The 133,635-nt window shown below is 40.5% G+C and overlaps 27 protein-coding genes and 1 non-coding gene across 39 annotated transcripts; 14 read left to right on the forward strand and 14 right to left on the reverse strand.

Moving 5' to 3' along the window:
* The first annotated feature begins 7,825 nt into the window (after window positions 1–7,825).
* Window positions 7,826–9,621, forward strand: LOC116194523 (protein NODULATION SIGNALING PATHWAY 2-like). Its single transcript, XM_031523342.1, has one exon. It carries the CDS (start codon window positions 8,090–8,092, stop codon window positions 9,596–9,598), a length of 1,509 nt encoding a protein of 502 aa, XP_031379202.1. The 5' UTR covers window positions 7,826–8,089; the 3' UTR covers window positions 9,599–9,621.
* A 131-nt stretch (window positions 9,622–9,752) lies between these two features.
* LOC116194531 (gamma-interferon-responsive lysosomal thiol protein) lies at window positions 9,753–11,789 on the reverse strand. 2 transcript variants are annotated; one of them, XM_031523359.1, is made up of 6 exons: window positions 11,635–11,789; window positions 11,368–11,535; window positions 10,689–10,754; window positions 10,454–10,591; window positions 10,237–10,329; window positions 9,754–10,132 (listed from the first exon to the last, which is right to left on the reverse strand). In XM_031523359.1, exons 1-6 carry the CDS (start codon window positions 11,659–11,661, stop codon window positions 9,968–9,970), a joined length of 657 nt encoding a protein of 218 aa, XP_031379219.1. In that variant the 5' UTR covers window positions 11,662–11,789; the 3' UTR covers window positions 9,754–9,967. The 2 variants fall into 2 exon arrangements, with proteins under 2 accessions (XP_031379211.1, XP_031379219.1); XM_031523351.1 differs by having other exon boundaries at window positions 9,753–10,132; window positions 11,368–11,734.
* An 874-nt stretch (window positions 11,790–12,663) lies between these two features.
* Window positions 12,664–15,892, forward strand: LOC116213526 (protein TIC 56, chloroplastic). Its single transcript, XM_031548513.1, has 6 exons — window positions 12,664–13,215; window positions 13,639–13,967; window positions 14,370–14,567; window positions 14,710–14,992; window positions 15,156–15,318; window positions 15,407–15,892. The coding sequence occupies exons 1-6, from the start codon at window positions 12,851–12,853 to the stop codon at window positions 15,599–15,601; spliced, it is 1,533 nt and encodes a 510-aa protein (XP_031404373.1). The 5' UTR covers window positions 12,664–12,850; the 3' UTR covers window positions 15,602–15,892.
* A 567-nt stretch (window positions 15,893–16,459) lies between these two features.
* On the forward strand, window positions 16,460–17,680 carry LOC116213532 (zinc finger protein AEBP2). Its single transcript, XM_031548524.1, has 2 exons — window positions 16,460–17,275; window positions 17,413–17,680. Exons 1-2 carry the CDS (start codon window positions 16,585–16,587, stop codon window positions 17,472–17,474), a joined length of 753 nt encoding a protein of 250 aa, XP_031404384.1. The 5' UTR covers window positions 16,460–16,584; the 3' UTR covers window positions 17,475–17,680.
* A 1,773-nt stretch (window positions 17,681–19,453) lies between these two features.
* Window positions 19,454–21,630, forward strand: LOC116193062 (40S ribosomal protein S4). The gene is made up of 5 exons (XM_031521812.1): window positions 19,454–19,593; window positions 20,298–20,375; window positions 20,465–20,645; window positions 20,802–20,899; window positions 20,988–21,630. Exons 1-5 carry the CDS (start codon window positions 19,591–19,593, stop codon window positions 21,420–21,422), a joined length of 795 nt encoding a protein of 264 aa, XP_031377672.1. The 5' UTR covers window positions 19,454–19,590; the 3' UTR covers window positions 21,423–21,630.
* A 1,364-nt stretch (window positions 21,631–22,994) lies between these two features.
* Window positions 22,995–23,694, forward strand: LOC116194069. Of its 2 annotated transcripts, none has more exons than XR_004154339.1 (2): window positions 22,995–23,141; window positions 23,286–23,694. XR_004154339.1 is itself a non-coding variant. In XM_031522786.1 (2 exons), exons 1-2 carry the CDS (start codon window positions 23,015–23,017, stop codon window positions 23,456–23,458), a joined length of 378 nt encoding a protein of 125 aa, XP_031378646.1. In that variant the 5' UTR covers window positions 22,995–23,014; the 3' UTR covers window positions 23,459–23,694. The 2 variants fall into 2 exon arrangements, 1 of the variants encoding a protein (XP_031378646.1); XM_031522786.1 differs by having other exon boundaries at window positions 23,208–23,694.
* Window positions 23,695–23,797: 103 nt separating this feature from the next.
* Window positions 23,798–26,208, reverse strand: LOC116194059 (ferritin-4, chloroplastic-like). The gene is made up of 8 exons (XM_031522779.1): window positions 25,735–26,208; window positions 25,229–25,312; window positions 25,081–25,141; window positions 24,887–24,974; window positions 24,616–24,677; window positions 24,412–24,477; window positions 24,240–24,303; window positions 23,798–24,116 (listed from the first exon to the last, which is right to left on the reverse strand). Exons 1-8 carry the CDS (start codon window positions 26,076–26,078, stop codon window positions 24,067–24,069), a joined length of 819 nt encoding a protein of 272 aa, XP_031378639.1. The 5' UTR covers window positions 26,079–26,208; the 3' UTR covers window positions 23,798–24,066.
* Window positions 26,209–28,717: 2,509 nt separating this feature from the next.
* On the forward strand, window positions 28,718–29,981 carry LOC116187935 (mitoferrin-like). The gene is made up of 2 exons (XM_031516973.1): window positions 28,718–29,512; window positions 29,629–29,981. The coding sequence occupies exons 1-2, from the start codon at window positions 28,742–28,744 to the stop codon at window positions 29,854–29,856; spliced, it is 999 nt and encodes a 332-aa protein (XP_031372833.1). The 5' UTR covers window positions 28,718–28,741; the 3' UTR covers window positions 29,857–29,981.
* Window positions 29,982–30,203: 222 nt separating this feature from the next.
* On the forward strand, window positions 30,204–30,274 carry TRNAG-GCC. The gene has a single exon. It is a non-coding gene; the product is annotated as a tRNA-Gly (tRNA).
* Window positions 30,275–30,356: 82 nt separating this feature from the next.
* LOC116187939 (uncharacterized protein At5g01610-like) lies at window positions 30,357–32,521 on the reverse strand. Its single transcript, XM_031516989.1, has 3 exons — window positions 32,189–32,521; window positions 30,994–31,048; window positions 30,357–30,888 (listed from the first exon to the last, which is right to left on the reverse strand). The coding sequence occupies exons 1-3, from the start codon at window positions 32,273–32,275 to the stop codon at window positions 30,518–30,520; spliced, it is 513 nt and encodes a 170-aa protein (XP_031372849.1). The 5' UTR covers window positions 32,276–32,521; the 3' UTR covers window positions 30,357–30,517.
* Window positions 32,522–38,730: 6,209 nt separating this feature from the next.
* Window positions 38,731–40,260, forward strand: LOC116203157 (abscisic acid receptor PYL4-like). Its single transcript, XM_031534855.1, has 2 exons — window positions 38,731–38,835; window positions 38,965–40,260. The coding sequence occupies exon 2, from the start codon at window positions 39,063–39,065 to the stop codon at window positions 39,711–39,713; it is 651 nt and encodes a 216-aa protein (XP_031390715.1). The 5' UTR covers window positions 38,731–38,835; window positions 38,965–39,062; the 3' UTR covers window positions 39,714–40,260.
* Window positions 40,261–45,183: 4,923 nt separating this feature from the next.
* Window positions 45,184–48,544, forward strand: LOC116200119 (protein trichome birefringence-like 35). The gene is made up of 6 exons (XM_031530834.1): window positions 45,184–45,572; window positions 45,752–46,040; window positions 47,139–47,310; window positions 47,418–47,614; window positions 47,707–47,859; window positions 48,173–48,544. Exons 1-6 carry the CDS (start codon window positions 45,371–45,373, stop codon window positions 48,501–48,503), a joined length of 1,344 nt encoding a protein of 447 aa, XP_031386694.1. The 5' UTR covers window positions 45,184–45,370; the 3' UTR covers window positions 48,504–48,544.
* Window positions 48,545–48,572: 28 nt separating this feature from the next.
* Window positions 48,573–53,001, forward strand: LOC116200110 (protein DETOXIFICATION 44, chloroplastic). Its single transcript, XM_031530823.1, has 13 exons — window positions 48,573–49,108; window positions 49,198–49,319; window positions 49,564–49,722; window positions 49,840–49,982; window positions 50,262–50,397; window positions 50,498–50,594; window positions 50,715–50,815; window positions 51,105–51,268; window positions 51,497–51,568; window positions 51,652–51,768; window positions 51,996–52,091; window positions 52,170–52,291; window positions 52,468–53,001. Exons 1-13 carry the CDS (start codon window positions 48,828–48,830, stop codon window positions 52,544–52,546), a joined length of 1,689 nt encoding a protein of 562 aa, XP_031386683.1. The 5' UTR covers window positions 48,573–48,827; the 3' UTR covers window positions 52,547–53,001.
* On the reverse strand, window positions 52,929–54,894 carry LOC116200126. The gene is made up of 3 exons (XM_031530845.1): window positions 53,931–54,894; window positions 53,718–53,790; window positions 52,929–53,268 (listed from the first exon to the last, which is right to left on the reverse strand). Exons 1-2 carry the CDS (start codon window positions 54,801–54,803, stop codon window positions 53,728–53,730), a joined length of 936 nt encoding a protein of 311 aa, XP_031386705.1. The 5' UTR covers window positions 54,804–54,894; the 3' UTR covers window positions 52,929–53,268; window positions 53,718–53,727.
* A 1,602-nt stretch (window positions 54,895–56,496) lies between these two features.
* LOC116193074 (macrophage migration inhibitory factor homolog) lies at window positions 56,497–58,483 on the reverse strand. Its single transcript, XM_031521827.1, has 2 exons — window positions 58,135–58,483; window positions 56,497–56,928 (listed from the first exon to the last, which is right to left on the reverse strand). Exons 1-2 carry the CDS (start codon window positions 58,243–58,245, stop codon window positions 56,701–56,703), a joined length of 339 nt encoding a protein of 112 aa, XP_031377687.1. The 5' UTR covers window positions 58,246–58,483; the 3' UTR covers window positions 56,497–56,700.
* A 5,727-nt stretch (window positions 58,484–64,210) lies between these two features.
* LOC116193038 (kelch-like protein 5) lies at window positions 64,211–69,349 on the reverse strand. Of its 3 annotated transcripts, none has more exons than XM_031521767.1 (11): window positions 68,989–69,349; window positions 68,309–68,558; window positions 67,839–68,017; window positions 67,218–67,757; window positions 67,044–67,121; window positions 66,313–66,637; window positions 66,025–66,224; window positions 65,640–65,716; window positions 65,188–65,289; window positions 64,629–64,815; window positions 64,211–64,541 (listed from the first exon to the last, which is right to left on the reverse strand). In XM_031521767.1, exons 2-11 carry the CDS (start codon window positions 68,490–68,492, stop codon window positions 64,278–64,280), a joined length of 2,136 nt encoding a protein of 711 aa, XP_031377627.1. In that variant the 5' UTR covers window positions 68,493–68,558; window positions 68,989–69,349; the 3' UTR covers window positions 64,211–64,277. The 3 variants fall into 3 exon arrangements, with proteins under 3 accessions (XP_031377627.1, XP_031377630.1, XP_031377629.1); XM_031521770.1 differs by having other exon boundaries at window positions 64,211–64,497; window positions 68,989–69,345; XM_031521769.1 differs by having other exon boundaries at window positions 69,234–69,326.
* Window positions 69,350–76,151: 6,802 nt separating this feature from the next.
* On the forward strand, window positions 76,152–78,441 carry LOC116213826 (patellin-6). Its single transcript, XM_031548911.1, has 4 exons — window positions 76,152–77,167; window positions 77,303–77,427; window positions 77,710–77,851; window positions 77,951–78,441. Exons 1-4 carry the CDS (start codon window positions 76,424–76,426, stop codon window positions 78,209–78,211), a joined length of 1,272 nt encoding a protein of 423 aa, XP_031404771.1. The 5' UTR covers window positions 76,152–76,423; the 3' UTR covers window positions 78,212–78,441.
* A 1,450-nt stretch (window positions 78,442–79,891) lies between these two features.
* On the forward strand, window positions 79,892–82,574 carry LOC116213834 (aldose reductase). Its single transcript, XM_031548924.1, has 8 exons — window positions 79,892–80,370; window positions 80,836–80,886; window positions 81,058–81,131; window positions 81,227–81,314; window positions 81,403–81,609; window positions 81,702–81,773; window positions 81,949–82,194; window positions 82,288–82,574. The coding sequence occupies exons 1-8, from the start codon at window positions 80,227–80,229 to the stop codon at window positions 82,375–82,377; spliced, it is 972 nt and encodes a 323-aa protein (XP_031404784.1). The 5' UTR covers window positions 79,892–80,226; the 3' UTR covers window positions 82,378–82,574.
* Window positions 82,575–82,689: 115 nt separating this feature from the next.
* LOC116213807 (cation/H(+) antiporter 15-like) lies at window positions 82,690–85,580 on the reverse strand. Its single transcript, XM_031548887.1, has 2 exons — window positions 84,009–85,580; window positions 82,690–83,915 (listed from the first exon to the last, which is right to left on the reverse strand). Exons 1-2 carry the CDS (start codon window positions 84,873–84,875, stop codon window positions 82,713–82,715), a joined length of 2,070 nt encoding a protein of 689 aa, XP_031404747.1. The 5' UTR covers window positions 84,876–85,580; the 3' UTR covers window positions 82,690–82,712.
* Window positions 85,581–86,185: 605 nt separating this feature from the next.
* Window positions 86,186–89,111, reverse strand: LOC116213817 (probable protein phosphatase 2C 73). The gene is made up of 5 exons (XM_031548899.1): window positions 88,498–89,111; window positions 87,678–88,058; window positions 87,452–87,569; window positions 87,130–87,353; window positions 86,186–87,044 (listed from the first exon to the last, which is right to left on the reverse strand). Exons 1-5 carry the CDS (start codon window positions 88,699–88,701, stop codon window positions 86,559–86,561), a joined length of 1,413 nt encoding a protein of 470 aa, XP_031404759.1. The 5' UTR covers window positions 88,702–89,111; the 3' UTR covers window positions 86,186–86,558.
* A 2,299-nt stretch (window positions 89,112–91,410) lies between these two features.
* Window positions 91,411–93,593, reverse strand: LOC116191955. The gene has a single exon (XM_031520325.1). The coding sequence runs from the start codon at window positions 93,165–93,167 to the stop codon at window positions 91,623–91,625; it is 1,545 nt and encodes a 514-aa protein (XP_031376185.1). The 5' UTR covers window positions 93,168–93,593; the 3' UTR covers window positions 91,411–91,622.
* Window positions 93,594–99,128: 5,535 nt separating this feature from the next.
* On the forward strand, window positions 99,129–100,669 carry LOC116215066 (CASP-like protein 4B1). The gene is made up of 3 exons (XM_031550639.1): window positions 99,129–99,494; window positions 99,575–99,710; window positions 100,279–100,669. Exons 1-3 carry the CDS (start codon window positions 99,232–99,234, stop codon window positions 100,468–100,470), a joined length of 591 nt encoding a protein of 196 aa, XP_031406499.1. The 5' UTR covers window positions 99,129–99,231; the 3' UTR covers window positions 100,471–100,669.
* An 80-nt stretch (window positions 100,670–100,749) lies between these two features.
* Window positions 100,750–102,944, reverse strand: LOC116215060 (probable WRKY transcription factor 25). The gene is made up of 5 exons (XM_031550627.1): window positions 102,666–102,944; window positions 102,356–102,541; window positions 101,715–102,262; window positions 101,440–101,601; window positions 100,750–101,332 (listed from the first exon to the last, which is right to left on the reverse strand). The coding sequence occupies exons 1-5, from the start codon at window positions 102,846–102,848 to the stop codon at window positions 100,954–100,956; spliced, it is 1,458 nt and encodes a 485-aa protein (XP_031406487.1). The 5' UTR covers window positions 102,849–102,944; the 3' UTR covers window positions 100,750–100,953.
* Window positions 102,945–104,265: 1,321 nt separating this feature from the next.
* On the reverse strand, window positions 104,266–108,332 carry LOC116188187 (solute carrier family 40 member 2-like). Of its 6 annotated transcripts, none has more exons than XM_031517392.1 (9): window positions 108,220–108,332; window positions 107,248–107,664; window positions 106,572–106,722; window positions 106,292–106,488; window positions 105,686–106,177; window positions 105,348–105,519; window positions 105,102–105,239; window positions 104,867–104,977; window positions 104,266–104,759 (listed from the first exon to the last, which is right to left on the reverse strand). In XM_031517392.1, the coding sequence occupies exons 2-9, from the start codon at window positions 107,436–107,438 to the stop codon at window positions 104,625–104,627; spliced, it is 1,587 nt and encodes a 528-aa protein (XP_031373252.1). In that variant the 5' UTR covers window positions 107,439–107,664; window positions 108,220–108,332; the 3' UTR covers window positions 104,266–104,624. The 6 variants fall into 6 exon arrangements, with proteins under 6 accessions (XP_031373252.1, XP_031373260.1, XP_031373285.1 ...); XM_031517400.1 differs by lacking the exon at window positions 108,220–108,332 and adding an exon at window positions 107,008–107,189 and having other exon boundaries at window positions 107,395–107,671; XM_031517425.1 differs by lacking the exon at window positions 108,220–108,332 and having other exon boundaries at window positions 107,455–107,671.
* Window positions 107,821–110,431, reverse strand: LOC116188222 (solute carrier family 40 member 2-like). The gene is given in 7 exon segments (XM_031517436.1): window positions 107,821–108,127; window positions 108,220–108,330; window positions 108,423–108,560; window positions 108,674–108,845; window positions 109,178–109,657; window positions 109,854–110,050; window positions 110,282–110,431. Coding segments are annotated over 7 exon segments (1,359 nt in total). The 3' UTR covers window positions 107,821–108,016.
* A 1,382-nt stretch (window positions 110,432–111,813) lies between these two features.
* Window positions 111,814–114,814, reverse strand: LOC116188229. Of its 3 annotated transcripts, XR_004152225.1 has the most exons (6): window positions 114,624–114,806; window positions 114,128–114,520; window positions 113,141–113,210; window positions 112,960–113,027; window positions 112,545–112,593; window positions 111,814–112,206 (listed from the first exon to the last, which is right to left on the reverse strand). XR_004152225.1 is itself a non-coding variant. In XM_031517445.1 (5 exons), exons 2-4 carry the CDS (start codon window positions 114,464–114,466, stop codon window positions 112,978–112,980), a joined length of 489 nt encoding a protein of 162 aa, XP_031373305.1. In that variant the 5' UTR covers window positions 114,467–114,520; window positions 114,624–114,814; the 3' UTR covers window positions 111,814–112,206; window positions 112,960–112,977. The 3 variants fall into 3 exon arrangements, 2 of the variants coding, with proteins under 2 accessions (XP_031373305.1, XP_031373314.1); XM_031517445.1 differs by lacking the exon at window positions 112,545–112,593 and having other exon boundaries at window positions 113,141–113,240; window positions 114,624–114,814; XM_031517454.1 differs by lacking the exon at window positions 112,545–112,593 and having other exon boundaries at window positions 114,624–114,804.
* Window positions 114,815–115,308: 494 nt separating this feature from the next.
* On the reverse strand, window positions 115,309–122,977 carry LOC116188181 (protein SCAR2). The gene is made up of 9 exons (XM_031517372.1): window positions 122,459–122,977; window positions 121,476–121,639; window positions 121,080–121,203; window positions 120,854–120,983; window positions 120,197–120,258; window positions 116,522–120,104; window positions 116,321–116,407; window positions 116,113–116,220; window positions 115,309–115,806 (listed from the first exon to the last, which is right to left on the reverse strand). The coding sequence occupies exons 1-9, from the start codon at window positions 122,611–122,613 to the stop codon at window positions 115,756–115,758; spliced, it is 4,464 nt and encodes a 1,487-aa protein (XP_031373232.1). The 5' UTR covers window positions 122,614–122,977; the 3' UTR covers window positions 115,309–115,755.
* An 8,211-nt stretch (window positions 122,978–131,188) lies between these two features.
* LOC116197731 (short-chain dehydrogenase reductase 2a-like) lies at window positions 131,189–132,818 on the forward strand. The gene is made up of 3 exons (XM_031527963.1): window positions 131,189–131,470; window positions 131,599–132,117; window positions 132,298–132,818. The coding sequence occupies exons 1-3, from the start codon at window positions 131,373–131,375 to the stop codon at window positions 132,599–132,601; spliced, it is 921 nt and encodes a 306-aa protein (XP_031383823.1). The 5' UTR covers window positions 131,189–131,372; the 3' UTR covers window positions 132,602–132,818.
* The last annotated feature ends 817 nt before the right edge of the window (window positions 132,819–133,635 follow it).

Here is a 133,635-nt window from a genome sequence, read left to right on the forward strand (position 1 = left end):
TTTTCCTCTTTAATAGGTGAAAGTTTTGACACTTGATCGCAAACTCGAAGGGATACTTGGTGAACAAAGATGGGTTTGATTACATGAAGCTAGACAAAGTGCACATCGATATCAAGTTTCATTGATATCTCACTTTCCATTCGAGGTCGAAACATATCGATATCAAGTTTCATTAGATTAGAGATGTGTTGGAATTCAAGTTGGTGAAACTAGACAAAGTGCACACTGATGAGAATGGAGCTGATATGATGACAAAATCTCTCGCTAAGGAGAAACTTCATGTTTGCCGAAATATAGCCGGTATGCTCGAAACCTCCAAATAGTCGGGAGGAGGAGTTTGTTGGGTATCCCTCCAATTTGGATGAAGTTGGACTCAAATTGTGTTGGGTTTTTATCGGGCTTTAATAGGCCCAAAGACCTACTTTTGTTAAGGTTTATTTTGCAGCACAGTGGCTGATCTGTAGAGAAGAATAGAACAGAAAAGCAGCAGAGCAGAATTTCAGTCCGACCAGCTGGAGATCAAACCTCAATCAGAGGTAAACGAACTCCGATTGGGACGAAATTTTGACAGAGGCTTCACGACGTGTGGAGCTAAGTTCTGAACAGTCAGAATTTTTATTCGAGCTCTGTAGGTGCTGTTTCAGCTGACTTTGTTAACCACCCAGTGTGGGTGACGAATTTAGTGTTTGAGTGATCCAAGAGAGTGTTTCTCTTGAGTTTGGTGATTCAAGGGTTTACCCTTAATGAAAGACATTGTATAACCTTCATTTTAAGTGGATCGTTGATTCGGAGTTGATCCCGTAATTTTTCCCCACATCGGGATTTTCCACGTAAAATTCTTAGTGTTCTTTTCTTTACTGCTTGTTAGTTGATTTGATTAGTTCCTATCTCGATTACACTAGTAGGGGAGGAAGATTAATCGCTGCGTTGTTATTTGGTTGAGCACATCCCTTCCCAACAAGTGGTATCAGAGACTCGGGTTAGAGAAGTTTGAGTTTTTTTCTGTTTTTTCGGTATTTTCGAGATGGAGGAGTCAACATGATCTATGTTCAAGTTGAATGCAACCAACTACTCTATATGGAAGTCTCGGATCGAAGATCTTCTATATTGCAGGGACTTGTACGATCTCATTGAAGGGGATTCCGCGAAACCCAAAGATAACGATGACAAGGCTTGGGAACGCACAAATCGGAAGACTATTGGTTTGATTCGGCAATGGATAGACAATAGTATTTATCATCATGTGCTCATGATACAAATGCGAAAGCTTTGTGGGATAAATTGACAAATCTCTACGCGAGGAAGACTCCGCAAAATAAGGTCTTTTCTCGTGAAGAAGTTGGTTCATCTTCATTACCAAGATGGAGGTGATATGGTTGTGCACATGAGTAATTTCCAGGATATTGTTAATCAGTTGACGAACTTTGAGATAATACTACCCGATGAGTTGCAAGCTTGTCTACTTTAGGGACTCTACCCGATAATTGGGACACACTTGTGATTGCATTGAGCAATTCTGCGCCAAATGGGAAGCTATCGTTGGCCATAGTGACATATAGTTTATTTAATGAGGAGACTAGAAAGAAAAGTTCTGGGATTTTCATTCGGTCTGAAGCTTTGGTTACTGAACAACGGGGGAGAAGTCAAAGTAAAAATTCCTCACATGACAAATCAAGGGGTAGATCAAAGTTGAAGACGAGGAAAGTGGTCACTTGCTATCACTGTGGAAAAGAGGGATACCCAACACATGAAAATAATATTCTTGAGGGACCTCAAAGCTGTACAGAGAAGCTTGAGGTGCAGCTCATTTTCTCCTTCAGGATTAGAAGCTCATCTTCTTTCTTGGTCAAAGTATTATGATGAAATGAAACCTTGGAACGAGAGGAATGATGTTGCATTCCCTTGTGCATTCCACAATGAAATCGATCATTATGATGTCCTTCATTTAGTGAATTCAGGTTGTTGTCTACTTATCAAAGGTACTGATCAATGATGAGAGCAACCATGGCCTTTATTATTTAAGATAAATTTACTTTATTGATTAGTGTTGTTGAAATTTAACATTTTTATCGTCCAAATTTTTTTCAGGTGCAAACATGCCATGTATGGGAGCACTGACGACGCCAGAGCATCGAGCAGCTTCACCCAAGAACAGCAATAGCAGTCTCATCAGCCTAAACAACAGCTATTCACAACACCTCACACCTATCTGTTGGAGTATCATATCATCAGGTATACTTCGGACCTTCTGTTTGATCGTTTGCTATCATTGTGGGATGATGTTCATCATAATTAGACTTGATTGAAGATTTTTATTGATTTTTGTCATCGTAAAAGTGCGTTTTTGTATTAATAACTACCAGAGCAACTTATTATACACGTGTGATGTTCTTATTTCAAATGATAAAATTAGGTTGTATGGTTAGAAAAATTGAGTTATATTTCTTTTACATGATTTAGAGAGGCTTGTAGTTGGTTTTGTAGTTGAAACTGAGAGAATGCATGCTCAGGCTTTGTAGTTGGTTTTATGACTTGGTGTCTTGTGAGCTAGAAGAATTGAATTTCACTAGTTGAGGAGCTTAGGAACATGCTAAATGCTGTTTGATGGGTTTCTTTGTTTGTTGGAAGAGACTCAGGTGTGCTGTTTGAGGCTCTTAGCAATAGCAGCAGTCGTAAACGTCTGTGGAGAGTGTCGAAAAGCTGAAGATGATGAGGGAAATGAGCAATGTAAGACTGAGTTTGGCCAGAAGGAATGCTAAAGGATGTCATATTTGATGGCACATCAATGTAAAAAGGGGATGTGCTCTTTCGATCCAGTCTTCAAACCCCGATTCGCCTTAGTTATCTTGCTTTATATTGACTGTACTAATTGCAAGACGAGAACGATTTGTCACTGCCACAGGTGGGCCCCCGCTACGTATTCAATTCTATTATCTTAAGCAAAAAAAAAAAAGAATACCGGCTGCACGGGTTGCAGCCGGTATTCATTACAAGACAAAAAAAATAGCAATGGAGCTTAAGAGAAGTCTCAATCGAATTATTATTATTCTCTGCCCCTCACCCCATTTTTATGGAGACTTATAAAGCTTATTATACTAGTCTTATATATATGTTGACAAATTTTTCCTTATAAAGCTTATTATACTCGACTGGTTGGTGAGCTTGAGGGCGCCGCTGGGCTTGATCACGGAGGCTCCATCAAGATCAAGATTTGAGGTGTTGAAGCCATTGAAGGTGAACTCGGTGCCAGGGTCCTGAGAAACCGCAAGAAGTGGGAGTAACAGTGACCAGCAAAGTAGAAGAAGATAACCCGGTAGAGCTAGAGCTCTCTCCATGAGAAGCAATTAAAGAGCTTGAAATCCTAAAAGGGAAGTGGAACAAGTGAGAGGTAGGTTCTCTTGTGAGGGAAGGAGGAGTGGAGACGTTATAGGTTTCATTTCCACTGAAAGTGACATTAAAGCTTTAATTGGTACAATTGATGGCTGTTGAAGTTGACGTCGTCCCGGTCAATAACAGCCTCATAAATTCGCACCATCGTAAATTGTAAAAAAAATATATGTTAGTCTTCAAATGAGATATTTTGTATTTCAGTATTTTAAAATGGAAAAATTCATGATATAAAGAGTTTTTATTCTTCAATAAGTCAATATAATCCAAGTTTGAATTAATTGGTACTCACTGGGATTTTCAGATATAAAATGATCGCAGTCAAAGACTCTCTCATCGGGACGGCGGGCAACTGGGCAAGACATGTCGTCGTCGTCGTTGTCAACCGAATGCGAATGGAGCGTGGAATACCCTCCACACACTGATTGCCGTGTGGGCAGGCAGAGAATTTTCAAGCTGCAGCTTCTTGATGATCATTATTAAAATATTCTCTGCCCCTCCCCCCATTTTTATGGAGACTTATAGAGCTTATTATACTAGTCATATATATATTTTGACAAGTTTTTCCTGATTATTGTTTTTTTTTTTAACAATGTCATTTTGACAGTTTGTGAAGTTACTATTAATCCAACGGATTAACTTAATGGGGTGAGTATAATAGATGGAATGGAAGGATTTCAAGACTCACGTGCGCATGCATAATTAAAAGAAAATCATCAGCCTTTTAATATCTTAAAAGATTGGGTTCTATAGTCTTAATATTAATTTAAGTTTCTATAAGATTTTACATCATCTCCTATTCGACTTCTAGCTCTATCTTAGGATCGAAAGATGTTGTGCTCCTCTTGATCACATGAGGACAGGTGCGGAAGAGCAAGACATTACAACGGTTGTGTTGTACAGCGTAGCAACCTAAGCCCCTTTTCTTTCTCTTTTTTTGTGTGATTGTTGGGTAGGTACGTAAGTTAATTGTTAGTTGTACGTAGGTTCACATGGAAACTTCATATTATTAAGTCTGGCTTATTTATTAGTTCGCCGCCTTGATCGGCTTCCGGGGAGGGAAGAGGAGCATTCATTGACGGCATTGACTTTGACTGAACCGGTCAAAGACCGACCGAGCCACTATAAGCGCGTTCCCTTCTCAATCTGGTCGAGACCCATTCCATACCTTAATTGCTTGATTGTGATTTCCCTCTTCCCTCATTGTCCTCCGGTCCAGTACGGATGAGTATGGCAGCAAAACCGGTCGAGAAACCAACTGGCTCTTCTAATTCTCGGGCTTTTTTAATATACATCATCTCGCATGGATGTTTGCCTTTGGTGAATAATAATCGGAAGTTATTGCCAAAATTTTGGATATAAAACAAGCCCTTATTTTATCAAAGAGGGTGTGGCGTGTAATAGCGTCCGCTCTCACTTGATTACCGAGAGTTTTCATATTCAATACAAGTTGTGAGATTACTTAGATTATTTTATTGGTTATATTAGAATTTAAGTAGTAGTCTTTATTTAAGAACAAGTTCCTAAGGGTGAGTATTGCATGGGATATACGGCTTCAACAGTAATCGTCCCGAATTGTCGGAATTGGAACCATACAAATTTTAAAGAAAAACTAATAAAAAGAGTATATTATTAGAAGAAAAAAAATCTAATTTTTCCAATTCGGTTAAACGTTCCTTTCCAAACATTTTTCTTAGAGTGGGCTTTAATTGTATGCAAACGATTAACTATATCAATTATCAATCGACTTTTCTTTTCATGGTCATGGCCCACCAGGCCTTACTCTTCCCGCACAATGCTTTGAAGTGACAACCAACCTGCAATTAACTATATGGGCCACTATTATTGATGAGCTACGGTTTGAAGCCTCTGGGCCAAGGAATTGCAGCGAAAGAGCCAACTAGGGCTCTAAATTATGACAATAAATCATTAATTCATAGGGTTCATAGCTTGCCCAATAACTTCCAAAACGAGAGACTCTTAAAGATATTTCATATGGCTGATCATTGGGTTGGAATATCTGTCTTGTCTCATGTCTTGACTGGTATTGTGTTTCTTTTTTGACAAATACAGATCAGAAATAAGGATCTATACTCATTTAAAGACATTATTTACCCGAACATATTATGGTCAACTCCAACTTTGTAACGACTTGATGACAAATTATGAAGAGTATAGTCTATGATTATATACATAGAGAGTCATATGCATAACTGGGGTTCTGTACCAACGTTTTCTGTTGATTAGATATCCTTTCTTTGAAAGAAAAACATAAATATTGTTGATATTGCATAACTATTCTAATGCATTTTGGCTTCAATCCTATATTTTACGTAAAGAAGAAAAACATAAACGTATGTACGGCATTTTTACCTATACTTGCAAAAATTTTACCGTCCCTTTTAGGAACAAAAATCTTACATTGTGTTTGACAACGAAGTTAAGTTTGATTTAATATGATTTAGTTTGATTTGAGTAAATGAAAACGAAAATAGTTATGAAAAATATTTGAGATAATTTGAAGAAAAAAATAAAAAAGTAATGATTATATTGTTGAATTGAGGAACAAATATTGAAATTGAAGAAAGTTGAGAGAATTTAGTATCAAAAAATTAATTGTAATAATATATACAAAAAAATATGTGAGAGAATTCGAAGGAAAAAAATAAAAATGTAATGATTGTATTATTGAATTGAGAGAAAAATAAAGTAAAATTAAATTAAATTGAGTTAATTTTGTATACAAACGAACCAATATCACGTCATTACTTACAATCATAATGAAAAGAAATTAATTAATATTGAAAGGAGGAAAAAGAGAAAGGGACTTTAGCCCAAAGTAGGTAAAAGGAACAAGGAAAATGCCCTTCAACCCGCGGGGAATGACACCCATCATTGACAACAAGAATCAAGAAGAGGAACCTATGGAATACATTCATGATGAATCACCCAAATAGTAAATTACAATAAATGCTCTCCTTAATCCTTATAGGCTCTCCTTAAACTGCAATATAGAATGGATTTTTCTATTTTATGCCATAAGGGCATAAAGATAAGCAAACTCAAATTACCAATTTTAAACTTCAAATCATTATTTTCAAGATTCTTTATTTTTTATGCCTAATTTACCCTTATTCTATCTTACCTAATTAATTCTAATTTCCTTTTACCATATAATCTCTAGCATTTTTAGGGTTTTAGGGTTTTTAAGATTTCAAGGTTTCGGGATTTTATGGTTTTTGGGGGTTTTAGCATTTTGAGGTTTATGATCACTTATATTTTCCTATAAAATATTTTGTCTCTTTTTGAAGTCATATATGGATCGAAAATCCTATATGGATGTTTTGAATCCTATTGAAGATGCCATAGATTATATGGTAAAAGGAAACTAGAATTCATTAGGTAAGATAGAATAAGAGTAAATTAGGCACAAAAAATAAATAATCTTGACATTAATGATTTCAAGTTTAAAATTGATCATTTGAGTTTGCTTATCCTATGTCCATAATAGAAAAATCCATATAGAATTTTAAATTTATTAGAAACTTCTTGTGGATGGAGTCGAATTATCATAAAAGTATGGATTATCCTATTACCTTCCATCTTGTGATTTCGTCCGAGGGATGAATAAAATATGAAAAAAAAAGCCCAAAATAGTAAGGTGGCAATCGAAATGGCCGATTAGCTGCTGAATTTAGAAGGGAACCTTGATTTGCCATTACTCTGTTGTCCTTTGGGCAATAATTCTGTATCAGGAATATTTAAGGCTGACTACTTAATTATTTCCGTTGAAAAGACCTCTGAATTGCGTATAACAAGAAATGTCTATTTTTGGCTTAATATATTCGAGGGGAATTTGATTGCACGCAACGTGCCATCCTCCGAGAAGCTGCCGAGGAGAGAAAAAGACCCGCCACGGCACCTTGAGGGAACAAAACTCTTCTGAAAGCAGCTGAGACTCTCTCCATCTCGAGAAGTTATTGAGTGATTCTAACTCGTCATGTAATATAAAGAAACACAAATTAAAATACATTAAATTAGAAATTTGACATTAATTATTCAGATAATTATCATAATTATTATTCATTAAAAAAATGTATTAATTTTTTCTCATCTAAGATTTTCTCCTTTTTCCCCTTCTTTTGTTCCTTAATTATTTCTTTGTTTTTATTGGAATTCTTAAGATTTCGTATATATTTTTTTAATAAAATATCTCCCTCAATCCAACTCAACTCTATTCTTAACAAATTCAACAAAATAATAATTATTTTTTTACATTTTCTCTAATTTAATAATAAATTTTCTCAGATACTATTTTTAATAATTTTAATAATAAATTTTTCATCAACTTTCATACTTATACATACATAATAATTTTTTAATAAACTTTTAATCTACTTTATACATACATACATACATATATATATATATATATTATCACACATCAACATATTTATCAACACATGCAATCATTGCACAAAATCAAGTTGAATTGGATCATTACCTAACACAAAAACCAAACGCAAGGTAATTATTTATTAAATTCCAATCTTCTTTTTCGGTTACGTCTTCTCCTGTAAGTAGTTCATCATCAGATCTTACCCTATATAAATACTCCAAATCCTCAATTCCAAATGCAAAACTCACCCGGAAATCTTGTATTTTCCCTTCACAATTTGACCGGCCACCGTGACCGCAAGAGATGATGCAGTGGGAGATTCTTCAACCCTCTTGGCCCCTCTACAGTATCATCCATCAAGAAAACAATCCCTATTTCGATCAGAACGAGCACAGATTTGAATGCCCTTCGTTCGTTACTACTACTTTTCAGGATCCTCTACCGTTGCCAGGCTGTCCAGACAACCTTATTGATGATTTCCCGATGGATTTCGAGCCGTGGGACGATTTTCCGGCCTTATTTGATGTCCTGGAAGGTACAGAGCTGGAGACACTGATGACGAGTAGTGATGATAATGGGTGGAGCCCTAGTCCTAGCCCTTCATTGAAGTCCACGTCTACCACCGATGCCCTGTCAGTGTCACAGCAATTGCTCGTTTTGCCGCACGAGGAAATGGAAACGGATGCCCAGTTGTGCCTCCACCATCTCCTGAAGGCCTGTGGAGAAGCCATGGAGAAGGGGAAGACAGAGCTCGTGGAGGTGATCTTGAGACGCATGGCTGAGAGATCAAGCCCGCTCGGGGGACCTCTAGAGCGTGCTGCAGTTAATCTGTCCCGAGACTTTAACGACCATGACAGGGATTACCTGAAACAGGAGTCCTGGAAGAACTATCGGGAAGCTCTCAGGGTGTTCTACCAAGCATTCCCTTACGGAAGATTCGCTCACTTCGTGGCGAATTCGGCTATTCTCGAGGCAATCCCAATCGAAGCTGAGGCAATTCAGATAGTCGACTTCGACTTGGGGGAGGGCCTCCAGTGGCCTCCACTCATTGAAGCCTTGGGACAGAGACACGGACCACTGAAGTTGAAGCTGACATGTAAGGCCTCGGAAGATGAGGCGAAGTTCGAGACAACGAGAGGGCATCTATGTAATTACGCAGCATCTGCAGGGGTAAATTTGACCGTGGAGATAAAAGGGATTGAGGAATTGGTAGGTGAATATACTGATGAGAGCAAAAGCGAGGGACATTTTGAGTGGATTGCCTTTAATTGCATGGTGGGTGTCCCACAAATGGGCAGAGTCGCCAGTAGGAGGGAAGTTGTTGGATTCCTAAAGGCAGCTAATGGCATTTTGAGCAAACTCGGCGACAGTTTCGGTGATAGGAGAGGGATTGTAACCTTTGGTGATGGGAATGCTTGCGGAAATTTAAGGGACGTCCCCAGTTTCGGGGCATTTTTCGAGGGGCGCCTGAAGCATTACCAAGCGGTACTCGAGTCAATGGAGTCAAACTTCCCTTCTCATCTCCAAGGGGCGAGGCTAGCCATGGAGTCTCTCTTTGTTGCCCCCTTCATCTCTTCCTCTGACTGGTTTCAAAGGTGGGAGGATGTAAGGACCGGCTTGGACGATCCGCCTGCCAGTCTCGGTTTCAGCCCTCTAGGAATTGGGCAACAGAGTCTTACGGAGATCCAGGAAATGCTGAAAGAGAGTGAATCGAGTTACGGAGTGAGGAGTGTCGGAGAGAGTCAGAACGAGATGGTCTTGGAATGGAGAGGAACTCCGTTGATCAGAGTCTCAACTTGGAAATGTTATTAGGACCATTAGGTGGTAAAGAACATTGCGTCAATTTCTATCTTTAGGTCTCCTAATCAATATGTTACTTTCACTAAAAGGTCAATAATGTACGTAATCATATATATATATATATATATACACAAACACGTACATATATAGATCATGTTTGTGCTTCCCCTTCTGAAACAAATCTAATATAGGGACATCTTGTCTGGTAGTAAGATTATTGAGCACGCATATATTAGCCATAATTGGGCTTTTTAAAAAAAAAAAAATTCATGGAATCAACAATTGACCTTGAACAACAAACTACATAGTTTCAACGAAATCTTGACAAGGGCGAGAAACAGCTTCAGCAAGAACAACAGTAGTGATGGTGTGGGACTCATTTCAATGACGGAAGGACGTGGAATTATTCAATTCACCCGCATAACAAACTGAATTCTCGGAATTTTCCTCGAAAGAATCAATTGTGGACGGTAAGGAAGTGCAGGCCTCTGGAATCTGACTTCCTCTGTAAGCCCTGCATATATAGCTCACGAAGTTCTGGAAGTCCTGCATCCATTACGGAAATATCGCAGCATGAACACGAAAAAAGGGATGGATTAATCGACACGAGAGTTCTGCAGAAACATGTCAGCAATAAAACATGCACCGACCTCTTGGAGGGCTTGGCCGTCGACGACCACCCACGGTACAAATCTACGTGGCGGGTTGAGACGAGCTGTTTCACCGGCGAATTTCCGCTCCAACTGATAGGTTTTTGCACGAAAAGCAGAGGCAGATAGGATCCACGGTTAAATCAAGGCATCAAAAACACATATAAATCAGGAAAACAGAGAAAGTGCTACAGATGAAACTAATCAGTTGATGAACCATATATCCATTTCCTTTGTTGTAGCAATCAACGGGCGAGCTGCCCATCTTGGCCTCCCCGAAGCAACTGCCCCATTCATTGTGCCTGCCCTCCAAGGTCAGCCGCTCTATGCAGTAAACAAATCTGAAGTGTCGATTCTGCGCATGAAGCAATAATATTACCGCACTCGTGCTTCCGTATAGACATAACTGTCCAACTAATTTATTCACTTGGATTGTAAAATATTGCTTTTACCACGTCGGGGTAGACATTGATGGCACAGGCTTCAATAGCGTTCAGCAAGCACTCATCTGGTCCATGCTGTGCAGCGTTCAATAATGAAGTTTCATCAAACGAGAAGAAGAACTGACCGTGTTAACAGTAAATACAACCTACAATCACGTGCTGAAGCTTGCACACCTGCTAGCCATTTAATACGCCGACCAATGACCCACTAGCACTGAAAATATATTTTGCCCCGTTTGGTTTCATGATATTATTTTAGAATCACAATTCTAACTTAACTCTATTCACTACAAAACAAAATAACTCATACAAAGTCAAAGAGTGGATCCCATTTATACAACTTTTTTCCACAACAAAACAACATAACTCATACAAAGTCAAAGGGCGGGTCCCATTTATACCACTCTTTTTAAAAATCAAAATCTAATTTTAAAATTCTATTATGAAACCAAACGCAATATAAAATTTCATTGTTACAATAGATTCAGTAATTAATATATCAGATTACTTCTTCTTCTTTTTCATTTTCTTTATATTTTCTTTTCGGATGTCGCACATATCTTCTGATAGTGTGATGGAAATCAAAATCCATTGATGGTGGTGCAATAATAAGATCATCTATCGGGCAAGAACAATATCGAGGATAGTTGTAGCATTAAACGTTGGTCACAATCGAGATCTTGTTTACCTGGCAACTGAGGGAGCCGTCTGATTGGATCCAGCCGTTGCCCCATGGGATGAGCCTCAGGTCGACGATAGAGATGAGTCCCTTCTCAAAGACCTTCACGAGTGAGTTCACGATGAAGTTGGCGCAGTACGGGCAGAGCGTCTCGTAGTACAGAGACACGGTCACCTTCTGATCCGAGGAATAAGCCGAATAAGGCCCCAACAATAAGAGCATTGCAACAAGAAGGAAGGAGATATAAACATGGCAGAAAGAATAGGAAGAGCCAACCATTTCTGTTTGTCTATGCAGAGGCATAGAAGCCAAGGAGGAAAGTTAAAGGGAGAAGAGAGTGAGTGAAGAGGAAGTAGGGAGTCTAATATTAATCTGATTCATTTATTTATTAGTGGTGGCTGAACATATACTTTCCTTACTGCTGCCGTTTATTATTTGAACTTCTGGTGGGGTTCAAAAGAAGGACGGACTTTATTGCTTGCCTGCCTGCCTTTGGATCCATCTCTCGACCTTTTCAACGGCATCCGACTTATCCTTATGGAAATTCTGATTAACATGAATCCTAAACTACGATTGATTGGGTTTCGTTATACAATTTGCACGGTTGAAAGATCTGTCCTTTGACTTATCGGATGACTGCTGATGCTCTCAAAGGTCTTAGCTCTTTTTGAATCCATTTAAAGGAGGGGAGAGGTACTTTTCTGGAAAAAAAAAAAAGGAGGGGAAAGGTCTCAAAAATGGCAAAGAGGTAGGAGAAGGACCGGTTCTTGTGAAGGGCATAAAGCAAACTTACAAGATAAATGCTGCTGCCTCTACCCATAGGGATGATCAAAGAATTTCCTGTTCCTAAGTCAGGAATAAATGAATGACCTCCAAAAAAAAAAAGAAGAAGAAGAAGAAGAAGAAAAATCACCGATTAACATCTAGGGGTGTGCAGGTCCGGATACTTTTTTTTTTCAAGATACTCGGACTCTACTATGTAAGGGACGTGTTTCAAAATTTTAGAAGCGAATCCTACCTTGCTGAGTTCTGGAACCGAAATCTGTATTATACCACAGGTTCATACTCTATTGGAACCTGTAAATTTTTTTATCTCACTAAATAAATCGAAAATGTCTCATTGATAATCTGTAATCACGCAAAATAAAATGTCGACATAGATTTAAATTCTTTTCCATCAACACGAATGGATGTATGAACAAGAAAATAGGACGACCGGATAGGACCGGACTGGACCGGCCCAGCCCAAGACCTACTGTTCTGTTGGAATTTGAACTCGCATCCTCCGGTCCGGACCAGGGTCAAGGAGTACTTTCTCCGAAAGGATACCGTATCCGTCCTCCCGCCGCCGTGCTAGTTTCTCCTCGTTATCTTCACTGCCTTCTGGCTTCAGTCCCTCAGCTTCTCCAGACACTGCAATTCATCAGCCCCCGGTCGGAATCATTCTTCTGCTGCTCATCAGTGCCCTCAGCTTGAAGCGCTTGGTCCACCAATGGCGTCAATCAACTTCAATCCTTTCGAGAGCTGGTTCTCAAAACCCCCGAACCCAGTCCCTCCCGTGAGCCTTCACTCCTTCGCTCAATCCCTCTTCCCAAAATCGCCGAGCCCACCAAATTTCGCCTCCGTCAGCTCCAGTATGTTCGGAAAGAACCCGAAGAAACCCGAAAAGGAACCCGACGAGCCCGGCCCTTACACCCAAATGCTGGAACAGTTCTTCTGGGAATGTGAGAACTTGCCCGATTACAGGCACACCCCGGAGGTGGAGGAGATCCTCAACGAAGATCCCATTTTCGTGAAAAAGGAGAATCCCACCGAGGAGGAGGTTAAGGAGAACGAGCAATGGTGGAAAGACTTCAGGTTTGTCTGGTTATCAGGCTCAATCTTCTGATCAGCTGCCCTCAAGTAGACAGGCATGTTAGGGATATATTTATCTGGTACAGCATTTGTTACAATTGTTCTCGTTGTACGTTTTGATGCTATGGTAAGGGAAAAAAAAAGTATTAATCTTGTAATAGGTTGTAGAATAGAGCAATTTAGTGTTGATTTTGATATATTTCTTGATCCAGCAGTTTCATATGTTTGCAATCAATTCAGAATGTTTTATGATGATTTGGTAAAAGTTCACGGTTTGATTGTGTCCGGAGAGTCAAGTCTAGGCTGTTTCTTATGTTGTTTCCATGCTTTGACAGAACATTTTATTACCTTATGATGTGCTTAAACAATGGATTAATCATGGCATTTATATTCCTTAATCTTTTTGCACTTGTACCCTGAACATAGGTCAAGCCCGATCGTGCAGTTCATGGCCAGGTGCGAGGAAATAAATGATAAGCTTAATGAAATGGAGCTCAAAGAGAATGAGAATCCCTATAGGGATGAGGACAAGAAGCTGTGGAAGGCAATACCCCACGTTCCTGGGCTTGATGGTCGGCCCATGCCACGAAAAGCAATAAAGACAAGGGAAGAGAGCGACGACAAATTCTGGGATTTTGCAAGGCAGTTTTTCTTTGGGCTGTGGGGGTTCCGGCAACGACCTTACCCGCCCGGGAGGCCCATCGATGTTGCTCAGGCCATCGGTTACAAGCGGCTCGAGAAGCGGTACTATGATTGTAAGTTTCATCATTTCCTGGTTTTAATCCAAGATAGAAGGACTGCTATTTTAAAAAAATGCAGGCTTCTTGGAATTTGCAGTAACTTCTCGCATGAAAAATCAGTTTAAATTTCTTCCTTCTTCTAAACTCTTTGAAGTTATCTAGAAAAGTCAATAATGAGCATATGTTTTAGGTGTAAGTTAGCAATTGTCTCGTGTTAAGAATAGGAAAAATTGAGAACTTTCTAAATTACCATTACCAGACTGATCCTATCTATCGGTTTCTAGTTTTGTTGTGCTCCAAGTGTTTGAGGTGGGTGGTTGGGGAATATTTTGTTATTATGAGATCATAATGACTCTCAATGTGTGTAGTGAGTTCAAACACTGTAGTTTAAGCTGCAGTCTGATTTTGCTCCTGTAGTCATCATGAGGAGTGGTGGATTCTACTATAAGGACCGCCTGGGCCGTACACGTGGTCCCACGGAGTTGATTCAACTAAAGACCGCATGGGGTGCCGGTATAATCGACAAGGACACGTTCATCTGGGGTGAGGACATGGATGAATGGGCTCCCATTCACATGGTTTATGGGCTTGAACCCGCAATTGCAACATGGGAAGGTAGGTTTATTGTTTAATCTCAATTCATAATGCACCATCTTTTTAAAATTCGAGTAGGGAAAGTGACCCAAATGCAAAAGCTTTTCCTTCACATGTAATATTTGCTAAGAGGTTCCACTGCCGGTTTGCCCTGTTATCCCAGTGAGACTTGGAGCTGCTGCAACAGCTTTCATTCACAAGCTACAAAAGGGAATACCTCCTTGGGTTCCTCTCAAGGGGCAGGAGAAGAAAACTTACAAGCAGCTCCAAGAGGAAGCTATAGAGAGCAAGAGACGCGACCTTGCAGTTCTGAAAGCTAATGATGGGATTTGGCCGGGAGTTCGAATCCCGAGTCATGCCCTGTTTCTCTGGGCCAGTGGCCCAGAATTGACTCCAACTTTGGAAGCTGATCACATGCCAAACAAATACATCCCTAAAGATTTAAGGTACTGCAACCTGCTGCCTTGTTTAATGAGAGTATCGGCCCATTTGGATGTGATGATCTGGCGTATCTGTTTTTCCTTGTGAGTTGTGATTATCTATTTGAAACCTTTTGCAAGAGTGGACGTGTTAAATGGCTTGAAAGTCTTGGTTTACTTGATTCTGCAGAAAGCAGTTGGCTAAAATAATCCCAGGATTGAGGCCGTGGGAGGTTCTGAGCGTTGAACAGGCAATGGATCAGATAACATATGGTGGAGAATGGTACCGTGAGCCTCTTGGTTCTTACACGACAGGCCCTCCTTACATCCGGCATTGGAATAAGGACGTTAAGGTCTGTCACGTGTGGGCTCCTGTTCTCTTGGTTCCACGTTTGTCTTATGTACACAAACTTATTCAAAAAATGATTTTCCCACTTGCAGAGGATGTTTAGGATTTTCTTCAATCTCAGCACCCGGGTGTACAACAAGTTAGAGAGGACAATTCCTGGTTTCGACAAGATAATGGAGCGAGTGAATGCTGACGCAGCTGCAAGAGAAGCCAAGCGGAAGGAGAGGAGGGGAGCGCAGAAGAAAGCTGAGGAAGAGGTGGCCCTGTTGGGTCGAGTCGAAAAATAATAACCATATAATTCAGAAAGGAGAAATTGCTCTCTCTATCCGTCCCCCTTGGATAGTTTTGTGATTGCGGTAATGTAACAGAGGGGAAATAAGTTGATGTCAAACTTGTTCGGTTTGTTGATAGATTCTCAAGAGTTTTGCAGAGCAGCGTATGTGTAGAGATTTGACTGCTCATCGTGTAGCTCCCTCTCTTTAGATAAACAGAAGGATGAACCGAGCAGTCTGCCTATTTCATCTTCCTCCTTTGATGAACCTGTTTGTTTAAGAAGCCGAGGCTGACCTGTTTACTTATTTTAACATTTCCAGAAGGAATGAAAACTCATTTATTCACCATAAAAGCAAAGAACCCATGTGCAATACCCCGGCTCTCTCTGTCAAGGATTACTACGAGTCATGAAAATACGATTTATTAGCATTCAATGGTACAGGGGATAGTAAAGAAGCAAGCATAGACCAACAGCAGAAGCATCCCATGTCTCAAACAAAGGCGTTCCTGTAGTGTAGAACTAAGGTTTTACTCAAATAAAAATGTAATATAAAGAGGCACAAGTAATCCTGTGTCGGATCTGTATTTCATTAAAAAAAAAAAATTGCAGACATATACTTTTGTATGTCCCAGAAATATACAAAAAAAAAAAATTGAACCAAAGCAGAGATTAAGGTTTATTTAATATCGAGAGGAAAAGGCCTCAGTAGGCTCCACCGACTCTTTTCCCTTGGTCGGGGCACTGATTACCACGAGGCACGTGTCAGCTCGCCATTGAAGAAGGACAAGAGACAAGATTCCTGATACGTGTAAATAGATGGGTCGGCTCTCCTTCCTAAAACTAGCCTCGAGCATGGGACATGTGTCCCGTTACCTTCTTCATTATATGAGTAATGAAATTTTCTTCTTCATCCATCAAATCAAGTCAAAGAGACGGATTTAGATCTGCAAGCAAGCACAAGAGTAACTCATATAAATTGGTGGAAGGGTGGCAGTGATGGAAGACGGTGTAACAGAGGATGAAATCATGGCGGCTGCTCCCCTGAATCTCAGTCCTAGAGGGCACCCCGGAAACCAGAAAACACAGGATGGTCAGGTCCAAGAAGAAGAAGAAGAAGAAGAAGATAAAATAGCCGAGGGTGCTGAAAGAGTTGAAGGGAGGGAAGATGGAGGTGGTGGCGGGTTCATAATCCATCTCATCTCCAACTTAATCCATGACAAGAGATCAGCTGAAGAAGAAGACGGAGAAAAGGAGGAGAAACCAGGGCAGCCGAGAGATATATCCACGAAGGAAGGTCAAAGTCCGCCTCCTGTTAAAGATGAAAAGGGAGGTGGCGGGGGCCTTCTCGGTCATTTATTCACCAATTTGGTCTCCACTTCCAGTCCGAGGTCTGGAGGAGGACAGACAGACCGGCCGCCGGAAGGTGAGCAGGGGAGGAATAGGAGCGGAGGAGGTTCTACTGCAGCTGAGGGTGGTTCTGGAAATAGTGGCGGTGCAGTGATCGGGAACATCATCTCCAGCATCCTCCACCGCCCGAATGGAGGTGGCTGTGGGGAGGTGGCAGGAATGGGGAAACCGGAGGCGGCTGAAGCAAGTGGAGCAGCCGCTGCGACAGAGGAAGAGGAACGCGACGGGGGAGGCGGCATCATCGAGAACCTCGTTTCCCATTTGCCTGCTGCTCTTCCAGGTTGCTCATGATCTTCCTGAGTATTATTACGTAAAGCTAAAATAACGATCTTTTTTCGTTGGGAATATTCTCATTAGTCGAATGGATTGTTATATTGTTGCCCCAATTGATGTGATGTGCACGATGTGGTTAAACAGAGGATGCTGCTCCGACAACTGACGAGGCCTCCATTCTGATTCACTCCATCGTTAAGGACTGAGGAACTCTGAGATGAGAGAGCTTCATCCTTGATCTTTCTTATTCATTCCTCTGTCTTTTGTAATTTAAGTTTGTCAATTTTATGATTTTTTTTTCCTCCCTTGAGTGAATACTCTCTGATCTGACTGATCTAATTTGCTGGTGGACTAGTGTAATAAAGGTTCGAACTCATTTTGAATGTTCAATGGATGATTTTGTGTTCAGTTTCTTGCATTTCTCCATCTTTTCCTTAAAAATTGGAATGGATAGAGAAATACAACAAATTTATAAAGTGAGTGTTGATGTAATGACCACAACAAAGATCCGAGAATAACCCCCAAGAGATTCGCCCTAATGGTTAAAGCAGAAGCAGAGTTCATGTATCCACTCGATCCCATATTTGAAACTCCTTGGAATCATCGGAGCGCCTTTGGTGTGATTTCTCGTTCTATCGCATGGAGATTCACGGAGCCCCGGAGATTAGTCGTGCGAAGTCCGGATATCCCAGATCAGCGAAAAAAAAGAATTGAGAATAATAGAAGTATCATACAAACTAATATGATGCAAATCGAACGACAGAGACCATTAGGTTGTGGGTTCAGATCATCTCTTGCACGCACGGTCTATTGTGATGCGAATGATATGATCAAATAGCATCTCATGGAATACAGACCACCTATATTTATATAAATGTAATTTATATAATATATAAAGTGGAATATGATGTAATAAACAGTGCCATAACTATAAATATATATAATTTTGGTTAAATATGATTAAATTAGTGAGGCATATAAATGAAAATTTTATAAATATTTTAATTTAGACAAGCATAATTATATTTGGATGTGAACTAGTTTAATTTTAATATCCCAAAACTTATGCATAAATAATATAATTTCAAAATTATCATAAAAACTTATGTTTACTAATTTTTTTATCAAATTAGAAAAATGATATATATTGTTTTGAAAAAGTTATACTACTATTCTTTTTCAAATAATAGTAATATATGAATTAACTATAAACCCTTAAGATATTTGAATATAATTATTATGTATTATATACTAAAGAAAAATAGATACCGTTTATGAAAATTTTAAAATTTAACTAAAAATAGTAAAGTTTAAATAAAATAAATTCAATTATATTTGCAGTAGAAGTCTTGTGGGATGCATGGGCCAAAAAACTCAATCAGAGAAGGAAATAAAATGATATACAAAAATGTTAAATCCTATCGAATTATCTCTCTAATACATACATTTAATGAGAGAGGTCTTAGATGCTTGTAAAAAATTACAACTCTTCGTGAATACTGAACAAAGTTTTTTTTAGGGAGATCAGCAAAGCTCATGACTTTCGTTTAGCCGACGAGATAGAACGGAATATTAGATGGAGAATTCAACTCCCAAGGATAAAAAATATATATATATATATACACACACACACACACAAGATGTTTGATGCTTGTCTAGGGTGGGACTGCAATATAACAAGGAACAGAATATCCATTAGATATATCTTAAAATTTACAAAATAAGAGGAGATGAAAATTTAAAAAACGAAAAGTAAAAAAAAATAAAATTGAAGGACACTACTAATAGAGGGGGGCGGTGGCTGCCCTACGCCGGCGACCACCACCCCTTCTCTGTTCCTCTCCTATCAATGGTACATTTCATAAAATTGAAATGATAGTTAAGCATTAATGTCATTACGCATTAAAAGAAAAAAAAAATACTAATTCTCGTCAAATTCACCCCTAATCAGGATCAACTGCTTAATAATTATATCCTGATTTTCAGCAACCATATGTTTAGGGCTTGAGAAATCTCATCCTACCATTTATCCGTCCTTTCAAATCAAACCACTATGGCCACATGAAAGCCCATTGATGGGACAAGAGGCACATAAGCCCATACCATATGAGTTGTGAGTAACTAGGCCCATTAAAAGCCCTTTTTATCATTTCATGGCCCAGTGAATATCTCACAGCCCGCCCACTTGGTGCTGTCTTCTCTTCTAGGTATAGTTTACGAGTTTACCTCCTCAGTCCCCCCACCTCGCGAGAGAAGCTGAGAGCTGCCGTCCAAGTCGAAGCTCAGCGGCGGATCCATCTCTGAGCTCACCGTCCCTCCGACATGGTCAGTACGCCATCCCATTTCACCGCTGCTCTTACTTGCACTGATTGTTTATGTTCTTTATTCATAAATCCAAGTGATTTGAGTCCAGATGGATCTCTGTACTTGCTTGCACGACACTCGCATGCCGCACATTTCCCGTCCTCTATTAGTCTATGAATCCGAGGGGATCTTTAGCTCGAATGCACGGGAAGTCACTCTTGCTCTGTTACTGATCAATGATGCTTGTGGGCATCGCTGAAAGTCTGTAAATAGTTTCATCACCTAATCTAAATGCCGCAAGTGGAAGCTTTTGATTCGTGGAACTTGACAATTCGATAAATATCTGTCAACAATCATCGGATTTCCTGTACATTCTTTATCATCAGTAGTTTATAGGTCTTCTTCATGTGTTCGGGGCACAATAGAAGCTGTTGGATTGCTGAAGCCATATAATTGTTCTCCCACTATGGATATTGAAGAAGTTCTGGTGACTGCTCTGAGGTTTTATGAAGTTATGAATGACTGGATGGACCTGTGAATCTGTATTGCTCGTAGCTTGTAGTGAATCGTCAAATTACAGGTGGAAAATGGTGTGAAGTCGCTGGTGGTTTGGATGAATAAAGTGGCTTGTATTTTTATCTGGGCTTGCTTTTGCCTTTTATGTCAGACCTCCGGCTTATTTTAATTGTATCATAGGTTCTGAATTTTCCCAACAATAATTGCAGGCTCGAGGATTGAAGAAGCACTTGAAGAGGCTCAATGCCCCAAGGCATTGGATGCTCGACAAGCTGGGAGGTGCATTCGTAAGTGAAATTTTTTCACCCATAGGTATTAATTGCCATTTGTTTGTTTCCATATTCCGTTCTTTCTTGATTTCCGGTTGGTTCTGCAGGCACCTAAGCCCTCTTCTGGGCCCCACAAGTCGAGGGAATGCCTGCCTCTGATCCTCATCCTGCGAAACAGGCTGAAGTATGCCCTTACCTACCGTGAGGTCATTGCTATCCTGATGCAGCGTCAGATTCTCGTCGATGGAAAAGTTAGGACTGATAAGACCTACCCTGCTGGTTTCATGGGTACGTGTTTCATTGCTAAGCATGTAGTGAAGACCTCTCTAAGTAGACTGGAGCGTGTTAGATATAGAACGTGGCTCCATTTGTTCTGCTCGATTTGTCTTTCTTTTCAGATTGGCTACATTTTTGCTTGCCATTTACCCTGCCATGGTCTTTCAGATGTTGTCTCAATTCCCAAGACAAACGAGAACTTCCGTCTTCTCTATGATACCAAAGGCAGGTTCAGGCTTCACAGCATTAGGGATGAAGAGGCCAAGGTCAGTTCACGCTCACTTGTGCTTGACACATGCACTCTTTCAAACTAATGGTACGATTTAGATTCATGGGACTATTTATCCTCTGCAGTTCAAGCTCTGCAAGGTCCGTTCTGTCCAATTCGGGCAGAAGGGCATCCCTTACCTCAACACCTATGACGGCCGCACACTCCGATACCCCGACCCGCTGATTAAGGCCAACGACACGATCAAGCTTGACCTTGAGTCCAACAAGATCGTCGACTTCATCAAGTTTGACGTGGGGAATGTTGTGATGGTTACGGGAGGAAGGAATAGAGGGCGTGTCGGAGTGATCAAGAACAGGGAGAAGCACAAGGGAAGCTTTGAGACCATCCACGTTCAAGATGCTACTGGGCATGAGTTTGCTACTCGCCTCGGGAACGTGTTCACCATAGGGAAAGGGACAAAGCCCTGGGTGTCCCTTCCCAAGGGCAAGGGTATCAAGCTCTCGATCATCGAAGAGGCAAGGAAGAGGCTGGCGGCCCAAGCTTCTGCTACTGCTTAGAGAGTGTTCTCCAGTAAAATTTTCCCCTTAAAAGGCTCTTTGATGCTGTTTGTTGAGCTCTATTAGAATTTTGGTAGGGAGAGACAAATGTTTTGGCACCTCTTTTCGACATTTCTAAATCAGTTATACTTCTGGGGTTCCTTTTCTGGACATCTCAAATGGATCATGTTATTGGTAGATTAAAGCATGTTGTCCTATCTTGCTTCTTTGGATTGGTCTTTGCGCTGTGTTACAACCGCGCTTTTGCGAGGTGTTTCTTTCCTGATCTCTTTGCCTGATTAATATTGTTGATGGAGAATGCGAAGAAACTGATGTAGAAGGGAAGGAACTTTGAATCTTGAACTATAGGGTTCAGTACGAAGAATCAAGGTTGGTTAGGACTTGGTCTAGGCAGTTGAAGACCAATGTACCTAAATTGGTAAGGGTCACATGGGATTCAACCTGTTCCAATCTAAATAGTTTCTCTCAGACGAATAACTTTGATCGATTCGGCGCTGTCATTTGATGGGTTTACATTATCTACTGAGCAGGAACCGGAGGTAAGTGACCCAAAGCAAAGTAGGCAGTTGACTCGTGATATTTCCGTTTGCTCCTGCTCCGGATGCCATATATACAAGCATTATACAAGAAGGAAGACACAGCACCATATGGGGCATAGATTAATGGTTAATTATTCCATGGTTTGTCTTACATTATTCTAAAATTAGATCTGATTACATCTTTAACAGTGATAAGAGGAGAACATTTGAGAGGGCACATGAATGAACTGAAAGAAAATCCAACCAACCGTTTGACTTGGGGCCCCATCTTCCATCTCCTATGGGAATAGAGATAATAGAGATTCTCTGCCTCTGGTATGAGAAATAAAGAGTTGAGTGCATAACTCCAAAGAGGCTTTGCCTAATCAAACTCAAATGTCAATTTCATTCTTTACCTTTTTTTCCCCCAAAAAATTCCTAATTTTTGCTTCACTCTGTGCCATGGAATACCTCAAATCTCATTTTACTTTTCTATTGGCTTTTCCCTCCGCTACCTTGAGTTCAATTCTCTGTCCATACCATCTCTAAATTGCCTACCACGGGTCCCTACCGTAAGGCTCATTCGGTTGAGCTGCCCGCGTCGGACTTGCCTACGACAAAAGCTACGCGTTTATATACTAAATGAACTATGCAAAGTGCACCATAGCTGAATTCCATCTAATTTCTGCTTGAATCGTGAGTTGTACTTTACTAGTTCCTGACTAGATACACATTCGAGTTTGAAGGAATTCGATTTTATCTCGAAAACCTACTTTGGGGAAAGTTTTTGCTCGTTGAAACAAGAAAATACGGAGTGCTGACACATAGGGCAGGCACTTAATTTAATTAGGTGTAAATCGTGAGTCTTCATTAATGTTGGTTTGTGAGGTGTCTGATAAGGCTTGTTGTTTAGCTCCACAGCATTATTTTAATTTGTGCATGGAATTCAGGAGTGGAATATTGTAATTCAAAAATAATCATATAAAAGGGAAGCAAATTAAGGGGAGAAGCAGAGAGTGAAGTGAAGGCGGCCAAACCCCAACCCCCCCCCCCCCCCCAACAAAAAAAAAAAAAATGATTGAGTGGTGGAGGAGGAGAAGAGGAAGAAGTTGGTTTTGCTCCAGAAGCTCAGTTCTGTGGCCTGCCAAGTCTACTCTTCTCAAGATCAGTTCATGCCTCAGTCCCAATCACAGAGCTAAAGGTAACGAAATCCTTTTTGTCCACGTTAAAATCGGATCTTCTTTGCTTTGTGACAATTGCTCTGCAGAAAATGTGCCAGTTCTGAACATGAGAAGTCCTCCGGCTCGGTTGGTGATGACACGGGAACTCTTTCGTCTGTTTACAGGGAATGCAAATGGACTTGTGGTCCTCTACAAGGATATGGAGTCTTGTGGTGAATATGCAGACATAAGAGTGTTATGGGAGATGGTTCAGTCTTCTCGGCCTCTAAGCTCCCAAACCACCGGAGCCAGGACCACCAAGAATCACTGGAAGTTCTGTTTCAGGCCATATTACTGAAAAAAAAAAAAAAAAAGAAAGATTGGTCGCAGCTGCCTGGGGCTCGGGAACTCAGTTATGAAGTTTGAACCATGCCAATTGAAGATAGGCAGCGCAGTAATATTTCGGTTCAGATCTCGTGTAAATCTATCACAAGAAAGGAATAGTTGTCTAGTGTACGAAGCTATGTCCTGCTGAATTGCTGTGAGTTTTCGTTGTTCCAGCAAAAATTTTGAGCAATAACTGTAGAAACTGAACTCCGGTCATGTTTGTTAAAGACAAGAACACGAGATTCTATCCTTCAATGCAGCTCTTGCAGGGAAAAAGAAACCAAAAAAGGATTGTTGAGAACACTGCAAAGGTAGAAGAGAGAGTAATCTCAATTAAATGTCTTGAACTAATGCTTGCTCAAATACCTCTGTACAGCAAAGCACATTGCCACATAAACCGGGGTTCAATCTGATGCAAGCCTTATTACTGATCCTCATTGAACTATAGACTGAAATTTGTTGATCAGATGGGCATCTAGATCTAGAATGAAGAGATTTAGGCATGCAGTAAGTAGAAACTTGTTCTTGCTGCAAAGTAAGTAAGCTGGAACTATGGACCAGTGGAACCGCCCAATCACATTATGCAGGGCCACCCTCATGGAGGAGCATCTGATCAAAGTCCCACACTCCTGCAAATGTCGTAACATAAACCAACATTCTTTAGTGCAGAAAAAGTGAGAAACATGATAACTAGGAAGGCAATGAAAGGTAAGAAGAAACTGGAGGAGTCAAATTCTAAATCAGATCCATACCGTGGCCTTTCCCAATCCTTCTCAGTTGAGAAACATATTCTGAAATCTTTTTGATTGCTGCAATCTGTCGAGAAGGAAAGATCAGCTAAGACGAGATCCCAGATTCTTACGGCTGAATTTGCACTTTGTTGAAACTGATTTGACAAGCAAAACATGGAGTTGTCGAATTCACCTGATCAGTTAAAAACTCGGATTCAATGAAATCTTCCATCTGGGTGTCATTGCATCTTTTTGCCACCTAACAAAACCAATCAATACAATGAGCTATTCGGATCTGAATGAATTTTGTATGAAGAAAGATTAGAGCATAGATGGTTCAACATCACACAAACTGAAAAGCACTAGCTATGAGTCGTACAAAAAAGGCACTAATTACATTATGCAGGTTCAGGAGTTTCTCATTTGTCAACTTCTCCAGAGCTAATGCCAGTTCCATTGCTGAAACATGCCAACAAAACTGTCAAAAGTTAGCGAAAATCATGAAGACAACGGCAAGCCCAGAAAATAAAGCAGAGGGGGGAAGTGCCAAATTGGTAAAATCATATCCTTCAAAGACATGATTTGTTGGTAAATAATTAACTAACATCCGACAGAGAGAACTAGTAATATCGATACACATGGGGAGGAGAGGTAAAAAGAAGACATGCCATTCAGTGCATCTCCTTTCTCAGCATGGTCAAATTCAGCAATGGGCGGCATAACTGGGTGAAGCTTAACTTTTCCTCCGCGCTTGTTCTGAATCATGCTCAAGAAAAGCATATGGTCAGTCAGTCACGCTATATTATGGTTACTGGGAGTACATACATGCGAGATGAGATGTGATGAGATTTGTCGAAGAAACCTGATACTCAATCAGCTTCTCAGCATGCTCCCTTTCCTCCAAACTTGATTCCTTAAAGAACCTAATCACATACGAGTATACATGCAGACCCTCACGATCATACTAATGGAACTCGGAATAACAAATCAAAGAAATTCTGGTCTCTTACTTGGCGAGGCCCTTGAGAGCGACATTGTCTCTCTCGAAGTAGGCATACATGGCGTGGTAAATGTACGACACGTTGTATTCCACACTGTCACATACGAAATTAGAATAACAGGCGAATATGAGTACACAGAGAGAGAGAATAGAGAATAATGTCCAGTGACCATACTCCTCGAAATTTCTGTTACTAATTCACCAATTCTAATCTACAAGACCAATGCGGATGAACGCTTGATGGAGATTAGATCAGTCATGCATAGTTGATGAATCGGTATCTCCTTAGAAGAAGATAGGAGATCATTATCAGCCTATCAGGTTGAAATATAGAGCCCGCAGCCTAAGTACTATACACAAAGTCTACATGATCGTTAGCTGATGAGCTTGCAAGTGAAGCAGCGGTACGGTACTGCACTTTTATTTCAAGAGAGGAAAATCGATCGAATCATTTCGAGAATTAGAAACTGAAATAGCGAAGGATCTGAGAAATTTTGAGAGAGTCAGAGTACGCACTTGATCTGCTCATTGACAGCCAGCTCGCACTCATCCGAGTAGAATTGTTTAGCGAGGGAGTGGCCAGGAGCCACTGGAACCGCAAGATCCTTCCTCTTGAGCTCTTGAAATGGCTGGAAAGCAGCAGGTGCTGCGGCTGCAAGGGACAGAGAGTCCGGCTGCTTCTCCTTCGAAGCTGTGATCGCATAGCTGCTTCCTCTCTGCAGCACCGGCAGCAGCAGAGGAAGAGCTGCGGAAGAAGTTGAGCTGCGGAAGTGAGATGCTGGTGCAACAGCAGAAGCGGATCCAAGGAACGGGAATCGAGCGCTCGTGAGAGAGGAGGAGGAGACGAGCTTCAGCGCCATTGTTGGTGAAGAAGGAGATCGGGCAGGTTTTGGTTCTGAAGAGAGATCGAGAAGACTGAAATCAGAGAGGAGAAATGGCGGGAATGAAGATGGCTGGGCGAGTCCTGAAGAATATATATATATATATATATAGGAGGAGGAGGAAGGGGAAAGAGTGTTTTTTCGGCGTCATTCGAAAATCTAATTGAATCCTTATTAATTCAGTTGAGCCGAGTCGATATTTTTTAAACGGAACAAGCGTACAATCACTTGAATTAAATCGCGTTGGTAAAACGAGAAGAGTTTTTATTCCGTACAAATTGGAGCGCGCTCTGGGCCGTTGGATTCCTGCCACGTGGCGGAAATCCATCGGATGCCAGGCCATGGCGTGTGGCCGCCTCGTGCCCTATGAGGTGTAGACGCAGAAATATCCTCACACGTGGCGTGGAATGCCGTTGAAGGAATATCTGTGCCAGTATGGCGTTTCTTGGAAATTTGGGATGACGCGCTTGGAGATCTGTGGGAGACAGACGCGCCACTCAGAGGAATAGTCAGTGGCGGTTGTTATAACGGCAAGTCCAGTTCCAACTAACAACATGGGTAGGTAGCCATCGAGAGGCCCATATGCTCTTTCTTCTGTAGTTTGTTAATCTGAATGGCCCGTTGTTCATATGCTTCGGTCGAAGCCCAAAATTGATATGTGACATGGACGCAACGTGCGCACATTGGCCACTACAAAGAGGCTTACCAAGCTGACTTCGAGAGCTAAATAACTCACTATTTAGTTGGAAATGCGGATTAATTGGCACAATGCATTTCATGTGGACCGACTTGTTCATAGTGCAAGGGTTTGAATATCTTCAAGCAACTTATTTTCAAGTCCAAAATGATATCAGAACGAGAATTAGCATCAACCAATAAGATAAGAATATCTCGTGATCTCTCTATAAAAGAATAATAGTTTCATATCATCATATTACACCAAATTAACTAATTATTTAAGCATGTGATCTAATATTTCCAGACATAGGAAGACCCATGTCTACTTTACGAGTGGCTTATTTATTTCGATAACACGTGTACCCTTTCTTTTGATCTTTCGATACTTTCTGAATGTTTGATAGTATTAAATTTCCATTGGGTTTACACGAACCTCGGCCCACATCCATTTAAAAGCTCCTCTTCTTCCGTGCTCGGGCGAGGGGAGACTAACACGAGGCGCACTTTGGCTGCACTTGATATACTGGGTCTGGCGTAGTGTGAGTGCGCACACGCGCGTAGGCACGCATACACGTAATCTAGACTCTGATACCATATTAAATTTTCATTAGGCTTACTTGGACCTGGGCCCATATTTATTTAAAAACTCAAATTGATAATTGGTGGTACACAAGCCATATATTAATCCACGAATTTTCCTTTTCTTTACCGATGTGAGATTTATCCTATTTTACTCATTGACAAATAGTATATCATCTTTTAATTTTTAGTTCTTCAAGTATGACTATGAGTCGAAACTTTTGCCATCTTATCCGAAAAGTATCTACAAAAAAGAACTATATATGTATCGTTCAATGAAGAGACGTGGAGAATCAAGTATGACGAAGTGACAGCAAGAGTTTAAACTTTAATATATCGAATTTAAGATAAAAGAGGATCGAAGGGACTGGGGCCCAAGCATCCACAAGGAATGAGACGGGCATCTCCGATTGTCTTTAAGATGTTAGTTTGCACCACACGACTTTTGATCGATTCTGCGATGTTTGAGGCAATATCATATCATATAGTGTAGATGCTTGGTATGGGGCTCGTGGCATCCACACATGCCCTCTTTAGGATATTATTTCATTTTCAGCCTCTTTATTGCTCCCTTCTAAACAAAGAATTTTGACTGCCAAATGGTGAAACGAGATAGATTAGAAGGGGCAAAGTATTTGGAGTTCCTGTTGGCACTCAACCCTATGAAAGGTACCTCATCTTATATAAATATATATATATATATATATATATCATTTTTTAAAATATTCTTCATTTTCTTTTTTAAAATATATATTTTTCATTTTCTTTTTTAAAATATATTTTCATTATTTATCATTATCACTCCCCATTTTTTGGAAGGAAAAAAAAATCTATTGTATATACTATATATATATATATATATATATATATATCAAAACGGTCTTACTAATGCAGCCGCTAAATGCTCTTCTGAATCACAAACAGTATAGATATAACTATTAATACTATTAATACGCTTAGCACAACGATTATATTATCTCTTTTTTCTTTTTTTGATGTATATTTTTTATATTCAAAAGTTCAATTAAATTCAAACTAACTAAACTGATTCATTAAGGAAAAAAACTCTTTCAATAATAAATTTTCTCCTTTTATAAGACTTGAATTCGAAAAATGAACACGGAATCACTTGATTAAACTCTCTTAAGTATCTCTAACAAATTAATTATCTATAACTATGAATAATGTAAATATTTTTTCCTCGGTTCAGGGTAGGCCAATTCCACCGTCCAAAATATAATTTCACCCGAAAAATATTTGTAGCACGGCGACAACCCCGGCCGTCCCCCTCAACTCGGAAAGTAAACTCCACCACCCCAAAAATATTCTCTCCACGTTCCTCTTAAATCTCCGTGCGCTCAACCCCCCCTACCACCGCCACCACCATGGCCACAACCACCACCACCGAGGCTGCTACAAACTACCGCCCCCCTGAATTTCGCCCCGAGATAAACGTCTCCCCGCCAACAATCCATGATGGCCTCTTCTTTTGGCAGTTCATGGTGGCAGGGTCCATCGCTGGCTCGGTGGAGCACACGGCCATGTTCCCCATCGACACGCTTAAGACCCGTATGCAGGCCCTTGGCTCCGGGTCAGGCCCTGGCCTAGGGGTCCGGCAATCATTGTCCTCTATTCTAAAGCTCGAGGGTGCAGCCGGGCTCTACCGCGGGATATGGGCCATGGGTCTCGGGGCCGGCCCAGCGCATGCAGTTTACTTCTCAGTGTATGAGCTCTGCAAGAAGACGCTCTCCGGCTCAAACCCAAACAACCCTGTGGCGCATGCGGTGTCAGGGGTCTGCGCAACTGTGGCAAGCGATGCTGTGATAACGCCAATGGACATGGTGAAGCAGAGGTTGCAGCTCGAGGGAACCCCGTACAGGGGGGTTGGCGACTGCATAAGGCGGGTGCAGGTGGAGGAGGGGGTGGCAGCATTCTACCGGTCTTACAGGACGACGGTGGTTATGAATGCGCCATTCACGGCGGTGCATTTTGCCACATATGAGGCAGCAAAGAGAGGCCTATCGGAGCTATCCCCAGAGAGTGTCAGCGGTGATGAGGGTTTAGCTGTCCATGCAACTGCTGGTGCAGCCGCCGGGGCCCTGGCAGCGGCAGTCACGACCCCACTGGATGTTGTCAAAACTCAGCTGCAGTGCCAGGTTAATGAAACGCGAGCTCATGGTTCCATATTAAGTCTATTCTATGCCCATTAAGTCTGTTCACTCCGATGTGTGTATATATGATAATGCCGTGCCTCTTGGTTCGAGTTGAACAGGGCGTCTGCGGGTGCGATAAGTTTGCTAGCAGCTCGATTGGGAATGTGATTCGAGTTGTGGTGAAAAAGGATGGATATAGCGGTCTGATGAGGGGCTGGGTCCCGAGGATGCTCTTCCATGCGCCCGCCGCTGCCATCTGCTGGTCGACCTATGAAGCATCGAAATCATTCTTCCAGAAGCTCAATGAAGCGAAGAACCCACGCCAGTTGATTAATGAATCATCCTAGAACCAAGCATATTGGACTCTATATTGTACATACGGTCCTGCTACCTCAAAATATACTGAAATCTACTGCATCATTGAATAAAATAAATGATATACATGAACGGTATCAATCATAGTCCTAAATTCGACCTATTCGTGTTGTCCAACAACTTCTGCATTGGACAATTATATTGTCCCAACCACGAACCATAGTGCCAGCAAATCCCACTTGAGAACTGCGGAGGTTTCATACTACCACATAAATATATACGACAATAAATAAAATACCGGGAAAGATTCCTAATCAACCTATAAAAAGGGAAATCAGTTGGGGTTGGCTACTTTCGAGGCCGTGTAATTGCCAAATTAGCACCAGTGGTCTAGTGGTAGAATAGTACCCTGCCACGGTACAGACCCGGGTTCGATTCCCGGCTGGTGCAGAAAATCTTTTTCAGCTTCATATTTCTTTTTACAATTTTGTGTGTGTTAGCTGAGAAGGAAATATATGTGCATGGGCGTGAGTTACAGAAGAAAACAGAGCACCTCCATAAAACAAACTCAAAGTGGTTCAGTTTATCCTTTCGGAAGACATTCCTATATAGCACATTCAACGAATCATATATGACAGGTTAACAGTCCGCAGCTTCTTCAACATAAGTACTAGCTTATGACTTAAAAACATATTAGAACTTATCCATGATGACACCATCTCTAAGGACCTCGTACGCATCCCGACTCCTGGTCTTCTTCATGCCTGCAGTGAAATGTAGCTTTGAGCCTTCAGCTGATATAGCAGTCACCTTCACCCAGATCATCACCTTCGTCTTCATCCCTTCTATATCGACCAGCTTTCCTTTCTCGAGATATCCTGTGACTGTAGTGGAAAAGCGTAAAACAGAGGAGTCTCTGTAGCCCACTTCGCAGACTGTTGGGATGAAGACTGTGAGTTTCCCTGTTTCTTCATTGAACTCGTAGTTGGTCGCGTCGCGAGGGAATATCCCTACTGCCAATCCATACTCCTTGAGTAGTTCTGGCAATGGCTTCTGCATCTTACCTGCACAACAGGACCCGTTTTATTGTAATTAGACACGTGGGTTCAATAACAAATTAACCACCACTGTGTATAAGAATTTTGCACAGTGAGATGATTTGCACAAACCTTTAAGTTTGTTGACAATCCATTTGGCACTCCCATTGATGCTGCTGGACAGGGACTATTAAGAGTGAAAAATGTGTCAGTACATGAGAAAGGCAAAAAATTATACAAACGAGGCATCTGCGGCACACCAACTACACAACAAAAACAATGAATTCCACGCAAGAATTTGCAACATATTACATCACATATCAACTCAAAAGAACATCGCAAGTAACTATACTGATCATTAAGTCATCCAAACAAAATATTGCAGGAGATAGTACTGTCTAGAGAGAGAATTCAACCTGCTCAACTCTGCATTTCATGTACTTAGACCTTGTATACAGCATATGTGCTCCGTCTCAGTAAGAACAAAAGTTACTTTCTCAGTGGACTCACATGTAATTGACACCCCTCACAAGCCCCGAATCGCCATTCTATTTATAACTGATAGTGCAATCATTGGTTAACACCAAGGGACATGCATTGGCCCATTGAGTACTAACATCCCGATGTAATGTAAGTGCTATAAGTCCTCTTTCCTAACACATTCTAAATCATCCACATAATAAATATCATGAAAGATTCCCATTTTTGGATCCGTGTCATCACTACGAGAGTTAGAATAACAAATCATTGGAGAGAGATTACAAGAGGTTACTGATTAGCTGCTTCTATATCACTATAAGTCCAATTCACTCTGGGCCGACTAACACAAGTGCATTATGCAACCCTACATAGTAATCTATTGACTCCAGATTCGTTCACACAATCAGGCAAGCTGAAATAATGTTCCGATCAAACTTGCAAAGAAATGTACAACTCGACCATTCCAAGTACTGCGATATTAACCTCTCATCACTCATTAGCCATTACTCAGGTTTCCATCCCAAATGCCAGATAAAGCAAAAAAACTGCACGCGCACTGGTGCAACTTAGCAATCAAACCGCTACAAATTAGAGGGAAAAGGCTCATAGGCCTCCACAGAATGTACAGAACTCTGACCAGTAACTCATTATAATGCAAAGGCTTCCAAATTCAACAACTTGAGGTCAACCTCTGATCACAGTAATGCAGAAAATTGGCATTCACAGCAGACAGATTCCGCGTCCCCAGAACCCTAATTCAACTGACAACTTCATCAGCAGATCGGCAAAATTGGAAGCTAATCCGCAAGTATTGAAGTGAAAGAGAGAGGGATAGAAGCATAATTACGTTGAAATCGTCGCCGATGGAGTCGATCTCCTTGTTGGCCTTCTGGCTGAACCAATACGAGCCTACCTTGTTCATTATCTGATCCATTTCTCACTGTGACTCCGCAGTAAAACCCTAGCTCTCGAGCTGTGATTTCCTCTTCAATTTTCGCGCCCCCCAAACAAGACTGGAAGATCTTCCTCTCTGTGATCCCCCCGCGAATTGAGACCGAGCGAGCGAGCGAGCGAGGAAGAGCAGAGGAAGATAATTTCTCGCGGTCGGTCTTTTCTGCGAAACTGTCAGCCAGTCTGACTCTGACCTCTAATTTTCTTTTTCGTTTTTTTTTTTTTTGTTATTCTATTTTTCTAGAGGGGAAAAGCTACGGTACACATACTCCCACCGAGGAGGAGATGCAGTGACCGCTTTACTTTGCTCGGTTCAGTAGGCCGCAATGAGTAGGCCCTCTTGTACTTGCACCGCCTCCCCCTCTAGGACCAGCAAATAATGGTTAATGGATCCATACATCGGATCGGGTGCCCGAGACGTGGATTATTCTTAGCTAGGCGACAAACAACTTGTGATCTCATCGAATCTAAGTTTAGTCCCTTTTTTTTTTTGTTTATGTTTTACACTAATCGAAGGTTTTCTTTCTTTTTAGTTATCCCTACTGTTACTTGCGGAAAGTTATAAGATCCCGTCCCCGAAAGGTCCCTTATTCCTTCGGAACCATCGCGCCTCAATTGGAGGATGAAAACCAGTGCAAATCTGACATATCTCGTGGGATACCCGACTGTTGGGGCTGGGACCATGAAAATTTATTTACTAGCATGTAAAGAGATCATGTGTTATAATGGGCCTTACGACAACTTGTCGAGATTTTGCATAAAACTCGTCCCAGTTGAATTGGGCCTGCATTGACAGACTTATCCAGAGGGACCCAATCGTCTACCTCAAACATCATTAGTCTCACGGACCCAGCCATCGTCATGTTCTTCCACTGAACACTCTTATGGAACCCTGTTATCATACAAATCGATCCCTAGATTTAGTGTCACCTCCATAATATGAGGCATTCTTATACATTATAACAGTCTAATATCTAACTTTCTCGTTCGTGAGAGCCCCTAATGAAGCGAACCTCAAAAACACGGGTACTCTATGAAACCGTGGACATAAATATATATATGTGTGCGCGCACGCGCTTTGAGTCAAGTTTCGAGAATTTCTGTCAAATCTCATCGAAAAGTTTCATGCACATGTATGTCTTCTGGGAATCACACATTCTTTATATTGTTCGGAGTCAGAGATTCAGTGATGGAGCACGGAATAAGATAATTTCTTTATATAATATGCACAGTAAGTATATAAATAAATATATATGTATCTATCTGGGTTCTTCGAATGGATCACATATACACACATAGGTATATGTATAACCCTTTGACTCTTCCAAGGGTCGTCGATGGCTCTTAGGAAGGCATAAGAACGGGCCAGCCACCTATTCAGAAACCTCTTAATACTTTCACATGGGAAGGTATTCATATAATAGTGTAGCTAGACAGCCTTATGCATCGATCATAAGTTAGTGTCAGTTACACCGATCGATCAGCGTATACGCATTTATAGGCTTTATTACGAATAAACTTAGGGAAAGGTATGGAGACCAATTTTATGAGACTGCAGCAATGCCACACCGCCAGTAACATTTGCCACTCAACGACTACGTAATTGTTATATATTAATGATATACATGTCCTGCCCATAGATAAGACATTATCTTGCTTGCAATCTCAATTTCTTCTATTGAATATATGTGTGGTCTTTGTGTATGAAAGATGTTTTATAGTTGGTTTAATTTAACGCTTCATCAATATTATATATGGTCCTATACGTAAAAATTTGTAATAGTCGACGGAGCGATGGCCGAGATGAGTTCGAGGCTACTAAACCCTAAACTATGGTCACCAAGCAATACGTGTATATGTACTTACGTACGCTCAATGGTACGTAAATCATCAAGAAACTAGTATAAATTAGTTATACTCTGAAGTCTAACTCTAAAAATCTTAAAACCCTAAAACTCATGAAGTTCAACCAAACAGCTACTTGTACTTTGGCAAAAAAGAAAAAAAAAACAGCTTCTTGTATTTTATTTTCTTTCTTTTTTTTTAAAGGGGGAAGATAAAAAAAAAATTATCAACTTGCATGACGGCGAGGGATCATCGATATCAACTAGTTTATAAAGAAAACCATATGGCAAGTAGGCGGTGGTTTTCCTGTGAAGATGTTCGAGATCGATGGAAAAGACGAGAGAGGACAAAGGGAATCGCGCCACAGTAATACAAAGCAAAAGAAATTGAATATTCAAAAGTTGAAACTTCGACTAGACCTAACGTAGACGAGGAACCTTACATCCGACGAAACTTCATCTGATCAAGTTGTCAAGAGGGTGCTTATTGCCCCGAACCAAACCCTTTGTAGCTAGTGGGTGAGGAGAACTTCCACCACGGTGCTCACAGCGTGTTTGAATTATCATGAACACTTTATCCTCTCAATCATGAGCACGAGTCGGTTTGATCGGAATATTTAACTTATACATGTAAAACGGTTTATATATATTACCTATAAGAAAAAGGGTGTATATCATTATAATTATGATGATCATCTAGCTAGGTCCATGCATAGATTTTTCTGGCAGTGATTTCATATGGTTCCATGATATTATTAACCTAGCAATAAATAATTATCAGAAGGCTGCTAAACGGATCTCAGCAGTCATTAAAGAAAAATTAGTATATGCACTTAATATTTAACGGAGTAAATGCGGAATAATTGAAAAACAAAAAACATGGTCAGTCGAGATATAGTAAATTATTTGGGTGAGGCTTAAATATGACGACTATGTCGTCGTCCTTCACCTCTCACACCTCCTTGATCGAGTCAGCATTAGCAAGTCGGGATATATGTAGCCCAATTTGCATTATCCACCTAATTTAGTTCATCAATATATATATATATATATATATATATATCAATTGGGAGGATACATTATTTGCTTGATCAAAAGAGCATTTTCTATTGGCCAAAAAGGAAAAGGGGGGAAAAAGTATAAAGGGCATTGTCCATGAGGAATAAAAATACAACGTTGCCGAAGAAAGATAAGAAAAGGGAGCAAGTTGAATGACAGAATTCACTACAATAGAGGTCCCGTGACATCCGCAGAGATGGAAGACTCTCACTCGGAAGTGAAATAATATTCACCCAAAAAAAAATTGTGAATAATGTGGAGTTAGACTATAGCATTTGGTAACGAACTTAAAATTTGATTTAATTTGATATGAGGATATGAAGACAAAATTAGTTGAAAAAAGCATGTGAGAAAATATGAAAAAAAAATAATGATTGTATTGTTGAATTAGAAAAAAAAAATCTTAAAATTCAGGAAAATGTTAAGTAAGAATTTAATATTAAAAAATTAATTTAAATAATAGATAAAAAAAGTATGAAAAAAGTAATTATTATGTTGTTAAATTGAGTGAAAAATAAAGTTAAATTACGTTAAGTAAAATCAAATTTTATTACGAAACATAGCTGACCGTGCATTATTATTTATGATCAACTTGTCATTTGGAATGGTGAGATGTACGTCATTCGAAGGCTCTGTTGAGATTAATTATTGTAACATAATAATAAGTTCACGTTACTTAAGTAACCGAGGGCGGACCACCGGTCCCTTTGTTTTTTTTTTTTTTTAAATCCATCTGTTTTACAGTAATAGTATGGTCTCAGTCCCAAACTGAATTAAATGTATTCACACTTGAAATAATAAATTTATGTACAGTTCATATTTAACTAGTTATTATATTGGCAACTGTTTGATCGACAGTGCCATGCACACCGCATATCTCTATGGACCATTCGGTCGAGCCTTAAATTTAAAGCCAATTTGCCACATTAATGTTGAAAAAAGAATAAATGGAAATTGATCAGTCCATCACTGTCTATGGCCTTATTCCGATAAATAGATACATTTTCCTTTTTGACAGAATTGATAGAGGATCATTAATTCATCAATTTAATGAATTTCACCAATTATTATGGGAGAGATAATGAGCCTGAGTATCCAGTAAAATTCAAAATACTTAGATAAAACCTCTTATAAATATATTTTTGGCTATAGATATAATAATAATTTTGTAGCTTATATGGATCTGAAAAAGGGACCCAAAGGTGGAAAAAAAAAAGAAATATGGAAAAAATTATTCTAGGTTAATCATTGTGAGTTGGTTGAAGTGATTCGGTGATTATTCCCCTTAAATAGAGTCTCGGATTCAAGTCTTGTGAAATGTTAGAAGAATTTTACTTTTTAGTGAACCGACTTAATTCGAACTGGATTAGTCAAAGCGTATTAAACTTTTGAATACCAACATCCATACTGAAATATATATATATATATATATATAGATAGATAGATAGGTTAAAGCTCATTAATGTCAAATTAAACTCTCCCTATTATGAATATTTTCTATTCAGTAGACTTTTTTTTTTTCTTTTAGGTTATTCACATGACTCATTGTTCAAAGAGAAGTGGGTTGAAACAACCTAAATCAATCCTAAGTTGTGGTAAAATTAATTTTTTTTTGAAAAGGTGTAGCTCAGCCTGTCTTTTTCGTTTACAAAAGAAGGTCCATAGGATTAGTGTAATGAAAAAGAAATTATAATAATTAATGAAAAGACATGACTAGTACTATGACGATAATTAGATATCTTAATTATTAGTTGATAAATGAGGACATACATTACTGCATTACACTTTATTTCTCAATTTAACCTGTCTTTTTTAACTGTCTCCTAGAACATTAGAACTGCGAGTATTGTCCTGCAATCAAAATAAATAATCTTCCTCCCAAGCAGTCAAACTAGCCCAAAATCTGTGCAGTCCTTTTCTTTTTTTATCATTTTCTATAGGTTTTGCTTTGAATTGAACAGTTCCTTGGCAGTTTGCGGTCAAAGCCTGAGGAACACTGCCGTATATCATCACCACTAACTAGTAGGGTTGTGCAAACGTAATCGATAACTGAATCGTTCCGAATAAAAAAAGAAAATTGAATTACTCAGTTTCTGGTGAAAATTTTGATTTCTAAATTCTCAAATAATTTAGTTTCGGGATGGTTATGCTTTCTAATTTCAAAACAGTAGTTAACTGTCCCATCTTGAATGTAATAAAAATATATAAAATATATTTTTTTGTCATGTTTATTTATAGAGTTGAATTGAAATATTTCCACTTTCTTTTGTTTAAAGAAAAAATTGAAAAGAAATTCCAAAATCATATAGTCATTACGTCGAACGATGAGAGGTATTGAGTGATAGATTTTGATATTTTGTGTAATTGGAACTTCGTAAAATTTTGATTAGTATATAATCGTGTTTGTTTTTTGTTTTTTTTGCACTTTATTTAATCTAGACTGCACTATTGTAGAACACTTAGACTTCATAAATTTAGACTTTAATGTTAATTTTCTTTATTCGGGACGGTTCAGTTAAACGAACCAAAAAAATGATTATTTTTTTAGACAGTTTTATGATTATAATATGGTTACGTGATCATTTTCGATTAGGAAAATTTTATTCGCAAAAATTCGAGGCAATAGCACCAAAAATCGAACCATCCTGTCCCGTGCCCACCCTATCACCTAGGCCAAAATTCATTTTTTATTTTCTTTTTCCTTTGTGGGTAAGATGATGAATTATGCTCAGTCTATTGGCGGAGATATTTTCTCGCTCAAGCATATGCATGACCATGGATTGAAAAAAATCCAGCCAGTGTTTGCATCCAGTATGCATCAGTAACATCAATCAAAACAACTGCAAATGTGAATCAATACAATCACTATGGAGTCAGCTTCCACCATAGACATTTTGATTAGATATTACTCAATCACAATGATGGATTTAGAAGGGGTCGCCTAAACCTTACAGTATAATTTGCCTAGTTTATCATCTTTTTACACGAAACAAAGCTACTTTGCCTCCTTAGTTTTAAAATCTTATTTTTCCTTTACATTCTCTTGAGTTTCACCCCCTTTGCACCAATTTTTTGAATCCGTCCCTACTCATCTAACTGTTTAAAGTGGGAATAAGTGGATAAGTAATGGCTTGTTTGGTTTGTAAATGTGATTTTAAAATTACAACTTTAACCTAATTCTACCAACAACAAAACAAAATAACTCATACAAAGTCAAAAAGTAAACCCCATTTATACAACGTTTTTTTTACAATAAAACAAAATAACTCATACAAAGTCAAAGGGTGGGCCCAATTTCTACCATTCTTTTTCAAAATCAAAATCTGATTTTAAAATCATACTTTGAAACCAAACGTAACATAAAATACTCTATGCGTTTTTAGTAGTTTCGAACTATTATATTATTATTGAAAAATCATTTCCAAAATATCATCTTTCTCGCTTTCATTGAAAAAAAAAAAGAAAAAGAAAAAGAAAATTCGTCCTATCTCATCTATCCTTCTCTCTAACACTCAATAAATATATATATATAAAAAAAAGGTTTTCTCCAAAGGCCACCCACTGCAATTGTAGTTGCAAAGAAAAGAAAAACACAACCGCAGCCTCGCTCCCTCTTGGATAGTTGGGAAGGGACTAACCAGTATCTCTCTTTCTCTCTCTACAACTTGACTTGATTATAATATAAATTATATTTATATTGTGCTATATATTTATATATATATGTGGACGTATGTATTAATACTCTGATACCAAAACTGAAAACCTTCAGGCTCAAGTCTCAACCCAAACCAAATCGAACCTCCCACCCAAAAAACAGGCTAAGAAGCTAAGATCGGCAGCGGAGAGGAATCAATCAATCACCATACCATGCCATCCAACCCGCCTCAGTCCTCCGTCCTCCTCCACCGCATCAACGCCACCCCGGCCCCCTCCCACCCCGCAGGCGCCCCAACCCCAACGCTCTACCAGAAGCCCAGCTGCCCTGTCGACGTGCCCGAGGTCGTCTCCCGCCACCACACCTACGCCGTCGGCCCCAACCAGTGCTGCTCCGCCGTCGTCCAGCACATCGACGCCCCCGCCTCCACCATCTGGTCCGTCGTCCGCCGCTTCGACACCCCCCAGGCCTACAAGCACTTCGTCAAGAGCTGCCGCGTCATCATCGGGGACGGCGACGTCGGCACCCTCCGGGAGGTCCACGTCATCTCCGGCCTCCCCGCTGCCTGCAGCACCGAGCGCCTCGAGATCGTCGACGACGAAAACCACGTCATCAGCTTCAGCGTCGTCGGCGGCGACCACCGCCTCGCCAACTACCGCTCCGTCACCACCCTCCACCCCTCCCCAACCGGCACCGGCACTGACGTCGTCGAGTCCTACGTGGTCGACATCCCACCCGGCAACACCTGGGAGGAGACGTGCGTCTTCGTCGACACCATCGTCCGGTGCAACCTCCAAAGCCTCGCCCAGATCGCCGGGAACCTCTCCCGAAGCAGCAATAACCAATCTCCCTCCCAATTATAGATCGATCCAATACGGCGTCGCTCCTGCGATTGATAACCGGATCCGTTTTGGAACGGGTCCAGTCGTCAATGGAAAGGCTAGCTTTACTACTGATCAGATATTCAACACGCTCCAATATGTCATATCAATCTCCGATCATCAGCACCAAACCTTTTTTTTTTTTTTTTTTGCTCCCATGTGGTATTCCTTGGTCCATCATTCGAGATCTACACGCAGCCAAGTGGCAATGCCGGAAGTATCTGGTAATTTCTCGGTCATTGTAATATGCATACATCGGTCTGCAAGTCATACTGTGAGAGCATCTGGATAATTTTTACAGGTCATAGACTTTCCGTCCAACGTTGGTGTTGGTATTTTTGTTCCTTTTGCTCGATCGGTCTGATTTTTTCCCCCCTTTTGTATACTTGTCTTAATTTTGTGAATTAGTGTTCATGAATAATTGCCAATTACGAGAGACATTTACTTATTTATGATTTTTTTTCATTGTACTAAGTCTTGTATTTCCTTTATAATGGAAAAAAATTAAGAGAGACACATGCAACTGCTATTCATTAATTAATCTATGATTGTCCTACAATTACAAATATCTTCTTTAGTTTAATCGGTCGTTTATATATCGAGATTAATCAGTGTAAATATGGCATCTAATCGTGTGAAAAGGAGTCCTAGGGTTTTGAACCATTTTGAGTAATATTTTCTTTGTGATGAATTAGTATATGTCCAGTCATAATTGATCTTAGGCATTATATCTTTCATTCCGGTGGGCGGTTTCTGTTGATATATATTAATATATAGCGAGCCTATAGTTCATATATATTCCATTAGTTTATTTATATTACATATATCTATTACAGTAAACAAACGCTCTTATAATCTTATTAAACATCCCAACCCCCCCCCCCCCCCCCCCCCCCCCCCCCCCCGAAAACAAAAAAAAGGGTCGAGAAATGCTCTTATAGTATAAATTAAAGCAAGGCTGTGATCAGAATATTCTAGTTCTTATTATAAGGTTAATTGCAGAAGAACAAATGATTCAACTTGTGGTGTAGTGGCAATTATGTTCGTGACATAAGATTATTAACAAGCAAATTGAAGTTGTTCATGGAAACATGGACATGACAATTTGGAATCGGCAAGGATATAAAATGTTGGAGGGGGAGCATGTGATAATATGTAAACCGTCTGTACGGCATAAAATAAGATTGAGCCTCTGAAGTGTATGCCCACTAAAAGGATACCCGATTGGTTATCGTCATTTTTTTAAAACGCATTCCCTAGCTAGATTATATTAAAAATAGCTGTAACTTTTATGGATTATTTATCCGGCAACGGTGATCGATGGTTTACTTGACTGTGTTATAATATAGCACCTTCTTTGTCGAGGAAATTGAAGTCTTCCTTATTGTTTAGGCTTATATAAAATGAGGTATTTATGGAGAAGAGTATTGAAGAACATCTTATTGATTGTCAATCAATGTATCAATCTGAACGTTCAAAATCCCAAGTGGAGGTTAAAGGAAATAAAATTTGAAGAGTGGGAGGGATGAAATTTCTACTTTCTTTCTGGAAAACGTGAGAGGGGTGGAGGATAAAGACGAGCCATGTTGCCAATTCTTTAATATATAAGAATAATATAATATAAAAGAACAATAAAAAGAGGAGAGGAAATTATGAGAGATGATACATGTAACAAACCATATTATCAAAGATTGAATTTTATCTGAAACCTATGAAATACAATTAAAGGATTATTTGCCGGTTAGAATAAATCGATCTGTAAGTTGAGATTAATGTTAGCAAATAAATTGGGAACTTCCCGTGATTTATAAAAAATAAGGAGCGGAAACCAAGACATGAAGACTTTAAATATATAAACTAATAACGTGCGGTGGAATCCATATTCCTCAACAGCTCTCTCTGGTGCAACTTGGACATTTGATATAACTGAGCAAGAAATTATCTATATATATATATATATATATATGAAAGCTTAGCTGTTTTCGAAGAAAAAGACACTTGCAAGTTGCAACTTGCCCTGCGTTTTCTCTTCTTTGTCTGTTAAAAGAAAATGCAACTTGCTCTCTCTCTCTCTCTCTCTCTTCCATTTCCTCCATATGTTTTTCTTTTAATATATCTGTTTGGTCCTTTTTGTGCAAGTTGGTGAGCGAGTTGGGAAGGGGAAGACGGTGTGGGGAGGCTTTTAATGAGGACGACGGCCGCTTGGCTAATTTCGGATTTATATATTTAGTTTATTCATTCATTATATTATCATAATATATATTTGTCTGCTTTCTGATGCTCTTCCCTTCGAGCCAAAAAAAAAAAAAAGTAATGCTCTTCACGCCACCCCTCAAAGCCAAACTGAAGATCCATCCCGAAGCTCGTCGTCCTCTCTCTCTCCCTTCCCCCTTTGTGCGTTCTTTCGATATTGACCGCCTCGAATCGATGCTTCTACTTACGTGCTCTTGGGATTTCTTCTATTCAGAAGATTTTGTTGTATGAGTTTTATCGGTTGAATATAATACAGTAAATAAAGTGATCTCTTTGTTTTACCCAAAAAAAAATGATCTCTTTGTTGTTTTGGTATAACTATATATTCATGCATAGTGACTTTAAAAAAATTTTAAGAAGAAATTAGAAACCCATATATAGTTAATTTAGTTTCTGAATAAACATAAACATAAAATCTTTTACAATGTCCCTTTCTTCGTCTCGAGAGATTGATTGAATGGTACACCAACGACCAAACGTCAGTGGGGTTTTCCATTTTCTGGTAGATAAGATAATATACGCTTTGTGATATTATGGAGGTTTTACTTTTTTCCCGCAACATCTATCCCCTGTACAGCTTAGAATGCTAATCGGCCGGCATATGATATACATATATAATATAATACTATCTAGATGGCTTATGTTCATGTTCGCAATTCCGTGACACAGTTCTTTAACAACTTGGCAGCCACTATGAGGATTATATCGAGTCCGCTGTGCCGCACAACACATGAATAGCTAGACATATAGCATGGATTTTTCATAAAATTAATGAAATCACAAAAAAAAAAAGACAAGGACAGGGGTGTCTATAACAATCTATTGAAACTGACAATATCCGTGCATTGCATTCACCGGAAAATTTTTAAAGGAAATAATTCGCCCTGCATGCAGTAAATAAATAAATGAGAACCCCAAGGTCAAAAGCTGTACATGCGTGTCACTTATGCAGGAAAAAAAAAAAAGAGAAGAAAAAGGTCAAAAGCTGTTCATGCATGTCACGGAATTTATATTAGCACACAGATGGAACCTTGGTCAAAAGCTAATAAATATATGTAAGCTGCCTACTCGAGATATATTAGGGAGATGACAATAGGAATATGCATGTTATTACGAGCTTACTATTAAAAAGAAAAAAGAAAACTCTCAAATGCAATAATAACAAACCACACATATACATCATACACAGGTGCATGGGCCGGCATTGAGATCTGAAATCCCAAATCATATGTAACAACACTGTTAGAAAAGCCGGGATTCATAAAATGAGATTAGGGTTTTACCCAACTATTGTCGAAATTGTTGGATTGGATACGAACTCATGCATGCATGTACTAGTGGAGTTAATGGAATTTCTCGTTTTTTGATGTCTTTGGACCGGTCCAGCTACTGGAGATGGAAACTGCCTAGGCTAAAAATAATTAAGACCGTTGGAGTCAATGAATTAATCAATCAGAGACAACCTTATTGTAAGTCTGCAACTAATCCGTGCGTCTTCTCTAGTTGAAGCTGCCGATGGCTACAGTATTATAGCTAGCTTTAATAAAAGGCACGTGAAATGTCCTTATAAGTTGATCTTCAGATCACACTTGCCGTAGAGAATATTGCCGCGACAACTGGGTTGCATGCCCCTCTGACTAGGGTTTCTCAATGAGCCAAGCAATTGAGAATTCTACCATATGTCACTTTGCTTACGTATATATGACATGATATATGGACTCGAAAGTCGAAACTTCGATAAAGAAACAGCCTTTTTTAAAATAAAAAAAAAAAATTCCTCTCTTCTTTGTTTCCTTATCCATTCAAACCTGAAAACTGATAATACATATATCTAGTTCATTACGATCTCAATAATATTAATCTCTCTGTAGAATCTATTTTGGCTCGACTAGTCAGTTGGCTGCATGGAGGCGTGTTGGGATCGAAAAGTTAAAGAATGCGATTGTTAAACCTAGCTGAAATTGTTTGATTAGTTTATATATCTTGGACGGACAGGAATATGGCGTAAGTAGTAGTTTTAGGTTTCTATAAACAGCAGCTACTAAGAACATAAATTGGTCGGTGTCTGACTTTTGCTCTGAATTTTTCGACATTTATTACTGGACCCGTACCATAGGGTTTGTTGGGCTTGTTCTTGGGCCCATTCATCTTTAGCCATGGGGCGCTCCAACTTCTTTTCAGGGGCTTTTTCTAGTAAAGTCCGTGAAGTATTAACGAGGATTAAACCCCTACAAGATCATAGGGAGACATAGGTCATATGATATATCACGGAATTTATTGCCTGGCCCCGTGGGACACAGTACGGCATGCATTTGGCACATTAGAACATGTAATAATCTCATTAAAAAACATGAATATGAGCTTCTTGATCAACCTAAAATAAGAGGGGGAGAATGATGATTACATGCATGGGAAGGCTTAATTGGACATGCAAAATTGCCTTTTTTTTTTTGGATATCTTAGCAACGGTGTTAGGAGGTGGGGGTCAATTTAAAATGCGGATGGTATCTTCGAATTGAGAAGTTATTGGGTGATTATACCTCACCACGTGGCGTTAGAAAGTACCAATGAAAATGCATGAAACTAGTGACTTAGTGCTAATCACTCGGATAATTACCATAATTATTATTCATTAAATAATTTTTATTAGTTCTTCCTCGTGAAGTTATTTGAACTAGGATCATGTAAAATTTTCTCCTTCGAATCACCTTAGACAATGTATGTTTTCGTCCCAATTGAAACTGATAGAAAACATCATCATTTTTCACGGAAAAAAAATCAACTCTCCCTCTTTCTTTACAAAAATAAGATAAAAAATCAAAGATCAACATTCATGTGTCCTGAGCCTAGCTTATTGTATTTTTCTTCCCCAAAAGAGATCCTTGAATCTAACATAAGAAAATGAAAAAAAAAAAAGTTAAATAAATGGCACAAATAATCTTATTAACGAAAATCGAATTTAAAATTTCATAATTAATCATATGAAGGTGTATGTATACCCGCCGTATTACAGCTCATTCCTCAACTCGCTTACCATATAGAGATTTGGGTTGCCGCTTGGCGGGGGGGTTCCCTATGCGCACACTAGTTGTTGGGCCCATTGCATTAGCTGTTGCGAGGCTTTGGCTGTCATTGTCAAGGGGCTGCCATAACCATTAGCCTTAGCACAGTCTTAGAGAATACGACCATCAACGGCGTTCCCAAAATTCCACCGTCTGTCAGTAACTTCCGCTCCCCTTTGGTTTTACAAGTTTGAACCTGTCTTGAGTAAATCATGGAAAAGTGGACGACTGGGTGGGTCACTGTCATTCCAAAGCCCGTAGCATCCTTGAAGGGAGTCAATTCCGATTTTCGCGGCCGCTTGCTTTCCTTGGAGCGCTCCAGAAATGCAGCACCGATGGAATAGGAAGAAGACCCAGTTTCCGCTGGTGGTGGTCGTCCTGTTGGTCTTCATGGTCTCCTCGATTCTCTACAACGAGAGCAACATTCGGCTAATCCATGAGGGCCCAGATCATCGCCCTCGACGGGAAGCCACTAGGTTCACGTACGTCCGGCCGAACCTCCCCGCCCGGACCGCCAGAGCTCCAGGTACTCACTCTCTCCCCTTCACTTGGAATCCACTAGGGTTTATGAGCTACCAGTCGCTTCCAATTAATCGATTCGTCAACTGGGTCGCTGCAAGATTACTGTTTCTTGAATTTGTTTAGGCAATTTCCTCTGATCCCTGAGCTGGTTGGATCGATATCTGATTCGAGCTTTTGTAGCAGTTTTGGATAGGTTTAGTAAATGCAACTCCACGAGAGAGTACAGTGGGAAAAGTATCTGGTGGGGTAATGGTGCACGGGAGACCGACGCCGCGAAGCGGAGCAGAGTGGATTTGGAGGAGAAATGTGATGTGTTTTCTGGGAAATGGGCGTTCGATAACACTTCATACCCACTCTACGAGGAGTCCAGCTGCCCGTACATGTCAGATCAATTAGCTTGCCACAAGCACGGGAGGCCCGACTTGAATTACCAGTACTGGAGATGGCAGCCCCATGGCTGCAATTTGAAGAGGTTGGCTTTTCGATATCCTCGGCTGGTTTTTCTTACTTGTTTTCCTGCTTTGTGATGGAATTGCTTCCGAGTTGATGCGGCATCATTTTTCCCGGCTCCGGGCCACGTTTCTTCTTGTGACCGGCTTTAGTCGTTCATTTTCAAGGGTTTCGAGGATCCCCGCTCGTAGATCCCTTATTATTTTCCATCTAATTAATATCTCGTCTATCGAACGTCGACCTCCGGTCCTTTGTCGACTCGAGCCGTCTGTTGACTACAGGTCATTGACCTCAAGTCCACCTTGGTTCCTCGACCTAGAGTCCTCCTTGGGTCCTCGGCCTCAAGTCCTCCTTGGGTGCTCGACCTCCGGTCCTCCTTGGGTCCTTGACCTTAAGTCCTCAACCTCCAGTCCTCGACCTCTCCGTGGGTCCTCAGCCTCCAGTCCTCCTTGTGTCCTTGGGTCCTCATCCTCAAGTCCTCGACCTCGGGGGGTCCGGTCGCTCTGCTCGACCTACAGCGCCCCGGGGTTGCCCCTGGGAGAGACACTCCAACGCCCAAGTTAGCGATAGAGAGAGAAGCTCTCAAATGGTGAAGAGGGGAAGACATGTGCTTACCTTTGCCCTTTAGTGCCTCCTATTTATAGAGAAATTCTCCTGGCAGCTAGTGTACCCGAAGTGTATTTAATTGCCTGTATGACTTACGACTATACGCAACGAATATTAAGATAAATCGTAGAGGTAGGACAGTAATGTTGTTTTGGACTCGGATCGCGCTATTTGATAACCATAAAGTGTTTGTCGTATCACGAGTGATCTCATGCATCTGTATTCAGTTCACCCGAGTTCTTTGGCAGCCTGGTGATTTGGCATAGAATTTCATATTTTGTTGGTTCCCTGTATTTTTGTACGTCCTATGCCTACTCAATAAGAAGATATGGAAATTGAAATGGAGGGATTCTAGATCAATGGCCCATTCCTCCATTGAAAATATGGACTTAGAGCTGTTAGTTGAATTGATACGGTTATTGATTGGGGTGGTTTTTAAAGGTAATTATTGGTTCAAATGATGGAAGCTGATCAATTGATCTGTTTTCGGATCTTTGTTTTTTCTCCTATCCAGATGGAGTGCGACAGAAATGTGGGAGAAGCTGAGGAACAAGAGACTGATGTTTATTGGAGATTCACTGAATCGAGGGCAATGGATTTCTATGGTCTGCCTTTTACAGTCAGTTCTTTCGAAAGATCAAAGATCAATGTCCCCGAATGCCCATCTTACCATTTTCAGATCTGAGGTAACCCAAAGATGCCTCTGCAGTTCTGTTCCATCAATGAAGCAAATTTTGTTGAAGAATCTGATTGACATATTCATCTATTGATTGGATCTACTTGGGTTCTGAAGGAATACAATGCTACTGTGGAATTCCTCTGGGCCCCACTTCTGGTCGACTCTAACTCCGATGACCCAGTGAACCATAGGCTGGATGAACGGATCATTCATCCTGATTCAGTGCTTAAGCATGCAGCGAAGTGGAAACATGCTGATATATTGATCTTCAATACTTATCTGTGGTGGAGACAAGGACCCGTCAAGCTCTTGTGAGTACTATTTACTTTCAAAGCCAATAACTCTCAGGAAAAAGATGGAGCAGTCTTGGTTAAAATAAATGGAATTCTTGTTTCTCTTTCAGGTGGACTGCCGATGAAAACAGTGACTGTGAAGAGCTAGATGGGCTGGGAGCGATGGAGCTCGCAATGCAGAGTTGGGCCGAGTGGGTGAGCTCAAAGGTTGATCCGCTCAAGAAGAAAGTCTTTTTCGTTACCATGTCCCCTACTCATCTCTGGTGAGTTATGGAACTCTACAGTTTTCCTAATTTAATCTTTCTCGATTTGGTAGGCCGTTTCATTTCTACCATGCATCTGAGGTTCATTTCTACCATGCATCTGAGGTCTGACCGTTCAGGAACCACCTTACTGGATTCTTCAGTCTGTTGGAGATTAAGAAATGTACAGGTTGTGTTAGTTTGAGCAAAAGAAACTATCATGCAATGTAATGTTTAGACCTTCAAGGCAAAAGAATAGAATAAAAAATATCGTGTTTTTCTATTTGTTATGGACCTGCTTCTGATCTCCAACCGATTCCTTGCGAACTTACAGGAGCCGAGAGTGGAAGCCTAATAGTGAAGGCAACTGCTACAGCGAGAAGTTGCCCATAGACCAGGAAGGTTACTGGGGAAGCGGGTCTGACCTGCCGACGATGCGGATGGTGGACAATATTCTGGGCCAGTTGGGTCCAAAAGTTTATGTTCTGAACATCACTCAGCTCTCGGAGTACCGGCAAGATGGTCACCCCTCTATATACCGGAAGTTCTGGGAGAAGCTGAGCCCGGCCCAGTTGTCAAATCCATCGAGTTACTCCGACTGCATCCATTGGTGCCTCCCGGGCGTGCCTGACGTGTGGAATCAATTACTGTTTCATTTTTTGTAACCAAAATATATCGAGATTTCACATGTCCCTTTGTTTGAATCTACCGGTCTCCTTCGTAACCGAAAACTAGAGATCAATGCGATCGATGCTTTCCCAGGCTAACACGAGGCCCCGTGGGCCTGGGAAGCTGGACCACGTACGACTGACTCATAATCCTCCACGAATTGAATGAATACAGCCGAAGCAGCTGAAGAAAGCTTTGCCACAGAGATATTTTCATGGAATCCAACCAAACGCAACCGTTAATTTTCAGGGTTACACTGCATAATTCCATACTGGCATTTTCATGGTTCCCGGGCTTCCCGTGTCAAGTCGGAGCTCGGAATGTCTTCTCCAATGGCGATTGGCCTCTCTCCGCGTTGTTCCTCCTCTACCTATCTCAGTACTCATCCATCCGTCAGCAAGCCTGTGCAGAGGACTTCCTATAGACTCTACTGCTCGATTCCTTCAAAAACAGCGCCAAATCCGTCTCCCCTGAAGCGAGCTACAGCTTCCCTCTCGTCGCCACCAGAGCCGAAACCTGCAGCTTCCACTGAGCAGAATGAGAGACCCGACCCCAGCAAGTCGTCCGGATCCTCTGTGCTCGACCTCGTTCCCCTTTTGAGGTAGTGAAATTGCTCCGAAGTCAGAGCTAGTTGATTCATTCGTTGAGGTTGTTATTGAGCAGGCATTTTGATTGGATTCGTGTTCTCAGAGAGGGATTTATGCTTAACGAGCTCGGTTTGGAGATATTGTCCATTGCATTGCCTGCAGCGCTAGCTTTGGCAGCTGACCCTGTCGCGTCCTTGGTGGACACCGCCTTTGTTGGTCATATTGGTATATCTTTCTCTCCTTCATCCTTTGAAGTTTAAGTGTTCTTAGGCATCGAGTTTGAGCATATGCCGTGTCATCTTCATCTCAAAGACTGTTTCGTGAATCATGCTTAACATTGATTGCCATTATCTTGCTGTTAGCATAATTAGTGGCTAGTTCTTTTTCGAGCGACTGCTTCCATTGGTGTACTGCAAGTTTTTGTCATGTATTTTTGGAACATGTTACTGAAGTAGTTTTGCATATTCAGGGTCTGTTGAGTTGGCAGCTGTCGGGGTGTCAGCTTCCATATTCAATCTCGTATCCAAACTGTTCAATGTTCCCTTGCTTAACATCACAACATCATTTGTTGCTGAAGAGCAGGCCTTGTTGGTCAAGGACAGTGATGATTCTAGTCAGCCTAGCAATGGTGATTATGCCAGCTACATGTCATATGTTTTCTGGATTCAATCTAAAAAATTTATTCTTCTTTGCTGCGTACTGATACGACTTTCACTTTGATGTTCTTTTCTGAATCAATTCTAAGGTCTTGTCATTGAGCACCAAACAAAGAAGTTCCTCCCCTCAGTATCAACTTCTTTGGGGCTCGCCGCCTGCCTCGGGATTGCAGAAACTGTTGCACTCTCAGCTGGGTCAGGATTCTTGATGAATTTGATGGGTATAAATGTTGTATGTCTGGCTTTACTAAGTTTGATCCTAGTATTAACAGCTGTACTTCTTTGTATTTGATTCTGTCCATGGATTAACTCCTTTGAATTGTTTTCTTGTCAATGTTATATGCTGTTGATTATTTTTTCTTGGAAAGCTAGTCTAGATGCAAGTCAAGGCTCAAAAGACTATTTAATTCTGAGGCATTTCAGAAATTGGGTTTACCCTTATTGTACTTCTCTTTACCAGCCAAATATCTTGTCTGGACCCTCTTATTGAGGCTTCCCATTTGTACTGTAGGATTCACCAATGCGAATACCAGCTGAACAGTTTTTGACTTTGAGAGCCTTTGGTGCTCCAGCAATTGTAATTGCGCTTGCTGCACAAGGCACATTTCGTGGATTTAAGGACACAAAGACACCTTTTTATGCTATAGGTATAAAGTCCATCATATTGTAGCTATAGTTATTTAACTTTTGAATGTAAATGAACTTGCTCTTAAATTAACTGACTATATTTTTTTTTTCAATTGTCAGGTGTTGGCAACTTATTAAATGCTGTACTTGATCCAATTTTGATCTTTCTGTTCAGTCTTGGCATTGGCGGGGCTGCAATTGCTACTGTGATTTCTGAGTAGGTCATTAATGTGGTAAATAGATTGTGAAATTATATATGTCCATCATAGCAATATATTCGCCATCGTTTTTTTATCATAGTTGAAGGCATTGAAGTTCACATCTATGTTGTTGCTAGGTATTTAATAGCATTAATCCTTCTGTGGAAAATGAATGATGAAGTGTTGTTAATCTCTCCAAATGTTGATGGTGGAATAGTGGTCCGATATCTAAAATCTGGTAAATCTCTTATCGTCTGTTTTCCTCATTATGTTCCTCCCACATGTATCACTCAAAAAAGGGAAAAAAAAAAAAAAAGTTGCCTCCGCATAGAAAGGCATTACAGTGAGTTTAGGTAGACTCTCTGATTAGGAAGGCTGAGGTTTCCAGCGTTAGTGCTCACTGCTCAGCCTTTCAAATTCAGGAAAATTTTATTAGTAGTAAAAGCTGATTGGTTATAATTAATTTTGTGCAATTCATAGGCAACTAAAGTTGATGGTTTCTTCTGTGAATGTTAATGGTTCTTCAGGTGGTCTTCTTATTGGGAGAACCTTGGCAGTTATCGGCACTATGACTTTAGCAACATCCTTGGCTGCACGAGAGGGCCCTATACCTATGGCTGGTTATCAAATTTGCACTCAAGTTTGGTTAGCTGTATCCCTGCTTACTGATGCTTTAGCAATTGCTGGTCAGGTACCAAGTTTTCACTTTGGTCTCATTTTCTTGTCATGAGTTCTCTGTACTTCATTAAAGCACATGTATGTTTATTGAGATACAGATGTCCTCTCCCCCTCAGTCCTGTAAATAGATATATATATATATATATATCGATAAAATTAGTTCCATTTTATGGATATTTATCTTTTGCTGGGATAATCTTATTTTCTTCTGTAATCTTGCGACCTTCTCTTGCTCTTTCAGGCTCTTCTTGCCCGTGGCTATTCCCAAGGAAACTACAAGCAAGCACGCGAAGTGGTATACATGGTCCTACAGGTCACTTTTCCATTCCATTCCTAGCTATCTCAAGTCAAGTAATTTTATTTCCACCTCATTCTTTTGAATGATTTCTTGAGCAGATAGGCGTAGCAACTGGAGTTTCTTTGGCTGCTATTCTTTTTCTTGGATTTGGAGCCTTTTCGCGGTTATTCACTGGAGAGTCAGAAGTTCTGGAAATTGCCTGGTCTGGTATTCTGGTAAGACACGACTGACTAATTTCGAAGAACACCCTCTATTGTGTCCTTGATGATTGAGTGTAACTGTTCAGATTGAAGGACGGAGCTATGCTAGTGAAAGAATATGACAATTTCCGGTTTAAGTCTAGTTTAATTTGTCTTTTTGGCTCCTCTCATCTATAAGATGGGAAAAGATATGTCTACACCTACTTCTGTGACAAATATTTGACATAAATTAATTTTTGCAGTTTGTTGCTGGATCTCAACCAGTAAATGCCGTGGCATTTGTCATTGATGGGCTTTACTACGGGGTTTCTGATTTTGGTTATGCTGCGTACTCCATGGTGATGCTTCTTCAGATCAGTTATCATTTTATTGTTCCTGAATCCCAACTTCCTAATTTGATCTTTTGCACTAAATAGGTGCTTGTGGGACTAGTTTCCTCTGCATTCCTAGTCGTGGCAGCTCCTAGGTTCGGACTTGCTGGAGTTTGGACCGGGTTGTTTCTCTTGATGATGCTCCGTGTAGCAGCCGGCATCTGGAGGTAACTTTCTGTTTTGTGCGGGCAAATCTTAGAGAATCTACTTTTAAAAGAGAGAATGAGAAAGATCTTGTGAAAATATGATGAGATTTCTGATTCTGATTATAGTCCCACTTCCGTTATAGAAGTCCTATGATGTTAGCTGCTATCTCTTCTCTGAGAGAATACTCTTTTTCCAGATTAGGGACGCAGGGCGGACCATGGAAAATGATTTGGTCCAACTCAGAAGATGATAATATGGGAGGTCAAGTACGGTGAGGGCAATCTTCCCATGCCATATACAAAAAGACCAATGAACACAATTTTTAAAAGGGATAGACCAGCGAGCCTTTCCAGAATCTTGTCAGGATGATCTAAAATGAGAGAGATCATAATATTCTATGATGTTTGCTGGATTTACCAGTGAGGGTGAGCCAGTGAGGGGCCTCCGATTATCATTCTGACAATAGCCATGGAGTTCAATGGTGATTGTCCAGAATGAAGAGCAGAGGTATCCTGTCTTTCAGCACATAATGTCCATGGGAAACATCTGCGGTCATGGCTCATTCCCATGACTTCGTATGTGCTAGATTCCCCAGTCGCATTAGAGATGTATATAACCATTGCCAAGGTAAAATCTGTTCGGTATGGGAGGAAATTGTATTCAAATGTGTAGTTCTTTAGAACTGCACATTGGACAAAACAACAGTGCTTCAATAGAGATGAATTATGTACATTCTCTTCCAATCTATTGCCACTACAATACCAAATTGAGTATCTCAATACAAGTGAACAAAAGCCTTCTCATTTGCTCTCGAACTGAACTGGCAGAATAGACGGTTCCATAATCCATCTCATTTCATCAATTAGATTATCAAACCCCACATTGATTATTGGGCGTTCTGATTGCACATTCAGCATCGCAGTGAAGGTGATCTCTTTTGCCTCCCATCCTTGATGGTATACCGAAGGTCCAAGTGGGTAATTGATATTCACTATACCTGTAAGTAGAACGAGTAAATATTACATGGTGTTCTTCAGTGCTTTCAGAATCTGCCATTTCGTTCATCGGGCAGAGATTCTATCAGCAGACATCACCACGAAACAGAAGATAGACAAGCATAATCATACTGCTCAGCATCTAATATTGAGAGACGATATAGCACCGACTAGGATGGTCACAATTCTAATTGTCTGACATCATTAGACTTGAAAATTGACACAAAAACTAGTCTTCTCTCATTGGAATGCCGCATCTTCAACCAGTAAAGAAATTTGCTTTCGGAATTCACATCATTGAAACAACAATCATATCCTAAGTGGATCCAGATGCGACTGAAGGTCCATGCACCGTCAGTAAGCATAACTAAGTTCTATGAAGCATCCACGAACAACCTTTTACGATCACAACCAGTTCGATGGACTCAGATGGCAAGAGCAAAAATATTACCACTGATGTGCTAAGCATCAGCTGCCCTCTTGATCCCAGCAATGTCGGCCCTTATCTTGGAATTGTGATTTTCCTGCAAAGAGCAAGATAATATAAACCCACGAGATCTCGCAACGCAGCACGTAAAACCGACATGATCACATTAAACAGAAGTTACAGAACTACTGATCAGAACTCAAAGTTCATTTTCAAGCTGAACTAGAAGAAGCTGACCAGCTCAAGAACCCTAGCGGAGCTCTTCTCCACTAGCCTGGCCAAGCTGCTAATCTTTGTCAGCATTTTCTCGTACATTTCCTCCAATCCCGCCGTGTAAGCAGTGGCCTCTGGTCCCATCAGCCGTCGCAGACTCCCGATCTCGAAACCCTCGACCATCAAGTCCAGCTCCTTCTTGTCCTTAGTGGCCTGCATCATCACACTCAATCTCTCCTCCTCTATATCCTCTTGCATCATCGAAGATCCCCTCAGCTCGCAAGCCAGCAGCGGGAATGGCGAATTAGGGCTGAAGTTGCCATAATGCCCTCGGAATCCAGGCCCGATGTTGACCACGCTCACCGATTTCGGCTCGAAAGTTTCCGTGGCTGGAGAGAAGTGGTAGGCCCTGTACTCGTGCGTGTGGATGGTGGCGGTCTCCGGCGTCGCCGGAGGTGTGGAGAAGAGGAGGAAGACGCGGGGAGAGAAGCGACTGGAGGTGGAGCTGACGACGGGAAAGGAAAGCTTGGGGTCAGCGGAGAGAGACGCCGAGACGGCGAAGTCGCGCATAGACGGCTGGAGCCGAGACTTGCGGCGGCCAGAGAACCAGCCGATGAGATGGGTGCCGCGGGGAATGTGGTGGCCCGAGCTTACTCGGGCCAGCGTGTCGAAGGAGGAGTGCGGGGCGCCTGAACAGATGAAGCTGGTGATGGTGGCCACTAGAGTGGAGGCTGCAGGATCGGCGGAGGAGTCGTCCGAGAGGGTGGAAGGGGTAACTAGGGAAAAGTGACCGAAAAGGAGGCCATCCGCGTCGGCCAGAGAGGAGGAGACCCGTTGGATCAGGGAAGCCAGCGTGGGGCCCGATATTGCTATCTTCTGGAGAGGAAGGTCGTCCATGGCGGCAGGGTAGAGACAGAGAGGGAAGAGGGCACAGCAGTATTCCGGGGATCTAATCTCAGTCACCGGAGAGACTTCTGGTATGAATGCTCTGAGCTACCACCTTTTTTTTTTTTTGCTCTTGTTCTATTTATTTTTACATAATTACATTTTGCCCCTTGTAGTTCGAGGGAATTCGAAATGCATCCTGCAGTTTGAATTGTCTCAAAATTTTTCTTTGTTATGTGTATGTCGGTATGTGAATCTCGGTCCATATAGTGACAAATAAAAATCCCAGTTGGTAAACTTACGTTTGGTTTTTGAGTTAGATAAATGATTCAACTCAACCTGATTTTGTGCAAGATTGGTTCGACGATGTACACACAGCTCATGAACCCTTAGCTCGTGAGCCCTGGATCAAGCCACCTGAACCCTAAAATCTAAAAAATAAAAACAACAAAAAATAAAAACACATTGTTCATCTTCTTCAAATGAAGAAGGTGAATTGTATATGGTGGTTGGATTCACTGAGCCACTCGAGGCTCACGAGACCCAAGAGTAGGCTTGCGCTAGGCTCGAGAACTCAAAACGAGGGGCCACGAGCCCCGAATCGACGAACTCAGGCTCGGGAGGCCTAGGTTCGTAGGGAAGGAGGCAGAGACCGCACATAGGTTATGGACTCTCTACAAACCCATGCCTCCAGAGCTTGGGTTCGTCGATTTAGGGGCTCACAGCCCCGAGCTGGGTTCTCGAGCCCAACATGAGCCCACCCGTGGGGTCTCACGAGTCTTGGGTAGCTCAGGTGCCATGAAGAGAGTCTATATTGTTCATCTTCTTCAAACAAGTAAGATGAATAATGTTTTTTTATTTAATATATTATTTGAATATACATGAAAACACCATTTGAGTTTAAAAAAAGATATATCAATTTAGTCCTCTTTAACTTAACGAACGTTAGATGGAAAGACCTCACCATCTATTAGAGATCCAATTAATGTAGTGATAATTTAACTGATATAATCTCTTTCAGTAGAGGATGTTATTAATGTAATTGATGTACATGAACCTATTTGATGCAAAATGGAAAAGTAAGGGGACCAAATTGCCTATTTATTTTTTTTATATTGTTGAATTTGAAAAAGAATATAATCGAATTAGGTAGAGTTAGATTATTATTCAAAAAACAAACATAGCCTTAAGAACCGCGTATGAAAGCCTAAAGACCCAACTTCGAGGCCCAATAGTCCTTTTTTTTTTTTTTAATGAGCGAGGCCCTATGGATATTATTCGGTCTAACATTCATCAATATGTAAGGAGGCTTGGAAAGGTAGTTTTAAATTATAATATACACTTTTAACTGCTCTTCCAAAATACTCTTCTAATTTGAGTGTCTGAGGGGACTCTCGAGCACCAATACAAGAGCCCTTTTTTGCAGGTCTTGAGCCGCGGCCGACTCGGAGATTTTTCCGGTATCACCTCGCACTAGTGAAATTGTCTCGTGTTACTTGGAACAACTCACCAAGTTACACTACCTAAACTCAAATAAGTGGACTTCTAATATTCGTTTCACCTAAGTATATATCTATATATAGGATTGATGTCCATTGACATCATTAAAAGATTTCGTACGTATCGGTTAAATAACAATTTAGCACACAAATTTAGCTAGCGTCTAATTAGCCGGCCCGATAAATCTATGGCATGAGAAATAGAATTTGCCTTTAAGAGGAGGCTCATGGACCTCGTTCTACTTTATATTGTTTACCGATAAAGGCAATATAAATATTTTTATTCCTTCCCATCTCATGGGAGATCAACTATTGGAGAATACAATACAAAGGTGCCCGGCTGGGTGTTTTAATTAAGCGAGCTCAAATCAAATTAACCAAACACCATGGGTCGATCTTTGATCAAATCATCACAATTTAGAATAGCTGTGGTGCGCTGTTGTGTCATAGACTTTGAGAAAAAATCGAGCCGGAGGAATGGACAACTTGTCTTGACAGATCGCACCAAGAGTGGAAATGAGCTGCTTCTTCACTTCTCGGGTTATGCCTCCCATGGAGATTATCTCTGCATAAACCGCGGGGTCTTTGTTGCCTCCAAATGATATGGCCAACGAACCTTTCAATATGACCATTACAAACTGCAGCAAAACATGTGCACGCCTTTGTCAAGAAATGGGCTCAATGGGCCCTTATTGGGCCTGAAGTTGAAACATAACATTGGATGGACGAGGTACGTCGTAATAACTAATGAATGATATTATTATTATGTTTTTCAACAAATGAAAGCTTTACTTCGGTTGTGTATAATCTATATCAATAGATGGAAAGGTATAACGAGGCCGAGATCTAAGGAGTCAATTAATCAGAAACATCGTAATGAGTCAGTAGATACGGCTTTAGCGGTGCATTCGGACGCTCTCAATACATTCATTTATTTCTAAATGGAATTGAGAAACTCAAAGCGTACGTGCAACTAAGTAATGTTTAAGTGTTTAATTGATCAATCTCTTACTAAAATGGAAGCTTTACAATATGTCAAAACTCTTTGCTAATGGACAGGACAAAACCCATCATCTTATTGGACCATTGAGTAAATATTAATGCCGCGTTCTTCTACAACGATACACGAAAAATAGGTTTGCATCCAAATCTTCACGGTACATATATATTTGCTTCTAGGATGTTTCTCGAGCTTCACTCTATTCGTTCACTCATGCCAAATTAGAGAGCTTTTAGATGACACCATTACTCGATTGTTGATTAATTATTCCTGCCAGATCTAACCTATCATGAATTTATGGCCGGAAAAATAAAGAACAGAGTTTCGTTCGTGTAGTTTTTTCTTAGCCAATTTGCATGAGGTGTATTTTAGTACAGAAAACCTTAAGTCATTATCATCAATATGCAACACCAATGACAGATATTGGAGATAAAGATGACACAAATGGAAAGAGCCCTTGCCTCTCACGTCTTTCACCACAATTCTCGTTTCCTTAAAAGAGAGGGGGACCCCATGGAATGTCCATACATGCTTGTCATGAGATTCCGATGAGTATATATGCGTATGCATATAAGTATACCAATTATATCCAGAAACAAATGATTTTTTCTATTCTTAACCGCAAACATGTTCATCGTGTAATCGAAGTCGACTCAAGCACATTATTCTTGACTAGACAAAGAACAAGGCAATGAAGGCAGTGTCATGATTTCGTTTTAAGACTTTGGGAACTTTATTTGGTCTACAAGCGGATGTTCTAATTTAAACGAAGTACATACATGCTCATATATCTGCAACAACAGAATGCGAGGCGAGAGAGAAAAGAGAGGGAGCATATACGCACCTTTTCGGGCTTGCCGATGATGGACGAGACTGCTTTGGTGGCTTCAACGAAGATGGGTTCGGTGTCGACTCCATCGAGGCACACATTAGTGGAGATATAAAGGCAAGGCATTTTCTGATATCTCCTTTCTCTGGTCCCTTTAATTCGATGATCTTCTTCTTCCTCTGTACGTATATGTATGTGAGCTTTGCTCCTTGCAGATTGTGGCCCTTGATTCTTTCTTCTGGGGTTTATATATATATATGAAGAAGGGCTAAGCTTGACTGTGAAATGGGCAGACAAGTTCAATTCCAACGGAAAGGGGGGCTTGGTTTTTCTTGGGGTAGAAGAAGATGGATATATAATGTATTCCAAGCTTTGCTTGCCCTTTTATATGTGGTGGAAGAAGAAGGCCGTCCCATGGTGGAAGAGACAGAGTGGGGTCCCCATTATCATCATGATTAATTGCTACGCGCTAACGCACTCTCCCCGTTTTTGTATGTACATGTATGTGTGTACGCATGACATCATACGCTTTCTCCAAGAATGGTTCATTGGTTAAAGATGTACACAGTAGGCATCAAGTCGGGGCGCGACTCAAATTTTCCAGTTACAAAAGAAGTCAGGAGTCTCTCTAAATATAAGGACAATGACTCTGAGAAATTGAGAGTAAGAAAATTAAGCATAAAATTTTTTTTTTTCAAGCTACAAGGGAGAGTTGTATATCTAATATAATAAAATAGAATTTAATAACCAATACAAGGATATGATAGTCCTATTCCTATTGAATATCGAATTTGAAACCTCTCAATTATCAAATGAGGGCGTGCGCCCTACGCTACTCCCTCCTTGATAGCATAAAACTTTTTAATTAATGTTAAGGTTTCACTACTTCACAAAACAAACACTGATCTTTCCTTCCGCGGATAGCAAATCTATATATATATAACCTCAAGGTTTACATTTAATGAGGTGTTTCATCAACATAAGATGAGATCTCATGGCTAAATTATAGTTAGCCCACTTTCATGTGCCCCATCTATATCTATATCTATATCTATATACATGAAAACAAAATCTCCCAGAGATGAGGCAATCTTTTTCTTTTCCTTCCCCCCTTTTTTCTCAAGGTGAGGAGGCAATCTATCTTGATGAGTAAGAGATGAGGCAATATATATGTATATATCCAAAGATGAAGAGAACAATAATAATATATACTTATAGGATTAAGATTTGAATGGAGTGGCGTGGCGTGGCCGGGCCAACACATTTTCAACTATCGAAGGGGTCAAGCGAGATGAAATATTCATGCCCACTTTCCACGCATTTTGATCATACTCTGGGACCTCTGTTAGGGTTAAAAGTTTTATCCGATTAAACATAAATAAATAAAAAAAGAAAAAAGAAAGCGATAATCTTAATATCACTTTAGGTTGATTACCATTTCTTCTTAATCTAGTTTAGATCCTTTCTTGTAAGTTGTAATTAATATCGTAACGAGAGAGCACCAAAAAAATAGAAATTGCAGCTAAGTTAAAATATTACTACAAGAAAAGTGGTCGGGTGTACTTTTCGACTTTTACTTTGAAGGTACAGAAAAAATAGAAATTGCAGCTAAGTTAAATATTACTACAAGAAAAGGCGCCGTGATCCTTGGGCTTTCTAGTAGGATCGCGGTTTTTCGACTCGTTCCCAAGTGACATCAGGACGCTTTTGCTCGGGGATTGTATTTTGTTCTCGTTAATTAGTTTTTCCTTGTACTTTATGCAGGCGTTTAGCCTCCTTCATTCACCAAAAAAATAAAAAAAATAATAAAAAAGTTTTAAACCGTCCCTTGGCGAAAGGATAATATTAATAATAGAAATAATCTTATGTCCAAGGTCTCCTTAAAAGGGAGAATTTGCAGAGACCAATCAGAACATACCGCGTCATAATGTATCGAAAGGCTTTCAGTGAATTATATTGTTAAATAAACATAACTTATTATTTTTAAATGTAATAAGACACTTTTTAAATAATAAAAAACTTAATTTTTAATAAGATAACACATTCTTTTATAAGAAAATTATTTATTAAGAATTTAACAAGACTCTCCCTTGATATTATTATCCTTTTAACTCGAAAGCCTGAGGAAACTAAAAAAGAAGGGAAGGAACCTCGTCGGTTTGCCTCTGCCAACAACATCTGACGGTCAACTCTGTCACTGGTGCGTTCATCGGACGGCAGAGAAAATACATATATATTCCCACAGAGAAAACCTCGCAAGTTGCATATTGATTACTTGGATTAGTCGGTCGACTTTCTCGGAGGACATGTGACTTCGAAGAGACCACGCCACCAAAATTAGGCGCACTCACACGCATTGTGATGATGTGAATCATTCAAGTTGTGGGGCCTCGTTAATATGTCCCTATTGATCATTATCATTGCGGTCGAAATCATGAAACTATGTGAGAATCACGTTCATAGTATCGAGTCGGATCCAGTAAAACATATATATATATAAAAAATATATATATATATATATATATAGAGTCTCGGGTCATCTCGTAATTTATATGTACACAATATCACGTGGAGGGCAACCAAATGCATTATGTAGTTTATATTACATATATATAGATATGTATAGAGAGAGATATTTGTGTATATATGTTGAAAATTATTGATCTTCGCTCGCATCACGTAGAGGTAAAACTTTTTTGCTCTCCCCATCTGATATCTTGTACGCATGGCCATTGTTATCGCTCACATGCTTCTTCTCATAATAAGAGAGGCTCGTGATATAATAAGGAATTGGAAAAGTTACAAAAATATGAATTGGGTCAACGGTTCGAAAATAATTTTTGTTAAGTAAAGTTTTCGAGTTTGATTCTTATGAATGCTTTAAAAATCTATAATTCAAAGAGTTTTACGTCTTAATGAATCGATTTGTTTCAAATTGAATTATTCGTGATCTATTGTGCTCTCTAATATACTAGGCACACTAAAATAATAATAATAATAATAATTTTTTAAAAAATTTCAAACAATTGATGATGAACGGTATTATATTATACTACAACATGAAACGACATTATATGTCTCTATAGGTCATTTATTTGCCTCTATGACTTTTAGAGACAAATAAATTAATTGACTTTGTTGGTGTTGTTTCTATATACCTTTAGTGACAAATTTGAAATAATTTTTTTATTTGTTTCTAATTAGTTCAATTAGAAAAAAAATGATTTGCCTCTAAAATAAGTAAAAATATCTCATAAAATTGTCTCTATATACTTTTTAGAAGCAAATATAGTTGTCTCAATATGTTTTTTTATTTCTATATATAAAGCTCTACAAAAAAATAAATATTTTTTACGGAGCCAAGTGGTGGGTTCCCAATTCAAACAAACCAACTCAATCAAACAAAATAATTAATTCTATAACAAAGAGAATCGAACCCTCAACCTCCAATTTAGTATAACATCGCCTTACCCGATGCACCATTGTTCCTTACTTATCTAAATTAGTGACTTTTATTATTTATTATACTTTAATGATAATATTTATATTCTAAATAAATTATTGATATTTTGTATTTATAAGTTTTATTTAAGTAACCTACAAAATAATAATATCTATTCCAATACAATATTTTGTGAGAGTTTATCTTTTTAAAGAAATTTTTTTGATAGACTTATGTTTGAAATTATATTGGATAATTTTGGATATAATTTTTGTAAATAATTTGTTTGTTGAGCGGAAATGCTAGAAATTCTTGTGGTCGCCGAATTTTTCTTGGATAAATGGTCATTGAATTTAAGTAGAGAATGAGAAGAGAGATATGGTGAGGAGCAGAAAGAACCGAGAAGAAAATGTAAAGTATGATAACAGAAAATACTTGCTTTGAAGAAAAGATCAAATAAAATATTGAAATGAAAAAGTGAAAAAGTGAAAAATTGAAAAATTGAAAAATTGAAATGAATAAAGTAAAATTACCGAATTACATGATTCTTTATTCTTAACTTGCGAAATTTTTACATTCGAAAAATAAAAGTTCAAATTCAATTTAACAAGTATTTATTAGTCTCTATACGTTGATACATTTTAAAAGCATATAAATTTGTCTCTTTTGCTCAAACCTAAGTCAATGATTTGTTTAATTAATTATATTAGAGATAAATAATATATAGAGAAATAATTTTATTTATCTCTGAAAATAAAGATTTAGAGAGAAATAACTCGTTATACATAAACATATATCTTATTTTGTTTTTTAAACTATAAATTTAGAAATAAAACAATTAATAAATGACTGTAATTTTTATTTCTATACTTCATTTGTGCTGCATGTATAGATCCCATCCCATTGCCGACACGCTTTTCAAGTGACGCCCGGACCCCGGAGGGAAGTGATGATCTGTACGGTCACTTCAAAAGCCAGCATCAGCAACGGGTCTAATGATAATGCGCCCTGACTGTTGCATGAGGGCGCTAATGACTAATACCCACTACCCACACTTATTCGAGCTCTCCAATCTATATATAACTTTTTTCGGGCGGCAACCATCTTATTTTGAAGTTCAATTGGACTCAAACTAATTCAGTCGAGCCGAATCCATTTATTATAAGGTAAAGCTCTCTTAAAATATATATTTTATATTCACAATGCTCAAACTCAATACCTTGCTTAAGAAGAATAAGTGTCAAATCGCTTGAATCAATTCTCATCAGTAATCTATGTATAAATTTTGCTTTCTATATTTTTTTCAATTCAGATTATACATACATATATGTGTACGTGTGTATGCACCCAATTCACATGAGATTCACAGGAGATGTATAATATATTGCAGCAGTGTGTTGTACTTGATAATCACCAATCGACAAGGTTTATAAAATAGATATTGATCGGATCCAATTCCGTCAACACTGTTAAAGACCTCGACGCTTGGAGCAGTAATCTCGCGCCTAATATTGCCATGGCCCACCGATGAGAATTCGAAATTTTCCTTTCCTTTGTCATTTACTTGCCATCCCAATTATCGGAGTACTAATACACTGTGCATGTGGACTTGAAATTGTCGAGGGTTATTTATTTATTTATTTTGATAATAAAGAGATGCATGAATCCGATATAAGTATATAATATAAAATTAAATAAAATAGCACATGAGTTTCATAAATGATAATTGTACTCATGACCTTTTAGTTTCAAATCAAGTTAGAAATTATAAATGAATACGATTGAGTTAGAGAGTTTCAAATAAGTTGGAAATTATAAGTGAATATGGCCGAAGTTAGAAATTATAAGATCATACGTAATTTGACTTTGAAGTTGTATAACAATATATGAGATTCAATTAAAAAACAAAAATTACCATAGTGGGAGGGTGAAGTGGGGTGGGGATGTTTCCAACGGAGGAGCAGGAGCAGGAGCAGGAGCCGGAGCAGGCCTGCATACATATACGTACATACCTATACATACATACATATATATATATATATACACACATACACAGATATATTATATATAGTGCATGGCCAATGCACTACACGCTACTCCACTTATGGTGGTAGTGGACGGATTCATATTACGGGAGACGACTAACACCACCACCACCACCACCACCACCACCACCACCACCCAACGCAACGGCCTCTTTACTCGAATATTGAAAGATCGATATTGCTTGTGCGGAGGTCTCCACATACGGCTCCACTGCGTTACTATTGTAGTGGTAAAGTCCTCTCAATCAGACTGTTCTAAAACGTCATCATTCGTGCACCGAAATATTCTCTCGCATATGGATGAAGGTGCTAACAAAGTGGTGACAATATGAAGGCATAGAGACTCAAAACCCAACTCCGATGATACCATCCGCAATTGCAACTTTTTGTCGCGTATCTTCGTCCAAAACGTGCACTATGAATTTGCCATTACGCGAATACTCCTCAAGATCGACCCTCAATGTGTACTCTAAATTTACCATAACGTGGAGGCTTCTTCACATTCTTGTCAATCCGAGACGTATACCGGTTTATTAGTTTAAAAAATCCGCCTTCCACATAGCTTCCTTGATTTAATCGATCCCCTCGCAGCAAAGAGCTAGAATTTCATGGACCCAATGATTGCTGGATTTTCGGTCACTTCTTTCTCGACTTCCGAAAACCAAAAACAATTACAGGGCATAGTTCTCATCCCATGTGCATTTCTCGGAACCATATCCTGCAACTCCGTTTAGATAACTATCTATCGACACCTTCGAACCTTTACATGTCAAAAACACCTTCACGCCCTTGCTGTTTCTTTCACAAAACGATAGCCGACAAAAAACATCTCTTGCCAACCGCAGTGGAAACAATTTCTCGCCAACCCTGACCTTCCTTGTAGCACTCGACCTGCCATGGCGTGGTACCAACAAAGGAATATCAGCAACCAGAGTCTGTTAAGGAAAAGTCACTACATTACCATAGGTGGAGCCCGACAGAAGCACGTGTAAGAGGGAAAGAAACATCAAAGTTGAACTCACAGTGTCAGCAATGCTCTCATCAGCTCTCACTCCGCCAATTACATATATTGATCCATCAAGGTCAGCGGCTGCTGAATATCCTCTGGAGCAATTCATCGGTTCTCCCACGATCCACGATCCGAGACGTGGATCAAATATTTCAACGCTAGGAACCATAGCAGTTCCATCGAAACCGCCCAAAGCATATCTGAAAGAAGTTCAAATAAGAGACATATATGATCTGAGGCGAAGCAGCAAACAAGATCCAAACACAGACGGACATCATCTTATCAGAAGTTCAGTTGCAGTCGGCGGTATTATAATAATTTGATATTTTTCATTTCTCCCTTTTCATCAATAGAATATATTTTAAGCCGGCGAAAAGGTAATGTTTGCTAATACATGCGAAAATCACTTTCAAAGAACTTTGTGTCCTACCAGTTATGACGCGGGCTATACATTATCATTTCCAATTTACATTTTTTCTTTTGTAACTAAATACAGGGAGATTTCCCTGCAAAAACATCGTTAAACAACACATAAAGAAGTTGACAGCAGCTAACAAGCAAGATGAACTTACAGTTTTTCATTCAGCACTACCAACGAGTGGCAACCTCTCCTTGAGTTCATACTTGGGATTCTGGTCCACGAATATTCTCTGGGGTCGAATCTTTCAGCAGAACTGGAATAGTGGAAATTGCACTTATATTAGAGAACTTATAAAATATAAGCCAAGTAAAAGAGAGAAGAGAATACAACAGAAAGGAGATAATACATAAATGCTACTCTTCCTAGTCCTAACATCTATTACGGTAAAACAAACCTTCGCTATAAGATATATCAAAGATATAAAAAGTAAATCTTCTTAGAATCCTCGATTAGAATCTCAATGACATTTTCCATAGACTAAATCCTGAGATAACAGCAGCTCAGCAGAGCCTAGAAGGCTTACTCTTTATGTAGTAGAATTATAAATAAAGAAGTGGAGAGACAGAAGGGAAGAGAGAGAGAGAGAGAGGACTCAAGACTTACTTGAGATAAGAGTTGCCATCGTACCCACCCGTAGCATAAATCATTCCATTGAGTTCTACTGCAGCAAGAGCAAATCGCTGGGAGAACAATAAACGCGAGAGCAGAAAATTTCCAGTTAGTTGGTATAACACAAGTTCTCATGATTAATCAAATAAAGGACATTCATTACCAAGGAGAAAAAGGGAACAAAGAACAGAAGAAATAGTCACAAGTCAGAGCCCAAGTCAACAAAGGACATAAGCCGAAGCCATAAGAGATAGTGGATTAAGGAAAGACAATTTTATACTCAACTTTTCACCAGTGTAAATTTTTCATTCTGAAAAGCTGTATATATTGCATTATACTTGGAGAATGCAGCTACAAAACCACGAGCTGTGCAGTTTACCTTTTGCAACATCGACCTTGTGAAGATCCATTTTCCAATGTCCAAATCAAGCATTTCAACTTCTGAAAAGCAATCTAGCCCATTTCCTCCCCCAAGAGCAAAGATATTATCATTTAAGACTGCTCCACCTAAGCTCCCTCTAGACAAATTCAAAGATGGCTTCGAGGTCCATGTGTTTTCAGCTACACTATAGCAGTCAACTGACGAAAAAAGATATGCATCAGTCATATGAAAATAGGATGCTGACATTGGTGATAAAACAAAAGAGATACTACCGAGTGCTTCTACCTGTTTCATACCATGAATGCCCATCTCCACCACCAAAGACATAGAGCTCCTCATTCAGCTTTGCAACTGAAGCATATGAGCGGACGGAATTCATTGGCTTAAGTGATTTTATTACATTATGAGAAGGAAAATATGAATCCATAGTTGACAGCCACGATAAACTATCATATCCTCCCAGTAAGAATATGGATTCTCTAATATCCAGATGCTGCTCGTTGATCGGCTCTATTGTTGATTCCAAAGTGCTTTGAGAAGAGGGATCAATCATAGATTCTAACTTCGAGCAGCGATCTTTCTGCCTCTGAATTTCAGTTTCTGCCTTAGCCTGGAAAGCTCAGGTAAGTTAGAATGTGGAGATGGAGAGGTAAAGAATTGATTAAAGAAGATTAGGAATGCTGCATAGCACACTATTTGCAACCTTCATGGACCACTTGTAAAATCATAAAAAAATCATTTTCATATGATATGGCTTGAACTTGTTATATAGTAAGGTTTGATCTCTCGTTTGCACAATAACCCCATCATATACTACAGTAGCTGAGACAGATCATACTGTGAAGGATTATTACAGTAGACAATATCATGCAAGAACCATCTAATCTGCTTGGCATTGGCAAGGTCATAGAAGAAGAAAAGAGAACAAGATACTTGCAAATTTTGTGCATTAACTCTGGAAAGGATCTAGTGGCACTGGCAAGAAATTTTTCGATGGCAAAGTATCAAGGAATTACCAGCTTCTCTTCCAAGTGACTCAGCTTGGAAGTCTGTTCAATGCTGTAGGCCTTCAGTTCTCCTAGTTCCTGAATCAACTGCAGATGAAATTAAAAGAAGCATCACACAAGGCTATGTAAACAGAAAGGAGCGCGAAGGATACATTATGAATGGAAACTGAGATAATCAATGACCTTATCTATAATGGCAGGATAATCCAAAGAGGACTGCAGTTTCTCTTCGTTTTTCTCTTTCAGACTATTAGGTGCCTCGAGAGAGACATTTTCCAGTGAAGGAGCATCTTCAGACTCATCCTCTGAATGTAAGTCTTGATGTTCTTGGTTTAGGGCTATGTCTTTCAGTTTCATCTGCCAGTGGGAGTCAAGAGACTGATTATCTTCTCCTAAAGGTGGAAAATCATCCAGGTAGTCCGATATCCCACTGAACTGGTTTATGTTTTCAGGATCTGCCGGCATTACCATTAACTTTTCGACTCCCTCTCTAAATTCTCTGGGGGGCAATACAGCGGATATATTTCTTCTTCTAACACTTTGCTGAGGAATTGAGGAACTCGATGCGATCGCCAAAGAAGCCAACAAGGAAATCAACTTACTTGTTTGAGCATGGTCTAGTTCAAACCAGAAATGGTTGGCGGTGTAATAATTATCTGAAATTATCGGTTTGAATTGATCTTCACTGAGCGGTTGGCAATGGAGCCTGACTCGAACTTGAACCTGAGAAGGGAAAAAATCAGTGGATTCAGTATTCAAACAAATATCATGATTGCAGTTTTTAGGATAGAAAAACACAGATACCTGTGCTGGATATGGAGTCCTGTCTGAACCATCAGTCCATCCATAAGGGTCAATATTTAGTATACCAGGACTTGCAGCCTCAAAAATTCCATGAAGTTTTCTATCAGAGTAGTTAAACAAGAACAGCGGCAACCCAGGCTGGATGTTCTTCACGTAGGCAAAGTGCCCGTATGGTAAGCCTGATGTATCATATCTCTCATTAGTACTTAGAGCAAAAGTAGTACCAGGACAAGAAAAAATATCAATACTGACCACCTTCTGACGTGCTTAGACTTTCAGCCAGAAACCCAGTAATTTGTGCTGAACACTTACCAAGGTTTGGAAATTTATATGCGAAAAGAAATCACTATAATCACAGAAATTTCCAAATCTCAGTGGAAATAGCTCAAGAAAGCATAAAAGCTCAGAATGCTAGACAAATGCGAATAGAATCACTGCCAGAAATAAAAGCTGGATCAAAGATCACTGACCAAAGAGTTGCTTTGACAGGCAGTCCTTCATTGTGCTGTTCTTGCAACCAAATATAACACCTCCCAGGTTTCCCTTGCTCAAGTTTCTGTGAGATGTGGACGTGTTTAAACCATAAGGGGCACCAGTAGAAGGTGAATTTCCGGTATGGACATGGACAGTCTCCGTCTTTCGTCCTGCCCCCATACTGCAATTTTATTGACCACTAACAGAAGAAACGAGTCTTCTCAATTCTGATCCAACGGAGCTAGCCTGCTCACCATGAAAAGCAGCATAAGGCAAAACCCTTATATGAAACCCCAACCACCAACACAACCCCCCCAACACCACACACACACAAAAAAAAGAAAGAGCAAATGCGATAACTGAAAATGGAATTTCCTCAGAGATCAACATCCATTAACTACCATGATCGATCATTCTCAGCTTCAAAAGAGCATAATCTCAAACACATTACCAGCAGATCAGAACAAGAGGACCGAAGCAAGTCACATCAACATTCTAAGATTTCTACGAAAACAGAGAGGCTTCCTAGACGAAAACTTCGACATTAAAAGTCTTACAGCAGAGCACGACCACAAATGAGCATAAAATCGTCAGTTTTCAGCATCGCACCCACACAACCCACAGCAAATGCGGAGTACCAAAAAAGGGGTCATCGCAAAAACGGAATTTTACTCACGAAAATGCACCAAACGTAGAACCGTTGGCCTCATCTCCGATCGGAGAAAGAGGGAGACACAAGGAGTAGAAAATCAGAAGACGAGGAAAAGGCATTGCTTCACAGCCCAACCGAGAAAAGATTCCGATGAAGCTAAGGGGGAGGTAGGTTGGCAGCAAAGAATGAGAGAGAGAGAGAGAGAGAGAGGAGTGAGGATCACTCGGAGAGTGTCAGTGGCAACAGTTGTAAGGAAAGAAGGCCATTACGGAAAGAGGAACGATGAACAGACGAGAGACAGAGAGGGCGAAGCAGCGGGAAACAATGAGATGGGAAGGTGATGAACGATTCTGATCAAACCCATTAAAATTATTATTTTTAAAAATGGATTTTTTTCCCCCTTATTCGAGTCTTTAGTTTTTTCAACGTTGTATGTATTTATATTTGGGAACTAGACCACGACGTTTTTGAGCTTGCATTAATGAAAATATTTATTGCCAACCAAGGGAGAGTTACGTATATTTTACGGGAATCTCGAGTCAAAATACGTGTTGTACACAATTTAAAAAAGATAAAATTAGAAATGGCAATCGAGTCACGCATTTTACACTGTTTATCGATAGAAACAAGCATAATCAATTCAGAACGTTTATGATTCTTATCGCCGTTACAGAAAATGATGGATCGTCTCGGGGAAACGTTCGCCACCCCAATCACTACCAGCGAGTAGCGAGCCATGTCCTCCACGAGGCACAACTTATGCATGCAGAGAGACGGAGAAAGGCGTGAGAGAGTATAAATAGAAGAAAAGAAGGTCCAATTGTTCAACAAATTTAACCGCAGAGGTTCTTCTTCCTTTGCCTAACTTATTCACGCAAAATGCCGATTGTTTTATCGCTGGAAATGGGAAATAAGACCGACATGTCTGAATCAAACAGGACCAAATATTTTTATTGATGGGGCTGGCTAGACACTCGCATGAAAGCCAAGGTAAGTGATATTTTCCAAGTCAGTTTCGGTTCATATCTCGCATCGATCTTCGGCAACTGATCTACTACGTGTTTTGAGGGTTCTCTGTTTGGTGATTGTTTTTTTGTTGGTATAGTCCTGAAAAAACTGACCAGTTGGTTTAGTAGTCAGTGTCATTTCTCATGGCAACTGCGGCATCCGTGTTCAGAGCAAAACCGACTATCCGAGGTTACAGATCTGGGGAGACGGCAAATGTGGATGGGCTCAGTCCAGACTGGAGTAGATTTCAGCGGTGTATTGAATTAAATCAAACGAAGGCAAGAAAGAAGTGGGCAATATAATTTACATTTGAACATTTCATTCATCTCATGCATCCATGATTTTCATTGTATTAGAACGGCAATCGAGGCTTAAGGTTAAAACTGGCCCATATGGAACTTAATGGGCCGACACTGCCCTTCATGGCCATAGGCTCAAGCTATTATGGGCCCTAGTAGGCCGGTACCCGATTAGGGCTCCTAATACAATCTGTTATCTGAACTTCTAGAGAAAATTCTACCAGCTCCCCTCCCTTGTAATCGTTAAATTTACTTCTGGAGAATTGATCCGATGGTTAAAAGAAGTTGGGGCTGGAAACAGATAAGCTTTCGGGTTTCAATTGGCGGGGCAATTCCGCGAGTACAAAACAGAGTTAATGTATTCCATGACAATTCAAACGGAAAGTCATGACGTATTAATTCATAAATTGATAGAGTACGTGATAAAACGCTCAAGAAATCGAAAATTACAAGATTGGAAACGATCGAAGATATCCTCCAAAGGCCAACTGTATAACGAAGATAAAAGGTGCAGAAAAACAGCAAGTAATATAATGCAGTAAGCCTTTCGAAATTCCAATAAAAAAGAATGACTAAATTTAGAAGTTAATTTTATTTATTTTTTTAAAAAAAATATTGATATGAATTATAGTACGTACCATACTTTTCAGAAATTGTGAAATGACCAAGACCCTACCAGGGGGCAGGTTTGACCATAATCAGACGATGAAGTCAGCTTTACTCATCACCACACGCAACCCAGCCGCTGTCAGGTTCATATTTGAAAAATCACAACTTCCTAATAATTGCCTTCGCAATTGCAATGGCATTTTGAAATAGCTTTTCCCTCCTTCAATTTCCTTTTTTTTTTTTCTTTTTTTTTTCTTTTTTCTTAAAACCAAGCATTATCTACTAAGAAATCAAACATACATGGTCGCTAACTGCTTAGCTCGATTTGCTAGTAATAACTCTATCTCCGAGTAGTTTGTAAGAACAGTGCCATCTCGGTTTCTGTTGACTAATCTCTGAAAAAATAGAGCAATGATAGTTCCTCCGATTGGGAAGCTCCGAAAGCAGAGTGAGTGGCATTGATTGTAATTTTCGCTAAAAAAAACCAAGACTTAGGTTGCGTTTGGTTTCATAGTAGAATTTTAAAATTAGATTTTGATTTTGATATTGATTTTGAGTGGTATAAATGGGGTCCACATTTGACATTGTATGTGTTATGTTGTTTTGTTGTGGAAAAAAGTGGTATAAATGGAGCCCACTCTTTGACTTTGTATGAGTTATTTTGTTTTGTAGTGGGTAGAGTTAAAGTTAGAATTCTGATTCTAAAATATCATACAAGATTCTCAATCGATGGCATGCGTCGCCGCTTTAAATTGTGAAAGGATGTTTTAGACGTTGGAGAACTTTTGGGGGGAGAAGATGATGGTGATTAAAGCTGTAATGATTTAATTACAATAATCATGTTGAGGTTAGTGCAAAAGTCAAAAAGGAAATTCCAGTTGGACCAAACCGAGGAAGGAAAAAAGGCAGAGGAAACGAAAACGAATTAAAGCAAAAGTTAGATGGATAAATGAATGAATAATATACTTTTGGTTGGTTTACAGTACAGATGAATTAATGAATGAAACCAAAGAAAGAATGGCACTTTTTACCAATTCCCATGCGTGTGTGCGTGTGTGCGCGTGTGTTTATATCGATTATGGGCACACAATGCTGCTAAAAAAGAATCATGTTTTGGGACTTCATAATAATGGTCCTTAACAATGGTCCTTTAAGCCCCCACACGCTCTCAGCTTGGGAAAAACCAATTCCCATATATTTCCTCATTTAATTCCCTATTCAGATCCCTAAAAATTCTCATTACTTCCCCCATCCGATCCAATTAATATTGTCGTCATCGTTATTTCATTTCATTTGCATCGGTTTCAACCCATTCCTAGGAATCCAATGCCCATGATACAAATCATCGCATATTCTTTTTCTATCCGCATATTGTTATTCGATTTGAAAGTTTAAAATGCTTCGACTAATTTAATTCAAGTCGGATTAGTCTATTAGGAGATAAAACTCCCACAATAATTAAATAATATGTAAATAAAATAAAATAATTTCGAATTACTTAAACTAATTTCGTTCACTGCAATTCATTCATCTAAAAGAAAATAAAATAAAGATCTTTATAGGATTTTTCATATTTCGTATCTGAGACGAACCGATTTTTCTTTTTTTCCAATTAATTACTATAAATAAGAGCACATCCTATAAATCTAGTTGTCAAACGTAACCAAAGAACTGGTTGGACATACTTCTTCTATTATCATCATGTTACGGCATAAGATTTTGCTCGAGATGAGGAATTTTCCTTTCCTTTGATATATAAAGATTGGAGCTTTTCTCCACCAAAATAGAAAACATATACATAAAGAGCACGAGCTTCAAAGCTCCAACCACAGCCAGTAGTTTGACAACACGATGAGCAGAGTTGCAAGTTCAAGAAAAAAAAAAGGATTATTGATGGGGCAGCAAAAATAGCACTGAAAGCGACATACTCCCCCCTTTAGGGATGAGTAGCTGTTTTGTCCGCTTCCCAATATTTTCTTTTTTGCAATTACAATGGAAATTTATGAATTAAATAGAATTTCTTTTATGTTCTTATAAAAAATAATAAAAGGAAAAAAAGACGGGGTGAATGGGACCTAGTTAATTTATAACTAGAAAAAAGATTAAGATGCAATGGCATTAACGTTGAAGATTTAGATTACTAAAAGAGAAGGCGAATGAATATTAAACCATAGAGTATACTAATCATAGACTTATCGTTGGATGAATTATCGATCGAAAAATTACCAAAGCACCTGACGATGTACTTTTAATTGCAGTGCTTACGAAAATTGTTATTGATGATCTAAACTCGATCTTTCGACACTGCTTGTACGTACGGCTTTTGCTCGTAAAAATAATTCAAAAAAGAAACCAAAAAAAGAAAAAAGAAAAAAGAAAAGGAGAGTTGGAGAAGTTAGACTTTGAATTAGTGATGACTTTACTTGGGTGGTGTGTCCGCACTCATCACCTTCATAATTTCTTTTCATTAAGCTTTGAGTGATGACTAATGACCGATAAGATAAGACTCCAATTCAGCTCCTTTCGGCTCTATCCGGATATATCCTCAAAGGCTAGATGAAATATATGGACGGGGATCATGCTGAGGTCCGATCGACTGCTCCGCTTTAAAATTAGATACTAACTAGTTTTCTATCCCGTTCGTTTTCATATATTCATATATCATTTTTTATTATAATTATTTATAAAATTGAAATACAAACTTTTATTAAAAATAAAAAAAAATTCAGTCATTAATTATAAAATACAATATGCATCATCATATTTTCTGTTACTTATCATCATAGATTGACATATATTAAGTTTAGCAATAATATTTTAAAGAATAATTATGAGATTCTTATTCTTAAAATTTTATTCACAAATGATAGATCATTTATTAATATACGAGTGAATTTTAGTTACACGACCATAAGTTCGTAAAATTAATGATTTGTTATTATTTTTAGAAAAATTTTTATATGAAAAACTAATCATTTTTATATATTTTAAAAATAATATGCTTCTTAAGAATAAAAAATATCAAAAAATAGTTTAAAATTTCACACAATAACCTTTAAATAATAACCTTCGATGAAGTCAGATTAATTAATTCATTCAGATTTTTTTATATTTCTCTTACAAATATGATTTATACATTTGTATGCTCAATTTCATATATTTTAATTTCTTACACATGCCAATAGTTTATGGTTTATTCTATATGATCAATTAATTGTTTAATATAAATTATATAATAATATCCAATTAAATATTTCATTATTATATTATCATAAATTTACCATTTTAATCATATTAACTATAACCAAATATAATGAAAAGTGGAGTCAATTTTACTATATATATGGATAATAAGACATTGTCTGTTAAATCTCTTGATCATTTTACATTTATATTCGATCATCGTCCTATTTCCATTCCCGGCCTAAATGTAAGAGAAATGATTTTGTTGGATGCATATATGCATGACCTTGTTTTATATATCGTCAATCAATCAAAAAAAATAGAAATCTCTCATTCGACGGGAAAATTGTATTTTGCATGAAGTTATCCTTCATGCGTACGTGCACTTCTTATCTCTGAATTTAAGTTTGATCTACATGAAGGCTTCGATTCTATCCTGCCAATTCTATTTTCTTTTCCAGAATTTGTTCACTTTCATACATAAATAGCCAAAATATGCAATTGAACTTGTCGATAAATAACAAAATTCTCTCTTCTAGAATTATGTATAGGATCGCATGCATATATCATTACTTGTCTCGAACAATTAACCGGAAGAGCCGAGAGAAAGATAAAGTTCAGATATAAATTATAAAATTACGCATTCCGTAGGTCCTCCTAATCGCATTGGACCACATTACCATTAGGGCATATGAACTCTGTTTATAATGCAATTTACAGCACGCTGTTCCTTAATTAATAATTGGTCATTCTTCAGCTTTACACGAAAGATGAGTGACCCTAGTAAAATTATATAGAACTGTTTAATTTCAATGATAGGATTTCATTAAAATCTAAAAGCTATGGGATTTATGAAGAATTCGTAATTAGGTCATCCAAAGATTCCAAACATACATATGTTCGCGAGTACTTATATTTTATCCAGAAGCCAAACTGTTATTTGCTAATAAAATCATTTTCTAACAAGTAACTTTTGTTTTTTAAATAAAGTATCCAATTTGAATTTATAAATGAATAAAATTATTTATTTGAAGGATTTTATTTCTTATTGAGTCAATTTCGCTCGAATCGAATCAGTCGAATCCGTTCGAACTTTTACCGTAGTGCAGACAGAGAAAGTAAAAACTTATTAAAGGAAAAAAAAAAAAGAGCTCGATTCAAGGCAACGGGGTAGGAGAACGTGAAAAATACTGAGCGGGCCCCATAGGTGGATGCAGAAAGCCCGACAGTTGGCCCGGCTGCTTTGGTCCACCACCATACGATTACGATCCCGCCGGGTTTATATTGTTTACGATCTTCTGCGCCGAAATTAATTAACAGAAAAAGGAGTAGTTCATTAGCAATAATAAAAGCTTTAAAAAGTAATTAATATGATTTACAGTCATTTTAAAAAACTATATTATTTCTTAATTTTTTCAAGAGATTAATATCACGGTACAATTTAAAGGAAAACAGAAATCACTGTTGTAATGGGTTCGCAATCAATGCAACATAGTCTAATCTTTCTAGTGAAACTTTTCTTTTCGGTGTGAATTCTGATATTCAAAAATCCAATTGAATTATGACTAATTTAGTCGAGTCGGATCGGTCCACTAAGGATAAAGCTCTTTCAGCGTAAATTTTCGACATTTATAATGACTTGAACCCAAAACATTCCTTAAGCGGAATAAATGTCGGACCGTTTGAAGCAACTCACATTCGTAAATCAACTCCTACTTAATATCATTGACTTGATATTCAAGGATTTTTTCAGTGAATTTTGATACTAAATTAGAGTCAGTAAAATATATCAATTGCGTCAAATTTCCTAATTAATTATATGACGTGGCCTGTTTCGGCCAAAAGTTACCTGCCAAAATATTTTTCTTTTGTCTACTCTGATTTTTCATCGTCTTTTCCTTTTCCTTTTCACATAAGTAAAAGAAAATTAAAATTTTTTCCGAGGATGGGGGGGGGGGGGGGGGGGGGGGGGGGCCTATCCATCCGGCTACAAACGCAGGTCCGGCTACGGGAAGCGGTCTACACGCTCTCGACCGGCGCGTGACGTTCCCCTCCTCTTACACGTACTGACCTATTGATCAGCTCAGCTCAGCTCTTCGTCACATTCCAACGGAACTCGCTGCTACAAACACGAAAAACGTTGCCCCGTCTCATCATCGCCCCTCCTCTCCTCTGCTTTTCTCAGTCCCACTCTGCTCCTCTGCTCTGCTCTGTTCTGTTTCTTCTCACTGTAAAAACCAAGCAAAGCCCCGTCCTTTTCCCCTCCTCGTCAGACTATCAAAGGTCGCGCCCCACCCCCCCCACATTGCCCCTCTTGCTGTGCCACAATAGATTTAGCTCGGGCAACATCATCGTCTGTTATGGAGTCTCCGTCGCCTCAGCTACCCGGGATGGAGGCCGCCTCCGCCTCACCCTCCCCCAAGGTCCTGAAGAAAGGCTTCGTCACCACTCTAATGGAGGCCGCCGCCCTCCGGTCCCCTTCCTTCAAGGAGGACACCTACTTCGTCTCCCACCTCAAGCCCTCCGAACAGAAGGCCCTCCGGGACCTGAGGGACAAGCTCGCCGCCGCCCACTCCGATAGCGGCGGGGACAGCCCCAGCCCCACCATGTGGGGGATCCCCCTGCTTTCCCCCGGCGACGACAGATCCGACGTCGTCCTCCTGAAGTTCCTGCGGGCGAGGGACTTCCGGGTCGCGGACGCCTACGCGATGCTGGACAAGTGCCTGGCCTGGAGGCGGGAGTTCGGGGCGGAGGGGGTGGCGGAGGAGGAGCTGGGGTTCAAGGAGCTGGAGGGGGTGGTGGCGTACATGCATGGCAGCGACCGGGAGGGCCACCCGGTGTGCTACAACGCGTACGGGGTGTTCAGGGACAGGGACATGTACGAGAGGGTGTTCGGGGACGAGGAGAAGCTGAAGAGGTTCCTGAGGTGGAGGGTGCAGGTGCTGGAGAGAGGGATCAAGCTCCTCCACTTCAAGCCCGGCGGCGTCAACTCCATCATCCAGGTCACCGACCTTAAGGACATGCCCAAGCGTGAGCTCCGCGTGGCCTCCAACCACATTCTCTCCCTCTTCCAGGACAACTATCCTGAAATGGTCGCCCGCAAGGTTCGTCATCCCGTCTGTCCGTCTCTTTATCATTCTGTCCGTCTGTCTGTGTCTGTCTGTCTGTCTGTCTATTCACACAACCAAAGCTCTCTTCTTAATGCTTAGCTCCTCTGTTTTAATGGCGGTTTTGTATAGATATTTGTCAATGTGCCGTGGTACTTCAGCGTGCTGTACTCCATGTTCAGCCCCTTCCTGACTCAGAGGACCAAGAGCAAGTTCGTCATCTGTAAGGAAGGAAACGTTGCCGAAACTCTCTACAAGTGAGATCCCTCTCTTCCTACTCCTCCTTCTCTGTCCATTGTCCACTGATCGGTTGTCCAGTTTACAGCAATAAAATACTGTCGCAAGAACAGGACTCTGTCTTTTTCCTTCCATTGGGATGAGTCCAAAAATGGGTTTTAATTACTTGTCCCTGAGATCTGTAACAGGGATCCTCTGTTTGCTTTCTTGTTTCATCTGTGGATGTTTTTCGACGGAGTTCGTGTTCTTAGCCGATGGGGTTAGAGCGGGTTCCGTTTCTTATTCCCTTGTTCCCTTTTCAGGTTTATAAGGCCGGAAGATGTTCCGGTTCAGTATGGTGGACTGAGTCGACCCAGTGACGTACAGAATGGTCCACCAAAACCGGCATCGGAGTTCACCCTCAAGGGAGGGGAGAAAGTTAATATCCAAATTGAGGGCATTGAGGTTCGGTCTCCGTAAACCCTGTGGATGTGTCTGATCTTTCTCGATGACGGGCAAAGCCTCTAATCATGTTTTCTTTCGTGTGGTTTTCGGATCGATTAGGCCAATGCGACCATAACATGGGACATTGTTGTGGGCGGCTGGGACCTGGAGTACAGCGCTGAGTTCGTCCCTAACGCGGAGGGCAGCTACACGGTAGCCGTGGATAAGCCGAGGAAAGTTGCCCCTTCAGAAGAGGCCATCCACAATGCGTACGCATCTAGGGAGGCAGGAAAGCTGGTCCTATCGGTCGATAACTCGGCCTCTCGCCGAAAGAAAGTCGCAGCCTACCGGTACATAGTCCGGAAATCAACGGCGTTCTAGGTTACTGGCCGAGGAGTTCAGCTTGGGAGAGTGAATAGTAATTAAGCATTAGTCGTTACGTCTTCTCAGTTCTGGTCTGTCTCCTCTAAATGTTTCCTCTTGTTGGTCTTTAAGCTGGCCATACAAATATTTGATGGGTCTTTTCCATTTTGCTTGAACACTTTCTCGTTATTCCAATAGAGTAATGTATAAATCTGGTTATTATGAAGTTGATATCTCTTAATAACATACAAGAAACAGAAAGCTAAGCTAGGAATATACTGAATCGGTCGTATAACAGACATCATTCTTTCATTGCCCGACATTGCCATTGTCGAATTAAGACAGACCGGATCTGAGAATCTTCAAATAATTGAGGTGTCCCTTCTAGTAATATTTTCTTTTATTTGATATTTCAAAGGGTTTGGTGTTGGTGGTGTTGGTGAGGGGGGTGTTCGATGGGAAAATGAAAGGACTTGGTCCCTGGAGGGGACTGGCATTAGGGAAGGGTGTGTCTGAGAGATTTCACTTTCGAGCATTGCTTCTTTGTTCAGAAAATCTATGAGAACAGAGATTGCTTTTGCTTGGCTTGGGTTTCTCCTCTGCTTGTAGGTGTATTATTATTATACCAATGGGGAGAGAGAGAGAGAGCAGAGGTAGAAGACATTCGTTCTTGTAATTTTCGTGGGGGCTCTTTTTTATCTTTTCAAGGCAAATAATTTGAAAGAGAGAGAGGTGCTTTTACCTTGAAAGGGAATACAAACGCGGTGGGCTGGTGGGTACAAATACAGATCTGTTTTCTTCTACTTTTTCTCAGTTCACATTTTACTTTATTTGCACACCTTTCAAAAGCTTAAGCTAAATGTTGTGTAAGGGAATAGAAAGAGATAGAGACTGGACTCTGCAGTGCAGATGTTGGGCCTTTGTAGCATGCTTAGTTCCCACATCCTTTTGCAGACGATATATGTATATATATGGCCCACTTAACAACTCAATGGTGACAATTTTCAAAAGGAAACTATATACAAGACTACAACTACGTGGGCCCCTATATTATTGTTTGAGTACGTGGAGGCCGTCGGACGTGCTAGAAGAGAAGTGAAAGAGCAAATAAAGAAATAAAAAGAAGTGATCAACCTGGATTAATTCGAGCGATTCAGTATTTATTCCTCTTAATTTAAGTATCGAAAATTTTATTCTTTAGTGGACCAGTTTCTATTTCTTGTGTGTGGGAATATTTTATCTTTCCATTAGCTAATCTACCCGATGGTCACGTAATGTGTGGAAAAGGATGATTGTTTTTTTCTTTTTTATTTGGGCTCGATCGATCGCTAGTGTCATGAGTGCAGTAGTGTCCCCGAGTTCATGCTCTCCTCCCGAAGAGCACGGTTCAATCTTCAATCTTTTATGTCAACAAGTCGTGTCAAATCTTGAGCCGACCATGCATGGATGAATCACACACAGGTAGATAGCTCGCCTTGATCGTATTCACTTGGGCCAGATATATGCAACTTTTCTAAATATAGCTGGCTAGGTGGTGGTGTTCTGTGTTGGGGAGCATATACGATCCGTGTCGTGTACGGACGACTGAACCTCAAGGAATGGATCAGCATGTACGTGGAATGCATGCAAACAACCATGTCCCGAGCTGCCAGCTTCATGAGTGAGTTTCGACGACTTCAGACCCACTATTATCGGGGGAGTAATATATCATTATGGTGTGGTTTCTATCTGATCCGCTTCACGGGAAGACAAGTAATCGATCAGAGACTGACAAAAAAACTGTGTTTCTTCTTCTTCAATGTTTTCGGTGTCTAGCTAGTATTGAGAAGCTGAATTGAACCCCGATTATTCCAATCGAGCCGGATCGGCGCACTAAAGGAGTAAACTACTCTCAGCGTGAATTTTCTGCATTGAGAAGGACTCGATCTCGAACTCAAGACCTTGCGATATAGCCAGGAGTTCTTCTATTGATCATTGCTTCTATGTAGCCAAGAGAGCTAATCATCAAGGAAGATATTAAATCAGCGGCAACAATGGCGCAGGCAACGTTCAAACCGGAGGATCAGAAGACGCAGCACTTCAACCTGCTGAGTGGCCATTCCATTCCTGCCGTCGGACTGGGTACTTGGAAATCCGGTTCCAAAGCCGATGACGCCGTCTCCACTGCCATCATCGAGGTATGAGGATGACAGATGCGGTGTACGACTAATACACCCTGCCCCAGTACTCATGGAGGAGCCTATATATTATGGCGCACACGTACATTAATGTTGGTTCGGGTTTAGTACCGGGTACATAAATCTAGTTTTTATCATGCTGTTACTTTATACATGTATGCTAGAGGATGTTGGATTATACATATATACTAGAGGTGTTGGAGTTCTCCGTTGATTTCCATATCATATGGGAAGTGCATCTGTGATCATTGAGAATCTGAGTTTTGATGGAGTGGTAGAATAAGAGGGACACGTCTATTGTATATATAGAGGTGTTATTGACGGACTACGTGCTCATCTTCGGTATGAAATTGCTCGATCTCAAACTTAACTGCACAGAACTGCCCAAACCCAAACCCAATACTCGGGTATAGTATTGTTTCCGGTTGAGTTGAGTGACTCGTTTTGCCTCCAATTATGATGCAGGCTGGCTACAGGCACATTGACACTGCTTGGCAATATGGAGTTCAAGAAGAGGTCTCTCCGGTTCTCTTGTCAGTCAATGCGCTTTCACCACTTAATGAATACTAAGTTGAGATGGAATGGAACGCAACTGTCGCATAAAATTTGGTCGGAAGATTTTCATATGTACAGTTGTTTACCTTCGAACGCTAAAACATGGGCCATGACTTCATTTGTCTACACCAGGTAGGAGTTGCCCTCCGAGCAGTGATGCAGGCCGGAGTCAAGAGGAAAGATCTTTTTATCACATCTAAGCTATGGTAATATCTACTGACAGACAAATTCCTCGTCATAATGAACCAATAGATCTCATGCTCTTGTGAGCTCTCATTTATCGTTCTCTTGATGACTGTAGGTGCACCGAGTTGTCCCCAGACAGGGTTCGAACTGCGTTCAACAACACCCTTCAAGAGCTGCAACTCGACTACCTCGACCTCTATCTAGTAATAAGCCGAATAGGACTTTGCTTTTTTAACGAGTACATTTAGATCATGGACAACTTGTGCTCTTTTTTTAATGTAATTCTCGCAGATCCACTGGCCCTTCCATTTGCAAGAAGGAGCGAGCAGGCCTCCAAAGCCAGGGGAGGTGTTGGAGTTTGACATGGAAGGTGTTTGGAGAGAGATGGAGAAGCTTGTTGAGGAAAATCTTATTCGGGACATAGGTGTCTGCAATTTCACCCTCAAGAAGCTCACGAAGTTGATGGATTTCGCTCAAATCATGTCCTCTGTGTGTCAGGTGAGATATGAATCGGACTGTTGGTTTCTCGATATTTTACTTGAGATCGTTAATTAAGCAATTTTTCGCCTTTTGCTTTTTTTCGTGGGCAGATGGAGATGCACCCTGGATGGAAAAATGATAAGATGCTGGAAGCCTGCAAGAACAGTGGAATCCACGTTACTGTAAGATCATATATATGTCAAATATTAAGCCATTTCTCGCTGATTGATCGACGATTGACAGTTAGACATGTGGAAATAAATACCAGTAGGAACCTAATAATGATAATATCGAAAAGGTCCAATGTTTGAATCCAATTATTGTCGGTCTTTCTATCAGCTTGTAATGATTTTGCAGGCATATTCTCCATTGGGTTCACAAGGTGGAGGAGGTCGGGATCTAATCCATGACCAGACGGTCGAAAGAGTGGCGAAGAAACTGAACAAGACCCCGGGCCAGGTGCTGGTGAAGTGGGCCCTCCAGAGAGGCATCAGCGTGATCCCGAAGTCGAGCAATCCGGAGAGGATCAGAGAGAACATTCAGGTATTTGGGTGGGAACTACCTAAGGAAGACTTCGAGGCACTCTGCAGGATCCAGAATCAGGTATCACTATATGCCGTTACTTCGACTGAGCCGCTCCTTTGGTTACTCTTGACAACCCAAACCAATAGTTAAGTTTGTGATTTCTGCTTGCAGAAACGAGTGCTGGATGGCGAAGAACTGTCTGTGAACAAGGAAGCGGGACCTTACAGGAGCGTAGCAGATCTTTGGGATCATGAGGATTGAAATTACTCCACTAGTCCTACTACTTATTGCCGTCACCCTTTTCCATAATATATATTAGAATATCTGCGAGACGCTAAGCAGCCGAGTTAAGCCTGAAAGGGCTCTCAAATCTTTCCAGTTTTGTATGTCGTGCTTGCTTATAGTTTTGTATTCGATGTGCTTGCTTATAGTTTTGTATTCGATGTACTTGCTTGGGATGACGCTGTTTTCGGCTCTGGAGCTCGACTTCCGAGATGTGCTACGTTACAAGTCGATTCTCAATATCATTTCCATGGAATGGATTGCTGAATGTTTTTACTATATTCATTTTACAAATCCTGCCCCGCTAGAGCGAGCTAGGTGATCAACCCTGCAAATTTTTGGTTGCCTTGAAGAGGAGTGAAGGATGTTTGATGAGTGAGATCAATATCCGAGAACCTCGAACTGCCCCCTATATCCCTCTCCTTCCCTCCTCCATACCTGTGTTGTTGCACTACCAATGCCAAAACCTTCCCGTGGAAATCCCCGGAAGCAAGGATGTCTCCGATGAATCCTAGTTCAGGAAATTCGTTCCATTCCATCAGAGGTGACTCCACGTACCGCCTCCCAACCAGTATCAGGTCGAACGAGTTCTCCATGGATCGGATCACTTCGCAGATTTCTACGCTGTCCATCACAATCTCCTCCTTGTAGACGTCCCTCGCCCTCTTGCTCCCGACTCCGCGCAGCTTGAACTCGCTGATCACTTCCTCGTCAAGACTCTTCTCCTCCTCATCCTCGATGTTCTCCATGGATGAAATGAACCTCACCACAGTTACCTTCACGTCTGGCTGCTTGGCGATGCACGTAGCGTAGGCCAGGGCTTCGCGATCATCGGGTCCGCCGGTGAAGAAAACCCCAACCCGGGGGGTCGAGATAGCCCCTTCGATCACTGAAAGGTCTGCGGCATCAGAACTGCGGCGGTTGATGAGAATCCCAACCGAGCATGGGGCCTTGCTGAGTACCTTCCTATTGAACTCCCGGATCTTTGGCGAGTTCACCACGTACCCATCAGAGTTCCACTGGCAGTGGAAGGGCAGCACGGTGAAGGAGACCCCCCGGTCCAGTGCGAGGGTGCACACGTCGTTGTGCATCGAGGTGAAAGGTGCAATCGCCGTGAAAGGCTGGACGGACACAACCGACTCATTGCTCCTCTCAAAGATTAGGAACGCATTGGTTATGCTGTCGGAGGTGAGTGAAGGACCGGACTCGAGGGACACAAACTTTGGGGCAGCGCCGCCTATGAGCTCCCTGAGGTGGATGAGATAGATCCCCAGGGGACTCTGCTTTGTCGGGTTTGAGACCCGGAGGAGGTCGATAATTTCCGGTACCTGTTCCTCAGTGTGGACACATGCCAGGACCCGAAGCTCCCCATTGGGCGGCTCATCCTGTATCGTCTGCCTCTTCCTGGAAATGTACCGGATTGAGGGATCGTATAGCACTTGCACCATTGGCGATATGAGGCCCGTTATAATGATGGACGTTGTGTTCATCACACTGAAGCAGTGGGCGTCGATGAGCTGCATAGACAAAAAAATTCGGATTTTTTTTAATAATGAACACCTTATAAATCCGTGAATTTTGAGAGAATAACTGGAGAATTGTTGCCATACCCCGAGCTGATTGGCGCGGCTATAGAACTGAATGTCGAGTACTCCGACAGTGCTAAGAATGAGGCTGAGGATGGCGGCATCCCTGAAGATCATGTTGAAGAAGAGAACGCAGGGGACCACAGCCGCCAGGAACTTGGTCAGGGCCCCTATTAAGGCCATGAGGGCACAGGCGAAGGCGGTCGCCGCGTCTAGGCTTCTCAGATCCGTCTTCCCACCACAGGCTAGGAAGTAGAGTGGGAGAAGCACGAGCGTGATGAAGCCCTCGAACTTATCGGACAAAGTTGCTGCCAGAATGGACCCTGCTGGCAGGGCGATCCCCAAGAGGATTGGCCCGAAGAAAGTGTGCTGTCCACAGACCTCGCCAATGAAAGCACACATCAGGACTAGCAAGACAGTGTAGCAAAGGTAGGATTCCTTGAGTGGCTGCCCTCGCGGGGTTTGCCTTATCATCCAAGAAACAAACGGTCCCATCCCGGCTTTGATAAGGACAAACTGAGCGACGGCGCACATGGTGATGATGTAGAATACTCCCAAGTTGGCCCTCTCGGGGTGGATCTGGTTGACCCCAAAGGAGATAAGAACGGTAGCGTAGCCTAGGGATCCGCTAATCATAGAGGAGGAGAGCGCGAGCCGACCCACCTCAGAGTTTAGGAGTTTGAGGTCTCCCAAGAAGCAAGATACACCATGGAAAGTCGTGGTGGCATGGAGCATGGCAACTAGGCTGAGGGAGTCGTCTTTGTGGTCAGCGAGCAGAGTGGATTTGAGGGCTCTGGAGGATAGGATAGTGAGGACCATCGGGAATGCAAAGGTCGAGAGGCCAATGATCCAAGCTTTCTTCCCTGACCTTGCAACTATCGAGACATCCATCTTCACCCCCACCAAGAAGAGGAAGAATACACAGCCAAAGGTTGAGATCGTCTCGAGCAAGTACAGGCTCTTGTATGGGAACACAATGTTCTTCAGAGTACGGATACGGCTTAGCACTGATGGTCCGACCAAGATTCCCCCCTGTCACAGACAAATTCAGATTACAGATATTAAAAGATTCTTGCAACCATTTATGTAATGATTTCGTCCATGTTTCTTTCTGTGTGAAATTGAAGAACAATAACTTCTGTGCAGGAGTCGCGATCTCAATTACCATGACTGGCCCGACAACGCTGGATCGAATAAAAGGCTTGAGAATGGACTTTGTCGTGAAGGTGAGGAAGCAAGCCAAAGAGAGCTGCATGAGTAAGACTGGTTCCGCCCTATAGGACCCGTTCCTCTCGCAGATTGCCAGCACATTTTTCTGTTGGAAACCAAAAGTGAGATCACGGGTCGCGTTTATGGGAGTCCACATTGGGACCATCTGGGGTGCATCCATTGCCTGGTAGAAGTTAGCGAATTCCATCTTCCTGCGTTTAATTAACTGACACCTCCTGGTATCAAAGGAGTTACGCTAAAAAAGAATGGTCAACATAAAGTTCTCATCATCGATACGAATCTTGAGAAGGAAGAAATTCGATGAAGTGCGGAAAAAAAATCAAAAGCACGATGTGGAACTAGTTTGGGAAAAAAGATAAAAAAGGAAAAGAGAGGGAGGCGATTATTATCAGTAGCAGTCTACGGTTGTTATCTTTCAGACTGGTTTTTACTTTTTCGTTAATGGACGAGAAAGAAACGAGCTCTTTCAGTCCTTCCTTGCATTGGTCTATGTTTTCGCAGTCAATTGGGTAGATTTTCATCGAGTTTGCTTAGTGATATTTTCACAGTTACTATTATCCATTAAACTTGACTTTTACATTTATAACTGATGGTATATGTCAATACGTATTTTGTTTCTCAGAATGTATAAGATACGGATTTTCAGCATACTTGTTATGGAAGGAAGATTCAACCCAATGACTTGGAGAACAAAAAACCTGTGTCTCATGTTCATTCTCATTATCCTATGCTTCTCTGCATAACACAATACTTGTTACGCTATATTTCGCATAGAATCATGATTGTGTTTCTCGTAGCAATGGAGTATCAGACTAATAATAGAAAGAAGATGCCGCGAGTAGTTAGAGTGAGCTCCAAGATGCCATAATTGCATTAAAAATAACTAATATATTCGAGGAAGTTTACATTGACTGCCAGACCACAATTACCGGGTCAGTTTTGGATCCAAAAGTTAAAAAACGAACAAATCATAAGTAAAAGCAAGAAGCTGGAATTATAAATTACTCTGTATATGCGGTGGTTTCAGAGAAATCAAATCAAACTAATGAAGGGGAAAAAATCACATCATCTAGGATATGGTCTCGATCACTACCATAGTACTCCTCAAAACCCGAAATGTGTCAACTGTAATCTAGTTACACCAGGAAATACATATATAACGAAAAACAAGTTTGATTCCCGCTTTCCATGTCATTTCATTTGGAGCAGAATCCACAGTTCTGATTGCTCCTTCACTAGTTCTTTCGATCTCTTATGATATTAATTTTAATATTTCAGTTTCCAAGGGGCCTGATCGTTCCTGTAGTCTCTCCTCTTTCGGGTTCGAAGGAAGCAGGAAGGAGATCACTGAAGGACGGAAATGGAGCGAGCTTCATCGGCAATGGAGCGTGTTTCATCGGCAATAGAGCGAGTTTCACTGGCATCCCCATGATCTTTGGCTGCTTTTCTCCGGTGCAAGATACTAGAAAGTCGAGGAAGCTTTATTAGAGAATTGACACGAGTCACTCCTTCGAGAGCATTCCACTCCTCATTATCCTTCTCTTTCTTTCCAGCCGCAGGGCTCACATTTTTCTTGCCCTTAGCAGGTCCAGGCGGATTAGGAGCGCCTTGCCCAGACTGACCCTTTGGCGCGTTGAGCTCGGGCTGTTCTGAAGGTTCAGCTTCCTTGAAGAACAAGCAAATGACCGCACAGTCATCTATCTTGTAGCCTGGGTACTTTGTTCTCCAGGCCCGAACTGCCCGAGCTACTAACACTTTAGCAGCCAGCGATCTGGTTCTTACAGATGACACTACCTTGATGACTTCATTATTGGTTAGTACATCCCATATCTGGAACAGAACATCAGCCAAAATATTTAGCCAAAATTTAAAGTCTCCCTCGGAAAAGAATTTATGAGCTTTGAAAGGGTCTCACCCCATCAGTGGCTAAGACAACAAACTCATCACTCGGCATGATCTTTCTGTAGGAAAGGTCGGGCTGTGATATGAGACCGTAATCTTTCAAGCAGAAGTCTCCGAAAGCCCGAGCCATAGCTAGTCCAGGGCAGTTCTCGTCAGGCATCCATATTCTGAACACTTCAGGCTCATGTTCTATTGCAAAAACTCTTCCTTTGCATTTCCTGATCCTTTCAACCTCACCTGTGTAAGATTTTTTTTTTTTAAGAGAACAATAAAAATATTAGGAAGTCAGAATAATATTCAAGCTATTTGAATTTGTTTGTGAGCAAAAGACCCACTTGGGATATTCGGCTTCAAATCAACTGTGAGTTGGACGGGAACGAGCTGATTCTTCTGCCCTCTCGTGCAGAGGACTGCGCGGGAATCCCCCAAGTTTGCCACCATCAAGTGGTCACCCTGCAAGAATCGTAATCGTGCAAGGTTAACAGTTCTTTTTTTTGGTTCATTCTTCTATCAATATGAAAATTAATCAGCAAGGTGATCGACCGTCTGAATAATTCGTACCAATCTAACTATGCTCACTGCTGTGGTCCCGCTGCAGAAGCAGTCAACCGTGGAATCATTTTTGAGGTCATCATCCATGTCCTTGAACGATCTGATGAAACTTGCCTCCCAAGATGAGAGAAGCAAGGAACTGTTAGTGCTATCTTCATCTCGGCTATTCGTTGAATTTCCACTTCTCCCGTCATCTTCTTCCTTTTCTTCTTCTTCGGAGTCATCTTTGTCCATGAGGTCGATGTTGCTTGCTTTAACTTGGGACCGTTTGATCGCTGAAGAGAGCTTAGAAGGCAACTTGTCCCTCACGCGGTGGGCCACCTCATGACCAGAGGGACCATGGCCGTCGAAGACGCTGCAGTACAGCACATCTTTTTCGCCAGTGAACTCCTGTGTCAGAGGATTAGAAAGGAAGCAATTGACTTAAAAATCTCGCACACAAATAGATTATCTACAAAATGATACAAGTACAAAATGTCAAACATGTCAAAATCAGCATAAGAGATTTCTAAAACCATGAAAGTCCATTCTCCGCTAATTGGACTTTGCTTCAACAGAATTTGAAGGCAAGTTGGATAATTACCATAAACACCAATTTATGAAGACATTTGCTGCAGTAATGCCAAACAAGAGGGGAAAAAAATGATTTTTCATTAGCATACTGGCATTACAAGGAACTTCCGAGGAGGGTATACACCCCCTTCCAAACAACATGATAAATTATAGAAAATGCAAGACCTAGGATCGTATAAATTAAGACCACTTAGGCACGTGAACGCGTAAGACTGCAAATGAATCGAGGATCATGATAAAATGGTAGGAACAATACCTCCCAAACGGTCAAGGCGTCTTGGTTGACACCTTTCTTGCCCTGTTTGGAGAACACAGAGACAAAACTCGAAGACCCTTTGAGCCTTATTTTAGCCCCACAATCTCCTTCTCCAAGAACATCCTCTCCATCAGTCTCCCATTCCTCAGGCTCTATATCCTCGTACCCAAAGTCATCAATGTTCTTGCTGCAGCATGCACCCATGTCTGGGACAACCTTTTATACTTTCTTGCAAAAAAAAAAAAAAAAAGACTTTTTTCCCCCGGGAAAGTGAATGAGAGATTAAAAAAAAAACGATTCTAGGAGTGCCCAAAAGAAGGTGAAATCAAGGCACCCTTTTGAATATAAAGAGGAGGGGACTAAGGGGAAGAATCCTGCATTTGGCTCAACTCAACGGGACAGAGGCCGAGGAACAGAGAATTGATGAAATCCCCCAACAAGAAAGGGTTTGTTTTGTTGGGGGATGGGATCAAAGAAAGACGAGAAAAGCAAATATTTGAGATATTTAATTTAGTAACAAGAAGAAGGGGAACAAGAAACGGCGGAGTCATCGGTCGTTTCTTGTTGGGTGGGGGTTCGTTTTTTCCTCTCTCTCTCCTCCCTCTCTGTATCCCCGTCGTTCTTATCTCTCTGCCATGTCAAGTCAAAGGAGCTCTTTTCGTTCGCCCTCTAGAGACAGACAGACAGAAAGAGAGAGAAAAGAGAAGCCATTGTTACGGTAATTTTCAGAAAATGACGACGCGGAATTAAGAATGTGTGTTTTTTGGCGCCAAAACAGATAGTAAGCATGACAAGTTCACAACTCATTCCCATTGCATTTTTGGATATTGATGAAGAATTATCATTGCATTCAATTTAATAAATCAACTAAAAAAAAAACAACAACAACTCGGTTTTTCTATCACCGGTGGGGATTCTAGATATCCCATATTATTCTAGGAAAAAGAAATCGAAGGACATAATTCACAACATTTTAATTTGTCAATTATTATTTTTTGGTAAATCACTATATATTTTCAATTTTTTACTTGAGATTAATTTCTATTACATTTACACTACAAATAATCCGCCTACAAAATGGAATTTATCAACCTCACATTTCTCGTGACTCTTCACTCTTTCTCTCTTACTTTTAAAAGAGATGGAGTTATTAATTCTTCAAATGGTTTTAGGAATATAACCAACATTAAATAAATCTTACAAGAGGAAATCATAGGACAAATAGTATCTACTTTCATGTTCTATACAATATATATATATATATATATATTCACAAAACACCGGCGATGCTTGATGGAGCAACCTCCTGCTCCATCTCCCTTGTCGAACAAACCTATAACGGAGAGTGGGGGCGACCTCAACGCTTTGGTCATCGGCGACAGCGGTGGCAGAGGACTGACCACCTCCCGCCTTGTCACACCGTGATCAAACTCGGTCATCTATTGCCCACAACCCAATAGATCATCTGCCCTTGACCAGTGGCAATAGCAACGCAGCAGCGACTTCCCCCCTCTGTCCAACTGACTCTCTCCCTCTCCGATGGTGGCTTCTAATCTGCGGACACTTGTCTTCGCCCTGGGACAATATTCCCGTCGTCCTCTACAAAGGATGGTACTCTTGACTCAACTGATCTTACCATCCGCTTGCGAAAAATGACATTTTGTGGTTGCCCTTTCTTTGTTGGTTTTTACAGGTTTTGACTCCCTGACAACAACCACTGGTTCGAATCGATCAAAAAAAGTTTGGATACTTTGATTTGATAGTCTAACTGAATTTGATTAGTTTGATTGTCGTTGGTTTGAATCAATCGAGAAAACCTCGATGAATTGGTTTGACTATCTAGGGATTAGGTTGTTTAAGAATCGATTGATTAAATTGGTTTAAGGGTGTAATCTGTGAAGGGTTCATGCACTGAGTACTGATCCCAGACTTTTATTGGCTCTGCTTCTCTATTTCCACATTATTAGTATTTATTGCCGTATGCTCTTCTTCCCAGTTTTCACTGGGGTCCATATAAAGTATAGTTGCAAGATATTGAAAACAAATTACAATAACTGGAAGGATTTCCAAAGAAAAGGTCTGGGGATAAAAAAGGTCTTGGAGATAAAAAAAAAAAACAATTGCAGGGTTCTCTATGTTTATTTAATGTGCTTCAATCATATGTCTTTTCTTTTGCAGTTTTCTCGGTTGATCTACTGTATTTTTTATTTTGTAATTTACTCTCTTGGACATTTTTTTTCTGTACTAATTTTTGTCATCGGTGGACATTTATTCATTACCGAGAATATATATCCACAAACCAGTTTTGGCAATTTCGAGAAAAAAAAAGAAAATAAAAGAAAAGGAAACTAAACAATGCAAATAAAAAAATAAAAGGAAATTTGAATCAGTCCAGATTTATTTAACTTTCGGATAATATGCGGTAAGTATATATACTAAGGAATAACAAAAGGAAAACATTGGTGAAAGACATGGCATGTGGACTGGGTAGTTGACCCCGAATAGTTTATCCATTGCAGAATCAAACCATGTTGGGTCAAAACGTGCCATTATGAATCCAATAAATACCTAATAATAAGAAAAAGACCAGAGAGTATCAGAGAAAATGTATAAATTACATAGGTTATGCAAAAGGATATTATATAAATTTTCGATAAATAACGGAACCAACAATCCCATAGAATGAATCTCAACGATCAGGTCTGTTACCGTCGGAGATTCAACTATCAGGCTAATCTGAAGCTTTGTGATAACGAGGAGACAGTCCAACGGACTAGGAAAAGCCCGACAATAATATTGACGGGCTTTATCACAGGCCCAAACATACCAAACAGAAGGAACGTGAGCATATGATGAGTCAATCACATCCGACACGGATCCGTGAACCAACAGGGATGAAGAAAAGGTGATGGATGGAGAAAGAAAGACGCTGAGCATTTGAATCTAATTTGCTAAATCTGTGCGAGTATGAATTGAACTTTTCTTTAGCAGCAGCAGCAGCAATTCTTACAATGTGTAGAACCTAAACACAACCCGAAAATTGCTCAAGAGATCAAAGAAAGAAGCTATTTTTCACGGTAAGAAAACACTTAAAAGTAGGAACTGTAGGATTCAGAGAACGCATATCACCACCATTGATGGACTAGGACTCCCCTTTGCCGGAGAGAATTAAATAGCTCCAAGCACTGTCCGTAAGTCTTCTCGTACTTCGAGCTCCTCTCGCCCGGGCAGCACCTCTGCCACCGGTTGTAATGGCACTCGAGGAACAGCTCGTCGATCAGACAGATCGCTCCGTTCTCAATCAGCCTCGGGATCAAGTCGAACTCTGTCCCCTCCACGTCCATCTTCATCACCACAAAATCCTTCTCCGTCACCGACCTCTTCAACCAATCAGCAAAATCAAACCCCAGAATGGTGGCAACCTCTCCGTCAAATGTCTTTGACGATTCGACCGACTGAATCCTCCCCATCCCTCTTCCCTCGGCATCGGCTTTCTGACCGGGGTCTCGGGTTATCTCAAAGGACAGCGTCTCGTTCTTCACCCAAGCTGCATACGGCAGTAAAGTGACGCCCTTTTTCGACTTGTACTCATTGTGGAAGGTCTTATCAGCCTCGATCGCATACACCTCGAATTTCTTGCTCTGTTTCGGGTATTGTTTCCTGAACCAACTTCCTATACTAGAACCGTAACTCCTAGCTCCGACATCTACATACACATACCTATTCTTGAAACTTATATCGACAAGTGTGGGAAGATACTTTATGTTCTTCAAATTCCTTTTCAAAGTAATCCATGGCTTCAGTGGCTCCTCTGGGATCAATGGCTCCGCGTCCCGGACCAGTTGTTGTTTATAATCCGGGACCAAGCACTTATTCGCTGATGAAATGCCACCGGGTTTCTTCACCGGCTGGCTAAGAATGTTAAAATCACTGTATTTCTTCAAGACTATCTCTCGTATTTTCGGCAAAGAAGCGTCGAAACCATCAAAATCATGCGATTTCAAGAGCTGGCAGCAATTGAACAAACCAATGAATGAATTGAAACTGTATGTATCGTTAGCCCTTACGTGGACCACCACGACGCCCTCAGGCTTCAGCACGCGCGAGATCTCAGAGGCCACGTCCAACGGCAGCGATAATCCATCGAAGCGACCGCCGCCTGAGAAGATAAAATCAAAGGTGTTATCGTCAAACCGCAGGCTGTGAGGTTTGCGGGAGATGACCAGCGGTTTTGAAGCCTTCTTCGAGGTTCCAATCGAGTCCGCGACTCCAATCTCCTTCAGAGCAAATACGTCCTGTCCGGTCGGGGTCTCAATGCAGAGGGACTTCGAGCTCGGTGAGAGGAACCCCTCCGCCGCCAGATCGTGGAACACCGACGAGTAGAAACGGACGGCCTTGATCCAGTCCTTGCTCGTGTAGAGATCGGCTCGGCTCGGGGGAGCGGCGGTTCCGGCAGGTCTGACGGCGCGGTTGACGGCAACGCCGGAGCTGGGGGTGACGAGGCTTAGATTCTCGGGAATGGAGAAGAAGCAGAAGTCGCCGAGGTTGCAGGACTCGCCGGCGATCGTGATGACGTAGGCGAAACGGACGCCGATGAGCAGCACGCCTAATAGGAACACCCGCACCAGGACGTTCCTCAGCAAGCTATGTTTTCCTGCGGCCGGCTCCATGAGGGCGAGCGTGCACGAGCAGACCGAGGTAAGGGCGTGTCGAGATCGAGAGAGAGAGAGAGAGAGAGGGCGGATCTAATATTAGATCAGGGACAGGAACAACGGCGGCGCGTGGGGTGGGGGGGGGGGAGGGAGGGGACTAGCGGGAGCAGAAGCGGGCGGAAGTGTGGTTGGCGCCGACGAGGGAGGCGTGGCGGAGAGGGGTATGGATAGGGAAATAGAGAGGGGGTGAAGGAGCAAAATTGGATAACATCTTTGCAGGGGGAAGTGCTATGCTATGGGGCGAGCATGACTCCACTGAAACGCGGCCTCTCTCTCACTGTGCGTGCTTCTGCTGCTGCTGAGGAGAGAGGAGAGGAAGCTCGTCGGACGGTTCTCGATGGCCACGGAAGGAGAGGGAATGAAGAAGGGAAAGGAAACAAAAATGGAAAGTGAAGACGACGACGCGGGGCTACCGGATGAGCAGGTTGCCCACTGCCACGCGGGAGCTGATGAGCGCAGGTCGTGGTTGATTGGCGCGTAAGAATTTGCCACCGAAGTTTTATCATTATTACAATATTGCCACCCCAACCCGACTTTTGGTCCTTTCCTTTTCTCTGTTTTTGGCGCCTTTCGTGGCGAGAGAATATCGTCGAATTGACGGCAATAAAGAATGATGAGGGCATCGGACTGCCCTTTTATGGAAAAATCTATAGGAAAGTCCCCAAGCTTCCCTTTTTATTTCATTAATTATTACCTAATTAATTAATAGAAAATTAATTATTTACATTTTCAGGAAATATTTTCTTTTTTGTACTTAAATCCGCATCTAGCTTAACTAAGTTGAGCCGATTAAATATATGTGAACGCTATTAAAAATAGGTAATGAGATAATCTGAGAGATTTAATATAATTTTACGGGTGCTATATTAACTAACCTTTCGAATGAGCAAATTGTGCCCGACACCGCTCTTAGTCATAAAATATATATATATATATATATATTGTTCCACCGAAAAGTATTCAAAAGGTGCTATTAAGATGAAAGAAAAAAATGATATATTAAATACGGAATAAAAATTATATATAACTTTTTCTTGAGTATAATTTTAGTTATTAGTTTTTGCGAGATTCACTTGTCTTATTTTGTTGTACAGTGGGGATTAGAGCACTTCCATATATTACTTTATTTCCATCAGCATATTATTTCATGCGGTTCGAATAATATGGTAGTTAGATAATAATGTTGGTTCCTTTTCTTTTTTAATTCTTCTGCAAGGTGAGGCATAATATGCTACACATGTCACGACATATATATTACAGCGATTTTGTTTTTTTCATTTCTTTATATATACAAGCAAAATCCTTTTATAAATGTGTCAAATATTTGAATAAATAATGTATTGTAGCGTCTATAGTTGTTGCTGGTTTGGTTGGCAGTTAGAGAAATCGAATTTAACGTACAACCAATTGGGTAGAGCACTAACTACGTCGTGCATATGAACTAAGTATGATCGATCAATGTTGGTTCTTTCGTCAATATTAACGATGATAATTTTTTAAAGTTCGTGCCACTACACTTTGCCAATATTTATGTCAATCAAAAAATACAATGACTTTTGGACGACCATGACAATTATTATTGTGGTAAGTTTTTTTTTTCCCCCCGGTGATTGAAGAGGCCGAAGCCTAGACAAATAAAATTGCGGTAATCTTTTTGGTGATTAAAGAATGAAATTGTGGTAAGTTAATTAATTTACTCTAGAAAAAGTTTGGCTAGTTAATTCAATGATTTTGTTTCCATCTTTCTTCTTACATCAACTCGCTACTATGATCGATACTTGATTTTATTATTTATTTTTTTTCATATGCTCTTGAAATACAGCAAAAGCTAGAGGAATATCACTTTTTTTTCCCAGAATCTTTTTTCTAAAAGGATCAAGATAAGAGAATATTTACAAAAGTAGTTATCCATTCTCCCTCAAAGGTAGATACACTTCCCCGGTAAGATCTAGTACACATTACATAGTACATGCTATAAGTGGTAATCCATTTTTCCATGCCACATCTTGGAGGTTCGCTTAATTTCATCGCGAAATTTATTAGCTTTTCTACTAAATAAAAATAATAGAAGAAAATCGTTAAAGCCAAAGAAATTAACTAAAATTGCTAAGTTACCTCGATTAATGTCTCCAAAAATCTTATGAATTGAGTATTTTTTACTCATATCTATTGAATAGTTTTTGAATATTTTATAAATTATAACACATGTCATTATGAATGCAAATTTAATTTAAAAAATTTAAAATTAACTATTACAAGAATATAACAACGCTAAAAAATGAAAGTTGTACTTTCGCTACCTTGTTACTTTCTTTTTTTTGGTAAGATCTATCCTCTTTCGATAAGAGAAAATTGTAAGGATATTGCTCTTTTAATTTCAAAAAATTGAATATTAATGTTATTTTTCCTTTTAATAAATACGTTTCTTGATATTCGAGTTTATTCGTTGCTGCCCCATTCCTTTGTTTTTTTAAGATTAATTTTTCCTCGTTTTCTCTTTCCAGAAAGAGTAAAGAGCCCCGTCCAATTACTTTATTCTCAGACGACAGAGAATTAACGCCTTAGATCATGCGCATGCAACGTGGAAGCTCGCTATTGGCTTCTCAAGCCCTTTTAGCTCCTCCTTCCGCTTTGCAGTGATTCTGTGAACAATAATAAATAAATAAATAAAAATAGAAGAAAGACTCTGCACATAATTAAATGAATAATCAAAGAAAGAAAGAGGAAAAAGAGAGAAGCGCAACGCGGTGACATATTATTTTTCAAAATTAAAAAGTATTCTTTTAAATTAAGAGTTTTCGAATTCAATTCACGCCAATAAGATAAGAAAGTCACGTTCTAGAATTGCCTTAAAAAAAGAAATGATGTGAAACACTCATATAATTTCTTGAACTTTCATTATCAATATTTCAATAGAAGTACATTTGCGATACCAAAACAAAGTATATAAGCTATATTATAAGACATTCTCTTTTCGTCGGAAAACCTCCTTTTTTATTATTATTATCTGAATACGTAGTAAGAATCTCAAACTTGCAAGAAACATGTTTATGGTTTCGTGTGCCATATCACGTATAGAAGAAAACACACATATATATAAATTTTAAGAAAGGGGTTCATCTCTCCTTTATTTTATATGGGTTTGGTTAAAGATAAAGAGATGGGGTGGAGGGCTGAAGCGAGGCCTCTCTGTCCGCATGCGGCCACAGCCACCGGACTTAACGGCCATAATACCGTTAATTAATGTGGCCATCATCATTCGATCGCGTTGTCTTGCTCTCTTCTTTGTTCCTTTTTACTGGACGGGGACAGGGACAGAAAAAAAAGGCAGCTTTTTTGACGCTGCAGTTTGTCTCTATGGAGACCTCTCAGTCTCCTATGGGTTGATCCTGGCAGCCAATGTTGCAGCTTTGGTAATCTACGCCACGGAGGTCCCACTTGACCGGTAGATAAATTTTCCGGCCTGAAGACGACATCCTCTGCTCGGCGGTCCAAGCTACGTATTCATCGTCGTGTATGGCCAGTTCCTTAATCTCGAATATGAATTATGACATTGAGACAAGCAAGCACCGTTTAACCTTAAAACAGAAAACTATTATTACGTGCACTTTGTGATATGTGTTCCGACGTACTTATTAAGGTTGTGTTTAGTTTTAGAGTAAAGTTGAGTTAAATTTTGATTTTAATTTATTTGTAATAATTGTGTTGTTGAATTATGAGAAAAAATGTGAAAAAGTAATGAATAGTTGAGAGAAAGTAATGATTATGTTGTTAAATTGTGTAAAAAATAATGAATAATTGAAAAAATTTAATATTAAAAATTAAATTGAATAATTAAAAAAATTGAAGAAAAAAAAGTAATAATTATGTTATTGAATTAAAAATAAGTAAAGTTAAGTTAAATAGAGTTGAAAATTTTTTTAAACCAAACATACCCTAAAAAGATTTATCCATATTGTAAAGAAAAACTCTTCCCCCTTAAGGGATGGATCGACAAGCTTTTCTTGCCTGCGGGTCATTCGTTGATCATAATTTGCAATGATTTTTCCTGACGTCATTGTCTACAATAGAAGACCAACTACTGTCATATCACCAACCAAAAAAAGGGATAATTCAGCCAAGAAAAGAAAGAAAAAACATAAGAATTTAAAGGGAAAAAGGAAAGAGGCCCAACCGCGTCCAACAGCCTATGGGCCCCACATCGAGGAAGTCGCCGGTCGCCCTTCTTTCGCCCTTACGTGAGGGGTATATGCCCTACACAGCCTGGCCTTAGACGGACTCACCTAGAGCAACCAGACATCTCATCATTGGGCAAAAATTATTTGATAATTTCATTATTCCCTAATCATGATTTATCTAAAATTTTAATTTTATAAGATAATAATGTTCTCCGTAAGTATAGCATATTTTGTGATATATATTTATATATGTATAGTGACTATTTCCATAGTCCTTTTTACTTGCTGCACATAGCACGGTGGTGGGGGTATTTTATGAACCCTTCCTTTTTATTTTTTTGCCCAAAACGTTTTTACAAATTAAATTGCAAAAGAAAACATTTATATATGCAGATCTTTGTCACGGACATAATTAATCCACGATATATCTTTCCAGTATATAACAATTCGGACGAAAAATCATAACAAGGTGTATGCTTCCTACACTTTTTGGCATAGTTAATATTCCGAAGGATGGAAAGTGCATTAAATTCGACCAGTATGTAATGTTCTTTGGTCGAACTCGGGGAGTGAGCAATCGGTCCTTTCCTGTTCCGAAGTAAAAGGCAATAACAAGGAAGATGCCAATAAGGAACCGATCACATGTCCATGAAAATGACCCACAAGAAATGTCCCGGTCTGGGCCATAACTCTCTCACATTCCCTGATTTCAGTTTCAGGTCACTGTGGGTGCTGGAAATGCCTGGCATTGTCGGGTGGACATGGATGAAGCTGAAGATGATGATGATGATTTTGATGTGTGGGTTGCTCTGTTCCAGTCAGATGGGTCGGCCTTCATGTCCAGCCCAGGCCCTTGAGCCTGATGGGCTGGCTCATGTCATGAAGCCCAAGCCCATCCGTGGAAACATCATATGACGGCTGTTGGATAACTACCTTAACTGCTGGTCCCGCGCCGCACCAGAACCCTACCCGCGTCCTCCTGACAGAAGACGAAAGATGGAGCTGTCAGAGTGAGACAGAGCTTCTGATTTGTTCGATTCTTCTTTTTCTCCTTCCTCTTCCTCGAGCTTACGGAAATATATATAATAATAAATAGGAAAAAAATGAGAGATAAAAATCCCGATCCGGACAAATCGTATCATATTATTTTGTTTGGGGCAATTAATTCCATGTAATTTGCTTCCTTAAACATAGAAGTTACGGTGTTAATTTGTTTTTCATTTTCAGTCCTCAATCTTTAACTTTTTAATCATTTTGATTCTAAATCTTTTTCTTTCATCATTCCTATCCTCATCTTTCAATTTTGTTTAATTTTAGTTCTATAACAAAAAATCAAAGGGGGAGGAGGTCGGGGCCTCCAATCGGCTACCCCGACCCCGAATCGACCGGGGACTTCGACTCAGAGTCCCTGGTCGATTCGGGGTCGGGGCAGCCAATTGGCGATCCCGACCCCTCCACCGAGGTCGTTGGCGTCCTCTGTGGCCCTAATCCCTTCCCCTTTGATTTTTCGTTATAGGACTAAAATGAAACAAAATATAAAATTGAGGATAGGAAAAATAATAATAAAAGATTTAGAATCAAAATGATTAAAAAATTAAAGATTTAGGAGAAAATGAAAAAAAATTAATGCTGTAATTACCTATATCTAACTGAGCAAACCACATGAAGTTAATTGTTCTAAATAAAAGAGCATGGCGCGATTTATCTTATCCCAAACCAAAGGGGTTTGTCTATTTCCCTAATAAATAACATATAGCGTGTTATAGTATAACTCCGCTCCACGCTCTTCTGTGGGTGAACCGAATCGTGGGGGCCGTAAGCTCGAAGAAACGCCCAGAAGGGAAATGTCTAACTTGGACGGCACGTTCCCTAAAGAGCCAGCCCCGTCAGCACCACCGGCGGCCGACGCTGCGCCGCCGCCTCGTGGTGGGGCATCTGGGTTCGGCGTCTCGGCCGTCGTGAGAAGGTGGAGGAGGGACGATCTGGTGAGGAAGGGGTCCCTGGCCCTGAGGGGGCTTGCCTTACTCTTCTCGGTCCTCGCCTCGGTGATCATGGCGACTAACAGGCACGGCGGGTGGAAGAATTTCGACAAGTACGAGGAGTTCAGGTAATTGGATTTTCAGTTCCCTGAAATGAATTTCGACAGCTCCGGGAATTGATGGTGGACGTGTGGATTTTTGGGAACAGATACCTACTTGCTATAGCGATTCTGGCGACACTGTACACAGCACTTCAGGCCTTCAGGCACTTCCGCCAGCTGTCCACCGGAAAACATATGTTTCAGCAACGGACCTCCGCTCTGGTCAACTTTTCCGGCGATCAGGTGACAGATCTGTGTCAAGCTTCGCATTGTTCTTCCATGCCCTGATTGACCGGTTTATAGTTTGTCTTGAAAATCTTTCTGGTAGCCGCTGCGTGGCTCTATTTAACGGGATAATGAAAGCATATGATAGGAAAAGAAGCTCATGGTTACTAATCACGCGCCCTTAGCTTTTGCATTTTTGCTGTTTGATTGATCAGACGAATGAGATGCTGACATGATGAGATATCAAACTATTGAATTTTTATGCAGACACGATGAATTATAAAATTGTGGATGAACTGGGTGTCTTGAGAAGCTTTGATACATAAACAATGAGTTGAATAATTAAAGATACAATCCGAAGTGACTAAGTTGAGACTGACCTAATCTTTCATCATGAAAGTTTGTTGAACTTTTTTTTAGCATGACCCATTACAACCTGCAACCATCATAGATGACAGCTAGGACGATTGGCAGAGAGATCTTTAACTTTTCCAGAGCCGTATAGAATGATTCAGTTTGTCATCTTTGCTGGAGTGAGTTTGTCTTGCGAATAACTCGAGTTTTCTGCTATCTTATGAGTTCGTAGGTTGTGGCATACCTTTTGATATCAGCGGCGTCGACAGCAGTTCCCATGACAAACAGGATGAGAGACAACGTGGATAACTTATTTACAGACTGCTTAGCAGCGTCCATAAGTATGGCCTTCCTCGCCTTCTTCTCTCTGGCGTTATCTGCTCTCATCTCTGGGTACAAACTCGCTACAGAGTCTTACATCTAGTCCAAGACATCCTTTAAACTCTCAATTCATCTGAATGTTGTGGGTGTTGTTTCGTATCATATTTATTTGTATAGATGCAATGTGGTATATATCATTTGTAAATCTGTTTATTCTATCGACTCGGATGATTGAGGCTTTTGCTTTATGACTCTGTCTGTCGCATTGTATAATTACTAATGTATGTCGGGCTTTTGGAGGACTTGAAACTCGAGTAAGCACGGCAAAGATTGCTGAGAACTAGTAAAATGCAATATAAATCCAAGCAAACTGAATGGAAAATTCAGATAAACTCAAGTTAACTGCTTATCGCCAACATTTATCTGTACAATTCTAACACTGGAAAACAAATGAAAAGAATATGAACTTATCCTAGTTGGTTTGTGTGGGAAGATATTCTACAGCAACATGTTTCTAAACATTTAGTTTATTGATCTGGTGCTAAGGTTCGTGTCCGGTATGGCCCTTACAGGTCCTAGAGTTTTCTTAGGCCAAAAACGAATCAAAAATTGAGCCGTCCCTTGGTTCTTCCTTGGCTCTAGATAGTATACTGTCCAAGCCAAGAGATTCCGTGAACCCAAATCCACTCGTTCTCTGGAACATCTCAGGTGTGTACCCGAATGCTTGATTTGCAGGTTGTCTGGAGTGACTAGCTATCGGCATGGGCCTTATCGGGCCTTGCCCGACCCCGTTTGTCCCAGTAACCTGACCCCTGTCAACTGACTGGCTGCCTCCCCCACGGCCAACTGGAACATCGTGGTTGTGCTTCCCTTCATAAGTCGTGATCACGGCCCTCATATCGTGAGCTGCTCTCTCCACGTGTTTCCTCACGGGGCAGCCGGTGAACGTGCACTTGTAGTAGCTCCTAAAGGCAAGAATCAAGTGGTCGGAGCACAAGTTAGAAGTCTAATCCAAAATTTCTTAGACTTGCAAGGAATCCCGAAAACCGAATCAAGGACGGAAATTGCTCACCTTGGGTTTGGGTTTCCTTTAACCACTTTCTGCCCATATTTTCTCCATCTATACCCGTCATCCAGTATGTCGATTTCGCTCATCGTTTGGACCACGACTCGCGGTTCCTTCACTGTTCTACTCTCGGCACCCGAAACATTTCTATATTCATTCTCTCCCTTGCTGCAAAACGATCCACAGAACATAAACATGAGAACAAATAATGGTAAGAAACTGTTTCGAATGTTTTGTCTTAACGTACTCGGGAATTCAAAAACAGCTCTTAGGTGTCTCACCATCTCTTGGCCTCGGGTTCGCTTTCATTGTCATCTCCAACTGAATTACTCACTTGTTCAAACTCCTCCTCGCCCATCGAAACCGAAGAATCCTCTTGCACGGTGACCGACTGATCAGAGAACTCAGAACATGTGCGAGCATAGGCCTGAATTGCCTGAGTCTGAGACCCGTTCTTTCTAGTTGACTGAGGCTTGGGATGGTTATGAGTTCCCTTGTACACGATCTCCGTGATCTGCCCATCATCCAAGGACCTTTCGACCTTCTTCTTTGTCGGGCAATTCGGGAACGTGCACTTGTAGTAGCTCCGCGGGTTCTCGCTCCCTTTCACTTGCTTCTGCCCGTACTTCCTCCAGTTGTACCCGTCATCCGATTTCTTGTTCTCTCTCGCATAGTTCGGAGGTTGAGCATTTTGGACCTGTGATTGGGAAGCAGCAAAGTCATGGACCGGAGCAAGTTCGGTCTTTGGCCCCGTTCTCTGCGAAGACGTGTTGGACGCCGTTGAGGTCTTGAAGAAACTCTGTGGCTCTTGCCTCTTCCATGGATCCTCCTGTCAAGGAGAAATCACGTCAGTCAGGGTTGAAGTCGAAGCTAAGCAGAAGCAGCGGAACAGAGTAGGAAATTGAAATAAAATGGAACGCACCACTGAAACGAAGGTTGAGGAGGATTGGGATATCGAAGACGATCTTATCATCGAGGGCTCAGACGGCGGCCGGAAGGAGAAGTCGGAGCAGCGTTCATCCCCTGACTTCTGGAAACAGTTGCTGTAGTTCGTCCAATTATGGAACCCATCGCTGGAAAAAGCTCCGGTAGTCGGAGATGGAACAATCTGCATAAAATCCAATCCAATCCAATCCCGGAAAATTAAAACCAACCCGACAGAACTCAACCCGGAAAAAGTAAATCTCTCTCTCGAGAGAGAGAGGATATGGCGAGTGCTGCGGGGAACTTACATTGGAATTGGAGAAAAGAACAGGGGAGTCCAGCAGCTCGGGAAGACCCAAGAAGGAGGAAGGAGAGATGGGAAGTGGAGACAGGGGAAGCGAGGGGGGAGGAAGCCCCTTGAACTTGGGCAGCAGCCCTTGAGCTCCTCCTCTGTCACCTCTCTCAGAAGCTCTACTACCATTAATGTCCATTGCCCTGTTTCTCTGTTCAAGCTCCAAAATTTCTGCGAGGAAGAAGAAGAAGACGATGGAAAAGGAGGAGGAGAAGGGAGGACGTTAAGAAGAACTAAGGGAAAGACTATGGAAGTATTATATAGTGGCGGTCACAGAGAGAGATGAAGTGACTTGTGTGTGAAGCCGGGGAGGGAGGGCTGCTTCCGGGAAGCATAGCGGGAGAAGAAGATATAGTTTGACCGTTGAAAAAAATGGTTCGGTCAAAACTTGGGGCTTTGACTGGACTGGGAGGGCCATCTGGAAAAAATGGCGGCCCCCATCAATGTATTCTGCCACGTGTGCAGTCGCTTTCTCTCTCTCTCCTCCTCTCTTTCTTCTATGCAGCCCCCCCTACAAATCCGCACCTGCCAAAATTTGTATGCGTCCTTTAATTTTGTCTTAATCTTAAACTCCATTCATTCATTCATTTTCATTACCGTAAGATTTTCGCCTTCGTTATCAGTAGATGGAGATTTTATACACCTGAGCGTCCGCCGTATATGAGCGTGAGCGACACGATAACTGAGGCCTTTCCCCTTTTAGCATGGGACAGGCTCCGATTCGACTTGCAAGATCCATTACCAGAAAATTTTCGATGAGTATTATCGAGTTACGTAACTTTTTAAAAACTCAACCAATAACTTGCATGTATAAGGACACAGTTATAGAGCATAAAATTTCTGACTGTGTGAAATTTTTTTCTTTATGTATTGTCGATACGTGTGCAACAAAAGCATCCTTGTATATACCCAATCAACTGGATCATACGAGCACTGGTTTATGGAATATATATATATATATATATATATAAGTAAAGAAGAATTAATTGTGCATCTTCTAATCAATAATTATAGAGATAAAAGCATGAATTAATTTGGATATATAGGTAACTATAATGAAAGATTTTATCTGTCACATGTATAATATTGTATCAAGAATTTATACTAATTATTATTGGCGCTTGGTGTAAATAAAATCGGTATAAAATATTATTATTAGTATATTGGTGATTTAAAAAATGAATATTATTCAAGATATTACTGGAAAAGTATTGTTGCATATATAGCAATTAAAATAAAGCCGTTGTTACATAGGCTATTTAATTAGCTATACAAATGAAACATAAGTTATTATATCTAAACAAAAACAGACATACACCTATGCAAGAAAACTAACAATAATAATGAAGAACAGCGTCTTTTTTTTTTATGTCGGGTGAGATAACCATTGTCCTCACTCAAACATGCATTGACCCAATTATCTGTAAATAAATTCGAAAACGATGCCTACAATTTTTCATGTATCGTAGTGTGGATTCATCGATGGCATTGTGTTAAAGATATGACGGAAATGGAGCTTCTTGTTTTGGAAGCTAATTATCTCGACGGTCATGAAATACTGAAATAATCATTTTTTATTATAAGAAATATGCATGAGTCTAGTACAAGTAGAAATTTAAAAAAAAAAAAAGAGAAAGAAATACCTAAAACGTGATTGAATTCAAAATCTCTTAGTTCCGAATTCGCGTTTTATAAGACTGCACTAGAACCCCCTTATGAAGCAGTCGACTTTGACAACAAGAGTCTTTTGACCAAAACCTCTTTGACCAGCTTACTTTGACCAAATGTTAATATGATTTAGCAATCGCAACATCGTACCGCCTTAATAGTTAACTATCGGCTCTAGAGAAGAAGCTCCAACACTGAAGTCGAGTAAGTCTCCACTATCGCCTCGTTTCTTCAGAAGATTCTTTGCTTACGAGTCGAAAATCCAGCAGCAGATCTTCTCCCAGTGGATTAAGTGCTTCCGGACACGATAAACGTATACAGTATAGAGCAGAGCAGACAGAGTAACAGCGAGAAACGATAGTATCATCAACTTCCAGAAGTCCTGTGGTCGTGCAACGAAAAGAATTTTTGTAAGGTTACTAAAATAATGAGTCTGCACAGGATTCAACGTTAAATATAGTCATTAGTCGGTACTAGAGTATATGCCACCTGAGGATTTGATATGAATATTCCCATGACATATGCCATCAGGTCGAGGATGGACTGAAGCGAGTTCTGAACTCCTCCCACGACGCACCGATCGGACTCGGGAACTTCATCCTGCAAAATGATTAATAAAGAAAAAGGAAACAAAAGATAAATGTTACTTCCCATTTCATATCATCGTAGAAAGGTCAGGATAACTTTTGAAGATCCATCTGATTCTCTCGAGCATGAAGTGTACCTGCATCTGCTGAATGACAGCTAAGTCAAACATCCACAGTCCGAGACGGGATGTGGCCACACCTCCCATCAGCATATAGGCCGAGACATGGTTGTCTTTGACCCAAATCGAGGCAACACATACGAGGAGGAAGGTCCACTGCATCAGTAAAACCAGAACAAAGGCTTAAATTCTAGAGATTCTTACTAATGCCCAAAAATGGAGATGTTGATGGAGGTTGGACCACATGAGTTCTATCTCCTATACCTGAGACCAAATGGACCAGAGCCCAGTTCGAATGGTCGAAATACGAGACTGCAAGGCAGGATAAACAAGTGTTGCAGCAATCCCGATTGTCGCACTTATTCCACGTGCGATCCCGATTACAAACGGCGGTGTTCCTTCCCACTCTAGTGTAGCAGTCATCAAAATTCCAAAGCTGAAATAGCAATCCCGTGTAAATTCAAAGCTAAGCTACATAGTGCGGTTTTATAACTATGACGAAAATATCATAAGTCTAACGGGCAAAGAGTTTCTGATTTTCTAATCCGTGAATTCTGTACCGCTAAGTAACGTGACTGAGGAGTTGAATCATGATCATGTACCTCAGGACGGTGAAGTACAGTAAGGCCAGTGAAACCCCAGGAAGTAAAACTTCTTGCTCTAAGTAAGTTTTCCATGCCCCAAAAAGTGGGATCTTTAAGACCTGCTCAGCACAGTTCCCCCGTTGGCTACTTTCAGCAGACGTGGAATAACCCTTCCTGCAGAACTTCGAAGTCTCTCCCTCAAGAGCCGAGTAGTTTTGTTCACTGTCATCACCCCATGAAGATGAAGCTTTCGGGGTTATTCTCCTTTGGTTGCTTTCACTCAGAGAAGGGATCCCATTATACACGGATACAAAAAGCGAATACTGAAACCAAACGGAGATGGTACTGAGTAGTCCGAAAGCCACAGAAGAAGCTCTCAACGAGACAAAGCTGATTATGAATCCTGAAACCATGGGAGCAAACAGCTTGCAGATCAGATCAATCCTTCGAATGACTGAATTCATCCTTGTCAGCAGCCCTGGAGGTTGACCTTCTGAGATCACCACCACCCTGCAAACAAATATTAATTGACATACAAGAAGTTGAAGTTTGGAAACATGAGACCTCTTATTACAAGCATCATATTTCAAGAATCTCTGACACCGAAGTTGTCTGCTCTTTTACCATTCTCTTTCGATTAGGATGGTTCCGGCAAGAGTAGAAAGCACGCCCACAGCTCCAGATATGTTTGTTATCGAGATGAGTGATATGAAAGCTGCAAAATTTGTTGACTTCAAATTTGGGCAAGAGAGCAAAATTGTGACTGCAGCTCCAGCAGTCATGAACGAGAAATTCTGTGTCAAGAGCCAGAGCCTGAGGACCTGCAGAAACAAACACTTTGATCTAACTCGACTGCACCTACTAGGTTTTAATACACAATTTATGACGGTAAGATGTGTTGGACCTTAGGATATGTGAGCTTATCCACCAGTTGTCCAACAGTTGGACCGAACAAGGCCGTAGAGGAAGATTCAACCACTCCATAGATGGCAGCAAGAAGTAAGGATTCAGGCCAAATGCTGATCATATATAAGCCAACCGAAAATTCCCACATTCTGCGAGTTTATAGTAAGTTATGAAGCTATCCTTTCAACGAACAAAGAGAAAATACAAGACAGAGTTGAAACGACCCGTTAGAGGTTGCTCATATTGAAAAGCAGCTTGTACTACAGTTCTAAAAATCTACATAACAATCGAAACTGCCTGCTGGGGATGAAAAGGCTGAGTTCTATTTTTCCAGATTCAGAGGCTGAAAAGATCAAAAGAGTCGAATTCCTCACTGAAAACGATATAGTAAAAGCAAGTTGAAAGAAAAACAAATCCACGACCCAGACACGGACCTGGCACCCCACCGGGCCAAGAAGTGGCCAGAGTACAGGTAAGTAACGAGAGATGTTGGGAAAGAACATTGAGCAAGACTCGGCTCAGGGGAAAGGAGCAGCGTGTTCATCTTCGACTCGATCTTGAAATCGGTTTGTTACTACACTTGATTCTTGGCTTTTAGCTCCCTTCTTGTTATGAGCTACAAGGATGAAGAAAGAAGTGGCAGACGGAAAGAGAAGAACATGTAAGTTTTGGACCTCAGCAGAAGAGAACCATGTGGCGACACAGATCTCGTTGACTTGCTGTCTAGAATCTCTGTCTTGCCCTCACTCTCAGATACACATGATGGAAACATAACAGGTGACATTTCTATGTTTGCCATTGCCCTATGACCTCCTTTGTACCTTTGGTAAGACCTTTGTTTACATCCGCCGTTTTTCTCTGCCATCTTAAGCAGATTGTACCTTATCTTCAGTTCCAGGAGGTTTGATACTTCCAACAGATCGAGCTCGGAATGTAAACTCCGCGGGGTAATTGATGCTGAAATCGGTGTACAAGCACTTTATAGTAATCTGCAGCAATATTCGATTTTGATTTATTTTGAAAGACAAGGTTTATCTGCCTCCAATTCTTAATTTATTCCGTTTGAGTTCAAAAAGTCAACAGAGGCTGGCCTGGAAAAGGACGAGATGGGTCAGAAACATAATGGTAGCTGGTAATTTAATTAGATCCGACAAGGTACCTCCATTAACAAATGACAAAGTTATGATCATACACCAAGGAAAAACCGACAAACTTCAAATCACTCTCAGCCATCACTAACACTGATAGAAGATCGAAAATAAGAACTGTATTACTAATAAGTAGAGTCAGGATCCCACTACGTCTTAATCGCTCAACATTAACTGAAATCTCATCAAGCAAGCTTTATATAATTCCACACACTGAAAAGAAAATAAAGGACTAACTACATCACATCTACTAACCACCCGAGGATTATTAAATGGACCACTTGACCAAACCCAACTAGTTCTCAACATGAAAAAGATATTTGCGAACCCGGTAAGTGTGTAAAGTGTACAGAAATGCTGCCGATGTTACCGCAGCAAATGACAACATCGTCAATTTCCAGAAATCCTGAACAAAGCTCCAGCACAAGATTCAGAAAAGTATAATTAAGAAGTTGCGAAGAAAGATGAGTCCAAAACCAGGGGACGGAAAAATTTTACCTGAGGATTGGAAATAATTATTCCCATGACATTGGCCATTAAATCCAAAGCCGACTGGAGTGAGTTCTGTACTCCGCCAACTACTCCACGATCAGATTCCAGAACAGTACCCTATTCAGAACTATGGAACGAATTCAGAAAAACCTTTGAATCAATTGTCAGTTCAGTCTTTGTTCTTAGTCGATAGACATGTTTAACTTCACCTGCATAAGCTGTGTGACTGATAAGTCAAACATCCAAAGACCTAGACGAGACAGTGCCACTCCGCTCATCAGCATATAAGCTGCGGCATACTTGTTTTGGACCCATATCGAGGCGACGCACAAGCCCAGGAGGGCCCACTGGTATCAGTTTCAGGCAAGAAGCAGGATGTGAAGGTTAATTAACCAAGCTGAATGAGAAGGAAATTTGTAATACCGAGTTGTTTCATATCCTCTTTATGAATAAAAAGTACCTGAGACCATATAGACCACAACCCAGTTCGCAGGGTTGAAATATTAGATTGTAAGATAGGATAAACAAGTGTTGCTGCAATCCCAATTGTTGCACTAATTCCACGTGCAATTCCTATAATGTATGCAGCTATTCCTTCCCATTTCAGGGTTGCTGTCATCAAAGTTCCAAAACTGCAGAAAGAACAAAACAAAAAACAAAAAAACAAAAACAAAAACAAAAACAAAAATTCAGTATATCTGATCACAGAATACAAGGCTAGGCAAAGAAATTAAAACGAAGCTAGTTTTGAATGCACGCCCTTCCATATAAATCATTATTTAGTAGGTAATTCTGATGAGAAGATACATGTAAGCCCCCACAAGCCCATGGAGCCAATGTTGTTTGGGCCTCTTCAGAGAGCCATCGTAGGTGTTAAAAGAGGGTTTAGGGCGTTACATCTTAAAATGTGAACATTCCTCAGTCCGCTCCTTTAACTACTTGACCAGAGGTGATATGATCTTACCTTAAAACTGTAAAATATAGCAATGCCAAAGCAACACCTGGTAGTAGCACTTCTTGCTCTAGGTATCTCCTCCACTAACTAATAAAAGAGCTCTTCAAAATCTGACTGAGTTTCCTTCTGGAAGAAGAGTTATCATCATCAGTGTTAATACAACTTCCCTTGTCAGAAAGCCCCCTTTCTTCGGCGACAGGAAAGGTTACTTCCTGATTGCTTGATTGAAGCCCCATCGTCCTCCTCTGGTTGCTTTCTCTTAAAGCTGGAATTCCTCTGTACACAGAAATTAGAAGCCAATACTGTAGCCAAAGTGATACCATGTTCCAACGTGCTAGAGTTACGGCAGAAGCTTTCAGTGAAGCGAAACTGATGATGAAACCCGAGACTACTGGAGCAAAAAGCTTGGAGACAAGATCAATTCGTCGGATAACTGAATTCATTTGAGTCAATATTTCAGGAGAATTGCCTTGTGAGATAACCACCACCCTGAAATTTATAATTCTATCACATACTTTTAACAAAAGAAATAAATTTCATTCCAGAAATATGATGTCCATAACCTGTATTTGGTTTCTGAAAAAGGAGATATGCAGTATTAAGTAATGACCCTAAGATCACCAAATTCTATTCTGTAATAACATGATTTTGAAGTATCTAATTCCAAGGAAGATGATATCATCACCATTCCCGTTCAATGAGTATGGTTCCCGCCAAAGTGGATAGGACGCCAACAGCTCCAGAGACATTCACTAGTGTGACAAGTAAAATAAATGCCATGAAGTTTTGTGACTTCAGGTTTGAGTAGACAAGTAATGCTACCACTGTGCTCCCAGCAATCAGAAAGGAGAAATTTTGTGTCACCAGCCAAAACTGGAGGACCTGCCAAAATATGTTATGGAGCAGTAAGATGGTCATCACGATGTAACAGAAAGCTCATAACTTTAGGGACATAGCTACTCAGAGAAAAAATACGCTGTTAAGTTCTGTCTCCCACCAAATTTCCCATACATGTTTCGAGAAAACTGCATGAACTACAAGCTACTTACATGAAGATTGAGTATCATCAAAGTACAAATATCAGCACATTGTAGCATCAGATTCCAGGCACACCTTAGCATATGTTGACCTATCAACCCATCTTCCAATAACAACACCAAACAAAGCAGTAGAGGCCGACTCCACCACGCCATAAGTAGCAGCAAAAAGTAGAGAGTTTGGCCAAAGACTTATAAAGTACAGACCAACAGAGAATTCCCACATCCTGCAGGCAGTGGAAAAAGTTGCAAGAAAATGTAAATACACCAAGCAAGGATCAACCCATAAGGTGAAATCAAACACGACAGGGATGAAGTTTAAGACTTTAGAGGGCAACCTTGCACCCCATCTAGCTAAGAAATGGCCAGTGTAAAGGTATCTGATCAGAAGTTTAGGATGCCGGGAAGCTGTTTCTTGCTCTTGTTGGGAAGTGGGGCCCTCTCTTCCCTGCAAGCTTCCTTCTGTTTCAAGCTTACTTCCTCTCCGAGTCTGTCCTGAACTGCTCACTCGAGGAGCATGACCAGTCGTGCCCCTGCCATCAGTTTCTTGATCACCATGACCGCAACCCACTATCTCCTTCACGCTAAAAGAGCTATGCAGCCTGACTCAAAAGGCAAAGCGCAGCTGATGGAGAAGTTCCATCCCATCCGACATGCAATGCATCCCTTAATCGGGCATTACCCAGTACCCATTTCCCTTAAAGTTCGAAGCTTTAGATCATGGTCAGTCAATTTCAAGCCAAAATACGAAAAAGATTGCCTCTTTTCGCCATCAAAAGTGCATGTGTACCGGTTCATCAGAAAGGCAGGAGCTTTGATTATTTTATTATTCTGGGATTGTCGCGAACACTATTCCAAAGGGATACAAAGGGAAACTGTCAAGTCAAACAAACTGTGCATAAAAAATTGATTAATAAATATACTAAAAGGAATAACTCCTATGCCGAGACAGAAGAACATACTCTTAGGTATCAGCTCGAACGGTAAAAACTAAAACCTAGCAGCTTCAGCTGTTGCAAGGCAAGGCCAAGTAAGTTCAGATGCATGCAACCTTTTCTCTATTCGTGGTCAGGGGCTGCATGCGGCTGAAACTGCAAAAATGAGGCCAAACTTCCTTGTTCTTTCTTCTTTGTTCTTCTTTTCTCCCCGGGAGAAACCGGGCGACAAAAATTCATTCTTTTATATTAATTTTTCTGGGATTATAAATGGAAATTATTACAATTCTCCGAAAATCATTAGAAAGACACCACCTTGTTGTTTCTCCCTTCTCCCTTCATATATGTTCGACCGATTACGTGAGCGGTTCATAATGCTAAGCAGTTTGTGAGTTTGATCCATTGATTTGATGTCGAAACCAACAGTAACACCCAGACGGATCTATGTTAGTTTGATGCTGTTCAGTATTATAATGATCGAGCTTTTCTCAGAACGCATGCGCGACCACATACACAGTGGTAGAGCTTAACATGCAAAATCATGCCTCCTTGTAATTGCATGGGTTTGTTTATTATTTGTCCAAGTTCAACCGCCTTGTTTCATGTTTTGACCATTTATATTTTTATGATTAGGAATTTCAGCACAAAATGTAAACAATAATCAAAACCACTGTTACTAAAGTTTACAGGTCAGGATGATGAACCCCTTTTACTAAATGAGATCCGTCTTTCTACAGGCCAAAGAAACGAGAGAAAGGAGAGAAAAAGATTGTGCAATTTCTGAAACCAGAAAATTCACAGTTATTCCAATCCAGTAAAAAAGAACAGCCTCAGAAAACCCACGTTGGACTCGACAAAAAGAGACCAGATACTCCCTTAACAAAGAAACTGCGGAGGATGTCCTGCCCTTCTTTTTGTCGTTTAAAAATAACTAAAGTATGGCAAACTACATCATAATTAAGCATAGGGTGAAGCTGAAGCTCGACGCAGTGAGGACTATGAGGATCATTACAGGTTGATTCGCAATGGAAGCGGTTCCGAAGGATATTAGAGGTCGATGCAGATCCTGCAGAAAGGGGGCAGCAAGACTGTTAGTAGAGCTAAGAAACTTCTCCAAAGCCCAGACAATTATGCAGAATCGCTTGCCAGTGATAGATGGAGTTGTTTTGATAAAGCAGATTCTATATGAATATGATGTTAGTTTTATGTTCTTACAACTGCTCGAAGGTAGAAGACTCTACAACTGCATCCATGGGGTCTAATGGCCCCCTAATATGGACATAGAATCTTTACAACGCAAGCTTCAATGGAATAGGAACTACTCTATTCACATGCGATATTGCTGATCAATTCCTAACACCTAATATCAAAGGTATGACAAAAAGAGCCTTGACAAGGACTTACTAAGTGCGATAGGCACATGATTCTCGGCATTGTTCATCAACTGATCTGTCTAAGAAAATCAGTTTCATCATTTAGTATGCTAGGAGGCCTTGTCATTCCTTCAACTACTGTTGTCTCAACCTTATCTTGATAAGACTTGAGGGTTCATCAATACAGAATGCAAGTAATACTTTAACATGTTACCTAATATACCATTAACAAAGCTTAATTCTCGTGCAAACCAATTATAGAACAAACAAACCTAACCATAGGATACATTATCTTTCTTAAATCAGACTGATATATCATCAGTAACATTAGATTGTCACAGAAATTAAGGTCTGGACACCTATCAAGCAACAGAAAGATTTGATGCCTGAAATAGAGAACAAAGTGCCATACTAATGGGAGATAGAGCTTAGTTTGATGGAAGTACCAAGTAAGTCTTCTGCAATCATGAATCACCCTTCAAGTCATCTGAATCCGAGTCGCTAGCATTATAACCTACAAAGGTGCAGAAGGCCCAAAAAATTTCACACTTAACCGCTGATAATCATTAACTTATTGCAACTTGACAAGTAACAATTATGTTCTGAGAGGCAGGCACAGATTGCAACCTGGACGCTTATCGCTAACTTTCCAAACTGAAGGGCGGACCCTCGAAGCTCTTGTCATCCATGCTCTTCCCTGGAGATAAATCATCCAAATCAATGAAAACTGTGAGGTGGTTATTGCCGATAAAAAGCTACAAAATTGAGAGGAAATAAGCAATCATACACAAATCGCAAATATATTTGGAACCAACTAAGACAAGCACAAAACCAATCTCTCAAAAGCAAAGCAACCTTTAAGGAGTTTTAAACCGACATTTGCCTGGCCTGTACAGGGTTTACAATTAATCTTTAGAAGGAAAGAAGCTACCACGTACACTAGGAGTTTTAAGCCAATCCTTTACCAAATCGATCACCGCTAACCAGTCGCCACAAATCTAAGATCTATTTGGCGCTTTCAGTTGCTTGGCATTCTTTCATTTCCTAGGAGCATGTATTTAATTTGACACAAACCAGTATCCACTAGCTATTCGAAACTGAGGCCTCAATTCCTGTCACTCATCAGGTTCATCGCAATTACACTCAAACCTTCAAATTAGCGTTCACAGGATCACAAGTATCCATCACATAAAGGAACGAGATCACTTGAAGTCAACGTCAAAATCGTGCTGATTTTGAGCTGGCATAACGCTATGTCTATTTCGACCTACTATGAGTAAGTTCATACTCAGCTCAAGTAAGAATTTTCGGGGAGAGAGAAACACCTAAGGATAATCTCTCGTAGCAAGGCACCCGCCCAAAATCCCAACATGAAAGTTTTAATCAGCAAAATAATCAGCCAAACCTTGAAGTTGACGATCTAAGTTGCTAGTTAATCACAGAGACGAGGGGGGAGAGACCATAAAGATATAATCTTGCAGGATGATTCGACAAAACCCAGCCGAAAGAACAAGAAGAAAGACATAATGTCGCAGACTTTCTAGCAGATAGATGAACAAAGACCGAAATTTGCAGCATAAGCAACAGTTCAGATGGGGAAGGACTTTCGCAGACCTTCTGGGCATCTCGGGGGACGCCATAGCCGCTGTGATACATCTGACACACTAAGACCTGCATGTTGATGTCCCCAGCCTTGGCCTCCTTGAGCGTGTCCTTGAACCAACGTTTCACGCACTCCGACACCACCTCCGACAGCGGCAACCTGAGTCTCCCCTCGTTGTCGGCGGAGCCGCTGCTCTCCATCTCCTTCAACAGCCCCCGACCTCTCCCCTGCGCTTTCTGTACTGATGATGGCGTGACGGGCTTTGTGGGTTTTGCGGGTTTCGCAGATTGGGATGCTTTTGCGGCTTGCTTAACTATCTGACTCAATTCCCTCGGGAGGGATTTTCCCATACAAGGTCGAGGAAATTCCCGTTCTTTCTTCCAAATCTCAATTCAAGGGGGGGCCTGCATAGCTCACACACACAGAAAAACAATTAATAATAGTAATAATTAAATAAATAAATGGGATTCCCTGTTTTGGATTATTTTCTCCATTAAAATTGTTTACCTTATTAAAGTTGTTTCCTTTTGTGCTGCTGTAACTCTTGAATTCACGTTCAAAGGCGCGACCCTTTTTCTTTTTCCCGGTGAAGCTGAGCCAGCGGTGGGACTTCGCTGGTCTGTCGGGGAATTAAGAAGGGTTTATTAATGGCGGCCTGCCTGAGTTAAAATATGCCGCGCGCGGTTGTGGCCCCGCCGGGGAAGAGCATCAAAACGGCGGTTGTCCCGTCTTTGAAGCGTCCCCTGCTCTTTTTCAGAATTTGTTATTATATTGGAATAATCTTTTTTCTTGTTTTTATTGTTGTCATAATGAGTTCATTTCTGTATGAGATAATAGCACGAAGTGTTCCCGACCGAGAAGGATTCGACCTCGAATATCGACTTAACCATGTTCGCTGGGCCTTAATAGAGCCTGTCTCAGCAGTAGATCTCGATTGATTTCGATTTGTTGCTGTCCATATTCCAACACTACGAGGTTTTGTCCGATGAATTTTGACCAGAAAGGAAGGGCAAGCAATGGTTAAATGGAGCGATGGAACTGATCCTTCTGCTGAAATATATCATCTTCATATTAGCATAGATATATGTCGATCTCAAGAGAAAATGCAAATGAGGTCATGTTACCATTTATCCCACAAAAAAAAGAAAAAAGAAAAAAAAAGCCATTTTACCAAAAATTGTACGTGCCAGAATGAAGTAAAGAAATGCAGTGCATAAAATCTCCAGAATACAATTACACAAGAGCGTTCTCCACACAAATATACATCAACTGCAAAGCCAAGAAGGCTGGAAAATTGTAAGAAATACCGGCGGTTCGATCAACAGCGCTTGCATGCTGCGGCCGATGGGTCCTTTTTCCTATGTGTAAAGCTTTTCCATATAATACGAGGCTGGACTTAGGTGTATACGGAATATCACAATCTACAAGGCACACATCTTATAAGCAGTGGACTTGAGATGCTATACAATAGAGAGGGAGGAAGACTATAGAGGGAAAGAATGCATTATATTACAAAAATTTTTCTTTTCGACTATCAATGGGAACCGGAAGCCTGAGATATATTTGCAGCCAACGAAAGAAACAGTGGCTGCGGCAGCAGACTTCCTGCTTTTTGAGGGCGTTTCATCTCAATCAGCAATCACTCGCTCCAACTGTCTGCATCGTCATCTTCATCACTTCCAGCCAATGCCTGTCATGAGTTTAATTCATTATCAATAATCTTTTTTACACTGAAGTGTTTAACACCAGGTGGCCTGACGTAAAGTTCGTGTTGGTCCCACAAATCGGTACAATTATAGGTGATTCTTGCAGCCAATTTGGTAAATGGAAGGAGGAGAGAACAGAGATTAGCATAATATATGGAATTTCCCTTTTCTTTTTGGTGTACCTAACTAGACGTGCCGGTGTATGCACATAGTGACATATTTTCCATTTCACAAGCAAATATATATACATATATATGTATGCTTGTAAAGAGAGAGAGAGAGAGAAAGACCTGTCGAATTGCATTTGCTTTCTCCAGAATAGCAGCAACCTTCAAGTTGGTTTTGGGAGCCTGCTGAATGCTTGTTCTCGTTGCAGTGGCAGGCTTCAAGTTGAATGACTGAGGGGACAAAAAACATGAACCATTGCGATGGTGTTAAGTAAAATAAGAAAGATCAGTGAAGAAACAAATGGTGGTATATAGGTAGTTAAACCATAACCTTGGTTCGTATCTGCTCTAGCAGCGAATCTCTTTCTTCTAGCTTTTGTGCAAGCTGAGGTCGCACTCGCTCAGCAACCTTTCTCAACTGCATATTAGGTCCATAATGCCAATAAATATTTCACAAGATCAAGACCTGATTAAAGAATGGCCAAAGAAGCAAGGGAGAATATTCCCATATAAAAGAAGACAGCATTATTACCTTGCTTCTATCATGCGCCGCAACAGCCTCAATGAGAGGTTTTGGAGGACGAGGTATATTTCCAATTAAAGTTCCATTGGACTTTCCACCTTCATTAGTTGGAGGTGAAGCCCATGGATCTGTGGACCCCATTCTTTCCTCCTCGGAGTTCAATGAATTGTGCTGCTCTTGCATTGTCTTTGTCGGATCAGAACAATCTTGCCCATCTGCATTTTCATTAATGTTTTGCAGGTCTTTGACTTCTGTATGTGTCTCCGGTAACGATTGGTCTTGGGGCTGGGCAAGTTCCGCTGCCGGAGACCCATGATGCTGCTTCGAAGTAATATCCTCTCTCACTGATGGTGATGAGGGAGATACTTGAATCAATTTTGTGTCTGATAGAAGGGAATATTGCTCAAATGGCTCCCCAGATGTCTGCTCTGACCAGAGTGAGCCTGGTGATGGTTTTACCTCCATGTTATTAGACAGGACGCTCGAAGCACTTTCCACGGGTGGCATTTGTGTAGCATAAGCATTAGACAAGCCTGGATTTTCAGACTCCAAACCCATGGGGGAGGACAAAAAGGGATTATGATGAGAGAGTTGAGTTCCTGCCCCAAATGTGGGAAATCCAATTTGCGGGTTTTCGTCAGCTAAGGATGGTTGTAATGATGGGAAATGGCCAAAGTCAAACTGAGGAAACTTCCTCTCTGGAGTAGATGGAACATTCAACGCCTTCCCCATCCTCCATTCAACAGGAGGTAAAGGAGGCATAGGAGGCATCTCCGACAGATTAACTTCTCCACCTTCAGAAAGCAGACCAAAGTTATGAACTCCAGTATCGAACACTGGCCCCTGCAAGGATTCAATCAATGAAGGTTGTTGGATCGAGAAGTTTTCCAGCATTTTTGCCAAGGAGCCTTCCTGTTTCTCTTGATTCAATTGGTTTGTGGATCGTGCTTCTTCATCTTTATAATCCGGTAACTGTGTAGCTTCAGTCACTTGCTCCAGCAACCCTGATTTGTACTCTAGAACAGCTTCTGAATTAGAGAGGAAGGCAGTTTCCTGATGATCTGAGTGATCCATTGATAGAACTCTTTCAGTGTAGAATTTCAGCGACTTAGGAGTGTCATCATCTGCAAGATGTGAATCAACAGTAGGCTCAACAACCGTTAACTTTGATGACCCTTCTGAAGCTGCTGTAGCATCTTCCATTCTTAACAGGACATGGTCGGAATTTTCTAGCTCCAAATCCACTGGAGGTGCTCTAATATCATGGGAGAATCCAGTCTGGGTTTGCACAGATGGAGAGGACCCACTAGCACCCATTGCAGTACTGTTGTCACCATGAGCCATGGGATCCCAATCTGCAGCGGATACAGAATCTAAATCTGCATGAGCAACATCTACTTCATTTACTGTCCCTTCTACACCCGATTCTTTCATCCCACTGGGTGACTCTGCCTCAAACAAATCCGCCCTTTCTTGAGGCACTCCTCCAATGTCAGCAAGAGATGCTTGAGAGGTATCAACGCCTACTTCTTGAACCTCTCGAGTGACCAAGTCATCTAACACAGAATTGTCACTGTCTGATGGAGCAAGAGGAACAGTGACTCCAACCACGGCCTCAACATTGCAACTGAGGCTTTCTGTGTTTTCTCCATCCAGAGTAATCTCTTCAGAGCTCCTTTCTTCCTTTTGGATATCCACTTCTGACAAATTCTCTTTATGCAAAGTCAACTTCTCCATCTCACCCTGAAATTGCTGGTCCTCAACAAGGACCTCTGATTCATCTACCAAGACAGCTGACTCTCCCGAACCAACTCTCGGCAGCATAGGGTCACCTGAATTTGAGCAAACATCACTTTCTGCATGTGGGATAGCAAGATGGCTAGAAGCCGCTAATTCTCTTCCATCTGCCACCACATTAGAGGTGCAGCTATCAATTTCTTCACTGTCCAGTGTGCAAGAAGTTTCATGATCTCCTCCCTCATGTTGCAGATCCAAATCTGACAAGTTCCCTTCAATTACCACTTCATCTAACAACTTTTGGTCCTCGACATGGATTCGTCGCTCTTCTGCCGAGACCATTGACTTTTCCAAATCAACTACAGGTGCCAGCATAGCACCAGTAACTTCATCACCAATAGCAGAAGCCTGTTCATCATCTAAATCCCGCGAAAATGAAGCAGATGAGAATGTACGATCAGCAAACCCATCCTCTCCTGCGCGTGGTGAGAACTGATGCTGCTCTTCTAAAGATAACCTTGACTGTGATGACTCCATCCTCGGCATAATTCCATCAGAGCTTTCAGCTAAATCCCCAGCATTTGGCATTTCATTTCTGCTTTCACTTTCAGAAGTCAGTTCCAGATTATTTGACGGATGCTCCGCGTCCATGGAGCAGACTCTGAAATGTCTACTTTCCAACTCGTCCACAGGAAGGCTCTTAGTAGAGACTGTAGCCAGATTATCCCACTCCGTCTGGTTAGGCACATCATCAGACGCTGCTGTGGAATCAACATGATTTCCCCTGGGTTCATCAGAGTCTGATAATCCAGGAGCACGTTTAATATGGTTTGCTGATGTCTCATCTTGTTCTGATCCCACAGGTGATCTAGATCCAGTATCCAGAGGCATGCACATCGATTCTAAGTTGGCAGAAGGTGAAGTTTGAGAAGCCTCTCTATAATCACAAATTGCATCTTCCCCAATGCATGTGGCAGTGGAAACTGTAAACTCTTTAGACTCCATGCCAAAAGCCTCTTTGTTGCGGGAAGGCTGGTCATCTGGCAGATTTCGGGAGTCAGTAATAGTATTTTCATGCGGAGGGAACACCCTTAAAAATCTGTCACCATCAAACTGAGAACTATAGCCCATGCTGCTCCCCCCATCAGTACACAATGAACTAGAGTTTCTCTCATAGGAGCTGTTCCCATCATCTGAGGCAGAGTTTCCCACTGATTGAAAACCAAAAGTTACTGTTTGCAGCTCCACATCTTCATTTGCATCAGAATCTGTCCCACTTTTGGCGACGTTGAGAACAGTCCGACTATGTTTAGGTCTGTTGTCATTATCAGTCTCCATTTCTGACTCAATGGCAGCAAGAGCATCCATGTAATTCTCCACTTCGCTTGTCATCTCATCAGAATGGTACCCATCCATACTACCATCTCCGTTAACCATTAACTTCTTTTCCTCCACAGCTGCATGGGAGGTGGAAGAAACTTCATCTGTCTCTCTGTTGATTGTTGGTTCGATGTCTTTCACGTCATCCATGAATTGCTTTCTTGGAATTTTAGGTGATAAATCATCTCTGTCATTTGTATGCGACATATCTTTCACTGGACTAAATGTACTGACTTCCATTACTTCAAGCCCTGGTTCACTAGTATCATCTTCCGTCCACTTCAGAGACAACGGGACAACAGAAACTTCACATATTGTTTTACTCTCGGGTGAGGGAGTCTCCACAAACTTCTCCATGTAACTCTTTTTTGAGTCAAATGGAGATTCATTCAATGGCCTTCTCTTTAACTTCACTCGCCGTGCAGGATCATTATAAGCATTCTCAATCCGCTCTTCCATAAACAACTGATGCAGTCTGTACAATGCAAAATAGAAGTCATGTCTGCTACCACTGTCATTATTAACAATCAAAATGAAGTTAAAGGGGGAAAAGAAATCCAGTCTCACTTGGCATGTGGTGCTGGTACCGTTTCTGGGGTTTCTCCATTTCTCCAGCGAGACCCCTTTTTCTGTTGTACAAGGAAATGCTATTATTAGGATACTCCATATAAGCAAACCAAAATCCAGGGCAATAAATTTGAGGAAAATGATCAAGTTGGAGAAGCTACACTTATAAATTACACAAATAACTTGTTTTGCCAACTCTAATCATGCAATAACAATCTATGATTATGAAAAGCTAAAATAGAAATGCATGGATCATGGGGATAATAACAAAAAGATGATAGAAATAATTATTTGCACATCACTCTATTTAGAAAACCTTTAATTATTACTATGAGACAGGCAAGTATACTGATCTTCAAGTACAAAGCCTTTGCTTCCACGAGTGTAATTTACCACAATAAAAGACTAATGCTCTTTCATTTTAATATATTGCTCTAAATCAAGATACAAATCCACACTCATGCCCTTAACCATTAAGTTGCTTACAGAAGATGTAGCTTGCACTCAATTTCCTGTTACAAAGTTTGATCCTATAGAAACTTAATGCTTGCAAAAGCACTTTGCGAATTCCAAAATCCTCTCATATAACAGTCACTCATTTGATAAGTATGATTCCATAACTACAGATACTATAGTTGGAATTCTGTAGGGTAATACCTTTGTCTTGCGAACCTTCTTTTCCCTCTGAACCTCCATCGTTGGGAGGCTATCTGACACTGTTTCCACTTTAAGAAATGATGGATCAGAGTAGCGTTTCAAGCATGCACCTGCTCCAGCTACATCAAACCTGAAGAACGATATGAATTACAATGGTCATAAGATGTTATGGTTGTAAGCATTACTTTTACTTCATGTCAAGCTCTTGCTTGTAATGTATTCATACTTGTCGAGAAGAAATAACCGTGGTGGACCCCGGGATTCTTCATAAGAGTCCATTACAAAGCGAGGCAAATCTCCTCGAGTGATCAGATTCTGTTCCATTTGCAAATTGGGATGCCACTCAATACCTAAAATGAAATTCAGAGGATCAAAGCAATTGCGTTAATGATCAGCCTTGAAATCCAGGATACAGACATCTAAGACCCATCCATGACCAAGTTCAATTTAGTTCTGGATAAAGTTAAAAGGGGACAGAAGTAAAAAAAAGTTCACCCGTTTGCCTCCTTTCAGCAAATATGCAGCCAATGGCCCTTTGCAGCCTAAACTGCAGCCTAAACTATTAGATGCTTGAATGAATAATGACGTTATCGTTAATCTAAATATCAAAATAGTCTCTAACCTGGGTTGGAGTAGTATAATGAATGATTTGTCTGCAACAACAATGCCTTCTCAATTGGAGGAAATTCCGCCTCTAGCTGTTGAATACGTACCGTGAGACCGTGGCCTCTAGCTGCAGTGGCCATCACTTCTTCATGCAAGTCGTGGAATATCTCAGCAGCAAATCTTTGAGAAACAAAGAGGAAGAGAACTGATCAGTAAAGCAAATGATGAAAAAGCTTGAAGTAAGTCAATAGGCTGGCAATATAAATTAGACGGATCTATGATGCAACAAAGAGACATTATCTTCGCCAAATGCCAGCTTGAGAGACATTGTCTACCAAAGACCAAACCAATCAACAGAAACTGATCCGAGAATTGATCAGCACTCCAACAATCTAGTAGCTCTAACAGATGAGGGATCAGACTGAATTCTTAAAAATTGATGTAGACAACAAATTCCATAATAGTTACAGATATTGATTGACAGTAAGTAACCTGCTGAGTCCGAGAATTGGCAATCTAGCTCATAGTTATTGCCACTACTGCAAATTGTAAAAGCATTTTCCCCCAAGGTAGATGGACAGAAGGAGCTCAACATTAACATTGATCTTAACATCATGCGATTATATCGAAAAATCAACTTATGTTTTTGGTCTGACAGAAACTTTTTCCAATTAAAAGCAAAATTCCCGATTCACTGCACCCCAACGCTTCGTCCCATGCATCCAGATTCTACTTTCGTAGCAGCCCAATTAAAACTACAGCCCCAAATGAAGAACTGCTGCCCATTCCAACTAATAAAATGCTAAATTTAGAGGGATGATTCCACACAGAAAAATCGCTATTCAACAAGCCGTCAATCACATAACTGGAGTCAACACGCAGCAGGCCGCCTCGCAGAATAACCTGGGTCAAAGCACAATTCCTATCGCTCGCACAATGGGAGGGTCCTTTTACGAGTAATAAAGCACAGAGAGAGAAGTAGGAGATGGAGAGACTGACTCAGCGAGGTCGCCGAGCTGGCGCAGGAGGCCGACGAGGCCGGCCATGGCAACACCCTCAAGGAGAGCCTCGGGATCGTCCTTGTCAGCAGATCTGTACGTCTCCGGATCGGCCAGGCCGTACTCATTCTTAATCCTGTACCTCGTCAACGGCATTCTCTTTGCTTCTTTCTCCTTCTCCTTCTTCTTCTTCTTCTTCTTCTTCTTCTTGGAAGCTGGGGGCAATTGAGTGAAGTTACTGAACTTCCTCAAACTTGGAAACGTCTTCTCCTCCCTTTTACCTCACCTCCTCGACATTACCCAGGGAGGTTTAAACCATCGGTATTGAGGCAATTGAATGAATGAATGAATGTATACACTATATAGTATATACAATAGAGGAGTCACAGGTAAAAGACCCACAGAGAGAGAGAGAGAGAGAGAGAGCGCTCCGCATTCACATTTCACAGTAGAGAGAGAAACGGAGGAGTAAATGTGAGCTGAGCGGAGCTCAGAGAGAGAGAGACGGGCTGTTTTTTTTTCTTTTTCATTTATATTAATGAATAAATATGGAGGGGAAACGGCGAAGAAATGGTGTGGACATGCTGAGGGAGAACTGTAAGGTTGGGGAGACTTGATCGCTGCAGCGGGAGCATGCACCTTCCGTCGGAAAATGCGGTGGATCCCGCGAGCTCATCGAGGAGAGGGAGCATGCTCCCGGCACGGCATGATGACTGCCCGTAAGATGAGGGGTCGGCGGTGAAAGGCTAACCGGACCGTGGCCGCACATCGTGGCGCTTTTGGTGCGGTCCTCCCCGTGTTCGTGTTGGAACCTGCATCCATTTTGAGCTGTATATTATTATTATATTAATAAATAAATAATAATTAAATTCTACCCGAAAAAAAAAACAATGAATACTATTATTTAAATAATATAATTGTTAATCAATTAATTAAGTTATTTAATTATGTTCTTTTCATTCTTTTCGGTCTTAGACTTCTCGCGGATACTATAGGAAAAATATACTTGTTTTTTTTCCTCTCTTCTTTTATTAAATTCTGCTTGTGATAGCGGAAGATGTTTTATTCACTCTTCATATATGATTGAAAATAAGTCGGTCAAATATTTCAAGAGGAACCTCTCATACGACTTGTCAAATTATTTTTCCGTGCCAAATAGCTAGTATAGATCTGATAATACGGATCGGGTTTATCAATCCCGCTGATGTTTCCCGAGTGATTATTACAGGCGCAAGTACAAGGGAGGAGTGCCAGAGAAGGACCCTTTGGTTATGATATTGTTGTTAACAAATAATAGCATGAAAAACACTTCCGTTATGATTAATATAATTAACTCAGATCAAAATACCATAATTTTGCCTATCCTCACGTAGGTTTCATAAGACCCCGCGGGGCCCGAAGAATAGAATTTATTATTATTTTTTCCCTTCATTTTGGAATTACATTGTTATGCATTCATGGTCCCCACAAAGTGGACAATAATGCTTATAACATGTAAGACGTGATCCAAGCTGTTCACTTGTTCTTTCCTTCTTTGTTTATTTCCTTTTTCCTCATTCAAGAAGAACATAAAATCATACACCTCAAGGAATTAGATTTAGAAAATTCACATATTGGTGTACCCGCTAAAGTAAAATTTGTTTCGAGGTGCATTTCACCCATAAAAGATAAAGACAATAATAACTGTTGAAATTTAATTATAAAAAATTGAGAAATTGATTATCGACATATCTCTCTTTGATAATTTTATTCGATTCCTACTGAAAACACCTTATCGTCCCTAATATTTAAACAAAAAGTAATATCTACCCATTAGTCTGAACGTATTATGAACTAATCAATATATTTTGAGTAAAATGCAGTTTACCTCCCAAGCTTTAAGACTAGAGGCAAAGTGTCCCCTGACCTTTAAATTTTTTCATCATGCCCTCCGACCTACTTAAAAGGAAGAAAAGTGCATCACGTCTACTTTTCCTATCACTTTACTAACCAAAAATTAATTTTTTATTAATTTAAATTTTTATTTGGAAAAATTGCGCTAATCGAAACATCTTTTGGTCATTTGCTTAAATTTTCATATGATGAAAGTGCATGAGCCCCGACTTTCACATGTAGTTGTTAACATTAGCTCAGCAAATCCTCATCCTGACTGTGAAGCATTATTGAAACTGTAAAATGCACAATTTCCTCAATCTTGAGAGTGACCTCGGACAAGAGAGATAAGACTTAGCTTGGAAGAAGATCATGGGACAGAGATAGAGAAAGATCTTGGAGAAAGGGGGTCTTGGACGACTAGGAGTGCGTTTGGATTTAGAGTTGAGTTGAGTTGAGTTTTGATTTTAATTAGTTTGTAATGATTGTATTGTTAAATTATGAGAAAAAGTGTGAAAAAGTAATGAATAGTTGAGAGAATTTAATATTAAAAATTGAATTAAATGGTTAAAAAAATTTTAAAAATAAAAAAAAGTAATGATTGTGATATTGAATTGAAGATAAGTGGAGTTGAGTTGAGTTGAGTTGAAAAATTTTTGAAAAACAAACACACCCTAGGCCTCTCTCTCTCTACGTTCTTCTTGTAGGTGTTTCTTTTTTTGTTTTTGAATTTTTTATTTTAAAGTAATATCATGAATTATGAAATTAATAAATTAATAGTAAATTAAATTTTGGCCGGAAAAGTGATCGGAAAAGTAGACGAAGATGCACTTTGCTTCCTTTTAAGTAGGTCAGGGGATATGCCACAAAAATTTAAAGGCTGAGAGGTACTTTGCCTCTAGACTTAAAGCTTGGGGGACAAACTGCATTTTACTCATATATTTTTTAAAAATTAGTAAATTACATTTAACAAAACTAGGAAAATAATCAATAATTGAATGTAGGTCGGGGCAATGGCGCCAAAACAAAGTATAAATTACAATAAGTGGAGGTATATATGAAGACTCATAATGTCAGCTAATAACAGAGAGTCCTAGGCAATAGCTATTCGGACTCTTAAAAAGGATTTAATCGCCTAAAGGTAGCGAAACAGTATGTATCTCATCAACCGATTTGCGCAAATGTTTTTCCTTTCCTATAAGAATGTTGCACACGCAGTTCTCAGCTTCGTACTAGAAGATCCTTGATGTGTCGAGATAATGAGCGACGCATGTTAGACCAAGTCTCCTTGCCACGAGGGAGTCGAGTTCGAGGATAAGAACCAATCTCTGATGACCAATCAACTGTGCTGCATCGAAGATATGCTTGAATTCGCTTACCTAATTATTGTTCGTATCTGGAATGATACCTTTTGCCCCTACAGGTTCTCAAATTGCCTAGCTCACCGGCCTGTCGGTATTCTATTTAATCCATTCCTTTGTAGGATTAACCCAGCCAATAAAACCTCTACTTCCTCCCCCCTACGAGACCAATGGCTCCCTTTGGTAACTCTCCAGATCGAATGAAACCCCTACCTATCTCATGAGAATCATACAATAAAGTAGAAAATCCGACATGACATAGACTTGTCGATCACAGCCATTTTCATTTTAGCGACATACCTCCAAACTAAAAGGATGAATGGTTAAGATTGCCTTAAATTAATATGACTCCTCCTCTTTCCTTTTCTTTATGTCTTTATATTCATGTCGGGTGTGGAGAAAACAAAAGACGGAAGATTTGGACGGGGAGCAGTTCAGAAAGATCCTGAATGACTTTTCTGCATTCTGGTTACGCACCTTTTTGGTTGGTCTACAAAACCGGACCGGTCTGACCGTATATGATATACGTGCCCGGTCCGGCTTTTAGAAGGAGGTAGATAGATAGATAGATAGATATGCAAGTGAACCGATTAACTTAATAATTATATAATGATTAGCTCATGATGAGAAGTTGACAGCTCGACTGGTTCTTGCCTTTTAATCCAATCCTTTTTTCCTTAAGTTCATCAGACTGAATCCTATGAACCCATTACACCTAATAATAATCATCTATTCGATTTTTCGTACATTTATGGAATTCTTTTGGAAATTTTCCTTCAATCAGATCGTAGCAACTCAGTGGAGGTTACACATCCAATAAATGCAATACGTTAGGCCATCAGCGGGATCAAAATTGTTAAATGTTAGGTTGAATTATATTGCATAAAGGGGGAAGCCCTAGGCAGCAAGCTAAGGGTAGAGAGAGGAGAGATGCAAATATTTTTGATAACATATAATGATGTAATCTTTGCTTGAAAGCTTTGGGTTGCTGCTCACAAATGGCGGATTGCTTCCAATGGTGGGAGCGGCCATTGCCACCATAATCCACCTTTAACAACTTCCACTTCAATGGACGGCCGTCTCACCTTGATCATTGCTTTCAAGATATCATATATATATTGTCGATACATTTTGGTGCAGATGTATAAGTATATATCTAGTACTATAATATACGTATGTAGACATGCATACGTGTATGAGTCAGTTTTTGGAACATTTAAACACGGGATTCATTTTATGTTCGGAATATATATATATATTCTGATCTTTCAAGCTGGAAGTTGATCTACTCGGGTATAGAATAGAAAAGCTAGATTGAGTGAATTGATGATCGCTAAGAACTCGAATTTTACATGAACTATATGGGCACCGTTACTTACACGATGCTACGACTACGTCGTTCTCTAGGCAGTCGGGCCTCACCGTGCCACTTGAATTATGGGTGGTTGAGGCTCTCCAATGTACATTGGGCTCAGGCCCAGCCCGTGCATTCAGCAGCTAAAGGGGGACCAAATCTGGGAAAGAACCCTCGTGCCAGTCCACATTGGGAACCCCGACCCATCAAAAGGTTCAAAGCCTACTCATTCATTCAATTCATTCGTTCATTCATTCATTCATTCATTCATTCATCAGGAGAGCTATAGAGCAGGATGGATGTGGTTCAAAATTTTCAATTTAAAAGATGTTGAAGTATCAGATGAAATGCATACTAACATTTCGATAAGTTCTTCATAAACTCGGCATTTGAATCTATTTTATGGCTATCAATGACATTGTCATGGACAGTGATTATATCCGATCAGAATGTATCATTTATATCTTTTCGTCGCCCATCCTGAAGAAAAAATGCTTTAGAGTGCGTTTGGATTTAGAGTTGAGTTGAGTTGAGTTTTGATTTTAATTAGTTTGTAATGATTGTATTGTTAAATTATGAGAAAAAGTGTGAAAAAGTAATAAATAATTGAGAGAAAATAATGATTAAGTAATGATTGTATTGTTGAATTGTGAAAAAGTAATGAATAGTTGAGAGAATTTAATATTAAAAATTGAATTAAATGGTTAAAAAAAATTTAAAAATAAAAAAAAAGTAATGATTGTGATATTGAATTGAAGATAAGTGGAGTTGAGTTGAGTTGAGTTGAAAAATTTTTGAAAAACAAACACACCCTTAAGATTTTCTTCGTTTTTATGCTCTTTCTTCGATTGAAATTCAAAACTTAACAACAGTTACATTTCCCTTCGACTTTTTTTTTTGGGCCAAATTTCCCCTCCACGGAGTTAATATATGTCTACTAAAGTAAGCTGGAGAAATCAGAGAAACTCCTATCTCTGAATCTTTGCCAACATATCAAAATCATGATTTACTCTTTTTTTTGGGTGAACAATCATTACTCTTTTAGATAAATGATGCATTTACCCCCTGATCAAGGGAAGAAGTTTTTGGTCCCTTCAGCCGCCTAGCTGGTGCTCTTATGCTTGGAGGAAGATCCTCAAACTTAGGGACAGCATTTACCCGTTGATCAAGCATCGCATTGGTGATTGAAACAAGCACATCATTCTGGCATGACAATTGGGCATTATTGCAGTTCTTAAGAAGAAGTGGGACTGGTTTTCAGTTGAATGCTAGTGTTGCTGATATCTTGATTGATCATAATAGAAACCATGCTATGACCAGAATTCTAAGAAGCAAGAGTGTTCAAGACAGTATTCATTCCATCTCTCTAAGTGAGGGGGTTGAAGATGAGGTTTACTGGACTGTTCATGCGAATAAAAAGTTCACGGTGGGTAGTGCTCGGGAGAATCTGAGAACCAAATGCAGCAGAGCGAGATGGCATCGTTTGGTTTGGTTTCACCCTTGCATCCCGAAACATAATTTCATCAGTCGGCTTGCAATTCATAATAGCTCTCTACGAATGATAGGATGGAAAGGTGGGGGCTCCTCATTGAGAAGAGTATGTGGCTTTTGAGGTAAATGAGGATGAGAGCAGGGACCATATACCAGAGCTGTGGGTGATTGGCAGGATGAGTTCCAATGGGCAGTGAGAAAACTCACTGGGAAAGCTACTACGAGGGTGGTCATTCTCAGGTTAGCATGGCATGCCTATATCTACCATATCTGGAGGGCTAGAAATGATATTATTCATTCAAATGGGACCTGTTTGGAGGATCATTTATGGCGCTTGGAGGCACGTCGAAAAAATGCGAACCAAGCGGAAATCTTGACTCCCAATGAGCCATTCAGTCCGCGCAAGAGTTCACTTCCCGAAAACAGTGGCGCAACTTAACTGTCCAGTCCCTCTTGAGGCATCGCCTAATACTCCCCACGAGACCATGACATCTCGCTGATCCGTTGGTGGTGGAGGTTTAACTGCAGCTATCTTCAACGCTGTCCCATGGTTCAACAGATGCCCGAAAACCGTCCAATCCCCGCTGCCCCTGTTGATTAACAAAATCCCTTGTTATTGGCCTCTTTGAATTACCACTGTTCGTTTGGAGAAGTTTGAATAAACAGCCCGCTTTTCTGAGCGCAAAAAAAAAAGATGCATATCAGTAGACAAGTCAATGAATATATATCCATATATTCAAATTAAAATAGAGAAATACAATCTACTGAAAAAAAAGAAGAGAAATACAGAAATCAGGGGCGCGGCAGCACGAAAGAAACTTATCTCGACGATCGATGGAACAAGAAGATCAGATGAATCAAGACGTACGGTAATACCATGAACACAAATCTACGCTTTCTCCAGGAACGATTACAATATCCGACTTGAATCAGAGTAAAAAATTGGAACATGTTCAAAATTCCATGGTTTCTGAGATCAATAGGTTGAGAGGCACGTGCATATGATCTGCCTGCGGAGTCGTTGAAAATTCCTCTGCTGGTGTACAATTATGACACAATACTCCACCATATATGTGTGTGTATATATCTATATATATAAACTTTTCCTCCCGTCCAATGTATCCAGATGAATCCCGTCAAATCTGAAGGTTTTTTTTTTTTTGGGTGATAAGTCGGTCAATCTTAAGTTTAATTATTGTTCAACGGTATGGTTATCAACATTGTCATCAGAAGGGTTGGTCCATGGGCTTACGCAGGCTGCGCTATCAAATCGATGGCTAATTTCAAAGATATTACCATCAAGCCTTTGACTGCGTACGCTTCCATTTCATTAATGAAAGGTAAATTGCACCGAATAAGGTGCTGACTTGGATATCCTCGGTTTTACGTACCATAAAAACATTTGACTACCACCAACAACTTGATTCAATCTATAGGGCACTCTTTTTCTTTTAATAAGATCTCGAGTTTGAATTTTGTGAATGAAAAAAATTATGCTAGAGATTTTACTCCTTAGTGAACGAATCCGATCAAATTAGATTAGTTGAAACTCATTGAACTACATAATATCAAAGCGCAAAAAAAAAAAAAAAGACTACCTCACGTGCTCTCTTTCAGTATTCTGATCGGTGCATGCATTTGAAGATTCATCATTGCTTTGCTTAGTCTACATACATAATTGCTTAGTCCATATATATATCTCTTGGCATGTCAATGAGACCATCATCGTTCCAATTACGTGATGCGATGCTCCCTTGATATTGATCGGTCAAATCACATCTCATTTTTACATGTTGGTAATATGTGATCTATATAAAATCTGGTTCTCGTAGGTTGATCTTTCTCGTCTGAGTAAAATATACAAACCCGGGCATTAGCGGTATCTAAAGCTCAATCTGGTACAATTCCCCTTGGACGAATCGTGATTTTTCGAATTTATGAGACTAGGCATATTTCAAATTCAAAATAAAAATGGAAGAAATTGATGTTTAAAGTTTGCCACGTCGCTTAGCTGATCAGGGGACAATTATATGGAAGCCCCAGTTCACAGGGCTCATATCATATGAAACGTGGTAGGCCACACCATCACATTGCACGGGGCCCGCTCCCATTTCTCTTCTGCGCTCGATGAACCGAACTCACGGAATAAAATCTCCAACTCTCCATGCCAAGGGAGGACACGCAATGAAAGTGGGTGTGCGATAATGATTGACGTCCAATCCGATCTTAATAAAATTCAAAGTTCCAACTGATTTAGCTAGCAACTCCGGCCGGAAGCTGCCTTGAAATGGGTAAGATAATATTCATTATCCCAAGTAATGAAATTCATCACGAAAGGTTTTGATACGTGATATAGTCGATAAATGGGTTTCACAGTCCACGAGATCTTATTTTACTGAAAAATGTTTTATCCCTCTTAATATCATGTAGATAGAGTCATACTGATGCACAATAATTAATAGGCTTAATAGAGAAGATTATACGAAATTTTAGCATATCTTGTATTTTAGGCATATTGATCATTATAATTTATCTTGTACAGATTATGTATTTTAGTCATATATAGATAATTTCTATACATAAAACATTATATATTAAGTCACCTTACACAATCTTTAAAACTGAACACACTATATCATTCCAAAAAAAAAAAAAGCCTTCACACAGAAAATGGGATTCTACGAACTCACGTAAACCCTCCATTTGAATTTTCCTCCGTTAATTTCCACTACCTATAAAATCATAAGTTATCTTCATCCATTTCTTCTGCTATATATCGACCTATCATTAGCTCTATCTCTGGAAATTCCAGTCTTTATTATAGGGTCGAAATAATCATGCCTGATGCCGCTCAATTGATGCCCGAGGATAAGATCCTTCAAGAGGTTCATCTACTGGGAAAGGAGACCCAGACCCCTACTCTCGCTCCGAGAAGGTGTATGCATGCCTCGATCGCGATTCTTCTCACTATATTTTCTCATGCTAGATATCGAGTTCAAATGCGTTGCAATTATAATTTTATTACTGTCTTGTATATAATCTACGTATGCATTGCTCTTGTAGATTGGAGGGGAAGGTTGCGATTGTCACTGGCGGCGCTAGAGGTATCGGGGAGGCAACAGTGAAGCTTTTCGTGAAACATGGTGCGAAGGTGGTGATTGCAGATATTGAGGATGCGGAAGGGACGAGGCTCTCCGACTCATTATCTCCCTCGGCAACTTATGTCCACTGTGACGTCAGCTCGGAACAAGACGTCGAGAACCTAGTATCCTCCACGGTCTCAAGCTACGGTCACGTTGACATACTCTTCAACAATGCCGGGGTGCTGGGAAGCCAGTCGAAACACAAGAGCATCATGGACTTAAACGTGGATGAGCTCGACAGGGTGATGCACGTGAATGTTAGGGGAGTGGCCCTTGGCATGAAGCATGCGGCCAGGGTCATGGTTCCCCGGCGGGCCGGGTGCATCATTTCCACGTCAAGTGTGGCGGGCGTGATGGGCGGCCTTGGGCCTCATGCATACACGGCCTCAAAGCACGCCATTGTCGGGCTCACCAAAAACACAGCTTGCGAGCTTGGCAGGTGTGTGCAAAGATGATCGTTAATTTCAAAGGCTTCTCCTTTTTAATGAAACGAAATCAATGTTGCAATAACGGACTCTATAGGCACGTACGCGCATATATCATGATTTATTCTACTTGATCGTGTTATTTGGCATGTGGTTTGAAATTGTCTGAACAATAATAATGGTTGCAAGTACAGGTTTGGGATCAGAGTCAATTGCATCTCGCCATTCGGCTTGGCAACGTCCATGCTAATAAATGCATGGAGGGACGACGACGAAGAGGAGGGCGAGAGTGTTTTCGGGATTCTGCGGGCTGAACAGGTAGAGAAGACGGAGGAGTTCGTGAGAGGGCTAGCAAACCTGAAGGGTGACACCCTGAGGGCAAAAGATGTAGCCGAGGCTGCTCTTTACCTCGCTAGCGATGAGTCCAAGTACGTCAGCGGACACAACCTTGTCGTGGATGGCGGAGTGACCACATCGAGAAACTACGTGAGTTTGTGAGACACACATTTCATTTATTTTTCTTTTTTCTATCCATGCTTGTGAATCTCTTTCATTAAAATTGCAGTTCATTATTCAACAAAAAATAAAAATAAAAAATAAGCTTCCGAATATCAAAATTTGAGATGCAATCAATGTGAATTGATTCAAACGGTTCGGCGCTTGTTCCGCTTAAACAAGGTTTTGGATTTAACATATATATTGTGAGAGGGTTGCTCAATTCTATGTGTTTATGCTGGCTGCACTGTCAAATCAAAATCGATGACTAAATTCAAAGATCATACCGTCAAGTCTTCTTTTTTTCTCCTCAAGCGGTCAAGTGCACCTTTATTAATCCACGGAAAAAACGGATACTGGTAAAATGCCCGATAAAAAATTACAACAAAGAAAATAAACGGTTTATTCATCGGACAAACTACAAAGGATAAAAAAAAGAAAACATCAAAGAAGAATAAATACAATTATAATTTGCTATTTTAAAACCGTTAGTTCCAATAATTATCTGTTAATAATAATATTTCATCGTTGATTCCAATAGTAATTGGGAAGGAGGCCATCTTAAATCCACGATGAAATTTTACTTCATAATGAAGTAGGATAGTTAGGGTATTTCGAGTCGGTATTCAAGTGTAAGATCCCACCAACAATCACTATCAACAAACATAATTAGTCGACCTAACACTTAACAGCTTAAATCCTAAGTAATCGAACCAAGGAAGCTCAATGCCTCCTTGATCAGTTCGTACCAACGATCACAATTGGGCCCTAAGTAATCAAACCAAGGGAGTCAAAGCCACCTTGATCGGTTCAGACCAGCAATCACAATAGGAGCCGAGACCTACAAAAACCAACAATAAAAGGAACGAGCCACAAAGGTCGGTCTTTGTAGGCGGGAAGTAAGATTAACAGACTGACAGCCCGATCGTGAGTCGAGGTGGGCAAGGTTACTACCGTGGGAAGGAGACATGGAGGCCGAGAGAAGAATTCGTCACCGGTGGGAAAGGTGGAGAAGCCGGTCAGTCTAGATCAATTCA

Source organism: Punica granatum, chromosome 1, assembly GCF_007655135.1.
Source record: "Punica granatum isolate Tunisia-2019 chromosome 1, ASM765513v2, whole genome shotgun sequence".
Classification (NCBI taxonomy): domain Eukaryota; kingdom Viridiplantae; phylum Streptophyta; class Magnoliopsida; order Myrtales; family Lythraceae; genus Punica; species Punica granatum.

Bases quoted from the DNA above. Each gene is read 5' to 3' on its own strand.
- LOC116194523 (XM_031523342.1), top strand. From the start codon at position 8,090: ATGATGCAGTGGGAGATTCTTCAACCCTCTTGGCCCCTCTACAGTATC.
- LOC116194531 (XM_031523351.1), bottom strand. From the start codon at position 11,661: ATGCCTCTGCATAGACAAACAGAAATGGTTGGCTCTTCCTATTCTTTC. The intron at 10,592-10,688 runs GTAAAAGCAATA...CTTCATGCGCAG, and splicing joins TCAATGTCTACCCCGACGTG to AATCGACACTTCAGATTTGT. The intron at 10,330-10,453 runs GTTCATCAACTG...AAAACCTATCAG, and splicing joins ACAAAGGAAATGGATATATG to TTGGAGCGGAAATTCGCCGG.
- LOC116213526 (XM_031548513.1), top strand. From the start codon at position 12,851: ATGGCGTCAATCAACTTCAATCCTTTCGAGAGCTGGTTCTCAAAACCC. The intron at 13,968-14,369 runs GTAAGTTTCATC...TTGCTCCTGTAG, and splicing joins CGAGAAGCGGTACTATGATT to TCATCATGAGGAGTGGTGGA. The intron at 14,993-15,155 runs GTACTGCAACCT...TTGATTCTGCAG, and splicing joins TACATCCCTAAAGATTTAAG to AAAGCAGTTGGCTAAAATAA.
- LOC116213532 (XM_031548524.1), top strand. From the start codon at position 16,585: ATGGAAGACGGTGTAACAGAGGATGAAATCATGGCGGCTGCTCCCCTG. The intron at 17,276-17,412 runs GTTGCTCATGAT...GTGGTTAAACAG, and splicing joins TTTGCCTGCTGCTCTTCCAG to AGGATGCTGCTCCGACAACT.
- LOC116193062 (XM_031521812.1), top strand. The intron at 20,376-20,464 runs GTAAGTGAAATT...TTGGTTCTGCAG, and splicing joins ACAAGCTGGGAGGTGCATTC to GCACCTAAGCCCTCTTCTGG. The intron at 20,646-20,801 runs GTACGTGTTTCA...ATGGTCTTTCAG, and splicing joins CTACCCTGCTGGTTTCATGG to ATGTTGTCTCAATTCCCAAG.
- LOC116194069 (XM_031522786.1), top strand. From the start codon at position 23,015: ATGATTGAGTGGTGGAGGAGGAGAAGAGGAAGAAGTTGGTTTTGCTCC. The intron at 23,142-23,207 runs GTAACGAAATCC...ATTGCTCTGCAG, and splicing joins TCCCAATCACAGAGCTAAAG to AAAATGTGCCAGTTCTGAAC.
- LOC116194059 (XM_031522779.1), bottom strand. From the start codon at position 26,078: ATGGCGCTGAAGCTCGTCTCCTCCTCCTCTCTCACGAGCGCTCGATTC. The intron at 24,975-25,080 runs GTTTCTTCGACA...AGCATGATTCAG, and splicing joins AGAAGCTGATTGAGTATCAG to AACAAGCGCGGAGGAAAAGT. The intron at 24,678-24,886 runs GCATGTCTTCTT...GGCATGTTTCAG, and splicing joins GAAAGGAGATGCACTGAATG to CAATGGAACTGGCATTAGCT.
- LOC116187935 (XM_031516973.1), top strand. From the start codon at position 28,742: ATGGCCACAACCACCACCACCGAGGCTGCTACAAACTACCGCCCCCCT. The intron at 29,513-29,628 runs GTTAATGAAACG...CGAGTTGAACAG, and splicing joins AAACTCAGCTGCAGTGCCAG to GGCGTCTGCGGGTGCGATAA.
- LOC116187939 (XM_031516989.1), bottom strand. From the start codon at position 32,275: ATGGATCAGATAATGAACAAGGTAGGCTCGTATTGGTTCAGCCAGAAG. The intron at 31,049-32,188 runs GTAATTATGCTT...CACTCTTAATAG, and splicing joins CCATCGGCGACGATTTCAAC to TCCCTGTCCAGCAGCATCAA. The intron at 30,889-30,993 runs GTTTGTGCAAAT...CCTGTTGTGCAG, and splicing joins GATTGTCAACAAACTTAAAG to GTAAGATGCAGAAGCCATTG.
- LOC116203157 (XM_031534855.1), top strand. From the start codon at position 39,063: ATGCCATCCAACCCGCCTCAGTCCTCCGTCCTCCTCCACCGCATCAAC.
- LOC116200119 (XM_031530834.1), top strand. From the start codon at position 45,371: ATGCAGCACCGATGGAATAGGAAGAAGACCCAGTTTCCGCTGGTGGTG. The intron at 47,615-47,706 runs GTGAGTACTATT...TTTCTCTTTCAG, and splicing joins CAAGGACCCGTCAAGCTCTT to GTGGACTGCCGATGAAAACA. The intron at 47,860-48,172 runs GTGAGTTATGGA...GCGAACTTACAG, and splicing joins ATGTCCCCTACTCATCTCTG to GAGCCGAGAGTGGAAGCCTA.
- LOC116200110 (XM_031530823.1), top strand. From the start codon at position 48,828: ATGTCTTCTCCAATGGCGATTGGCCTCTCTCCGCGTTGTTCCTCCTCT. The intron at 50,398-50,497 runs GTATAAAGTCCA...TTCAATTGTCAG, and splicing joins GACACCTTTTTATGCTATAG to GTGTTGGCAACTTATTAAAT. The intron at 52,092-52,169 runs GTGATGCTTCTT...TGCACTAAATAG, and splicing joins GTTATGCTGCGTACTCCATG to GTGCTTGTGGGACTAGTTTC.
- LOC116200126 (XM_031530845.1), bottom strand. From the start codon at position 54,803: ATGGACGACCTTCCTCTCCAGAAGATAGCAATATCGGGCCCCACGCTG. The intron at 53,791-53,930 runs GTCAGCTTCTTC...TGCTCTTTGCAG, and splicing joins CCGCTAGGGTTCTTGAGCTG to GAAAATCACAATTCCAAGAT.
- LOC116193074 (XM_031521827.1), bottom strand. From the start codon at position 58,245: ATGCCTTGCCTTTATATCTCCACTAATGTGTGCCTCGATGGAGTCGAC. The intron at 56,929-58,134 runs GTGCGTATATGC...GTTTTGCTGCAG, and splicing joins TCATCGGCAAGCCCGAAAAG to TTTGTAATGGTCATATTGAA.
- LOC116193038 (XM_031521767.1), bottom strand. From the start codon at position 68,492: ATGGGGGCAGGACGAAAGACGGAGACTGTCCATGTCCATACCGGAAAT. The intron at 65,717-66,024 runs GTAAACTGCACA...TTGTTCTCCCAG, and splicing joins CAAGGTCGATGTTGCAAAAG to CGATTTGCTCTTGCTGCAGT. The intron at 64,816-65,187 runs GTAAGTTCATCT...AACTTCTTTCAG, and splicing joins GTAGTGCTGAATGAAAAACT to ATATGCTTTGGGCGGTTTCG.
- LOC116213826 (XM_031548911.1), top strand. From the start codon at position 76,424: ATGGAGTCTCCGTCGCCTCAGCTACCCGGGATGGAGGCCGCCTCCGCC. The intron at 77,168-77,302 runs GTTCGTCATCCC...GGTTTTGTATAG, and splicing joins CTGAAATGGTCGCCCGCAAG to ATATTTGTCAATGTGCCGTG. The intron at 77,852-77,950 runs GTTCGGTCTCCG...CGGATCGATTAG, and splicing joins TCCAAATTGAGGGCATTGAG to GCCAATGCGACCATAACATG.
- LOC116213834 (XM_031548924.1), top strand. From the start codon at position 80,227: ATGGCGCAGGCAACGTTCAAACCGGAGGATCAGAAGACGCAGCACTTC. The intron at 81,315-81,402 runs GTAATAAGCCGA...TAATTCTCGCAG, and splicing joins ACTACCTCGACCTCTATCTA to ATCCACTGGCCCTTCCATTT. The intron at 81,774-81,948 runs GTAAGATCATAT...ATGATTTTGCAG, and splicing joins ACAGTGGAATCCACGTTACT to GCATATTCTCCATTGGGTTC.
- LOC116213807 (XM_031548887.1), bottom strand. From the start codon at position 84,875: ATGGATGTCTCGATAGTTGCAAGGTCAGGGAAGAAAGCTTGGATCATT. The intron at 83,916-84,008 runs GTATGGCAACAA...TTGTCTATGCAG, and splicing joins GCCGCGCCAATCAGCTCGGG to CTCATCGACGCCCACTGCTT.
- LOC116213817 (XM_031548899.1), bottom strand. From the start codon at position 88,701: ATGGGTGCATGCTGCAGCAAGAACATTGATGACTTTGGGTACGAGGAT. The intron at 87,570-87,677 runs GTACGAATTATT...CGATTCTTGCAG, and splicing joins CAGTGAGCATAGTTAGATTG to GGTGACCACTTGATGGTGGC. The intron at 87,354-87,451 runs GTGGGTCTTTTG...AATCTTACACAG, and splicing joins TTTGAAGCCGAATATCCCAA to GTGAGGTTGAAAGGATCAGG.
- LOC116191955 (XM_031520325.1), bottom strand. From the start codon at position 93,167: ATGGAGCCGGCCGCAGGAAAACATAGCTTGCTGAGGAACGTCCTGGTG.
- LOC116215066 (XM_031550639.1), top strand. From the start codon at position 99,232: ATGTCTAACTTGGACGGCACGTTCCCTAAAGAGCCAGCCCCGTCAGCA. The intron at 99,495-99,574 runs GTAATTGGATTT...TTTTGGGAACAG, and splicing joins GACAAGTACGAGGAGTTCAG to ATACCTACTTGCTATAGCGA. The intron at 99,711-100,278 runs GTGACAGATCTG...ATGAGTTCGTAG, and splicing joins TCAACTTTTCCGGCGATCAG to GTTGTGGCATACCTTTTGAT.
- LOC116215060 (XM_031550627.1), bottom strand. From the start codon at position 102,848: ATGGACATTAATGGTAGTAGAGCTTCTGAGAGAGGTGACAGAGGAGGA. The intron at 102,542-102,665 runs GTAAGTTCCCCG...GATTTTATGCAG, and splicing joins TTCTTTTCTCCAATTCCAAT to ATTGTTCCATCTCCGACTAC. The intron at 101,333-101,439 runs GTGAGCAATTTC...TCTTGCCTTTAG, and splicing joins AAAGGAAACCCAAACCCAAG to GAGCTACTACAAGTGCACGT.
- LOC116188187 (XM_031517392.1), bottom strand. From the start codon at position 107,438: ATGGCAGAGAAAAACGGCGGATGTAAACAAAGGTCTTACCAAAGGTAC. The intron at 106,178-106,291 runs GTAAAAGAGCAG...ATTTGTTTGCAG, and splicing joins ATCCTAATCGAAAGAGAATG to GGTGGTGGTGATCTCAGAAG. The intron at 104,978-105,101 runs GTACACTTCATG...ATCATTTTGCAG, and splicing joins CTGTCATTCAGCAGATGCAG to GATGAAGTTCCCGAGTCCGA.
- LOC116188229 (XM_031517445.1), bottom strand. From the start codon at position 114,466: ATGGGAAAATCCCTCCCGAGGGAATTGAGTCAGATAGTTAAGCAAGCC. The intron at 113,241-114,127 runs GTCTGCGAAAGT...ACCACCTCACAG, and splicing joins TCCCCCGAGATGCCCAGAAG to TTTTCATTGATTTGGATGAT. The intron at 113,028-113,140 runs GTTGCAATCTGT...GCACCTTTGTAG, and splicing joins AGTTAGCGATAAGCGTCCAG to GTTATAATGCTAGCGACTCG.
- LOC116188181 (XM_031517372.1), bottom strand. From the start codon at position 122,613: ATGCCGTTGACGAGGTACAGGATTAAGAATGAGTACGGCCTGGCCGAT. The intron at 120,105-120,196 runs GTGAGACTGGAT...TGCATTGTACAG, and splicing joins GTACCAGCACCACATGCCAA to ACTGCATCAGTTGTTTATGG. The intron at 115,807-116,112 runs GTCTTTCTCTCT...AACTCATGACAG, and splicing joins AAGCAAATGCAATTCGACAG to GCATTGGCTGGAAGTGATGA.
- LOC116197731 (XM_031527963.1), top strand. From the start codon at position 131,373: ATGCCTGATGCCGCTCAATTGATGCCCGAGGATAAGATCCTTCAAGAG. The intron at 131,471-131,598 runs GTGTATGCATGC...TTGCTCTTGTAG, and splicing joins CCTACTCTCGCTCCGAGAAG to ATTGGAGGGGAAGGTTGCGA. The intron at 132,118-132,297 runs GTGTGTGCAAAG...TTGCAAGTACAG, and splicing joins ACAGCTTGCGAGCTTGGCAG to GTTTGGGATCAGAGTCAATT.